This window comes from Moschus berezovskii, chromosome 11, assembly GCF_049115385.1.
Source record: "Moschus berezovskii isolate FMDL1 chromosome 11, NW_MosBer_1.0, whole genome shotgun sequence".
In the NCBI taxonomy this organism is placed as follows: Eukaryota; Metazoa; Chordata; class Mammalia; order Artiodactyla; family Moschidae; genus Moschus; species Moschus berezovskii.
The window spans coordinates 8560344-8672398 of NC_142470.1; the positions used below are offsets into that span (position 1 = coordinate 8560344).

The 112055-nt window shown below is 54.0% G+C and overlaps 4 protein-coding genes and 1 non-coding gene across 9 annotated transcripts; 3 read left to right on the forward strand and 2 right to left on the reverse strand.

The window, feature by feature from the left end:
• The first annotated feature begins 861 nt into the window (after positions 1–861).
• On the forward strand, positions 862–54200 carry NIBAN2 (niban apoptosis regulator 2). The gene is made up of 14 exons (XM_055400937.2): positions 862–1101; positions 33104–33234; positions 36609–36737; positions 40723–40828; positions 41986–42153; positions 47522–47637; positions 48176–48280; positions 48375–48537; positions 49736–49923; positions 50633–50788; positions 51206–51322; positions 51449–51556; positions 51660–51771; positions 52202–54200. Exons 1-14 carry the CDS (start codon positions 1047–1049, stop codon positions 52762–52764), a joined length of 2217 nt encoding a protein of 738 aa, XP_055256912.2. The 5' UTR covers positions 862–1046; the 3' UTR covers positions 52765–54200.
• Positions 54201–55619: 1419 nt separating this feature from the next.
• Positions 55620–89983, reverse strand: LRSAM1 (leucine rich repeat and sterile alpha motif containing 1). Of its 4 annotated transcripts, XM_055400939.2 has the most exons (26): positions 89859–89982; positions 89320–89478; positions 87626–87729; positions 87060–87116; positions 86525–86569; positions 85250–85327; positions 84118–84186; positions 82945–83029; positions 81852–81973; positions 80886–80976; positions 78489–78619; positions 75417–75446; positions 74995–75117; positions 74506–74645; positions 73429–73473; positions 71308–71378; positions 68712–68811; positions 67276–67363; positions 66241–66315; positions 64643–64723; positions 63159–63254; positions 61819–61917; positions 61061–61192; positions 59706–59787; positions 57190–57326; positions 55620–56282 (listed from the first exon to the last, which is right to left on the reverse strand). In XM_055400939.2, exons 3-26 carry the CDS (start codon positions 87695–87697, stop codon positions 56157–56159), a joined length of 2175 nt encoding a protein of 724 aa, XP_055256914.2. In that variant the 5' UTR covers positions 87698–87729; positions 89320–89478; positions 89859–89982; the 3' UTR covers positions 55620–56156. The 4 variants fall into 4 exon arrangements, with proteins under 4 accessions (XP_055256914.2, XP_055256915.2, XP_055256916.2 ...); XM_055400940.2 differs by lacking the exon at positions 64643–64723 and having other exon boundaries at positions 89859–89983; XM_055400941.2 differs by lacking the exons at positions 87626–87729; positions 89859–89982 and having other exon boundaries at positions 89320–89348.
• RPL12 (ribosomal protein L12) lies at positions 89977–93534 on the forward strand. The gene is given in 7 exon segments (XM_055400944.2): positions 89977–90136; positions 90707–90780; positions 91927–92025; positions 92336–92417; positions 92990–93076; positions 93422–93448; positions 93451–93534. Coding segments are annotated over 7 exon segments (429 nt in total). The 5' UTR covers positions 89977–90099; the 3' UTR covers positions 93474–93534.
• On the forward strand, positions 92777–92905 carry LOC129540130 (small nucleolar RNA SNORA65). Its single transcript, XR_008682588.1, has one exon. It is a non-coding gene; the product is annotated as a small nucleolar RNA SNORA65 (small nucleolar RNA).
• Positions 93535–95201: 1667 nt separating the features above from the next.
• Positions 95202–108417, reverse strand: ZNF79 (zinc finger protein 79). 2 transcript variants are annotated; one of them, XM_055400943.2, is made up of 5 exons: positions 108037–108417; positions 102303–102391; positions 100054–100180; positions 99435–99530; positions 95202–97036 (listed from the first exon to the last, which is right to left on the reverse strand). In XM_055400943.2, exons 1-5 carry the CDS (start codon positions 108050–108052, stop codon positions 95865–95867), a joined length of 1500 nt encoding a protein of 499 aa, XP_055256918.2. In that variant the 5' UTR covers positions 108053–108417; the 3' UTR covers positions 95202–95864. The 2 variants fall into 2 exon arrangements, with proteins under 2 accessions (XP_055256918.2, XP_055256917.2); XM_055400942.2 differs by lacking the exon at positions 100054–100180 and having other exon boundaries at positions 108037–108412.
• Positions 108418–112055: the final 3638 nt, after the last annotated feature.

Genomic DNA, 112055 nt, shown 5'->3' on the forward strand with positions numbered 1-112055 from the left:
CGGGATGACCCCTAGGATGCAGTACCGGAGGTCTGAACATCAGCAGCCAAGGATGGCTTCTGTCACCTCAGTCCATGATCTGGGGGTTCCAGGGGTTAACCCGGCTCCCCTACCAGCTTGGGGGATACTGGGGTGGAATTGAAACACATCACATTCTCCTGGTACCTGTGACCCAACAATGCCCAGCCCCCAAACTCCATGCTGGTCCATGGGTTTTGAATCTGCATCTTTTACAAACTGTATGTATTTTTTCTTTTCTATTCCTGACTTGTCCTGTCCCACAAGCCACCTCCGAGGTGAAATACCCACATGCGGAGCCCGAGGAACGCGCGCCTGGCCTTTGAGTCGGAGCTTTCCTTGCCACCTCCCTTTTCCTTGCACTCTTGTGCAAGACGGGCGGGTACACCTTCTGGGGCAGGTCGGATCAAGGCCAAGGAACCTCCTGAGAGCTGGCAGCCGCGGGCGGGGCTGGGGGCAGGGCAGCAGGGGCGGGAGGAGTGCTCCTGGGCGTCGCCCACCGGTCCCCTACGTCCTTCTCCGAGTGGCTGTCTTCCCAAGGGGGTCGGGGAGGGTGGGGGAGAGTTGACACCCAGGCTGGAACCCCGCAGGCCCCCCAGTCCTTTCAGACGCTCCGCCGCCAGCGCCATCTCCTTCTTCGTTTCGGTCGCGGCCCGGTGCGCCCTGCTCGCGTCTCCCCCTCGGCCTCTCTTTCCCCTACGTCTTCTTTGTTTCTGTCTGGCAGGCGGTCCCGCATCCCCGGGCCCCTGCTCCGCCCGCTCGCCAGCCACCGAGGAGGGGGCGGGGCTCGGGTCCGGGGGCGTGGCCGGGCGGGGCGTGGCGGGGCGGGGCCGCGGGCTGGGGCGCGAGGCGCAGGCGGCCAGCTAGTGGACCGACGCTACTGGAGCCGGAGCGCGAGCCGGGCAGAGGCCGCAGCCAGGGGCGGCGGGAGCAGGGCGGGCCGGCTCCATGGCGCCAGCGGCGCCTGTCTGAGCAGCGCAGGCAGCGGCAGGCGGCGGCCGGATCGGGCCGCGCGGCTCCTCCTCATCATGGGGGACGTGCTGTCCACGCACCTGGACGACGCCCGGCGTCAGCACATCGCAGGTGAGTCCGGAGCCGCGCAGCGCGCTCGGGGGGTCCGGCGGGGAGCCCCGGCCACGCCCCCGTCCCGGCCTGCCTGCTGGGGTCTGCGGAGAGTCAGGCCCCGGGCAGGGCGGGAGTGGCCCAGGGCCAAGACCTGTTGTCCAAGCTTGTTTCTCCTACGTCTGGGTGCCCCTTCCTGGCTCCTTCTGAGCCCGCCCTTCCCCCTCCCGAGGGGACTCGAACTTCCACCCACCCCTGGGAGCCGCCGGGTCTCTGGATTCCCGGACACACTCCCGCAGTCTGAGCTGTGGAAGAGGGTCGCAGCCTCCCCGCTTCACCTTGGGTATCTCTGCCCGGAAGTGTCGGGGCCCACTCGGCCAGCGTGTCCTGACCTTCCCTGACTGTCCCAGGCCCCGGCTTGCTCTGGCTCCAGACCCAGTACACGTGGCCGAGGCTTCCAAGGGACTAGCCCATCAGGGTCTGAGCTTGAGCCTGGGGAGTGGGCCTAGGAGAGATGGGGTGCACAGGAGGGGTGGGTCAGAACCCCTGTCCCTGGCCTCCGGCACAGCTGGGTGCTTCCTTGGGCAGCTTGTTTAGGGGGCTGGTTAAGGCCAGAGCCCAGTCTCAGCCCCCTCCTTCAACCGCGCCTGCTCCAGCCCTGGACAGAGGCTGCTTCTCAGAGGGGCAGCTGCCCTCTTCCTCCCTGGGAAAGCACAGGGAGTGCTGTAGGGTCCTGGGCTCCTCCTTCCCCAAACCCCAGGAGTGGAGAGACAGGGTAAGACCCTCAAGCTGCCTGGGAAACTCAGTTCTGGGGGAGGCTGCCAGGGGGGAAATCCCAGCGTCTGTTTCCCATCTGGGATCTCTTGGATACGTCTCCTAACGTCCTGGCCCCTTAGTTTCCCCCTCTTCGAAATGGGGTGAATACTTTCTTGCTTATTAATCGATTTAAGTGAGCTAATTCACATGGCTTACTTACAGCTCTGGCATGGGGAAGACTCCAGTGTGTGAGATGCTGGACCATGTACGATGGTGGGGGGCACTCTATGAGAAGGGAGCTTGTTGCTCTTGGCTGAACTTGCCTTTCTCTGTCGGGTAGACCTGGCACACTGTGTCTGCCGACACTTATCGTGATGTGTCCTGCCATCCTGTAGTGTTTCAGCAGTTGTGTTCTGCGCACTCAGACCTCTGGAGAACAGGAACCAGGGGTCTCCCAATGCTGTGTTCCCACCCTAGCTGGACACAAAGATTTGTCCTGTGACTGGGGTCCTGGGCCCACGGCCAGAGATCCCCTTTTGTGCCAGGCCTGGGGCGGGCCCAACAGTGAGGGTGATGTAGAAGTGAGTCAGACCCTCTCCAGCATCAAACCAGCAGGGGGTTAAGTCCTGGAACACTTGTTTGTAGGACAGGCCTGGACTCTGGGAGGAGGAAGGCTGGGGCGGAGTCTTCCTGTCCCCTCCCTGTCGGTGGCAGCCTCCTGGGGCTCTGTAACAGTCCATCCATTCACGACCTCCTCTTGGGGCCCTCTCACCCCCGCCTGGGTGGGGTGTGCTGCGCCTTCTTTGGGGGGGGGCGTTTCCCTCCCCACACACACACCCAGCTCTGGCTCTCCCCCTCCTCCTGCCTCCTGGGCTGAGAACTGCCACCTTGAAGGGGAGGAGACGGAGGCCACAAAAGGTGAAGTGTCCTCTCCTGGGCAGGCTTGGGTTTGCTTTGTGGATGCCAGGCTGGGTGGAAGAGGGCTGGGCCCACTCAGAGCCTGCTGGCCTCTTTCTTCTCAAAACTTCAGTGCTATTAATAGCCCTCTTCAGATGCCTCAAATTCCTGGTACAGGCTCACCTGAGGGGGCTCCTGCAGTACCGGGTGGGAGGGGAGGCAGCCAGCAAGCCTCCAGCCCCCCTCCCACGAGAGGGGGCTGCCTGGGGAATCTCTGGGGAGATTGTCACATCCTCCTCGCCCCTCCCACGGAGCAGCCAGGGCAGCGGGACACTTTCCTGCAGGACCATTAAAATTCCAGAGCCCTCCCTGTCTGGCCCAGGGTTGCCCTGTAAAGGAGTCAGCTGTGCTCTGATTTCCGAGGCTCCGTTCCTGTTCAGGTTCTGTGGCTTGGCTGGTGGCTCCCGGGGCTCCGTGCGCACCCCGAGCAGGTGAGTGCCAGCCTGCAAGTCCTGGCAGGGGTCAGGCGCGCTCTTGCCCATGGTGCCGTTTTTTTTTTTCTTGCTGTCACAGCACCTTTCATCCTGGGATTTCAAAGCTCCTGGCAAGCAAGGGCTTGTTCTCACACCGACGGCCCCATGTGGCTGGTGGCAGGATGAGCTTCTCCTTCGTTCGTAGGAGAGTTTGCATGGAGGAAGAATCCTGGCCAGGGAGCCAGGAGTCCTGTGTAACCTTGGGCAGCCACTCACTTACTCTCTCGGGGTCTCAGTTTCCCACTGTTACCGAACCAGTGTGCTCCCTGAGGGCCAAAGTTGCTTCCGGCTCTGAGGGCCTTGTTGTTGTTCAGTTGCTAAGTCGTGTTTGACTCTTTGCCACCCCATGGACGGTAGGCTTCCCTGCCCTTCACTGTCTCCTGGAGTTTGCTCAAACTCATGTCCATTGAGTCGGTGATGCCATCCAACCATCTCATACTCTGCTGCCCACTTCTCCTCCGAACCACTTGCAATGTTTCCCACACACCTCAGACTTGAGCCAGCTCAGGGTCTCCGTCTCTAAATCTCAATTTTCTTATCTGTAAAATGGGAATAATGACATCATGCAGGTGCTTGGGACACAGTAAGTGCTTAGCAAACATCTCCCTTTGTTATTGAGATGGTTCTTTATTCTCTGTTCCTGAAAGGGGTCCAGTGTTTGAGTTTAAAGGGAGCAGTTATAGCTGTGGTTAAGAGCTTGTCCAGGGTCTGTCCAGGGTCTGGGGTCAAGGTTGATGCTGGTTTCCTGGATGTAAGAGTCCACCTGGGTTTTGGGAACCTGTGATTGCCTTCTGCATTGGCATATGTGTGAGATGCGCATGGGTTCTCTGGAGTTGGTCCGGACAGCAGTGAGTGATGGGGGACCCAAATGACAAGGAAGGAACTAGGACATGAAGAGATGCGGGGTTAGGCCAGCTTATAACTCTACCTGGTGCAGAGGCCAGGACAAGTGTGGGTGTGCTGGTGGCTTCTGTCAGCGCTGTAAGAGGGGTTCTTTGCATATGGTCTGAGCCACATAAACCAAGATGGGGCAGGTGAGGGAGTGAGTTCACTGTTGCTCAAGATATACAAGTAGGGGGTTGGGTGCTGCATTCATTGCAGAAAACCTGGCACTGCCTGGCATGGAATAGGGGGGGATGGGAGGGGGGCTTCTGCCTCAAGGATGGCCTTAAAGGACTCAATTGTTGCTCTGGAAATTCTGTTGACCAGGATGAAATTGTGGCGGTCAAGAACTACTTCCCCCCCACTGCCTACATACACACAGTGCCTTGAGGTTTATCACCTGAGAGGGCTCCTGCCAAAGTTTGCCAGTGCCTGCCCACTTCCCTTCTGCCAGCCTCACCTTTCCCGTTGCTAATTCTTTTATTTAATAGCAGCTTTATTGAAATGCGGCTTCCCTGGTGGCTCAGAGGTTAAAGCGTCTGCCTCCAATGCGGGAGACCCAGGTTCGATCCCTGGGTCGGGAAGATCCCCTGGAGAAGGAAATGGTAACCCACTCCAGTATTCTTGCCTGGAGAATCCCATGGACAGAGAAGCCTGGTAGGCTACAGTCCATGGGGTCGCAAAGAGTCGGACACGACTGAGCGACTTCACTTTCACTTTATTGAAATGCAATTCACCTGCCAGCCAGTTTGCCCACTGAAAGTGGACCAGTCAATGGTTTTCTGTATATTCAGAGTCGGGCAACCATCCCCACGATCAATTCAGAACCTTAGGTCACCCATGAAAGAAACTCTCTACCCGTGAATCGTCACCCCTCGCCCCCTCCCCTGCTTCGCCCCCAGTCCTTCCCAGTTCTAGGCAACCACTGCTCGTGTTGCGTGATTGCAAAAGTAAGGCACACACAGACAATTTGGGAGTGGAGAAATGAACAAACATGAGAGCTCCTCCCCGTTCAATCCCTCTCCCCAGAAGAAACCCCTCCAGATTGGTGTGTCTGGGTCCCCAAACGCCCATGGCTGTGTACATACACATTTAGCTCTGTTTACAAAAGGAGGGCCCATGGCGCGTATTCCTGTGGTTTGACTTTTCTCCCCCCTCAGTAATATTGTGAGCATCTTTCCGTGTCAGGACACGAGCCTGCCTCCTCTTTCTGATGGTGAGTTTCCTTTTGTGCATGGCGCGGTTTACTTACCCAGACCCCTGTCAACCAACGTGAGGTTGTTTCCAGTGTTTTGCTGGTAACCATGGTGCTGCCCGAACTGCCCTACACGCATCCCGAGCCAGGTTCCCCTATCAGAGGAGTCTCAAAACGAAAACGCCTAGGTCACGGTTTGATGGATTGACGCAGAGCCCCTGAAAAGGCTCCTTCCTGACAGCACTTGGTACTTCAGTTCCAAGGATTATCACCCTTTTGGACCATCAGATATGAGAAAAGGGGTATCTTTTTAATTTATTGAACAAAGTCATGAATATATATATATTTTTTTGTTTTCTGAATTGATTTTAAAAGCCTGCCTTTCCCCCTTGGGGCCGTGGTTGTGCCTCCCAGGAGTTTAGGGTTGGAGGCTGCGCCTGTCCAGGTGTCCTGATGCTCCCCTGGGCTTTGCAGGGAGTCCACCAGGCCAGCCGGAAGCAGTGTGCCACCCCCCCCACACCCCCACCCCCTCCCGGCTGGCCTCAGCCGCTGCCCTTAGCTTAGGTCTGGGTCAACCCCTGGAGGTGAGGCGTCTGGGGAGATTCTGCCCTGCTCTTGTGTCGTCTTACATAATGTGCTTTTGTTGGCGTTGACCCTGCCCTCCCCCCTCCACCCAGCCTCCTCTCTGTTCCTTTCCCACCACTGGGGCCCAAGCTCCCGCCTCGCCTGCTCAGAGCTGCCTCCCACCTCACCCCTCCATCCTTCCCACACACGCTGCCAAAGAGCCTTTCTGGACCCAAACTGGGCCGTGGGCCTCCCTCCCTGCCGCCTGAGGAATGAGGTTTAGAGACAAAACTAGGAGGATCAGTCACCACCATCCTGCAAGAATTCATTCTTTAGTGGTATTTCCCTTCTGTGCTTATTGTTACACACTGCCGAGACCTGACTGAATTCCTGCCTTGCTCCTTGCACTGAACGATGTATAATAAACATCTCTCCCGGGTCATCAGAACCTCCCTGGAAGCATTCACCAAAACTCCATCTTGTTCCGCCCAAGGACATCTGTGCAGACGTTTTTCTTAGCCTTTTCCCCTAAGGCAGGACATCACCAGGCTCCCCTGTGACCAAATAGGTGGTTTTCAGGGGCAAGCTGAGTCACTATGTTTGTCTCCTTTCCCACTCCGGTCAACTTCCCTGCTGAAGAGAGACTCATCCACTTGCCCTCCCCTCCCCCAGCCAGCTCCCATCAGCCTGGGCATTTCAAGAGAGGTCCATTCCTGGGAGCCCCCTGATGCCTCTAAGCATCTTTCCTTGGGAGTAGGCTCAAAGGGGCTGCTGGTGAACTGGGGGAGTGGGGGGACATGGACTGATGTCCATGGATGGCATCTGGGTGTGACCGACCGTGTATGTCCTGCTGCTTCTCTTGAGGGCAGTTCACTGATTTGTCTCCTGCCAGAGGATGAGAAGACAGAGGAAGGAGGGGCCGCTCCTAACCTGTCCGTTTCACCCTTGTTTAACTGAGCATTTATTCTGTGCCAAGCCTTCCTTTGTCTCTTTGAATCTGCACCCTCCACCTCTCTTCCCGGCATCTTACTGGCCGTGGTTTGGAGCACAGGGACAGAGCAAGTCAGTGGCCCCGGAGACAGCATGGAAAAGGGCCCAGAGAGAGGCAGGCGGTGGGGAGAAGGGGGCTGGGAAGGGAGGAGCCGAGTGGGAAGAGCGGCATGTGTCAGAGGCCCCCCTCCGGTCATTACTCAGCCAGACTCAAGTCTGTCTTTGGCCAGTCCTGCCCTCCTGCCGGCGCCCCCTCCTCCTCCTCCTCCGCAGACCGAGCTCATGACTCACTCCAGCCCGGGTCTCCTCGCAGCATCCTTCTGCGGTCGCAGAAATTCCTCAGCTGCTTTTCCTTCCCCTGCCCCGCCCCCACCCACTTCCCTGCCTGCGGAAGAAGGGTTTTCTGAAGACGGTGCCAGGCAGCGTTGGAAGCAAAGATGGAGATTTCACACCCTCGAGGGTGGAGCAGAGCCGTGCTCCCGCTTCCCTGTCGGATCTTGGGGCCTGAGTCACGGAAACGCTGCAATCTTTCTGATCACACCGATTTTTCAAACTGGAAGAACAGGAAGTGCCCATCTCTCCAGGGCCCCTGGTTCCACCCCCACCCCGGGAACCATCTCAGCATATAGTGTAGATGTGCTTGGGTGGAGGGAGCTACCTGGTGACACAGCGGATGGTAAGACAGAAGAAGCGGGGAGTCCTGGGCAAGGCTGCACAGGCAGACTGCTTGGGTTCGAGCCCGAGCTTTGCCACCCGATGGCAGGTTGGCCACCCTCTCTGAGCCTCCGTGTCTCCCTTCTGTACAACAGGTTGAAAGTGCGGGTTTCTCAGGGCATAGAATCAAGAGTGACAGCCCCTTCCCGGCACAGCCCAGGGCTGGTGAGCCATGAGAACACAGCACACGGTAGTTCTGATGACTGACACTTCCCGGACAGACATGGGCCGGGTCTGTCCTGCAGCCTCGGGCCCCCAGGCCCATGCCATGTGCTCCAGGAAGTTGGCACGCCCCAGGTTGAAGAGCCCCCAGACTCTTGCCCTGGACAGCTGCAGCGGTCAGTAGGCACCTGGGGGTGGAGGACAGACAGGCTGTGCTAACACAGCAGAGTCAGTCAACAGCGTTGCCTGCGCTGTGCCCGATGTTGGGCAGGGCCCAGAGGCTAAACAGGCAAAAGACAGATGGGAACACGCGCCCCTCGCCTGGCCGTGTGTCCAGATTTATTTGGTTGATCTGGTTTCTGTTGACTGATTGCTCTGAACGACCCTGACCAATGGCTCTGCCTTGCTCTGTGCCTTTTCTCTCTATCTGTGACCCCAAGACCAGGGTCTACTTACGGGCTTTCTCTGCCTCTGAAAAGCCTTTCCTTGTGAAGGCAGGACTGGGTGGGTTTGGATGTTAGAAGTTGAAGGAGAGGGTCCCCATCTGTGCGTCTGTGAGGCCCTGCAGGTTCTGCGATGGGCTCTGGCCCCGGACACACTTGCTCGTTCTTTTATTCACTCAATAGTCGTTGATCTCCTACTGTGTGCCAGGCACTGTGCTGGACACCGGGGCACACTGAGTCCCAAACTCTTCCACGGCCCCTGCCCATGTGGCACTGCCTGGCTGGCTGCCCCTCTGCAGGGTGAGGGGTGTCCCTGGGGGGCAGGCCTTCAGTGGGAAAGTGTGAGGGTGACTGGTCCCGTGGGTGAGGAGGGATGGGGGAGGAGGGAGCTGCAGGGGCTGGCCTTAAAGAAGAGGGGACCTTGTCCTGAGTGTCCTGGGGAGGCCTTGGAGGGGTCTGAACCAGTATGGATGGGTCACAGTCAGGGTGCGTGTGTGTGTGTGTGTATTTGTCTCTGTGTGTGTACACATGGGATGATGGGGCATCCAGGCCTCGGTGATGGTGATGTGTGAGGTTGGGAAGACCTGGTGCCAGTTCTTGGTCCCGTGGGATTGATGGACCCCATCAGTTTGTTTTGGGCCTCCCCAGTGGCTCGGTGGTAAAGGATCTGCCTACAGTGCAGGAGACGCAGGAGACTCAGGTTTGATCCCTTCATCAGAAAGACCCCCAGGAGGAGGGCATGGCAACCCACTCCAGTGTTCTTGCCTGGAGAATTCCACAGACAGAGGAGCGTGGCGGGCTACAGTCCATAGCGTCATAGAGTCAGACACGACTGAAGCAACTGGGCACATAGGTTTTATTGAGGTAATCAGTGGTCCTGCAACCCCGCTTATCATTCCCCTGATGATGGGAGACTCACTCCCTTTGTCAGCAACTCTGAGTACGAGAACCTTTTCTTCCAGGGGCAGAGTGGGAAGAGGGCTGGGCCTGGATTCTGAGGACCTGACTTTGAGATCTTGTCTCGGTGGCTCTGTCATTTGGCAGGTGACTTCCCTTCTCCGGGCCTCAGGTTCCTTGTCTGTGAAGTGTCCTACGGTAGCCTAGACGTGCTGGATTGCTGTGAGGCATCAATGGGGTGGTGTCCCGTTGTCACCAGTCTTTCCTGTTCTGTATCGTCTGGGACAGGATGTTGGCTGAGGGAGTCCCTCCTCTCAGGGATCAAAAGTGCAGGGTGTGGGCCAGGGCCCTGGGGGCAGGGTCCACATGCAGGGCCAGGGACTTCAGTGGGTAACTGGGCACCCAGGAGGAGCAGAGGAAGACTGAGTTGTGGCTTGGGAACTTCCCTGGAGTCCCAGTGACTAAGACTCCACACTAGCAACGCAGGGGGGTCCAGGTTCGATCCCAGGTCAGGGAACTAGATCCCACGTGCCACACCTAAAGAGGCCACATGCTGCTGCAATAAGGATCGAAGATCCCATGTCCTGTAACTAAGACCCAGTGCATAGATATACATAAATATATATATTTTAAAAGATTTTAAAAAAGAATGAATTGTGGTTCAGAAAGTGTGAACCCCACTTCCACACCCACACATCTGTGACCATGCCGGCCACAGCTGCTGTCCCTCCTTCCCATGCCCCACACCGAATGGAGCTGTTTTGTGTCCAGCCAAGTTTGTTAAGCCAGAATCTTCTAGAACAGAAGTTCCTTGGGCCAGAAGCTACTCACCCTCTTGTGCTTAACCTGCCTCTAATCCTTCCCACCTGCCAGGAGCCATTTACAGGTGCAGGCTGGAAGGCAAGAGGGTGAGGGCTGGTGCCAGGTGACCTTTGGCAAGTCCTGTATGGCCCCCCCTTTGCCAATCTGTGCAATGGGGCATGAGCACAGTCTCTAGTGGCTTCCTGGCTCTGACCTCGGGGGAGCCTGTGGGCCTTGGGCTGTGTTGAAGGCAGGTGCCCAGCAATTATTTATTGCATAATGCCATCTTGCTATGGAGGGACGTGCCTTCTCTGAGAACTGCCCTGTGCTGGGTAGAAGGGATGAAGCAGGGACACGAGCCCTGATCTCATGGGCCTCATGCCATCCAAGAAGCTTCCATCAAGCTGAAGGCAGTGTGGTTTGTGTTACAAAGACAGTGGGGCTTTATGTTTCCAAAGTGCACGTTGGTTTTAAACTTTGGTCAGCCCAACTCAAGAGGAAACGTGTCTGGCCTTGACAAGGAGGCAACTGAGTTCTGCCCCAGAAAGCCCCGTGGCTTTGGGCAGGTTCCCCTTCATAAAATGGGAAGGTGATCCCTGCGATGATTCTGGGAGGCAGTTGTTCCTGGCATGTGGAACTCTCTGGGTACATGGCAGCCCCCTTTTGGCTGAGTCTTGGGGGAGGAGCGGTGTCCTTGGCCTTCCTGGGAATTCAGGAGTGATGGGACCTCTAGAGGGGAGTGGGCTGACAGCCGCACTTCTGTTTCCATTTTAGCTTTTGCTTTTTTGTTTGTGTTTTTGGAAGTGTTCCCTGGAGGTGCGGGTGGAAAGGGGGAGAAGAGAGAAACAGGACTGAAGCTTTGGGGAGTTCGGGCTCCACTGGGCTGCGGAGCCACAATTAGCGTGGAAGGGGTGTTTGTGGTTTGCTTGTGGTCTGGGCTGCTCCGGCCACAGCTCCCCACTTGCCTGCGTTTGGAGCTTGCTGACGGGCCGTGGCTGCTCTCCTTTCTCTGGCCCAGTCCCTCCTCCCTCCTAGCCAGGAAGGCCCCTTTGTGGTCATCCGACCAGTTCCCTCCTCTGTTTTCGTAACTGAGTAAACTGAGGCCCGGAAGGAGGAGAGAGACATTCCCAGGGTCTCAGAGGACGGGAACCCGGGGCCCATTCCATTCCTGGATGCCCCAGACAGCAGAGACTAGTCAGGAAGGAGCGTCGGGCCTGGGTGGGGCCGCGAAGGTTATAATTTTGAACACAGAGTAAACAAACAAGCCCTCCGTGAGAGAAGCGGCCCTGTGCCGGCCTCACAGATAGGCCTGTCCACACGCAGACAGCGAGGTGTTGTGGAGGCTTAAAAAAAGCCAAGCTCCCTTCCCCTCCACCCCCGCTGCCATATTTTAAGCTGCCAGGAAGAGGAAGGAGGGGAGGCTGGACCCCCTGGGACGACTGCTGCTCAGTCCGCGGGCACGCTCTGCACAGTCTCGGCTCTCTGTGCGGCTCTCGGCAGGATACGTCCCCTCTCTGGGCCTCAGTTACCCCCTCTCTAAAATGGGGGCGAGCCCTTTCTCGAGGATTTGTGCCGAGTGAGTGAACACAGCGAGCCCTTTCTCTCGCCCTGAGCTGAGTCTTTGTGGCCGGAGGCGAGGCCCCTCCTGGGGTGGCAGGGTGACTTTCTCAGGCTGGCCTGCTCCTCCTGGGAGACAAACCTCCACTCTGGGTCAGGCTGTTGCTGGCTGCCCAGCTCAGCTTTCCTGTTTTCCTGTTGAGATGGTGGCAGAATTTGGGAGGAACTGCTTCTGGGGGCCTGCCCTGTGGGCAGCGGGGCTGGGCTACGGCTGGGCCTGGACACCCCGCCTCCCCGGGTGGGGCCCAGGAGACTTCCCGTATGAGGATGGGGCAGAGCCCCTCCGCTCCCCTCCCCTCTTCCTGAGGCCCCCTCCGTGGCTTCTGAGAGTCCAGCGCTGTGGATGGGAGTTTGGGGGGACGTGGCCTCCGCCCTGGGCCTCAGTTTCCACCGTGGTTCTGTGAAGGAGGTGGATGAGAGCCTCTGAAGGGCCCTCTGGGCCAAGTTCTAGACTTGGAGAGGCCCTGGAGGACCCACAGACTGAGCCCACAGCCAGGAGCACTATTCCCTGCGGCCACTCTCTACAGCTGCGTTGGGGCCTCCTCTGGGCACCTCCCGTAGTTGAGGTCCAGGGTTCTTGCCAGTGATATGAGCACCACGAGGTGGACAGTGTGGCCTCACAGGGCAGAGCTGGTGCCACCAGCTGCTAGAACAGTTATTGTAGCTCTTGATGCCTTGGTTTCACCAGCTGTAAAATGGGAATGATAATACCACTTCACTTATTAGCTATGATTTAATAATATAAAGGATAATTTGCATTACGTGCATTGATCAGTTATGTTTATGCATATTTAACAGAGTGCTGGGCATAGTGAATGCTCAATAACCAATAGCTATTATTGACATTTGTTAGTTTAAATTAATTGCTTAGCAGTGAGTGAATGAGTAAATGTCCTGCAATTTTTCCATCTCAAAGCACGAGATGTTATTTGGACTTGAAGTTATTTGGAAGAAGGATCTGGTGGGTGCCGAGAGTGGGTTCAGAGGGTGGGGCAGATGTGGGCAGGGTCAGGGCCCTGGCTGGTTCTGACTTCCCTTTGGCCCGTCTGGAAGGAGGGTTTGCCTTCTACCTCGTGTCTGAGACCGCAGGCCTGGAGCGCGTGCGGCAGTGCACACAGCTTCCTTCCTCCCTGCGTGTATTCCTCTTTGTCTGACTCACTGGCTTTGAGTCTTTTGTTCTTGTCCTTGAGCCCTAGGGGTGAGGCCTGGAGAGGCAGGGCCCGGGGACTCACTCTAGGATGGGCTGCCCCTCCCCCAGCTCCTGAGAGCTTGTGCTCTGGGCCTCCAGGACTGAGCCCTGGTGTGACAGGTGAGGGACGCGGCACCTGGGTCCTGGTACCCCTGCGGACTCACTGTGTGTCTGGCACTGTAGCACACCTTCACTCCTTGAGGATCCACTGTATGCTTGGCACCCAAACCAAGCATGCCCGGGCCCTGCCCACCTAGAGCTCAAGGCTTGGCCAGAGAGATGCAGCATATAAGTGCTCACCAGCCAGTCATTAATTAAATAATAATTATTAGAGGGTGCATCGTGATGAGATGACCACGCTCCTAGAGAATCGCCTGTGTGGGCCCTGGAGGTGCTTGTCTGAGGGCTTTTTTGGCGATAACTGTATTTGCCCTCCTGTCCTTGGTGGCCCAGGGACTCGCCCAGGGTCCCTCAAGTGACTCAAGTCCCTTCCCCTCTTGGTGTCTCAGTTCCTGGTCAGAAAAATGGACCCTTCCAGGATGAGTACTGTGGCAGGTTGGGGTCCTGCTGCTGACCCCACCCAGGGCTTGGGTGGTCATCTGGGTTTTAGGACAATGACCACCGGCATTGGGTGCTTCTATAGGCTGGGTGGGGAAGGACTGCCCAGGGCGGGTGGTCCTCACCGTCCCCCACCATCAGTGGGAGTGATGGCAGAAAGGTGGCAGAAGGCCCTGGTGAAACCTGCCTGGCCAGTCCACACCCCGAATTTACCTGAACGCAACCAGATGGTTACATTACAGCTGGGTTACAACAGAAAAAAAAGAAAAGGAGGGAAACACTCTCTGAAAAATAGTGAAAGTGTTCATCACTTCATCATGTCCAACTCTTTGCAACCCCATGGACTGTAGCCCACCAGGCTCCTCTGTCCATTGGGATTCTCCAGGCAAGAATACTGGAGTGGGTTGCCATTCCCTTCTGCGGGGGATTTTCCCAACATAGGGATCAAACTGGGTCTTCTGCATTGCTGGCAGATTTTTTACTGTCTGAGCCACCAGGGAAGCTCAAAACAATGTCTATCAGTAGGTAATGTTCAATAGTGTAACATGTGGCCATTGAAAGTAAAGATGAGCTGGGTGTCTGCAAGTGCATACTAGGTCTGTGCAGGTGTAGGAAAAAAATGGAAGGAAATTCATCAACGTGTTAATAGAGATTTGGGGGGGTTGCTGGTAGGATAATGGATTATTTAATTTTTTTCTTCCTTCTCTCTTGTTGTCTTTTGCATAGTTAATATATCAAATAAAAAAGAATAGCCCTGTTGGCTGTATTTTGGGGGAAAACTTTAGTCTTTTGTCTTAACTCCAGAAGCCATCTTGGCCTAATGAGAGCCTCCACAGGGTGGTTGCAAAGCATAAGGTGGGCCTGGAGAAAGAGAGATGGTAGAGAAGGTTCTGGAAGTTCTGGGGGGGTGGGGGGCAGAGAAGGTTCTGGAAGTGCTGGGGTGGGGAGTTGTTAAGCTGGGTCTCAAAGGACAGGCTGGACGTTGGCCACCAGAGTTGGGGTACAGACAGGTGCCTGTCTGTGGAGGGGAGCAGGGGGACTGTAGCTAGAGAGGGGGCAGGAGCCTGCCTGGTGCATCCTTGAGAGCCCAGCAGGGGAATCGGGGAAAAGGAGCTCTTTCTCATCAACACTTCTTAGCTGACTTTAGCACGGGGATTTTATTTCTGCTACTCTGGGGAAGAACAGTAGCAGGTGTTAACTCTGTGTCTAGCCGGGAGATACCTGTGGCCGGGGATGGATGTGTTGGGGTCGGGGAGGGTTTCAAGCCAGTGCTGCTGGATTGATTCCACAGCACAGAGTCTTTCTGCACCAGGCTTTCCCCCTGCAGCATGTAGAAAGGCTCCAGAACATTCTATCATGGACCCAATAGCCTGCCTTTTAACTTGTTGCTGAACACTTGGGTTGTTTCTGTTTTCCTGTTGCAAACAGTGCTCTGTTGGGCAGCCTTACTCATTTCCAAGGGATTAACCCATCGATCCCACCGTTGTTCTCAGTGCCAGGTCGTGTGCGGGTCTTGGGGTGCTCGAGCTGGGGAGGCAGCTTCTCGTCCTCATGGAGACCCTTTTCTGGAAGGAAGGACTCAGCATGGAACCCTCGCCAAGATTAGGGGTGGGGTAAATGCCTCTCTGGGACCCCAGGGAGAAGAAGTAACCCAGACTTGGAGGATCAGGGAAGGCTTGTTAGGAGAAGGGGTGTCTAGGTGAGACCCAAGAGATGAAGGCAGAAGAGTCATAGGCAGAGGGTCATCTCTGCAGAGACCCAGAGCTGAGAGAGTGAAAGCATTTGAGGGAACCGGAATTTCCCAGAAACTGGTGATTATTGCCATGGTTCCTGCTGGCCGTGGCAGCAGCGCCTCCACGGGCACTGTATTTTGGTGGTCGTTTTTCAAAGTGCTGGGGCATCTGTCCCTCCGTGGGGCTGGGATGTTCTCGTGAGGGACGCAGAAACAGGGTGACGTGCCTGCCCCAGGTGACAGTCCTGCAGACACCCCTCCCCCTTACCCCCCCCCAGTCCCCTCCTCACCCAGGCTCAAGGGCGGAGCCTGCTCAGCTCCAGTTTCCCAGGCCCTGTGCAGGTGCTGTATCATTTGACAGAATCTGCCTGAAGAGGAAACTGAGGATCTGAGCTTAGGTGACGGCTCGGTTTGCGTGCCGGGGTGGTGACCTCATCTGCCGCTGATGTGTGACCTTGGACTGGCCTGGCCGGCTCCAGATGCAGCCTCACCTTTGTAGGAAGCATCCCATTGGGATGGAAGAGCTGCTGGCAAACACTCCTCCTGGGGCTAGGAAGGGTCTGTCCCCAGGGCTGAGCTGACTTTTCTGGAAAACCCCAACCTCTTCCTGTGCCTGATGATGCCCGGGAGACCGAGTCGAGCGCTCTGGTGTCATCGCACAGTCAGGGACAAGATTTCCTGTGCTCAGTACTCTGCTTGGTGCTGGAGATCAGTCATGAATGAGACAGACAGGGTCCTTGTCCTCATGGGGGTAACAGACACCCGTTAATTGTCAAGACCGAGTTGTGCTGTTGACTCAAGAGGTTCTGCCCTGAATGAGGGGTATGGCTGTCAGGGACAGTCACAGTTGGAGGAAAGCTTTGAGGGTCCAGGGAGATGGAATCCAGCTCCTTCACTGGACAGACAGGAGCTGGAGAGCCAAGGTCACCCGGTGGCAGTCAGGTGCCCGGACTCAGGCCCCAGCGATCTAAAGCCTGCATCCCTGCCTGGAACTCATGCTTAGAATCTATCTTTCATTACTGCCCAGGGAGAGATGGGGACCCCCTCCCCACTCATCTTCAAGGGACCCTTGAAGAAGCAAACACAGAACATGGGCCTGTTGGCTGAGAGCAGAGTTTCCACAGGCGGGGGGCACGCTGGCACCTGGAACAAGGCATATGAGGTGGGGTCCTCTGGCGCCCGAGGAGACCTGCAGCTGCTGACCCCAGGGTGGGGCGGGGCTCGTGTCCTCTGCTGGCTACGGGACTCTTGTTATTTGAATAAACTTTCCATTTTCCATCTGCATGAAGCCTCTCCGTGCTGAGGGTTGCTGGCATTCCAGCCCGGGATTGGGTTTCCTTCTGGCTCAGCAGCAAAGCTCATGAGCGAATTTTCAGAGTGGATCTTCTTCCTTCTCCCTCCTCCCTCCTTCTCTGGGTTTGTCTCCCTTTGCGGGCCCCCACCCCACTTCCCTTTGGACCCAGGGAGCCAGCACTGCAGGCATCTGTGTGTGTGTGTGTGTCTGTCTGCGTGTGTGTGTGCATGTGCGTGTGTGTGCGTGTCCATGTGTGTGTGTGCGTGTCCATGTGTGCACGCGCATGTGTGTGTCTCTGTGTGTGTGTGTGTGTGCGTGTGTGTGTGTGTGTGTGTGAGCGAGGGATAGTGATGGATAGGAGGAGGGATGGAGAGGTCTGGGTCCCGAGGCAGCTTGGGAAGCAGCTTGGCTTGGACTTGGAGAAAAGAGTGGTGTCAGAGGGCATCAGCTGATGAAATGTGTGGGATGTGTGTCTGTGTTTAGCCCTTTTGGCGTTAGGCTTTGGCTGCAGTAACTGGCACTTACTAGTGATTGCTTGTTATTAGAACGGCAGCTGGCATTCGCTGGGCTCTTCCAATGATCAGGCTTAGTGCTAGACACTCACACATTCTCTGAGGTAGTCCTCACAAGAGCTCTGTGAGGTGCGTGCTATTCTTACCCCCATTTTATGGATAAAGAAACTGAGGTTTGGGAAGGTCACCAGCAGTTGCAGAGCTGGGTCTGTCTGTGTTTTTACTGCCAACCTGCCTCCTGGGACAGGATTTTCTCCGCAACCTCCTTGCCAGTTGGCCATCCGGCTCCTGCTTGTATGCCTTCAGGGACAGGGAGCTCCCTACTCTAACAGGGTCACCTGTCCCACCCCTGGGCACCTGAGATAGAAAGGCCCATCTGGATCCTGTCTGCCATGGTGGATCACTCAAAACAGGCTCCATTTTGGCCAGGGCATGGCTGGGGCTGACTTCCCACAGCATCTCTTTTCCCTGGGAATTTTCCAGCCCTTTTGTTGTGGGAGATGAGCTAAGTTCTCCCTCCTTTCCCATAGCAGTCCTTAACTGGTACTCAGCCCTTTACAGTGTCATCCGTCACAGACCGAACAAGCCTGAGCAAACTTGACGCTGACACCATAGAGGTATTTTCATTAGCATTGAACTGGATGTCTTAGTCAATTCAGTAAGACAAAAAAGGAAAACCAGAGAGAGCGGTATGAATACGAGACACCAGGAAAGCAAGACACCATGGTTCCACCCTGGGGGAGTTCAAAGCACTTTCCCAGCTAGCCTCGCCCTTAGCCTTGTCCACCTGTGAGTCCGCCCGCGGGAAGCAGAGGCTCAGAGAGACAGGGAGCTTGACAAACAGCGTTGTGAGGAGCAGAGGCACTGTGGTCCCCTACAGTCTGGTGGCTTGCGGTTTGTTGGGTGTTTGCTTTCTGAATCTTCATTGATGTTTCTCCATGCACTTCCCCTTTCTCCCTGCCTTTGATTTCTCTCCTGCCCCCACCCCCTTCCCCCTGGATGCAGGGAGCCAGCCCTGCAGGCACGTGTGTGTATGTGTGTGTGTGTGTGTGTGTGTGGCGGAAGGGACAGAGTGATGGATAAGAAGATAGATGGAATTTTCTTTCTGAGTGGTTAACCTCTGAGGGCCCAGGGCCCAGAACGAGTGGACCCCATGTGTCACCTTCCCATCCTCTGAGTGGCTCGCTGAGGGACCAGGTAGCTGCTATTTTGGTTCTGTTTTTCTGGTCCCCATTTCGTGGCATGAAACACATTGCAGAAAACAGCCGGTAGCACAGGTGGACACACTGTGGGACCCCTGAGCTTGTGAAAGATCCCACTGCCCACCTGCCCACCCCTCTGGTGGCCGTCCGCACCCCGGCGGGTGGAAGGCCTCCTGTCAGTCGCTCAGGCATCATCATTGACTGCACTGGTCCCCATCTGCTGAGGCTCTGGGGCTTCGCTCATTTCCCTGGAGCCTTATGAAAACCCGACCAGGTGGGTACTACTCTTCCTCCCACTTTATAGCCCAGAAAACTGAAATTCAGAGAGAGTTAAGTCCCATGTCCAAAGTCCTACAGTTAGTGGGCCAGTGAGGTTAGTATTGGAACCAGGATTGAATTCCAGAACCTTGACACTACGCTGTTCTGTGAAAGTGCCCTTCTTGACCTAGGAAGGTACTCACAGATGTGTGTGGAACAGATGAATGTTTTCTCTGAATGCATGTCTGAATCTGTGCATTCCCTGTGTCTTCTGCTTGGCACGCTGTCCCTGCCCAGCCCTCCTCCTTCGCCTCACCAGCACCCTGTCATGTCTCGGGGGCCACCTCCTCCTGGAAGTCTTCCCTGATCCTACAGGCTGGGTTCGTCGTCCGTCCTCTGGGTTCCTCCGCTACCCCCAGCCGGAGACTTACCGTGTCCCGTTGCGGGTTTTGTTGACAGTCTGTCTCCTTCTTTGGACAGGGACTGAGTGTGTCTGACTCACTCCTGAATGCTCTGTGCCCCGTGGTTGCTGAATGAATGAGGACATGAAACCTTTCTCGGCCAGCACAATGGAGCCCCGAGACCCTCACCTGTCCTTGGCTCTGCCCCCCAGCCACCCTTTTGTGACCCTGAGCTGGTCGACAGAGGATGTGGACTGCTGCTTGGTGGCTGCAGGGAGGGGCTGGGTGGCAATGCTGGATGCCAGGCTGGTCGTGGAGGAAGAGCTCGGGCAGTGAGCTCTGCCTGGGCACCTCAGGGTCTTAACTCCAGCCTGGGCGCTAAGGGGACAGTGGGCCTGTGGCGGGCACCTGCCAGTGCGAGGGTGCTGCGGCAGAGGGCCCTGGGTGCCCGGTCCAGCCTCAGTGCTCTGCACTTTGGGCTGAGAGCAGGTGTGTGTCGAGGGTCACCACGGCCTCGGGGCAGTCGTGACCAATGGCCAGGCCCCAGGTTACAAGGGCTCAGGCCTCAGGGGGCATGGCGAGGAAGAAAAGAAGAGCATGGAGGCGAGGGATGCTGCTGAGAAGCCAGTAGGAATGGGGGACTGGGTGTGAGGCTGGTGGAGGTTAGTGTTTACAGAATCACCGTCATAGATGAGTCGCCTCTGTGCCCGGCCTGATGACCACAGCTAATTATCCCCAGTCCACAGAGGAGAATACCGAGGCTCAGGCGAGGCCCGGGACCACGGGGTTAGGACTTGTCCTGTGTCTGTCTGGCTCCCAAGCCAGGGCTCTCTCTGGGGCAGGAGGATGGGGGACATGGAGCCGGGTGGGCAGGGTGGGGAGGTTGGTCCTCCAGGCGGCCTTTGACCTTCCTTTCCTCCCTGCGTGGCTCTGTTGGCCTGGGATGCGGCCTTGGCCGTGGCAGGTCTGGTGCAGGACACCAGACTGGGGAGCCCAATCCCAGACGTGCTCCCCAGAGTGGAAGGGGGCCCCTCTCCCAGCCCTGCCCTGGGTGGAGGGTGCTGTGGGGGCCCTGTGCACCCCTTCTTCACCCGCCCTGCTTGGGTCTGTGTTCCCAGAGAGCAGGGACTCCTGGGTCTGGGCTCCCAGAACAAGCCACCAACTGTCGGGTGGTGCCCGCAGCCGACTCGGGGCTCTGCCAGGCGTTGAGGGAGGGGCCGGAGGGGATGAGAGAGCTTTTGTTTCCCTCTGTTTGTGTCAAGATGGGAATGACTGCCTCCCACTGAGGCGGCCTCCTCCTCCTCGAGGTGTCGGGGCAGTCCCTGGTGGGCGGGTCTGCTCTCTGCCTTTCTGGGGTGGGGGCACTTCTCTGGGCCTTCACTTCAGCCCCCTCCCCACTCCCAGCTCTGGTCTCCCAGCACACCCACTCTCCCACCAGAAGACCTGCATCGCTGAGCCGTGGTTAAATATTTGCTAAGTGAGAAGAGCTGTAAAAACAGCTTTGTGATCGCTCCTGGCCGGCTCCTCCTGGCCCGCCCCCCGCCGCCGCCTTGCCCCACAGCTGCCTTCGTAATGGGAGACCCAGCCAGCCTCCTTCCCAGGCCTCCAGGGCCACCATTTCGGCATCTGAAACCCGGTGACCTCCCACCAGGGGCTGTTCCTTCGGCATGTGTTTGTCGAGCACCCACCTGACCCGGATATAAGCCTGGTGCTGGGTCTGTCTGTGGGGGGTGGTGATACAGTCACGACACTTGCAAAAAGCCCCCAGGAGAAGCAGGGCCTGTGGTGGTGGAGTCTCCAGGGGACTGGACTTGTCTGGGGGGTGGTCCTGAGGGCTAGGTGGAGAGGGTGGGCTCTGGGAGAGCGTTCCAGGCCAGAGACCCCCAAGACCAGAGGCAGGTTTCCTCGCTGGGCACTGAAACCCCTGGGTTTGACTCCCTCACTGCCCTCACGGGGAGCTGGGTCTTGGCTGCCTCTTTCCTGCTCCTGCAGCCTCAGTTTCCCCATCTGTCCAGTGGAGAGCTTGAACTTGGATTTCATAGAGCCCTTCCCAAGTCCAGTGGCCTGATCAGGGTATGTGCCTGGCCCATTAGTGAGGGAACACGCCAGGGCAGGGCTTTCACAGGTGCTGAAGGTTATGATACAGCCACGAACCTTCATAAGGCTCACGTGACCCTTTGTTAGCAGCAAAACCCAATATCTCCTGCAGGGCTTTCATAGGTGCTGAAGGTTATGATCATAGCCACGAACCTTGCGCTTTGACTGTTAACAGAAACTGTCATCTCCTGAGGACCCCAGGTCACCAGGTGAGCTGAGGGCGAGACTCTCATCTCATGCCCGTTTCATTGTTGTCGTTTTTAGTCGCTAAACCGTGTCTGACTCTTTGCGATGCTGTGGACTGTAGCCCACCAGGCTCCTCCATCCATGGGGTTTATAGATGAGGAAACTAAGGCCCAGAGAGGCCATTGGGAGCTCGACCCTGGAACACACTTGCGTCTGTGAGAAACCCTCTCTCCTCTCCTAACACTGGGGCTGTGCTGGGCACCTGGCTTACAGAGATGACCAAGGTGCCGGCCTGACCTGGGGGGCTGCTGGGCGAGTGGGCAATGTGCCAGAGAGAGTCACTGGGAACTCCTGAGCGCCTTCTCCATGACCCGCGCAGTTCTCGACACAGAGCGGTGAGCAGAGCCTGTCTTGGCTTCGTGTCCTGGTTTTGCTCATACCTCTGTGATGCTGCGGAAATCACTTCATCTCTCTGAGCCTCCGTTTCCTCCTCTATAAATGGGTTTAACAGTTAACTCTGAAAGTGAAAGTGTTAGTCGCTCAGTTGTGTCCAACTCTTTGCAACCGCATATACTGTATTCCCCTGGGCTCCTCTGTCCGTGGGATTCTCCAGGCAAGAATACCAGAGTATGTTGCCATTTATTCTCTGGGAGGTCTTCCCGACCCAGGGATGGAACCCAAGTCTCCTGCATTGCCTGCAGAATCTTTACTGTCTGAGCCACCAGGGAAGCTCCCGGTGAGGGTTAAAGGAAATAACGTAGATGATAATTGTTAACACGTATGGAAGCTGCCTCTGTGCCTGGCACTGGGCTAAGTGTTGCATGCATTAGCTCATGCCCCACTTATTATTATAATTACATGCAAATGTGAGACTGCAGAGCATTGTGATGGAGGAAATGATGTCTGGCTAAGAGTTTGAACTGTATTAACGAGGGGCAAGGAAGCTTCAGGCAGAGGGCACAGCACAAGGCATTGGGGAGGGAGGCAGGCCTGAGATCCTGGATCCAGTTTGGCATGGTGTGTTTGCTGGGGGCAGTGTTCCAGGCCCTGTGGCAGGTGCTGAGAGCTCAGTGATGGATGAACTTTGTTCTCCGGGGTCCAGTAAGATCCTTTAAGAAGGGCTTGGTGTGACTGTCTCCCATGTGTTGCCACATCCCGAGAGCCTGGGTTCAGGTCCTAGCTTGGAGTTGGGTTCCAGCGCTTGACAGCTGGCTGACCTGGGACAAACCACCAGGTCTCACAGCCTCTGTTTCCTCTACGGGGGAGGGTGACAGATGTCCCTACCTCCCAGGGCTTGGCGAGGGCTCTGTGACAAGTCCCCCTGCAGGGTGCTGGGCATCTCCAGTTGGCATCATGCCTCACCAGGTGTGTGATGCCAGGTGAGCTCCCTAAGTGCCCCCACGCTTCCATTTCCCCCTCTGAATACGGGGTGGTGGGGTGGCGAGGACCCTCCCTCCCAGGGCCATTTTTGTCTCCACGTGAGGCATGGATGGAGCCGGCGCACGGCCAGGGGTCGGTCATTCCCAGGCCGTGGTGGGCCACGGGCTGCCAGACTATTGGGAGATGCCTTTCCTTGTTCGTAACTGGCCCCAGGGAAGGGGTGACCCAGCAGAGGGTCCCTTCGGGTCACCTGAGGCCAGTTGGGAGGAAGCTTCGAGGGTGGCAGCCTCCTTCCCTGGGGAGAAGGAGGGCGTTGGGCACTCTCATGGCCCTGGGACCCCCGCTGCGGCTCCCGGGATGGGCATTCCTTTCTGCAATGAGAAATCTCTGGGGCGTGTGTGGGGAGCTGTGTTGCTCAGTGGGGTGGCGGCTCCCCACCTGGCTCACGATCGCTGCCTCTGGCCTCTCCCTCTGGGTTTCCTTCTTGTTGGTTCCTTCTTTGTGCCAGGTCAGTTCTAGATGTGGTGCGTGCTGTCTGGGGGCATCAGAGAGAGAACAGGCCTTTCCCACCGTGAGATCACTGGGGATGGGGGAGGCTACGGGAGTGGGTGGAGGTCCCATCCAGCCTGGGGACGCCCCGGGGGAAAGGGGCATTGGAGAGTGAGGAGCGAGGGGTGTCCCTGACCGGGGGCCCCACGGTGAGGAAGGGCACGCAGGGGTCTGCGGATGCACTGAGGAGCTGCGTCTTCGTCTTCGAGGCGGTGGGAGCCATGGACACGTTTGAGCAGGGGAGGTTCAGGGTGAGAGTTCTAACAAAAAGGTCCCTGTGGCTCCTGTGTGTGGGAAGGACAGGGAGTGAGCCAGGAGTGGAGGTGGGGGAAATTTGGAGGCTGTGGCAGGAATAAGCTGGGAGGGGCCTGGGCTGGGATGAGGGTAGGCAGTGACTAGTGGTGTAGGCTGGGTTGAGCTGTTCTGGCCTCTTGACCAGCCCCGAGTCAGTTAGGAAGCCCACCACCCTGATGGCCTTGTGCTGGGGGACACAAACACCCAAAAGTGGGATGACCCTGGATCGGTCCCTTGCCCCCTCTGGGTGCTGTCCCCTTTAGGGGGTTTGGCTGTCCCCCTTGGGGGGCACCCAGTTGTCCTACTCTCTTCTTGCCTTCGGCTCTGCAGGATTCTAGCTATTGTTTCAGGCTCTTCTCATGGGCGGGCTGCCAGACCCCCTCCCCTGCTGGCCGATGGAGCCTGTCATTACTCCCCTCTTCCTGGCTTTGCCCCTGATTTCAGGTCCTGAGTGGGAGCCTTGTCAGCCTTTCTGACCGTGGCCACCCGGCCAGTGTGGTGAGAAGCCCCAGTGGCTGGCAGCCTGCAAGGTGGAGGTGAGACGCATCCGCTCAAACTTTGGTTCCCTGTTAACACTCAGACCGTTCTGGGTCCATATAACTGACAAGCTGTGTGTCCCCAGAGGAGTCACTTCACCTCTCTGAATTTCAGTTTTCTTCTTTATAGACTGAGGACAACACATCAAATGACTCGTGTGAACCTGGGGTCAGCGGGGCTGCTGAGCACGTGGCCGCTGCGGTTATGTGTTAATAATGATAATAGGGCTGATGGAGCAGAAAAGCCCTGGGCCAGGCACTGGGGGCTGGCATGCCGACCCAGCTCGGCCAGGACCTGCTGTGTGGTCTTTGGAGAGTGTCCCTAGTGCTCTGGGCCCCTCGATGTTCCTCTTTCCCAGGCGATGGAGATGGAGGCACTCTGGAGCACTTTGTGATGCAGGAAGCTCAGTCCCTGCCCCCACTCCTCCTCTCCTGTTCCTTTGGCTCTGGGGTGGGTGGGGTTGGTATCCCTGGCTGCCTGCCCACCTCCCCACCCTGGGTCTGCTCCCCCCACCCCCCTCCAGCCCCCACAGTGCTCTGGGAACCAGGCAGGCAGGTTGTGGGCCTGCCCCACCCTACAGGGTGCTGGTTTCAGTCCGCAAATCTCTCAGCCCTGAAACCTGGCCGGCCTCATGGGTGAGGTGTGTCCCCCGAACCCACTGGAGGGACCGGATGAGCCAGGGTCAGGTCTGGCATGGTGCCCTCATCTCGGGCCAGTCCAGGGCTGGGACCAGCGCGAGGCCCCCATGTTGGGCCAGGGCTGATGCGATCTTGGCTGGTGATCGGCCCCTTCCTCCCGGCGCCTTGTCAGCATGGAGGGGGTCCCAGACCTGGGCTTGGATCCGGCCATGCTGCTCCCCAGTTGAGGGACTGGACAGGGTTCTCAGTTCCCTGGCCTGGGCCTCCTCGCCTGAAACATTCCTCCAGTTCAGACACCACCTCTCCAGGGCTGAGCTGAGGGTCTGGGGGACGGTCCACATGACACAGGTGTGGCATGTGCTAGGCTTGGGAGGTCCACAAGAAGGCAAAGCATCTCCTGAGCCTGGTGTGGAGGTTCTCGGGGTGCACCTTTCTGGGCCCGTTCTCTGCGGACCCCTGTAGCCTTTCCTCCCGTCGTCAGCTCAGCAAGCCTCTTCTCTCTGAGCACAGTGGCCCCCAGAATTTCCAGGGGACTTCAGGCCACCTCGGGGCCTCCCCGACTTCTTGCCCAGCCCCTGCTATCTGAGTGCAGGAAGTAGCGTGATCCTTAATGTTGTCAGTTTGGAAAATCAGAGATTAACATGCTTCCGGCTGCCTTGCCTGCTGGTGGTGCTGGCCCTGAGATTAGGCCAGGCCAGGGTTGTCTGGCCCCTGATTCAAGGGCCTCTCCCTGGCTTAGAGGAACCTTGGACAGAGGCGCTTAAAAGGGGCCCCCGTGAGCGACATGCCTCCCCCTCGCCAAGATGAAGTATGTTCAGCTCGTTAGCCCGTGAGTGCGTGTTGAGTCGTGTCCGACTCTTTGTGACCCCATGGACTGTAGTCGGCTAGGCTCCTCTCTCCATGGAATTCTCCAGACAGGAATACTGGAGTGGGTTGCCATTTCCTCCTCCAGGGGAATCTTCCCAACCCATGAATTGAATCTGCATCTCCTGCATTGGCAGGCAGATTCTTTCCCGCTGAGCCGCCTCGGAGGCACTCTTTAACCCAGTGATCTTATAAACCGACTAGGCAGATATTGGTGTGCTGTGTGCAGGGGGAGAAACGAAGGCTCAGAGAGGGGAAGTGCCTTGACCAAGCCACACAGTGTGTTGGGAGTAGAGTTTCAGCCCAGAGCCTGCATGCCCAGTGGAGATGGTGCTGAGCTGGCAAACGAGGCATGATGCTGAGTCTTGCTCCCCTCATCCCAGTTCTCCAGTCCAGCCTGAGGGGACTGTGGTCAGTGCCCACTCCAAGCTGACTCACCAGCAGCTCAGATACGGTGCTGAGGCTAGCACCCCAGTCAGCTTCTGGGGCCAGCATAGCACCGATTAGATTGTCGTTGAGATTTTAGATCCGCTGAGCTGACAGGAACCCACCCACCCATTTTGCCAGTAGGAAGGTTGAGGTCCAGAGAAGATGGACAAGCGAGTTCCCAGTAGGTGTGAAGGTCCCCTGCTGGCTCCACCAGACAGGGGCTGGAGACCCCCAGACCAGTCTTGGCTCTGATTGTTGCCAGCTGCATGACCTTGGAAGTCACCTTGCCTTTCTGAACCTTGGTTTCCTTATCTGTAGAATGGGACTGTAAAACCTGCCTTGCCCACCTCTGGGAGCAGGTGGAGACCCAACAGGAAAGTGTAAGACAGGGCTTTGGAAATTGTGTTGGGAATGAAGAGGCTTTACGAGGTGGGGGTTTGTGCAGGCTTTGGTGTGAGACTAGGTTTAGAATCCACCTCTTTCACTTTCTCGAATGAGAAGGTGAGAAGTCTTTCAGGAGGTCTCCAAGTCTCCCTGCACCTCAGTTATCTTATCTATAGAGTGGAGGTGACAGCATCTCTCAGCATTACCTGAGCTGTTGAACAGGCCGAAGTCCTGCGTGGCAAGGCACCCTGGTCCCCTCTGGGAGTTAGTGCTGAGGGTCCGGGTCAGGAAGACTAGATGGTAAGGAGGGTCTCCCGGGTCACCCTCAATGGTCCCAGAGGTGCTCAAGTAGCTTTTGTTGTCTCTGAGTGAGATGGCCTTTTGAGAGCCATGGTGATGGACAGGGAGACCTGGAGTGCTGTGATTCATGGGGTCGCGGAGAGTCGGACACGACTGAGCGACTGAACTGAGCTGAACTGAATCCACGGTTCCAGTCCTGCTAAGAACCAGAGATAAGGATGCAACCAACTTGCTTCAAGGTTTGACTCCAAAACAGCCTCCGGGTCAGGGGAGAGAGTTGTGTATATTTCACCCTGGCCCCAATGTCCTGGGCAGTGGCCTCTTCAGATCCCAGTGGAGCCCACTGCCTTCATGCTGTGGATGTTGCCTGGAGGTAGAGGCCGTGGGTGGGCAGTGGCTCCCTGGGGTCACAGAACACAGTGGTGGCTGGGCACAGAGCCCCAGAATTCAGGGGCTGTCCTCTTGGGCTTGTAAAGAAATCACGACCCCCGCGGGTGGTCCCATGACAACCCCAGGAAGGTGCTCAGGAGCTTTTGTGGGTTGATGAGTGGCATGACCTTTCATGAACCATTAATCTTTCTGGGCCTTGGTTTATTCCCCTGTAAATGGAGGGTTTATTTACCTGTATTCACCTCCAGGCCATTTGAAGACTTTGGGGGTGTGCATGGGGCCCTGTGTCTGAGTGGGGAGAGCTTACCTACCTCCTTATTCGGCAGGAGGTGCTGGGAGGGGGCCCCAGGAGGGCCCAGCGATTGGCTCTGGTGCCATGGGAGTCCCCCCAGGGTCAGGTGGGAGCGTGGGTTCCCACATGTTCCTTGCATAAGGCCAGTATCCTCAGCCCTCACCTCTGTCTGTGCAGTTCCTTCTTCCTCGGGAGCCCTCCCTTTGTCAGGTTTTTGTTTATTGAGGAGCTACTGATCCTTATCATTTTGTCATTCTCTTCCTGGTCCTTTTTTTTTTTTTAATGTCGTTATTGGATTTTTTCAAACTCTGAAAGCTATACCTGCTAATAAAACTTCCAAGCAAAGGTGAGGGTGGGATGATTTGAGAGAATAGCATTGAAACATGTCTATTATCATATGTGAAACAGATCGTCAGTCCAGGTTTGATGCATGAGACAGGGTGCTCAGGGCTGGTGCACTGGGATGACCCCGAGGGATGGGATGGGGAGGGCGGTGGGAGGGGGGTTCAGGATGGAGAACACATGTACACCCATGTACTGATTCATGTCAATGTATGGCAAAAACCACTACAATATTGTAAAGTAATTAGCCTCCAATTAAAATAAATAATTAAAAATAAACAACTTCCAAGCAGTCTCTGAGCACCATGATTGTGGTTGTTTGGTTGCTTAGTCATATCTGGCTCTTTGCGACCCCGTGGACTGCAGCACGCCAGGTTCTCCTGCCCTTTACCACCTCCCAGAGCTTGCTCAAACTCATGTCCACTGAGTCGCTGATGCCATCCAACTGTCTCATTCTCTGTCACCCCCTTCTCCTGCTGCCCTCAATCTTCCCCCAGCATCAGGGTCTTTTCCATGAGTCAGCTCTTTGAATCAGGTGGCCAAAGTATTGAAGCTTCAGCATCAATCCTTCCAGTGAATATTCAGGGTTGATTACGATTATAGCAGTCATATTTGTGAGGGTGTGAAATTGGATTCTGGGTGTGCTCATTTTACAGACGGGCAACTTGAGGCTCTGAGACAGCTGGGTAGCTTACGGGGCCGGGGTCTTCAGGATTGGGATTCTGACCGCCTCATGGGGCCTGAGGCGGGAGGGCGGGCTGTCATTACCCTCGAATCTCTTGATCTCACAGCACCTGGGCCTGAGTCAGTGCAGGGAAGGAAGGAGATGTGTGGGAAGGTGTCGAAGGTGGGTGAGGCCGGCACTCTGTCCCCTCTGGCCTCTCCCAGCAGCAACCCCTCCCGCCCCGCCCTCTTGGGGGAGGGATGCCCTGTGGGCAGTGGTCGTAGCCCGGCATCAGGAGGGGATCAGTGGTCTGGGGGCTGGAGCCCTAACTGCTTCGGTCTGCCTGTGTGACCTCAGGTGAGCCCCGCACTCTGTGGCTCAGTCCCCTTCGGGTATCGGTGCTCAGACACTCGGTCCTGTGTGACTCTCTGCGACCTCGTGGACTGTAGCCCACCAGGCTCCTCTGTCCATAGACTCCTCCAGGCAAGAATACTGGAGTGGGCTGCCATTCCCTTCTCCGGGGGATCTTCCCAACCCAGGGATCAAAGCCGGGTCTCTTGCATGACAGGTGGATTCTTTATCACTGAGTAGTTGGGGAAGCCCTTTGGGGTGATGAGGCCCCGAATCCCTGGCCTGTGGTGTCTCCAGAAGCCATGGGGGGAGCGCAGGAAGAGCTGGTACAGGCAGGTGTGGAGGAGAGAGGGACGCCTCAGGTCTCGGGAACCACTCACAGACACCAGGAACGGACACCGAGTCATAAAAACCCTCTGGCGACTCCAGGGAGCTCACCGCTGCAGGGGTGCGAGGAGGGAGAGAGGGTGGAGTGCTGAGTGGGTGTTACAGGGAGGGGGCTGCCCAGGCTGTGATCCCCCTACCCCCACTGGGGCTCAGCAGGCAGGAGGAGCCTTCCCCACGGCCGGGATGCCCACCTACATCCTCTTTCAGCAGCATCCGGCCGGAGGGGCCTCTGGGACCATTTTTCAGGACTCCTCCCTGGGAGCTGTTTGTCCCTGAAGGGGACTGGACCCCCCCCCGCCCCACCTTCCTCCCCAAGGTCTTTCCAGCCCTGACACCTCGCCCCCAACTTCTCATCCTCTGCACCAGCACGTGGCACTTCCTCCAAGTTGTCTTAGGACATCTCTCAGGAATGGGCTTTGGGGCTGCCAAGAAGCCATCTGTGGCCCTCTTCCCCTTGGTCTTCCCTTTCCAGCGCCCCCTCTGCTGCCAGACCTCAGCTGAGCCCCCCCAGTTCCCTGGCACTGTGTCGGGACCCTCCTCCTAGTCCCTGACCTCTCGCCCAGCCTGGTCCGCAGCCCCACGGGGTGTGGCCCAGAAGTGGGCGCTCAGTAACTGCTTGGCTCAGCCCCTGCCTGTGCCAGGCGCCCCCCTCCCGGGGTTCGTACTCAGTCCTTAGAGACCAACCTCCCTCCGTCTCCCCATCCATTCGGCTCCCAAGTTGGGGAGCAGATTTGGATCCCTGAGAGATCCCATGTTCTCCGGTCTGTTTGCTTCTGGAATCTCAGGTAGCAAAGAATTGATCTGAAAACAGGTCCAGGTGTGTACGATTCTTGAGTTCCAGTGGCACGGCCTGTCTGTCATTGCAGCTGAGTGAAATGGGGCCCAGGGCCCATGGGGGCGTCTTCTCCTTCCCTCTGAGTGAGGCACCCCGCATGTCTGCCTCTCCCCTCTCCACCCTCTGCCAGCTGACTTCTCCGCCCCTGCTGCTTGTGCCCTCCCCTCCTGGACTCTGGCCCCACAGCCTCCCTTGGATAGCTCGTCTGCGTCCCTGCACGAGAGATGAGTTTCCTTCCTCCCCCTTCTCTGCCCCTCTCAAGCCCAGTGCTTCGGGCCTCACCTTTGCCTTCTGGCTCCATCTGGGTTGCCTCGTTCTGTTTTTCACTTCTTGGCTTCCTCTCCAACCCACAGTCCCACCAGACATGGGCCTCGATGCCCCTTGAAAGGGTGATTCCTGGGCCCTCCCCTTCCTGTCCTCCCCAGTCCAGCCCAGGGCCTTCTGCACCCAACCACTCCCTGCCTGGATGTGATGCCTGGGCTTTGCTGACCCAGCCGCTGGGAGCACGCTATGAGTCAGGCAGATCTGGGTTCGAGTTCTTGGCATAGGATGGGAGTTTCCTCCTGGGGGTGTCTCCCCAAAGGTCAGGGCAGTTCCTGGCCCCTCTGGGTACGATGCTATATCAGGCTGGGTACACCAGGGCCGAGGCAGGCAGGCCTCAAGGGAGGACCCTTGAGATCCGAGGGCCAAACCTACCCATCCTGCCTGTTGGGAGAGTGTCCACTGGTTGTCTGTCTGTTGAGGCAGGGTTGGGACTAAAGCCTGGGCTGGAACCTGAGAACCTGGTTCTCCTATCCTGGGTCTGCCAGCCTCCTGATCCCTAAAATGGGCAAACCATAGCACCAACTCACTAGGGTTTTCGTGAAGATTCTTTGGGGTCATGCTTGTAAACCTTGCTACCCCATCGACTGGGGTTAACACTTAATAAAAGGGAGCGACTATGATGATGACTACATGTTTTATCAATATTATTGTTGTCTGCTGTCCTTTGTTGTCCAGTCGCTCAGTCGTGTTCGACCTTTTGCCAGCCCGTGGACTGCAGCACGCCAGGCCTCCCTGTCCTTCACCATCTCCTGGAGTTTGCTCAAACTCATGTCCATTGAGTTGATGATGCCATCCAATCATCTCATCCTTTGTTGTCCCCTTCTCCTCCTGCCCTCAATCTTTCCCAGCATCGGGGTCTTTTCTAATGAGTCGGCTCTTTGCATCAGGTGGTCAAATTATCGGAACTTCAGTTTCAGCATCAGTCCTTCCAATGAATATTCTGGACTGATTTCCTTTAGGATGGACTGGTTTGATCTCCTTGCAGTCCAAGGGACTCTCAAGAGTCTTCTCCAGCACCACACTTCAAAAGCATCAATTTTTCGGTGCTCAGCCTTCTTTATGGTCCAACTCTCACATCTGTACATGACCACTGGAAAAACCGTAGCTCTGACTTCGTGGACCTTTGTCTGCGATCCTGTTTTTTCTATTTGGCCCCAGTTCATCACCCCATTTCTTCCCCCACCACCCACTCCCACCTCATCGTTTTTCAGAACAATTCTCATGGCCTTTGAGAGAGTTCTGGTTGTTTATGGTCTTTAAAAAATAGGCATTCAAAGCAAATTCCTCATTTGTTCTCCCCTTCCTCCCCTGAAGACAGAATCTGAGCAGACAGGAGCTTGTTCTGGGAAGGGAAGCACAGGCCTGTGAAGAGGCACACATGGGCTGAGCTGCCTCTGGAAGGGGTGGAGGGAGTGGGTCTGCACAGGCCCTTGGTGTGGGGCGTGGCACCTGCTCTCAGCCTTCTTCCCCAGCCGCCGCCTCCTGTCTGGGCCCCAGGACTGCATTCCAGCCGTCTCACTCACTAGCTGTGCGACCTTGTGTCAGGGACTTCACCTCTTTGAGTCCGTGGTCGCCTCTGTAAATGCGGATGACGCCAACCGTACCCCATGAGCTATTGTGTGCAGGCTAAGTCACTTCAGTTGTGTCTGACTCTTTGCAACCCCTTTGGACTATGGATTGCCAGGCTCCTCTGTCCCTGGGATTCTCCAGGTAAGAATAGTGGAATGGGTTGCCATGCCCTCCTCTAGGGCATCTTCCTGACCCAGGGATTGAACCTGTGTCTCCTGTGACTCCTGCACTGCAGGCAGATTCTTTACTGCTGAGCCACCAGGGAAGCCCCATAGAGCTATTGGGAGGATTAAATGAAGCACTGTCCTTGCTGGGTGCTCTTGCTATCCAGGGACCAGCCGTGGGAGGGATGGCGTCGTGTTAGCCCCTTTTCACTTGAGACAGGACCAGGTCTTTGAGTCCAAGACTGTTAGAGGTGGTAGGGCCTGTCCATGATTGAGTTGGTCCTCCCAGTGTACAGGGGGAAATTGAGGCCCAGTGAGGGGAGCTGCTCAGTGGGCCAGCACAGACCCCAAGTCCAGCTACTTAGGACAGGGAAGTCTTGCACAAGGAGGAGGCCCCTCGGTGTGGGTCCTGACCCTCTCTGGACCTCAGTTTCTTCATCTGTCAATAGGGAGGCCTGGGCAGCGAGTGCTGGGTCTGCTCTTGCACCCTGGGACATCCCCTTCTCTGTTTCAAACCTGCTTTAGCAGAAGAGAGAGGCCAACAGCCAGTGACTGCAAAGTGGCAGTTAATCCGGTAGATGAGTTCATTTTAGAATGTTGATTTTTTTTTATTGCAAAAAGAGTCATGCTCATAAAATAATTCAAATGCTAAACAAATGAATAAAGCAGAACCTGAAACTCGACCTCTGCTTCTCATTCCCACACTCAGATGTGCCGCCCTTAACAGCCTGGAGTGCTGCCTCCTGGACCTCTTCTTTGAGGTCCGCAAGCGTAAATAACTCACGTGCACCTACAGGAATAATCTAAAATGCGATGCTGTTCAACGTGGGAGTCTGCAGAGCTCCTGACACGGCAGAGTGCGGACACCTTCCTTTTGTTACGTATATCCAGGTTCTCTTCATCTTCTACCTGACCTGAGTGAACTGTTGGGTGTTGAATTATCCTCCCCTCCCAACCTGCACAATTGGCTTGTTTCTGGCAAGTTCTGGTGCATTCTGTGGACTGGATTCCTACAGGAGCAAGGGCACACGTGCACACAACCACCCTCCCCCTCCAAACACAGAGTCCCAACTTGCCATTCCCCCAGCTCCGGTTAAAGTGCCTGTTCTCCGCGTCCCGGCTGGTCTAATGGGGAAAAGGAAATCTTCCGTTTGCGTTCATTTGCTGGCTGGTGAGGCTGAGCATCTTTTCACTTGTATGTTGGTTTCTTGCAACTCTGTTGGTTTCACCATCATGGTCATCGCCCCTTATCCCTCCCAGAGGCTCACCCAGCTGTGTGTGGGAAAGGCCCTACCCTGGCCAGAAACGCAACGCAGATGCGAGTGCGGAGCCCGTGTGGATGGTTTTATGAGCTGGGATTTTGGGCAAGGCGGATGCCCCTCCCTGGTGCAGGGTCACTGCCCGGAAGCAGTCGTGCCAACCTCACAGCCCTTTTGTCCTTCCCTTTCAGAGAAGACTGGGAAGATCCTGACGGAGTTCCTCCGATTCTACGAAGACCAGTATGGCGTGGCCCTCTTCAACAGCATGCGGCACGAGATCGAGGGCACTGGGCTGCCGCAGGCCCAGCTGCTCTGGCGCAAGGTGAGAGGCGCTGGGCAGGGGCGGGGCGGCCCCCGAGCGCCTGGGCAAGGAGCCTTCCCTCTCTGGGCCTCGGTTTCCCATGGTTGCTGGATGGTCTCTGAGGGCCCCACCTGGCTTCTGACTAGGGAGGTGACCTGGTGTTGGCATCGAGGCCCCCGTGGGCACCTCCTCCCCGGGCCAGCCCCTCCTCCTGCTGGGCTGGGGCTCTGAGTCATCTTGACAGGCCTGGTCCAAGCCCAGCTCCTCCTCTTAGAGTCTGCATGCCCTCGAGCTAATGACCTCACCTCATGGGGCCTCAGTTTACTCACCTGTGAATGGGGATGGGCACACCTCCCGCGCCAGGTGGCCGTGAGGATTAAAGATCTGTGGGTCGGGTGCCTGGGGCTGGACAGATGCTTGGCTGACGTGTCATCATCTCTGGCCTTGTCATTATCCTCTTATCAGTGGTAGGGTTATGTTTGCACAGTAAAGGTTTGTCCAGGAAGCTGCCTGCTCCCCACTGGGGGGTCAGAATGGGCCAGAGGAGGCTTTTGGAGCCTCCCAGGGAGGGGACCCTGTGGTCACCCCTGGCGTCAGGGTGAGAATGGCACTGAGAAAGTGAGGGACTGGTGGCACTGGTGGGGCGGGGCACTTGGGATGAGAAGCCAGGCCTTGCTGTTTCTGGGGGTGCTGCAGTGGGCCCTTGTCTGGGTGGTCTGGGAGGGCTTCCTGGAAGAAGGGCCATCTCGGCTAAAGACCTGATGGGAGAAGGAATATCAGACCCAGGCAGTGGCATGTGCAGAGGCCCAGAGGTGAGCCCATGGCTTGCTTGGGATGGTGGAGGGCACGACTCAAGCCAGGTTCCAGATTCCTGACTTGATTCCTCTTTCTGCCTTGACCCCCAGTCTGCTTGGGTGGAGGGAATGTCAGGGCTGTGTGTCAGAGCATCACCTGTCACTTTGATTTGGGGCCCAGGAAAGTCTGTGTGGTCTCCTGACGTCATGGCAACCTCCCGACCTGTGACAGCAGAGGGCCGCTGTGGCCTGGCCTGGGTGTCTGGCAGGGGCACACCTATGTGATAGCAGAGAGGGCTTTGAACCCACCTCAGGGAGCTGCTTCTTGTGGGCTGTTTGCTCCCCTATTTGGAAGGAAATGTCACAGGCAGCCTGAATTCCAATAACCCGAGACAGGAGCGTGGTTGCCTGACGCACTCAGCATTTACCCGGCATGAGAAACGCCTTTCACACTCATCAGGTTGAGTGTTCATGGTCAGAAAACAGACGCAACATGTCAGCAGGAAGAGTAATATGAAATCACCCACAGTTTCAGATGAGGAGGGATTTTGGTCCCATTTGCCACTCAGGAAACTGACCATCATGAGGCTAAGTCATGGTAACAATGATAATAGAAATCATTATCATTATCATCATCACGTAAATTGTTTTTGTTAGAAATAATGCTACAATTAATATAATTATAATAAAAACAACAGTTCTTTTATGTGAGTGCTGCTCATCCAGCTGGCATGACATGGCTCAGAGGGACTGTGATTATGACCCAGCGCCCTTCCCAGAGGTGGACACCAGGGCTCAGGGAGGTAGAGTTGCTTGTCCAGGCTCCCGAGGCGCAGGCTGTTGGAGCCTAGGGGCCTGTGCTCTCACCATTCCCCAAAGATTCCCGACAGCGGCATCAGAGAACTTTGCCCAGTCCAAAATATTTGGCCTGGGCTGTTTCCTGGGTTCCATATCCTGCAGACCTTCCAGTGGAAACACGACTCTGCCATTTGAAAGTCTTAAAAATAAAACCCAAACCCACATCTGTAAACCAACCAACCAGCCATTATAGGCTGTCCAGGATCTGAGGGTGGACTTTAGTGGGCAGGGTGCTGAGCCCCACTCACCCGGGGAGGCCTGAGCCCTGGGTTCCAGCTCTAAGCCAGAGTGGAGGCTGCAGACCCGGGGGAATAAGGGTCTGCCCTGGTGTCTGGAGAGCTCTTTGTGCTCTTTCTTTCTAGCAGAGACGGGAACTCAGAAGCTGGGTGAGAGAGGCCCCAGTCTAAATATAGACCACACAGCCCAGGGGAAAGCCCACTGTCAGTGGTGGGGTGGCGGTGCCCGGTAGGGGGGGAAACCATTTTCTTTTCCTGTAAATATTTTTGTCCCTGGGTAGGAAGCAGTCTTCGGGGTCCTATTGTTTGAGTACAATGGGCCCTCAATTTCCAGGAATGTTTCAGCATTTCCCCTCTAAGAGTGGCAGGGAGGTTTCTGGGGAGAAGAGGCCTGGTGAGGAGACGGGCCTGGGGGTGGGGACACCTTGGGAGGAGGGGCTGCTCACCTCTGACTGCAGCTGCAGAGCTCGGAAGCTACGAGAGGTTAGGCACCAGTCAAATCAGACCTTCTCCCTTTATTACACAGGATACATGTTGCTTTTTTCAGAAGGCCCCATATTTGTTGTAGAGCAGACAGAGGCTTCTGAAAGACAGGAACCCTTGACTCCTGCGCTCCTCCCACCCAGAAGCAGGGCTGTTCCCTCCTGGCCTCCTGTTATCTCCTTTCCGGAAGCTTCCCTGGTGCTCAGTCTGTTTACTCTCCCTTCGCCCTCCCCAAATGTCAGTCTGAGGAGCCGGGAGACTGACGCAGACAGAGAGCCCCAGTGGTGGTCATGGCAGCTCCTGTGTATTGTACTACCTGCCCAGTGCTGACTGCCTGTGTGATCCCTGCACATGTCGTCGGGGTTGTCACGGTCCCATTTTACAGATGAGGAAACTGATGCTCAAAGAGGTGATGTGGCAGGCCTGAAATCACACTGAGCCTGTGGTAGAGTCGAAGCTAGGACTTTGCAGGGAGGTCTCGGCATTTCTGCTGCCCATGCTGGCCACGAGTCTGCCCGGGTGTTGGTCAGACGGGAACCCTCTGGGTTGAAGTCCCCTCCTCCCCCATCCGGGTTCGTGGAGACCATCTTGTCACCTGTCAGAGCCGGGCAGGCTCTATGGCAACACCTTGGTCAAGTTTGTGTTGCCCTGAGGGGAAACAGGCCCAGAGCGGGAAGAGAGATGTGCTCAGGTGCCGGCGGGGCTGTCCCCTCCGGTCGGAGTGACCGTGGCAGTCACACTGCAGGGGGAGTGGATGGGGAAGCAGCCTGCCTCGGGCTCCGGAGACCTTCCCGAGGAGGCCGCCGTGTCTGCCTGGCTCCCCTGTCACACTGCCTGGCCTGGGTTCTAGTCCCGGCATCACCGTGCCTCTGGCTGGACCTGGAGTGGGGAGGGGGCCTTCGCTGCTCCCCAGCCTCGTTTTCCCCATCTGCCGAATGGGTGTGGCGCTGTGCTGCCTCGGAGGCCTCGGTGAGGAGTGAGGTTGGGGCGCCCGGCCTCACTCCCTGCCCCTCGCCGCCCACAGGTGCCCCTGGAGGAGCGCATCATCTTCTCCGGGAACCTCTTCCAGTACCAGGAGGACAGCAAGAAGTGGAGGAACCGCTTCAGCCTCGTGCCGCACAACTACGGGCTGGCGCTCTTCGAGAACAAAGTGGTGAGGCACCCCCAGCCCCGGCCGGGCCCGCGCCTCCTCTGCGTCCCCACGGCCCCTACTCTGCGACCGTTAATGCGGCCCGCCCCCCGACTCCTGAACGCGAGACCCCACCTCCACCCTCAGCCGGCCGCCCGCACCCGCCGCAGAGCCGGACCTCAGCGTCTTTCCCCCCACCCTCTCCCGCCCGCCCAAAGCTGGGCGCCCCCTCTCTGAGTGGCATTTCACCCATCTAGGCACCCGGAACGCTGGGGGTCCCCTTTTACTCTGCCTCTCCCCGCCAGAAGCAGCCCATCACTGGCTCCGGCCCACCCCCACAGCCCTCCCAATCTCTCCACCTCCAGGGCCCTCCTTCCCCGTCAGCCCCCTTCTTGCCTTGGGCTTCCACAGCCACAGCAAACTGGCCATCCCCCTGCCTCAGAGCACCCCTGGGTGCTGATCCGTCTTTTTTCCTTCCAGATGCCTCCCCTCGCAACTCCCTACCCTGAAGCAGGGAAGCGGGGGATGACTATCCTTTTTTTAAAATTTATTTATTTTTGGTTGCTTCAGGTCTTTGCTGCTGTGCATGGGCTTTTTTCTAGTTGTGGCGAATGGGGCCTGCTCTCTAGTTGTAGTCCGTGGGCTTCTTGTTGCAGTGGCTTCTCTTGTTGCAGAACACAGGCTCTAGGGTGCTCGGGCTTAGTTGCCCAGCAGCAGGTGGAATCTTCCTGGTCCAGGAGTCGAACCCATGTCCCCTGCATTGGCAGGCGGATTCTTAACCACCGGACCACCGGTCTGGGGATGAGTGTCCTTGGCCTTGGGCCCTCAGGGAAGTCCCACCTGGTTGAACCAGACCCAACTTCTTCCGCCACACATTCCTGTAGAGCAGCCAAAGGACAGGCTTGAGCGCTCCGTTTTGAGGCAAATCAGTGTTCAGTCGCTCAGTCGTGTCCGACTCTTTGTGACCTCATGGGACTGCAGCACGCCAGGCTCCTCTGTCCTCCACTATCTCCTGGAGTTTGCTCCAATTCATGTCCACGGAGTCGGTGATGCTATCTAACCATTTCATCACCTGCCACCCCCTTCTGCTCTTGCCTTCAGTCTTCCCCAACATCGGGGTTTTTCCAGTGAGTCGGCTCTTCGCATCAGGTGGCCAGAGTATTGGAGCTTCAGTTTTGGCATCAGTCCTTCCAGTGAATATTCAGGGTTGATTCCCTTTTGGGTTGACTGGTTTGATCTCTTTGCAGTAGAGTAACATAAGCAGAGTCAGGAGCAACCGATGCCTCCAGGCAGCAGTTCTCAGTGCACAGAATCACCTGGAAGGCTGGTGTAAAAACAGGTTGCTGCCTGTGGCTGATTCATGTTGATGTTTGGCAGAAAACAAAAAAATTCTGTAAAGCAATTATCCTTCAATAAAAAATTAAAAAAAAAAAACCCAACACACCATGTTGCTGGACCTACCCTCACTTTGATTCAGGTCTGCAGGGGGGTCAAGAATTTGCATTTCTGACGAGTTCTCATGTGACTTTGAGGCTGCTCATCAGGGACCACTTTGAAATCATTGCCTTGGAGGTTTCAGCCGCTCTCAAGAAATATGTTGAGTGGTGACACCTAGTGGCAGGGTGCAGCATGGCAGCCCTGCTGTATGAGCGCCTACATCAGAACCATTTTTTCTTCCCACTGGTGTAAGAAAGCAGTTGTTGTTCAGTTGCTCAGTCGTGTCTGATTCTTTGTGACCCCGTGGACTGCAGCGTGCCAGGCCTCCCTGTCGTCTACTATCTCCTGGAGTTTGCCCAAGTTCATGTCCATTGAATCAGTGGTGCCATCCAACCGTCTCATCCTCTGTCACCCCCTTCTCCTGCCTTCAATCTTTCCCAGCATCAGGGTCTTTTCCAGTGAGTCGGCCCTTACTGTCAGCTGGCCAAAGTATTGGAGCTTCAGCATCAGTCCTTCCAATGTATATATTCTCCTCCCAAGGGGCCTTGTGTGGTGCTCTTACCTAGAAAGGTAGTGGACAGTTCAGGGTAATCAGAGGCCCTGGGCTCTAGAGGCCGACAGGCCAGGTTCACGTCTTAGGTTGGCTTCCTTACCAGTTATGTGACCTCGGGGCTCGTAATGGTGCCCACCTCTGGATTGTGAGAAATCTGTGAACTGAAGCATTTGGGGCCCATGGCACAGTGCCTGGTAGGTAACGAACACCAGGCTAGTGATAGCTGCCCCTTGGGGAGGCAGTCGTAGCAGCGGTGATAATCTTCAGTTCAGTTGCTCAGTCGTGTCCAACTCTCCGTGACCCCATGAATCACAGCACGCCAGGCCTCCCTGTCCATCACCAACTCCCGGAGTACACTCAAACCCATGTCCACAGAGTCAGTGATGTCATCCAGCCATCTCATTCTCAGTCATCCCCTTCTCCTCCCGCCCCCAACCCTTCCCAGCATCAGAGTCTTTTCCAGTGAGTCAACTCGTCGCATGAGGTGGCCAAAGTATTGCAGTTTCAGCTTTAGCATCAGTCCTTCCAATGAACACCCAGGATCGATCTCCCTTAGAATGGACTGGTTGGATCTCCTTGCGGTACAAGGGACTCTCAAGTCTTCTCCAACACCACAGTTCAAAAGCATCAATTCTTCGGCGATCAGCTTTCTTCACAGTCCAACTCTCACATCCATACATGACCATGGGAAAAACCATAGCCTTGACTAGACGGACCTTTGTTGGCAAAGTAATGTCTCTGCTTTTTAATATATTATCAAGGTTGATCATAACTTTCCTTCCAAGGAGCAAGCGTCTTTTAATTTCATGGCTGCAATCAGCATCTGCAGTGATTTTGGAGCCCAAAAAAATAAAGTCTGACACTGTTTCCACTGTTTTTCCATCTATTTCCCATGAAGTGATGGGACCAGATGCCATGATCTTTGTTTTCTGAATGTTGAGCTTCAATTCAACCTTTTCACGCTCCTCTTTTACTTTCATCAAGAGGCTTTTGAGTTCCTCTTCACTTTCTGCCATAAGGGTAGTGTCATCTGCATATCTGAGATTATTGATATTTCTCCCAGCAATCTTGATTCCAGCTTGTGCTTCTTCCAGCCCAGCGTTCCTCATGATGTACTCTGCATAGAAGTTAAATAAGCAGGGTGACAATATATAACCTTGACGTACTCCTTTTCCTATTTGGAACCAGTCTGTTGTTCCATGTACAGTTCTGACTGTTGCTTCCTGACCTGCATACAGGTTTCTCAAGAGGCAGGTCAGGTGGTCTGGTATTCCCATCTCTTTCAGAATTTTCCACAGTTTATTGTGATCAAAAGGTGATAATCTTAGGATGGCCAAAAAGTTTTTTTCAGGTTTTTTCCCCGTAAGATGTTACAGAAAAGCCCAAACGAACTTTTTGACGAACCCAGCCATAATCACATCAGCAGTGCTTACTGCCCCTTGCTGTAGCGGGCACTGTACCAAACATTACCTAGTGATCTCCCTGGGTCCTTAGGGAGCCCTGTGAGGTAGGAACTGTTATCACCCTGGTTTATAGATGAGGAGACTAAAGCATGTTGTTGTTACTTAGTGGCTAAGTGGCATATAGCCTGCTGGGCTCCTCTGTCCACGGGATTCTCCAGGCAAGAATACTGGAGTGGGTTGCCATTTCCTTCTCCAGGGGAATCTTCCTGACCCAGGGATTGAACCAGCGCCTCCTGCATTGGCAGGTGGATTCTTTACCGCTGAGCCACCAGGGACCCCAAACTAAAGCACAGGAGGAGTTATCCTTGACATCACACACATAGTACTTAGTGAAGCTGGGATTTGAGCCCCGAGCCTGGGTCCTGCTCAGGACACCATGGTGCCTCCAGTCACAATAATGATCAAACTCCTTTCTCTCTCTTCTCTTCCTCTCCTCCTCCTCCGCCCTGTCTTGGGCAGGGAATGCTGAGTGGGGCCCTGGAGCCAGTAGAGACATAGGGTTTGGGCTTGGCCATCCCTGTAGCTGCCTCCACCATCTCTCTTGCCCCCTCCTCAGGCTTATGAGCGGCAGATCCCACCCCGAGCTGTCATCAACAGTGCGGGCTACAAAATCCTCACCTCTTTGGACCAGTACTTGGAGCTTGTTGGCAACTCTTTACCAGGTAAAGGGACCGCCCATCCAGGCCAAGTGCCCAGGGATTTGGCCGGAGAGCGTGGGGGGCATCCCTGGTTCTGGAACTCCAAGCTCCATGTTTGCAGGAAGAGCAGCTGGGCTAGAGCTGGTGGCAAGTGCCCAGCACAACCTGAACCTCCAAGGGGAGGCCGGAGAGGGGTTTGCCTGAAGTCACCCAGTGAATTGGGGCCACACCAGTGTGAGTCCCACCCAGCACCCACTTCCTGAGCCTGGTGATCACAGCTGTGCAGAGGGCTCACTCTGTACCCTGCCCCTTCCCTGGGTCCCTGAGAGGTTCTGGGAGATGATCCAGGTGCCCCCTTTTAAACCACCAAGTCAATGCTGCATTTGTGGGGAGCCATCCTAGGTGACCCCACCCCATCAGAGACACCCAGAAGCTGTGTGGAGTCATGTCCGCCTCTTAGCTGATCCAAAGGAGACCAGGGGGTAGTGAGATGCCCCTGTATGGGACTTGGTGATTAAGGACTCAGCTGGAGTCTGGTTTTCCTGGATTCCAGCCCCTGCACTGGGAGGGCTGACCTTGGGGTGTTGTGAAGACCCCACGAGGTGCTGTGTGTGTGTTGATCCCAGCACAGGGAGCCAGAGCCAGGACCTAAAGAAGAACTGCCATTATCCTCTTATGAACAGGAGTGACCAGGTCACAGCCCAGGACCACTTATTTCTCTGGATCTCGAATATCCATGCGGACAAAACAGAGAAAAATCCCCTTTTATTTATTCTGTATCCCCTGCCCCTGCATTTCCCTCCTACTTTGGACATTTAAGCCACCCTTTGGCTTCTGCAGCTGAAATTTGAAGGGAAACCCAAGACAGTAATGCTTGGCCCTTGACCCTGAGGACTCCACCTCTGTGTTATTTGTGTCTCCTGCATAGAGTTTAGAACCTGACCCCAGGGAGGTGGACACATTACCAACTCTAAGAATTGGTGCTGGGAGGGGGCAGGGGGGCAGGCCCTTAGCCAAGCTGTGGAGCCTGAGAGAAGCGGCCTCCCCATTGACTCTGGTCCTTCCGGGACAGGCCAGCCCTCTCTGGACCCGGAGGGACAGGGCGAGGGGTCAGCTGCTGGCCATCCTCTGGCCAAGGGAAGTCACGGAGGACAGCCGCTCAGCGGGTGCTGTCTCCACAGGGACCACCCCGAAATCGGGCTCTGCCCCCATCCTCAAGTGCCCCACGCAGTTCCCGCTCATCCTCTGGCATCCTTCGGCGCGTCACTACTACTTCTGCATGATGACGGAAGCCGAGCAGGACAAGTGGCAGGCCGTCCTGCAGGACTGCGTCCGGCACTGCAACAACGGTGAGCCGTCCCCTTGAGGCCCCGGGAGCTGGGAGCGGGTTACCGGGTGCGTTGCTGAGTGGTGACACCTAGTGGCTGACTGTGGTGTGGCACCCCTGCTCTATGAGCCGTTTTCCTTTTCCTTCTGGGGTTTTAGAAACCATGGTCAGTTCAGTTCATTTCAGTCACATCGGACTCTTTGCAACCCCATGAACTGCAGCACGCCAGGCTTCCTGTCCATCACCAACTCCCGGAGTTTACTCAAACTCATGTCCATTGAGTCAGTGATGCCATCCAACCATCTCATCCTCTGTCATCCCCTTCCCCTCCCGGCTTCAATCTTTCCCAGCATCAGGGTCTTTTCCAATGAGTCAGTTCTTTGCATCAGGTGGCCAAAGGATTGGAGATTCAAGCTTCAACAGCAGTCCTTCCAATGAACACTCAGGACTGATCTTTGGGATGGACTGGTTTGATCTCCTTGCAGTCCAAGGGACTCTCAAGAGTCTTCTCCAACACCACAATTCAAAAGCATCAATTCTTCGGTGCTCAGCTTTCTTTATAGTCCAACTCTCACATCCATACATGACTACTGGAAAAACCATGGCCTTGACTAGACGGACTTTTTCCCCTTAACTTCCCTGGTGGCTCAGTTGACCTTCCCTGGTGGCTCGGTTGGTAAAGAATCTGCGTGCAATGCAGGAGACCCAGGTTCAATCCCTGGGTGGGGAAGATCCTCTGGAGAAGGAAATGACAACCCACTCCAGTATTCTTGCCTGGAAAATCCCATGGACAGAGGAGCCTGAAGGGCTACAGTCTGTAGAGTTACAGAGTCAGACGTGACTTAGTGACTAAACCACCAACCACCACTTTTCCTTCTGGTTTTTGGAAACCTTGGTCATGCTGCCCTTAACCCTCTCCCTTGATGAAGACTGTTCTGTGACGCTGAGAAAAAAATATAGGAAATTGTTTCCAGAGGGATGCGGTTGTTGAGCTCCTGAATCACAGAATAAAAACCCTGATTCTGCCACTTTCCCGCAACATGATCTTAGGAGGCCAACGTACCTCTTGGAACCTCTGTAAAATGGGGATAATATTTTTCCCTGTGTCTGAGAGGGCTTGGGAGGATTCACAGTTCTTGGTAAAGATTTTTTTATGGTGTCGTTTCTTTCTTATCACTGACCTGCCTGGTAGTGTAGGAACTTCCCTTCCTCCCTCAGGGCCCCGTTCTCTTCTGTAAAGTGACAAGGTCTCTTCCGGCTCACTTACTCATTCAACAAACCTTTCAGTGTTTCTCTGAGCCAGACCCAGGGCTGGGTGCTGAGAACGCAACAGGGAAGCAAGACCTCGTCCCTGCCTACTCACTGCCGGCAGCCTCGGGGTAGGGGGACAGGTGTTAAACAGATGAGGGCACCAGGGGGTGATGAGTCAGGACTCTGCTAGGTGCTGGGTGGGAGCCTCCCGGGATCTTGGAGGGTGTGTCTATACTGGGGGGTTGCAGAGCTTGGATGGGAGGAGGGGTTGCTGAGGGCGGCATCCTTGAGGAGGCAGTGGCTCAGCTGAGGCCTGAAGGATGCATGATTCTAGAACAGAGGGAGGCGTGTTCCAGACAGGGGTCTCAGTGAGCATGAAGGGAGGCCTGGCGTGGAGGCACTTTAGAGGAGGACGCGTGAGGGCCTGAACTTGGGAGCGGGTGCCCGGAAATGGGACTGGTGGGGCACTGGGGTCAGGTCTGGAGGGCCTCGTGAGGCTCAGAGGAGTTTGATCAGAAAGGCTTGATTGTCTCTTGGTGGGAGGGTGTGGGGGACGAGGGGCTTTCTGCCCCTGGGGGAGGAACAACCCTGTCCCAGACCCTGAACTTCCCTCCTGGTGACTTCCCCCTGCCCCCTCCCCATCCCTGCTCCGCCCTCCCTGGCTGCCAGCGCACCTCGGGCACAGCTCCACTTGGAGGCCGGGCCATGGGCACCCACGCTGAGAGGCGAGCCGTGCAGTGACTTGGCTCACCTCACCTGTCCTCTGTCCTCTCCACTCTCCAGGGCCGCCTCTGCCCCGGCTGGAATCTGCTGCGCGGCAGGAACCAGGTCTTCGGTCAGGCCAACCCTGCCGCCCACAAAGGGCCTCCTGTTTCCAGGTCCCTGGGGGCTGAGGGGCCGAGACTGGGCATGGCGATCTGGGCTCTGACCGCCTGGCCCGGGGTACCTTTGCTCCTCCCTTCCTCCTCCCCGCTCCCTCCCCCTGCTTCATCCCTGGCCCAGGCCCCTCCATCTCTAGGTTTCCAAGGCTAATGGGAGACCTGGCCAGGTGACCCCAGGCCAGGCTGGGTGGGGACCGACCAGCAGGGAGAAGGGCCGCCATTCATTTCCCTATGTGCACAGTGGTGGCTGTGATCAACCAGATTGCTAGATTATGGGGAGGAATCAGCGGGCGGGTCCTGGGTCGAACTCTTGGCCCTGTGCCTGGCACATAGCGAGCACTCAGCTGGGAGGCTGAGGGGGTGGGTGTGGGTCTGTGGGCAGGCGGGGAGGCCAGGGGAGAGCTGCTGGGGTCGGGTGGGGATCAGGGGCGTCCTGCAACTCAGGGTCAGGAGCTGACGGGGAGGTTTCAGAGGAGCCTCCCCCTCCCCCCACCCGCCCCAGAACTGTGGGAAAGTTCTCGGCTTCCTCAGAGGCTGGGTCTGGAATTTGTGGGGCCTGGAATTGCTCATTCCGGGGGCTGCCAGGAAGTGGGGGCGGGGGGAGGAGGCCAAGCTGGGTGGACGCCAGCTCGTCCAGGGTCCCCCTCACATCCTGCATTCCTGGAGCAGCTGGGGGCAGCAGGGGCGCTGAGCTGGGCTTCAGGGTGGGCCGGGGGTGCTGAGGTCAAGGCATCTTCCTGTCTGCCTGTCGTCCCGCCTCCTCTACGGGACTGAGGAGTGCCGCTTCCTTTCTCAGCCTGACCCCGAGGACCCCACGGGCGGGCAGGAAGGCTCCAGGTCTCGCTGGAGTCGCTGGGCCCAGATTCCAACCCGGGGCGACCACCCTCTAGCGACTGTGTGACTTTGCCTCCCTGGGCCTTGAGAGCTGCTGGCCCCTCTGAGAGCTACGTGTGGGAAAACGTGTGGGGTCTCAGCCTCAGCCTACCGGGGGCTGCCATAAACAAGGGCCACAGCCTGGGTGGCTTCAACAGTAAGAAGTTAGCTTTTGCACAGTTCTGGACTCTGGAAACCCCACATCCAGGTGTCAGCAGGGTTGTTTTCTTCTGAGTCTCCTTGACTAGGAAGCAGCCGGAGTCTCCCTGGGGTCATCGCATAGTCCCTGCTCTGTGTGTGCCCTGTTTCTTTGTCCAGATTTCTTCTTATAAGGACACCAGTCATTGGACCAGGGCCCGGCCTCATCCCCTCCCTTTAACTTAATTACCTAAGTCCCTGGCTTCTCAGGGGGCGCCAGTGGTAAAGAACCCTCCTGCCAGTGCAGGAGGTGCAGGAGATGTGTGTTCAGTCCCTGGTCGGGAAGATCCCCTGGAGGAGGGAATGAGAAGCCCGTGGACAGAGGAGCCTGGTGGGTTTATAGACCACGGGGTCACGCAGAGTCAGACGCGACTGAAGTGACTGAGCACGCACACGCACGCACCTAAGTTTCTGAATCCAGACCCGGCTCCTTTCGGAGCAGCTGGGGGTCAGGACTTCAGCGCAGCACTTTGTTGGGACACGAGTCGGTCCCCAACAGCCAGACTCAGGGGGAGGGCTCAGGAGGGGCCACCCTCACTTTGACTCAGCCCCTCGGTGTGCAGAGTAGGGATGTCCTGAGGGTTTCAGGCTGCACGTCTGACCGGCCAGAGCCTGGGGTGTCAGCTGCCTCCTTGCTGCTGCCCAGCCCATCCTGCCACCTGGAAAGCGGCCCCTGCCCAGCACACCTGGCTTGCTGTCTGCAGAATGCAAATACCCGTGCATGAGAGAGGCTGCGTGTATAACACACAGCCAGATTTTCTAGGCAAAACCTGGTTTCTGGGAGACAGTGTCCCCCTCCTTAAGCCTGCTTCCTTCCCCAGCCCAGCTGGGTAGCACCCACCCCACGGCTCAGTGGGACCCTCTTGCTCTGCCCCCGTCGCTCCCTCCTGGATGCAAGTTCTGAAATGCTCACAGCCCCATCCCAGTCCTGGGAGCTGCCTCTGCCAGGCTGGCTCCCAGGCCTATTTGTCTGAACCCCCCTCTAGTCCTGAATGGCAGTGATTCCTGGGTCACCCGGATGATGGGAGGAGAGGCCCTCTCCACGCCAGAGAGGGGCTTTTGCTCTGTGGGGGTGACTCAGCCCATAGTCATCACAGTGGGAGCTGGGACTTTAGAGACCCTGGCTGCTGTTTGGCTCTGGGGACGCAGCGGTCAGAGGCACAAGGCCAGGCAGGGAGCCGCCTCCTGCCAGGCTCCGAGGTGTTTAACCACATCTTCCCTAAGTCGGATGTTGCAACTTCCTGCAGCCTGGCTCTCCAGCACCCAGGCGGAGGTCCACGTTTTGTTCAACAACCCCCTGGTCAGCACGGGGGAGGCGGGCAGACTCCTCTGGGCCCCCACTGCCACCTCCTCTAACAGAAGCAGTAGAAAGGTGTTCTAGTCTCCCAGGTGCCCCGCGGTGGGCGCGGCGGACCCAGGGTCCCAGGAGCCAGTTGGGGCTGCAGTTCCTGATGCAGGGAGTGCCCACCAGGCCTGCAGCCGGGCCCTGGCCTTCCCAGTCCACACTGTGGTCCCTGAAGCCCCTCAGTGGGTGTGTGAGGCCAGGCTAGTCACTGTTCCCACTGTTCAGAAGGGAACACTGAGGCCCTTTAGGGTTCGATGATCTTCCACAAGGCTTGGCAAATGACAGCCAGGGAGCCAAATTGGGCCCATCACCTGTCTGAGTAAATCCAGTTTTATTGGCCCGTTTGTTCACACCCTGTCTGCACTAACTTTCCTGCTACGGCAGCGGGTGGAATGGCTGGGATGGAGGTCACCGGCCTGCAAAGCTGAGCGCATTTACCATCTGGCCCTCTGTGGGGGGAGTGTGCAGGCCCCTGATGGAGGGAGGGTCTCTGGGCGTCTCTGGTACCCTCTCTGCTGTGTTTCGAGGCCTCTCCTGGTGGGGGGGAGGGAGGGTTCCCCCAGTGGTCCTGGCTCTGCCACTCGCTGGCCTTGGCCCCTTGGCAGTGGCCTGACCTTGGAACCTGTTTCTTCATCTGTGAAAGCAGAAGCAGCGACAGCGCCCACGTCTTGGGCTGGTGGGAGGGTTTAAGGAGATGAGGGTTGTCTCGCTGCTGCTGGCGGATTGTTACTGCTGTTAACTGTCACTGCAGCCTCTCCTGTCGCCGTTACTGCAAGAGCGGTGGGGGCTTCAGGCGGGGGCCATCCTGCCAACCTCCTCCATCCGTCCCTCTCCCCGGGCAGGGATCCCTGAAGACTCCAAGGTGGAGGGCCCCGCGTTCACAGACGCCATCCGCATGTACCGCCAGTCCAAGGAGCTCTATGGCACTTGGGAGATGCTGTGTGGGAACGAGGTTCAGGTGAGGCTGGGGAGGCTGCGGAAGTCCACCCAGGGCCCGGAGGGTGGACTGAGCACGCCGGCAGGGCCCCGGGGCACTGGCTGCAGGTTTGGACCCAGACGACGTTTAGGTTCGGATGGGGGTAGGGGCTGAGGTGGGCCACGCAGGTGGTTATTTTTGTTCAGTTGTTACCTGGGCACCGACCCTGGACTAGGGGCTGGGTGCCGCTAAGAAAAACAGGGGCACAGTCTGGGCCCCTAGGGAGCCCTCTGTCTAGCGGGAGAAACACATTCGATGTCCATGTGCCAGCAAGGGGGGCTGGGGGAGTATTCTAGATGGGGAGGCTACGTGTGCAGAGGTCCTGAGCTGGGGCCCCTGTTGGATCCTGCAGGACAGCCACGCAGATCATCCGGGGCTTCTGGGAAGGATGCTCGGGAGACAGGGCAGTGGGGACATGGAGCAAAGGGCTGCTTTGAAAGGGGCTTGAGTGGCTGGGTTTGCCGGGACATGGAGAGGGGCTGGGCACGCTCCAAACCCTGCCCCTGCCTCCCGGCCTCAGATCCTGAGTAACCTGGTGATGGAGGAGCTGGGCCCGGAGCTGAAGGCAGAGCTGGTGCCCCGGCTGAAGGGGAAACCGCAGGAGCGGCAGCGGCAGTGGATCCAGGTGGGCGGCCTGGGCTCGGGAGTGGGGGGGGCACCCACGGCTGCCCGGCTCCCCCAGCCCGACGCTGACACTGGCGCCGATGCCCTGCCCACAGATCTCAGATGCTGTGTACCGCATGGTATACGAACAGGCCAAGGCACGCTTTGAGGCGGTGCTATCCAAGCTGCAGCTGACCCGGCCGGCCATGGAGGCAGTCATCCGCACCGACATGGACCAGATCATCACCTCCAAGGAGCACCTGGCCAGCAAGATCCGAGGTAGGCAGGCCGCCTGCTCTGGTTGTCATCACTGGGCGGGCATGCTGGTACCTCCCGCCCTTTGGGGGTCAGGGCCTCCCTCCTGCCTCTTTCAGGGATCCATGTACATGTCACAGCGGTGACTTGATTCATTGATTATTTTTTGGAAGCCAGAGTGAAATCTGAGCCCTTGTTCTTCCAACCCCTGTGAGTCGTTTGGTGGCTGTTATTTCCTTTCTTGGGCCTCATGGTGCAGCCAGTGGGATCTCAGTTCCCTGATCAGGGATCGAATGTGCGCTTCTACTGCAGGAAGCCTTAACCACTGGATCACTGGGAAAGTCCCAGGTGGCTTTTGTCTCTATAGACCCAGATCTTGGTGACCCAAGTGATGTTAGGCGGCTCCAGCCTTCTGTTCCTCTTCGGGCAATCAGATTTACCACGGGCCATTTTAGCAACATTATCTGGGCTTCGGGTGACCCACGTTGAGCCTGCCTGGCCTTTCCCAGGTCAGCTGGTGCTGCTTTCTGTCCTGAGCCTGGTAGGATCCTTTGGTCACTGTCCCCCCACCCCACATCCCTGGCCACGGGTGTGGCGGCCATCAGTTCCCCGAGAGTTACTCTCTACCAGTTGTCCTTGGTGTGAGCTGGGGAGGACACTGAGTTGACATTTACCGTGTGGAACAAACAGCGTTAGCCGGACAGGGGAGGAGGAGGGACGTCAGAACACCCTTGGGTGAAAATGCCTTGGTGGAACCTCTTAGAGATGGTCTCTGCCTGGGGGAGGCTGCCTTTTCCACAGTTTAGGCTGAGCCAGAGCAGAATTTGGGCTCAGGGTTTGCACAACCCAGAGGCTCCTTGAATCCACTGGGGTGTTTTTCATTTTTTTAAAAAAACAAAGGAGCAATATCCCGCTCCGGCCTCCAAAGATGAGTTTTCTCTTCCTCCAGCTAAATGGAAAGACTGCTGACCTTGAGACCTTTACATGGTCGTTTTCTTCGTTTCTTGACGTCATAGTTTCAGGAATTTGAGGATCTGCTCTGAGAATGCCTTGGTATCTGTGCTCCACTGTTAACCATTCCTCAAGAACCCTTCCCTTTGCTCATGTTGTCACCAGTGGTCTTCTCTAAAGAATGACACAGCCGCCTGCCTCTAGCCTAGGGACCTGGGACGGTGGGGCTTGCACTGGGGGTGCCATCCGCTAACCAGCGCCCTCGGCGCAGCCTCCATTCTCCCCAAGGCGGAGGTTTGTGTCCGGAACCACGTCCAGCCCTACATCCCATCCATCCTGGAGGCCCTCATGGTGCCCACCAGCCAGGGCTTCACAGAAGTGCGGGACGTCTTCTTCAAGGAAGTCACCGACATGAACCTGAACGTCATCAACGAGGGTGGCATCGACAAGCTGGGCGAGGTGAGATGGGCCCTGGGTTTGGTTTTGGGTCTGGTCTGGCCCCCATCAGGCTCCCACTGTGATGAGGGCAGGCCCTTTCCCTCCTGGGCATAACCTGTGAACAGAGGATCTGGAGGAGGCGTGGAGCTGGGCACGTCCATAGATGCCATTTTTGTGCCCCTCACAGATGGAGTTGGCCCCTGTCACTTCTGAGTTAGCTGATTCTTGGGTTGAACGGCCTTCCACAGACCCCATGTTAGGGTAGTCAACTGCCTGGAACCCCACTTAATTGTCAGGTCTGGCAGATAGAATTGGCCCTGTGATCTTAGCCTCTTCTCCACCCTGCACCGAGGAGTTCCATTGACAATAATAATCATAGACTTTGAGAACCATAGAGGACCCTGGAGATCACAAAAACCCATCTCCAGATTTGGAGGCCAAGGAAACCAAGGCCCAGAGATGGTGAGTGGTTTGCCCAGGGTTGCCCAGCACTCAGGCCAGCCTGGCTGCACACGCGGTGCTGCCGTACCCCTCCCCTGCCTGCAGATCCTCGTCCTTCCAGTCCCAGTCCTCCAGCGCTTTCCCTGGTGATCACCACCCCCGGATGGCCTTCCCCGGTGCCAGTGCCAGCCCTGGGGGCTGGACTCAGGGGGCCCAGGGCCTGTGGGGGCTGCCCGGCCCCTCCGGCAGCCCCAGCTCAGGTCCCTCGTGTGTCGCTGCCCCCCTGCAGTACATGGAGAAGCTGTCCCAGCTGGCATACCACCCCCTCAAGATGCACAGCTGCTATGAGAAGATGGAGCCGCTGCGGCTCGACGGGCTGCAGCAGCGCTTTGACGTGTCCAGCGTGTCTGTGTTCAAGCAGCGAGCCCAGATCCACATGCGCGAGGTGGGCACAGGGCTTGCCTGCGCCCTGGCTCTCCCCGCAATCCTGCATGTTCTCTCCTGCTCCGGTCTCTTGGCCATGCTCTTGGATCTGTTTGGATGCCTGTCCCTCTGTCCACCTGGCTAAGTCAGACTCACCTCTTGGGCCTCAGAGACCACTTCCTCCAGGAAGCCCTCCTGGCTCCTTAAACTCCTTCCCACAGGGCCCAGACCCTCTGTTCCCCTGGGGCAAGGGGAGTTGGCGCTGGTGCCTGGCAGTTAGCCAGTGCTCTAGACAGTCAGCATAGGAGTGAGCTAGTGAAGGGGTGTCTGAGTACCTGGACACCCCTTCCTCCCAGGGGGGCACCCCTCCTCCCGGGGGGCACCCCTCCTCCCCAGGGGGGCACACCTTCACATGCCCTGTGGTACACTCCGCCTCCAGCAAATGGACAACGCTGTGTACACCTTCGAGACCCTGCTGCACCAGGAGCTGGGGAAGGGGCCCACCAAGGAGGAGCTGTGCAAGTCCATCCAGCGCATCCTGGAGCGGGTGCTGAAGGTGAGCCGGCTGGCCAGGCCCTGCCCCTCTACCCTGGGAGGGAGATGGGGGCCTGGGTGAGATGGGGGAGCTGATGGAGCCCCCTGACCCGGAGCTCCCCACGCCCCGGCCCCTCGTTCCTGGCAGAAATACGACTACGACAGCAGCACTGTGCGGAAGCGCTTCTTCCGGGAGGCGCTGCTGCAGATTACCATCCCATTCCTGCTCAAGAAGCTGGCGCCCACCTGCAAGTCGGTGAGCAGCCCTCCACTCCCGCCTGCCCCCTGCCCCCCGCCCAGAGCCTGACCCGCAGCCCTGACCAGCCCTGTCTCTGCCCCTACACCCGCCCGGCCGGCAGGAGCTGTCCCGGTTCCAGGAGCTGATCTTCGAGGACTTTGCCAGGTTCATCCTGGTGGAGAACACGTACGAGGAGGTGGTCCTGCAGACGGTCATGAAGGACATCCTCCAGGGTCAGTGCCGCCGGCCTCTGGGGGCGGGTGGGTGCAGCGCCAGATGGGGCTGGCCTGCCATGTGGTCCCTGTTAGGGCTCCACTGCTGGCGGGCGGCGGAGGAGGCGCCCAGAGGCTTCCTGGTGGGGTCAGCTAAGCTGCAAAGGGGAGACTTAGGCCGAGGGCTGTGGTGGGCCCACTGTTCGTGGTATGGGCCGGGGGGCAGCGTCGCGTCCCTGTGCCTGTTTCTTTGAGAGTCCTTGGCACTCTGGGGAGTGTCAGGCGGGTGATGGGGGTCAGGGTCCCACCCCCTGCTTCCGTGCTGAAGCCTCAAAGAAGCTTCATCCGGTCGCACCACCCACTCAGGCTGAGGGCCTGTGACGCGCGTCGCGCCGTGGGGGGTCACACAGCGCCCCCACTCAGTGCCCCGTCGCCCCCTGCTGTCCCGCAGCCGTGAAGGAGGCCGCCGTGCAGAGGAAACACAACCTGTACCGCGACAGCGTGGTCATGCACAGCAGCGACCCCAACCTGCACCTGCTGGCCGAGGGCGCGCCCATCGACTGGGGCGAGGAGTACGGGGGCCCCGGCGTCCAGGAAGCAGCCCCCCTCTCGGAGAAGCGCCGGCGTGCCAAGCAGGTGGTGTCCGTGGTGCAGGACGAGGACGCGGGGCTGCCCTTCGAGGCTGCCCCTGAGCCGCCGTCGCCCTCGTCCCTGGACGGCGTCACCGAGCTCCGCGGCCTGCTGGCCGGGGATCTGCGGGCCGAGAGCCCCCCGCTGGCCGGCCCCCTGCTCAACGGGGCCCCCGTGCAGGAGAGCCCCCAGCCCGGGCTGGCCCCCGAGGCCACCTCACCGCCCGCCTCACCCCTCCGGCAGCTCCCGTCTGAAAAGCTTGTGGGCCTCGAGCCTCCCAAGCCCAGCGACCAGGAGACTGGCGAGCAGGTGTCCGGCCCAGGCGGCCGCCCCCCAATCCACACCACCACCGAGGACAGTGCGGGGGTGCAGACCGAGTTCTAGGCAGGTCGCCCCCGGAGCCTCTGTTGGACACAGCACATGGGCCACTCCCTCCGGGGCCCTGGCTCGGGCTCTGGGCAGGGAGCACGGGATCTGTGCCTTCCGGGCGGGGCGGGGGGGGGCAGGGCTGGTGTGGCACCGAGGGGGCTGGGCGGGGATAGGCCCACTTGAGTCACTTTATGGGTTTGGTCACACTTGGTTGCTCTGTTTTCTCTTCTGTGGGATGATCGCGGCTTTCCTGCTCCTGGGGGGAGGGGGGCCAGGCACAGATGGGGGCTGGGAGCACTCAGCTGCCCTGGCTCCCTGAGTCCGCCCTCCCTGCTTGCCTGCCTCTGCGGCCCATTCCCCTGGTGGGTCTTGCCATCCGTGGAAGGAGGGCAGTGAGAGCCGCATCCACCGCCTCGCTTCTCCCATCACCGAGGAGGCCTGTTAGAACCAGGAGGCCCGAGTGCCGAGGCCCGTCTCTGGGCCCTTGAGGCCAGTTTTGGAGTGGACTCTGGCCTGGCTCTCCCACCCCAGGTGAAGGGACATGCAAGAAGGTCTTGAGGCGGGGGGATCCTGGGGGAGGGCTGCCTCTCGAGGTGAGGTGGGAACGGGAAAGGCCTGGAACGTGCTGGTCTGGGGAGAGGACGTGTCTGAGGGAAGGAAGGGGTGACCTCTGCAGAGATACTGCTGGCGGGGTGGGTGGGGTGCACTTGGAGGGTTGCTGGAAGCTGAGACTCTGCTCACCTCCACTTACTGGGGTCTAGTCTCTAGGAGTCCCTCTGTCTGGCTGGGCTGGGGGTGGGGACATTGCTCAGTGGCAGGCCTGGGCGGGTGTGGACGCTGTCTTCTCCGTGGGCCACTTCCAAGGTACACGCTGTCCCCCGAGGGAGCTGGCAGGGCTCGGGAGGGGCCAGGGGAGGGGCCATGGTGCCCCAGAACACCACGAGCATTTGGGGTGGGCTGGGGCTCTAATGCACCACACCCTGACAACCCCAGGGCTGTTCATATGGCCCAGGTGTTCCCCACTCCTCAGCTCCTTCTTCCTGAGGGTGAGCGTTAAGCCGAGGTCATCCCCAGGGGCTGGGGCCACCTGGTTTTCCCAGGCCCTCTCTTCTGCTGCTTTGGAGGGCAGGTAGGGCAGAAGCCTACTCCTTCAGGGTCCTCTCACCGCCCCCCCAGCCCTGCATCTCCCATCCCCTGGATCTGCTTCCTGGGCCAGAGCCTGGGACCCACAGGACGTGCGGCGCTGGCTGGCGCTCAGGGACCCCCTTTGAGTCCCCCCCAGCCCCAATCTCAACGCCGAACTAACCTCTTCCACCAATACATTCCGTCTGAAGACGCTTTCCTCTGGTGCCTTCTCTTGGGACTTCCCAATCATCCTTCCCAGATATTGTATTGAAAATATTATGCAAACTGTTTAAGCTTCTACTAATCAATAAAATGCTTTATTTAAAGCCAGTGGCCCCTGTGTGATGCTGGCTGGGTGGGAGATCTGGGCTGGAGATGGACCTGTGCACCTTGACTTTCGGGGCTGGTCGCTTACAGGAGCACATGACCAGAGTGCTCCTATGAACCCATTTTCCAGAGGAGAAAACTGAGGCCCAGTGAGGAGGGGCACAGTAGGTGGGTGACTAGCCTGATGGCAGCTCAGACAGCTTCCTCTGCCAAGGGTCTGTGCAGGGTGGGCCTCTGGCAACTCCGGGCGACGGGAAGGGCAGCTGCTTTACGGCCGTGGTGGGCGGGCTCACACTGGATCCAAACAGTGACGCCCATGTTTAGACTCCTGCTCACAAGGCGAGCACTCCTGCGTGCTTGCCGTGGGCTGTGCGCCCTACCTGCAGGATGAGGTAACCTCTGGGGGACGGGCACCATCATCACACCAGTGTGTAAGCTGAGGCCCAGTGGGGCGGGGAGCCTGGGCAGAGCTTCTGGGTCATGGGGACAGGCTGCCCCTGCTGGGTGGGCACCTTGGGGGATGGGGGATGGTGGCCGAAGGTCCGTCAACAAGGGCGGAGGTGAGAAAACCAGGGCTCAAGCCGGGTCTTGCTGTTGACTTTGGCAAGTCACCAAACCCAGCCTCAGGCTGCTCACCTATAAAAAGGGGACTCGTGAGGGTTCAAGGAGACCCGCCAAATGCCCCGCTCTGCAATGTGGCCCTGCCCATCTCAGGCTGCCATCTCCCCTCTTAGCGGAGCTCAGGAGGGTGTGGGGTGGGGGAGAACCTGGAAAGCAGGACTCTGTCCACAAGGGGCTGTCACCTGTCTCAGCCACAGGACTGACCGGGTCAGTGAGGCAGGGAGAGAGGGCTTGGCCCTGCCTCCCACCAGCTCTCACGCGGGGCCCAGGATGAGGCCACAGTGCCCCCTGGTGGCTGCCGGCCTGGGTTAGGGCCCCCTACGGTCCCTCACTGAACAGGTGGGGACATAGGGCCTGGAAGGCTGGCCAGGGTCCGAGTAACCTGGAGGCAGAGCCCAGGCACCCCAGCAGGCCTGCCTCTAGCCCAGAGAGAAAGCTGCCCTTGGCTCAAAATGATCTGCCCCAAAACGCAAGACCAAGTTCAGCTCGGCTGCAAGCACAAGGAGCACCGCTCCCTTTGGACTTGTGCAGTGAGTGACCTGCACAACTGCACGGGTTCGGAGTCAAGATGCTTCTGTCCCAGTTGCAGGGCCCCGGGCCCCCTGGTCTGGGATAATGGTTACACAGCACACAAGGCGGCCCACACGGCCCCACCTGCTCCGAGGACTTTCCAAGCCTGTCTCCTCCTGGGTCCGGTCTCTCCACCTGCAAAAGGGAGGTGTGGGTAACTTCACACACCTCACCCCCACTTCCCCCCTCCCTGGGCTCCACCAGGGCCAGTGATGACTCGGGAGGAGCAGGTTGGAGATGGGTTTATTGATGTTCCTGCTTCAGGTCTTTGAAGCTCAGGGTCTGCTCCTAAGCTGCGTGGGGAGAGAAGGTACAAGTCTGTGGAATAGAAGGGCCCAGAGCTCAGGGGTGGGTGGTGGGTGCGGGGCAGCAGGGAGGGAGGCCAGGGGGGGCTGACGTCGCTCGGGGCACCAGGCCCACGCTGAACACCTTCTGGCCAGTCAATCCCAGGAAAGGTTGCAGTGGCCGCCCATGCCCTGGGTCAGGGCTCCCACCACCCCTGCTGAGTGGGATGGCGCTGCCCGGGTTCCCCTGAGGAGGACACCGAGGCTCCAGGAGGGGTTGTGACTTCCGCTGCTCCCACCCTAGTCCCTGTGGTCCTGCAGCGAGGGGTCCCCCCACCCCTCTACAGGATTTAAACTGCTCAGTCCTTGGGCAGAAATGCTCCTGTCTCCACCTGGCCTAGGACAGGGGGTGGGCCGGACCAGCCCGTGGGGAATAGGAGGGAGCAGAGCCCCAGGTCCGAGGGTGGCAGAGGCCAGCGCTCAGCTGCTGTGGTAGATGCGGAGGCGCTGGGTGATGTCCTGGCGACACAGCGGGCAGGTGCGCAGGGGCTGGCAGCACAGCTGGCAGCAGCAGACGTGGCCGCAGTTGAGGAAGATCATCTGGGCCTGGGGGGATGGAGAGCAGGAGCGTCGGGGCCCCAGCCTGGCCGGTGCCCCGTCCTTCCCCCGAAGATTTGACCGCACGGTCGTCAGACTCCATTCCCCGTCCATCACAGGATGCCACCTCCCTCCCTGGACACGCTCCATGCCCCGGCCCTCTGTACCAGCCATTCAGGGTTGGGGGGAGTGTGGTCCATGGCCTGTCTCACCAGTCCTGCTGTTATAGGATGTGCAGGCTGCTCCCAATTTAGGGATTTTTATGCACTTTGCCTCAAAATGACCCCAACATTATGGATCACAAGCCGTGGACGTGTCCATGCTTTGCCTCAGCATTTCCTCTTTTTAGGAGAGACAGGAAGCCATCTCTGGGGCCCAGAGCAGGGGTTTGGTTAAATTAATAACCACCAAGTCTTCCTCCAACCCCATATCATGGCATTCCCTGGGGCCAGCAAAGACCATGGGGTAATCAAACTGTTAACATGTGACCTTTTATAAGTAGGATCACCTGGTGGAGGGAACAGGTTTGTTTTATATGTTATGTTGTTTAATTTTTTATAACAGCTGTTAATTTTGTTTTTAAAACTAAGAGTTTTGAAAAAAACCTCTCCAGAGAAAATTTTGTTGATATTTAATGACGGGAAATTTCCCTGGATGAATTTAAAAAACTCTTCTGTAAAAGAAAGAAAAGGCCCAGCAAATGCTGTCAGCATTGCTCATGTTTTAGGTCCTGGGATCATAGGTCATTTTAGTTTCCTGTATTTTCCAAAATTTCTAATGAACACAACATATTTCTAAACTCTCTGCAGAATGAATCACCTGTGGCGGAGAGGCTCAGGAGGGCGACAGGTGCTGGCAGGTGGGTGGGGGTGAGGATGGTGGCCCCGAGGGTTGGGCCCGTCACCCCTAGACTTACCTCCCGTTCCAGGCACACCACACACTCTGAGGTCTGTACCTCCAGCAGCTCTGCAGGGGGAGCTGAGGGTCTCACTGCCTCAGGCAGCTCCTCAGGAGCTGTGGGCAGGACCCCACCCTCGGGTGGCTTCAGCAGCTCTGTGGGGACAGACAGAGGCTGAGCCAGGGTCCTGACCATCTGACCCCGTCCCTCCCCGGCCCAGCCTGCCTTAAGTGGACAGAGAGCTGGAGGTGGGGGGTGCTCCCACACACCCTCTTGTTTCTCTTTGCCGAGCGTTATTCCCCATCTATAAAGTGGGAGGGCTGGGACCCTGGGCAACTGAGACCTCTTACCCCTAACACACCCTGAACCCCTCTGGGCTACCCTGCAAACAGGGCTCATCACTGTCAGAGATGAGAAATCAGGGAGGGAAAGCCGCTTGCCTAAGGCCAGGGGGCCACCTGGTGGTGGAGCCGTAGGGCCAGGAACCCTGCGTGAGGGGCCCTGGGGGGAACCTGACCTTGAGCACAGATTCTCCACCAGGGGCCCAGGTGCAGGGGACCCAGAGGAGCAGGGAAAGGACTAACTAGCTCTCAAGGCTGCTCCCCCTGCCCTGGGAGAGCCCCCAGCATACCCACTGCTCTGCCCTAAGCCAGCATCCTCTCCCCGGGTCCCAACCACCCGAAGCAGGACATGAGAACCCATCTCCCATCGCACCAGCGGCACCCGAGGCTCTTCCTCCCTGAGCGCCCTCCCCTCACAGCACGCTGTTCACTTAGTCTGTGGTTTAAATTACTAGTAGTATTTCTTATAATTGGGAAAAAAACCTTATGGTTTCTTTTTTTAAAAAGCCTGTCACAACCACCCTAGACCTTCTAAGGGTCTGGTGGTGCCCCCCAAACCGCCGCCTAGTGGGCGGGCGTGTCTCTACTTCATGGAACATATGTTGAGTCCTGAGATTTGGAGAATTGTCAGGAAGATGCCTGAGGCTCTGCTGCCCCTGAATAAGAAGGAGTTGTCCTGCCCCGGCCCCTCCCCGGAGGGCGGCCACGGTCAGGGAGAAGCCCTCAGGGTTAGGGTTAAGCTCTCCCTGCCTCGGTTTCCTCATCCCTCAAAGGAGGACAGCAGCGGCGCGCATCTCGTGGGGCTGCACGAAGGAGACCTGACACGGAGACTGTGTCCGACGCCTGACACCTGCCCCGGGCAGAGTGCTGGGCACCGGTGGGCACCGGGTCCTGACACCTGTCCTGCGCAGCGCGGAGACCCCGACTCCTCCCATACCCCCAACCCCTGCCCCGATCCCTCCTCAGCCACAGCCCCTCCCCGTCTCCCAGTCCACATCACACACATCTCTGTTCACACCACACACCTGCCCCGGGCACAGTGCTGGGCACCGGTGGGCACTGGGTCCTGACACCTGTCCTGCGCAGCGCGGAGACCCCGACTCCTCCCATACCCCCAACCCCTGCCCCGATCCCTCCTCAGCCACAGCCCCTCCCCGTCTCCCAGTCCATATCACACACATCTCTGTTCACACCACACACCTGCTCCGGGCACAGTGCTGGGCACCGGTGGGCACCGGGTCCTGACACCTGTCCTGCGCAGTGCGGAGACCCCGACTCCTCCCATACCCCCAACCCCTGCCCCGATCCCTCCTCAGCCACAGCCCCTCCCCGTCTCCCAGTCCACATCACACACATCTCTGTTCACACCACACACCTGCCCCGGGCACAGTGCTGGGCACCGGTGGGCACTGGGTCCTGACACCTGTCCTGTGCAGTGCGGAGACCCCGACTCCTCCCATACCCCCAACCCCTGCCCCGATCCCTCCTCAGCCACAGCCCCTCCCCGTCTCCCAGTCCACATCATACACATCTCTGTTCACACCACACACCTGCCCCAGGCACAGTGCTGGGCACCGGTGGGCACTGGGTCCTGACACCCGCCCCGGGCACAGTGCTGGGCACCGGTGGGCACTGGGTCCTGACACCTGCCCCGGGCACAGTGCTGGGCACCAGTGGGCACTGGGTCCTGACACCTGTCCTGCGCAGCGCGGAGACCCCGACTCCTCCCATACCCCCAACCCCTGCCCTGATCCCTCCTCAGCCACACGGCCTCCCCGTCTCCCAGTCCACATCACACACATCTCTGTTCACACCACACACCTGCCCCGGGCACAGTGCTGGGCACCAGTGGGCACTGGGTCCTGACACCTGCCCTGGGCATAGTACTGGGCACCAGTGGGCACTGGGTCCAGTGGGTTTCTCCCGCTACTCCAGGGACCCTGAGTATGTGGTTCCTGATGTCAGTAGGGTGGGTTTAGGGAAGCCAGGAGGGTCCCTCCACCACCGTAGGAAAAGTTCATGTTTTCCATTTGGGGGCCTATTTTTCCCATTTATAAATGGCTCCTTTAGGAGGGAAGCTTAAGGACTGGTCGGGGTTGGAAGTGGCCCTTGGGACTCATCCTGAAAGGTAAACAGGTGAGACTCCAGCCACACCCCCGTGTAACGGCTCTGCTAGGAGCCTGGTGTCGGTACCTGGCTGGGTCCTGGCCGCATCCAGCAGCTCCTGGGCTCTGCGCAGGATCTCGTGCTGCAGGCCGGCCTCCGAGACGCCCACCTGCGAGGACCAAGGAGGTGAGTCAGGGCCTGGGCACGGCTGGTCAGGGGGCCCGCGGCGCAGCACAGAGCTGCAAGGACCGTCTCCTCCCTGACTTCTGGCACCTTTGACCGGAAATGTGGAAGCTGACTGGCACGGCAATCAGTGCAGCGGAAGGAGAGGGAAGCCAGCACTGGTGACAGCCCCAGCTCAGCAAGTGCAGGGGCTAGGCCGACAGCTGTGGGCTGTGCCAGTTCACACAGTCAGGCAGTTCACACCGAGGCCGAACTGCTGAAAAGTGGCTGCACAGGACGCTCACAGTCCCTCAGCCTCCAGAGCAAGCGCTCCTGAACTTGGGCAATGTGGCCCATGTAGTCCTTCTGAGCCCCGGTGTCTGTGTCTGCCTCTGTTGAGGGACCAGGCAGTTCAGCAGAGTGGCCAACAGCACGGCCCCTGCACCAGACCAGCCGCCTGGGCTGGACATGGCTCCACTATGTGACCTCAGGCAAACTGCTACCTTGCTGTGTCTCCTACGTTCTCATCTATAAAATGATGATGACTGTACCTGCCTGCCCAGGTTATCGTGTGTGTGTGCTCAGTCATGTCTGACTCTTTGTGAGTCCATGGACCGCAGCCGGCTAGGCTCCTCTGTCCAAGGGATCCTCTAGGCAAGAATGCGGAAGTGGGTTGCCATTTCCTTCTCCAGGGTATCTTCCTGACCCAGGGATTGAACCCACGTTCTTGTGTCTCCTGCACTGGCAGGCAGATTCTTTACCACTGTGCTACCCGGGAAGCCCAGGTTATTATGAGGATTTGATGAATTTATATGTAAAACACGCTTAGGTGCTTATCTAAAACATGCTTAACAGTGTCAAGCACTGTTAAGTATTCGCCAGAGTCAGTATTTGTCTCTTCTGAAAAGTAAATGAATTCATGCAGAATGTACCAGGCGCAGGCAGTGCTGCCGATACAACTGTCAACCCAGGGTGTGAGGAAAGGACGGTCCAGATGATCTCCAAGGACCTGCCCAGCCTATGATGTGAAGATCCCATCTGAAAGGGGCTGCTGGAGGGAACAATCTGGGGTCCGCAGCACCTGCAGCTCTGGCTTTTGTAGCCAGGTGACTGGGGGCAGACAGGGCAGGTGTCCTGGCCTGCTGGGAGCAAGGCAGCCCCAGGACATCTGCAGACGGCAAGCCTTGCCAAGAACTGCATGAAGAGCAAGTCCCCGCTTGGCCATCGGGTCAGGGCCCGCCCACCTCCCTAACCTCCCCCGAGGGGCCGATGCTGTCCACCTTGGCCAGGTCCGCAGGGCCCATCCGGCTCAGCGTGGCCAGTGAGAGGCGGTGGTGGGCAAAGACAGGCAGGTAGTGCTCGGCCGACAGCTCCACCAGGAGGGCCGCCAGCGGGCGCTCTAGGCCTTCTTCCTGCAAGACACACCATGGGAGAAGCCCAGCGCACCACGGACTGGGAAAAACCATGAGGCCATGACTTACAACAGCACACAGAGAGTTCAGATACATATAACAGGTAAAATGCATTCTTGGGACCTTTCCTACCAAGACGGCTGTGTAAGGCATAGAGACAGACGCATGAAGAAGTTAGTTCACTGCCACACGGTAAACCTGACAAAGCCAGCAACGTAAGTGCCCATCAAAGGGGTGGACTGTTGAAGCAAATGAAATCACCCATATCCTAAATCATCAGATCCAGACACACAAGGAGATCTACGTGAACGGGTCTGGAGAACGCTACTGTTGAGGCTCCATTTTTATTAAAAAAAAAAAGAGCATGTGAGGAGGGGGAAGGGACCACCCCTGTTCTGTCCGAGTCCGTGCAGCGGTGAGCACACAGCGGGCTCCACCAGGCAGGGACTGTCTTCCCGCCACCAAAACCAATGCTTTCCCTCTCATTTCTGTGCCCACCCAGGCCGAGTACAGGCCCCGGCGCATCGGTCACCAGAGATGGGAAGGGAATTCCACCAGACAGGCCAGAGAGCTGGCGCTGCCGGGGCCCAGGGCTCCTGCGGGGTGGGTGCGCCTGCAACTCTCACCTGCAGCTTCAAGGACAAGGGTTTCTGGTTCAAGAGCCGCTGATACTGAATCAGCCAGTAATTCTCCTGCTTGGTTTCGCTTTGGGCTTCTAACTCCGTCTGCCAAGAAGGAAGCAGACACTGGTAGTTACAAGTCAGTGAATAGAAACGCTGATGGCACGGACGCCTGTGAACGGCGTACGGATGGACTTGGCGTTTTACCAAGAACATCCCTCTCCACTAACTCTCACCGTTTCATCTGCAGGAACCTGAGCGGCTGACACCTGGCACCCCTGCCCTCTGCTGCCCCGGGCATCATGACTTGGAGGGGAGACACACCTCCCTGTGGGAAAAGCAAAGCACTAGGCAGCTGTCTCCATCCCCCAGGAGGCTCGGTGCATCCTCTGGGTGCCAGCAGGGAGAGAACTTGGATTCTAGGGGTACCTTCAGCTTCCGGAGGGCACCTCACCCACCTTCACCCACAAAGCCGGAGTATTGAGAACAGGAGAGAAGTGTGTCCACACAGGACATGGGCACAGAGACAGACGCACGAGGAAGTCAGCTATTCACGCTGATTTCTCCACCCCGTCACTCAACAAACAACCCGAGTGTCGTTCTGGGCCAGGCACTATTCTAGGTGCTGGGGACGGAGGAGTAACATGAACACCAGCAGCAGCAGCAGGGCGCTTGGTGCCAGTCTGCTGCGCGCCGGGAGATGCCACTTTACTCAGTTCTCACAACTCTGGGAAGCAGTCTCGACGTCATGGGTAAGGAGACCGAGGGACTGGCAGAGTGATTAGCAGACGGCCCGAGAGCCAAGGGCCGCCCTGAGTCAGAGCCAGATTCACACCTAGGATTTGGAGCCTGGGCTCTGAGGCACCAACCCGCCCAGCCAGGACCGCGGCTGCACGCTGGGCATTGGGACTGCAACCTGGGCGTCCCCCAGCCCCCTGGGTGGTCCCTCTTGGACGGAGCTAAGTGACTCCCCTTTTCTGGCCTGGCCCTCTCTGGACTGTGGACACACTTCTCTTTGGGAGTCTGTGACCCTGATGGTCATGTCCTGCTGGGGTGGACAGCAAGTCCCCGAGGTCCCTTGTGGGCAGGAGCCTGGCCATGACAAGGCTGGCCCTGCACAGCACATGTTAACGTGATCTGTACCCAATGGCACAAACATAACACCTGGGCTCGTGCGGGGATCGGGAAGAGACTGGCCTCGCTGTTGTCTGTTCCCGGCACAGGGCCTGGCCCACGGTGGAGCTCGGGGGATGTCTAGGATAACGAAGTGTTTCTAAGAACAGTTTCTAAGAACAGTGAGCTCGGAGGGAAAGTAACCCGGCTCACGGCGAGGATGCCACACGTACCAGGATCTCCCGGAGCTCCTCTTCTCGCTGAGTCTTCTCCTTGAGCAGCTGCTGGAGCAGCGAGCTCAGGGCCCAGCGCTGCTCCGAGATCATCTCCTGTGACACAAGACCATGGCCAGTGCTGGGAGCTCAGGGCACCCCGGCCCCCAAGGTCCCCATGGCGCAGCGGCAGGACACCCCCACCAACTGGTTCTCAGCTGGGGGCTGCGGTGGGCCTGACTCACATCAAGGCTCTGTCCCTGATCTCTGGCCAAGGGCCGGGGGACAGAGCAGACGCGCCCTTCTCCCCAGCCTGCACCTCCCTTCCCCGGGGGAGGAAGGCCGGGCATGGGATCTAGTAGCCAATGACAGTGCAGTGATGAGAAACATCAAACAAAGGAAGTGACGAGCAGCAGGGGCCCTGACTTCGGGCTCACTGACTCCAAAGCGCCTGGGCAGAAGCAAAGGGCAAGAGGGGTGAGGGACCCATGCCAGCCAGCATGGAAGAATGGGCACATCCCAGAGAGCCCCATCTGTGTCCACGTTCCACTCCTCTCTTCCTCTTGGAACATCCCATGGGGACCCCAAAAATGGGAGCCCCACAGCTCCAACAGGCAGGAGATAGGCACCCTCCAAGCATGGTGGTTGAGGGTTGAGCGCCCCTAACCTCGGCATGCCTAAGGCCTGTCCCACTGATCTCTGACGGCCCCATGACACAGGCTGGGTCTAGAAGACTTCTATTTTATGCAGGGGCAACCTGGAAACCTGGGTAGGGGAAGCAACCTACCTAAGGTCATACGGTGGCAGACCTGTGACCAGGACTCCAGACCCTAGCTCTCTTCTGCATTGAGAGGCCCACAGGATAAACAAAGGCTTGTCCGCTGAGGACAGACACGGGGACGGAGACGGACAGAAGGCTCTGCTCCAAAGCCTGGTACGGGGCACCTCCCTCTCACACTGTGGACCCAGCCCCTCTGAACGACTGGGGAGACTGAGGCACAGAACAGGGAAAGGCCCGACCCTCTGGCCCTTTTCCCTCCCGGCCCAGGGCACACAGCAAGGGCCAGAGATCAGAGGCGCTGCCTGCAGGGAGTGACATGGTCCCTGCTGGGCCCTCTCCTCCAGACATCCTGGGGATACCAAGAATGCTGTCCCCCCGGGGGTATTAGCCGTGAGAACCAGTGCCCCAGAAGCATGGCTTGAGAGAGGCAGGGAGCGCAGTAGCGACCCGGCTCCAAAACAAAGACAACACGGAGATGGAGATGCAGCCTGGTGAGCCTTGGCAATGAAACCCTCCTTCCTCTGACCTTCCTGCCTAGCAACAGGTTGACCCACCCCTAGCCTGGGTCTGCGCTGGGCCCCCATGAGCCTTCTGGGGGTCATGGCATCCTCCAGCATCACCGCCTTGTCTGCAGGAGGGCAGCTGAGAGGGTGGGGCGCCAGCGGGAGGCCTCATTGGTGGGGGTCGAGTGGGGGCAGGGCAGGCCAGGGAGCCCTAAACATACCTGCAGTGTCTCTGTGTCCAGGGACTTCCTCTTTAACTCCAGCTGTGTCAGCTGCAATAACTCAGTCTCTATTAACTTAATCTAAACAGAAGACGAGACAGGGGGTTTTAATTCACACTAACCACGGTTCAGTCCTGCGCTGCTGCTCCTGGGTGGCCAAGTGGACCTAAGAATCCTTTCTGGGGGGGGCAGGAGAGGCTCTGGAATGAAGGGGACTGAGAACCCGGTAAACCTGCTCAGCGGGGCTGTAAACAGAATTCATCATCTCACAGGCCTGAGTGCTTATCCCGCCAGAACCGCTGATCAAAAGCTGGGCCAGGGCCGGCCCCGAGCGGGTGCCCATCAAGGTGCGTGGGACGAAGGGACTTCCTTCAAGGTGCGGGCCAGAGTGAAGGCCAGACACGGAATTCTCAGAACCTCTTGCCAGTCCAATTCTCCTGCTTCCTCCAGACAGCTGTACACAGAGGAGAGCGAGGGTAACGGAAGGAACTGAGTTACAGTAACACAGCCGCTGACAGTTATTGAGACGGCATACGCCAGGACTGTGCTGTGCACTTTTCATGCGTCTTTTCCACCGCTTCTCCTCTGCTGTTGGAGGTATTATTGCCTCAATTTCACAGACAAGAAAACCGAAGCTCAGAGAAATTAAGTAACTTGCCCAAGGACACACGCAGGTAAATGAGTGTGCCTTTTCTGTGAGGGTGTCCCTGCTTGTGGTCTCCAGGGGAACAGCTGGCCTGGTGGGTCAGAACCACCCACAGAGACAATGTCTAGGGGATCACCACATACCTCCAGGGTGTGACTGGGGGCTTTTAGTCCTGGGGGTCAGACCCCCACAGCCAGTGACTTCTCTACTCTGTGCCTATGACCCTGTGACCTTTGCCCCTATGACCCCACCAACCCCTGGTCAGAGGAATGAGATTCATGTCCAGCAATGTGGGATCGAAATTAAAGGGGAAATAAAAAAGTTGGTTTTGGCCAAAAGAGAAAAGAAGAAAAAGAAGAAGGGGGAAAAAAAAACCATGCAAAATGTGAAATTGAAAGTGTGCTGAATACGACGTGATGTGCGTCCTGTAGCCTGAAAGCTCGCTTGTCTCCAGCCACCCTGCCACCCGCTCAGGGAGAGCAGAGAGCCAGACACAGCCCCACTGGGCAAAGGTTCGCCCAAGGTCACCCGGGGGTCAGCAGCAGAGGCCACGCGAGAGGACGCCCCAGGCTCCACCCGCCCAGGTGGGGTGTCACCTGTCCCAGCTCCTCCATCGGGGCCACAGGACGCTGCGGTTCAAGGCGGCTGAGGGGTCCTGCCTGGGGTTGGTCAGCACGGGGCTGCCCAGCGGTCAGGGCCTCCCTCTCTCAGCCCTGGGCATCGTGACAAGCAGCGGACACAGGTCCCACCGGCCAGCACCCACAGTGCTGTCCCAGGCACCTCCAGACACCCCGAGTAGGTGACGCCCTGAGTAGGTCCCATGAGGCTCTGTGAGGGGAGGGAGGTGCTGGGAGACTTCCTGCTGGCCTGGCCTGGAGGAGCCAGGACTCAGAGCTTAACCGCGGCCTCTGAAAGCCCCCAGGGCGGGCGTGGGGCGCAGGGCCATGCTCACCTGCTTCCGAATCTGCCGATGCATTAGGTCTTTCTTCACCTGGAGAGCCTCGAAGGCTGCCTTCTGCATGGCGCTCTGTGACAGACAGCATGGCCACTCAGGGGCCCAAACACAGCCTGCCTCTAACCTGTACCTTTTCCGTTTCTTAGACAACAGCTTTTCAGCTCACTTGCTTAATTTTTTAAAAAGTAATACTTATTAAGCACTTACTACCTGCCAGCCACGTGCTCAGGGCTCTCCCCATGGTACACGTGGAACGACCGATGACGGGGGTCGGGGGAGGTGCCTTCACTGCCCCATTTCACAGATGAGGAAAGTGAGGTTTGGGAAAGCGAACTGGCTGGCACTAGCAAGTCTGTCCAGCTCAGAGCCCCATCTTAACCCCAAGGCCTGGCATCCGCTCTGAGAAATACATCCTTTTCCTCAGACAATCTTGCAAGGACTAAGTCCACAGCATCGTGGGGGGAAGAAGAGAGAGATCGGAGTACGGGAGGAAGGAAAGGGAGTGGCGGGCCTGTGATGGGAGGATGACGTCACAGGGGGAGAAAGGAGAGAAGAGACGGTAGGGTGGGGGGACCTGTTTCCACGGGGAAACCTGGGACCTGAGCAATTTGGACAGAGGAAGGAGGAAGCCAAGGGGGGTCCTTCCTGGGCTGGTCCACACAGGGGCACCTGCTGTGTACCCACTAAGCCCGAGGGAGAGCAGATAAAGGGCGGTGGGACTGGAAGGGAGAAGTCAGGGGCTCGTTCGGACTCTGCAGGGGGGGTGGGGGTGGGCACTGCCACCAGGTCCTCACGAGGGAGCCTCACACAGCAAGGGGAGGGGGTGCCCGGGAAGGACACCTCTCCTGACTTCAGTGAGCGGAAACCACCCCCAGGGAGCCCTCTCATCCTGAAGGTCTGTGCATTTCTAAACTGAGCATCTTGGTTCTCATGCTCTCCAGAACAGCGCCTCCATGTGGAGTCGAGCCGCCCCGCTCTCAGCTCCCTGTGCCCTCCCTGTGCCCCCGCCCCATGCCCTGGGCAAGGGCTCACCTCCTGCAGGATCTGGCTGATGGCTTTGTTCTGATCCATCTGTTGCCACGACAGAATCTGCTGGAACCGCTCATCCATGTCAGCCATGCTGCCGGAAAGACAGCAAATTCACTCACTCTCTGAATTTTTTCCTGAGCACGTACTGTGTGCCAGGCATCCCGGAGGAGATGGAGATAAACCATTTATTCACTCAACAAGGCTTACGGAGCACCTGCTGGGGGCCATGTCCCGGGCTGGGTGGACATGGGAGTTTTGTCTGAATCCCACAGCCCTGGCAGGGCGGTGGCGGAGTCTGTGTCTCTGGAGCTGGGGAGGTGATCTCTGGGAATCCTCTCTACGACACCACCGTGAAGTGGTGGCCTGGCTCTGCCCACCCACCCTCCACTGACGGGGAGCTCACGACGTCTCAGGTTAACCCCACAAGCTGAGAGAAAGCTGTCCTTCCCAGCACTAACATCTCAGCCTCCACCCCAGGGTTTCTCAGCCTGGCTGTGGACCTGCTCTCATCCCCCTAGAACAAGTCTAGAGGCACAGAAATCCAAACCCGGGCACTTTCATATGTCCACTATTTAGGTATATTCTTGGTCTTGAGTCTGTGTCATGATAACAGCTGCTATCTATTGCACCCTCATGTGCTGACACTGTGATCACTAAGGTCCATCAAGTCCTCCAGTAACTCTAGGAATAGGTACTGTCATTTATCCCCACTTTAGCGGTAAGAAAATCAAGGCTGAGGGAGGGAAAATAACTTGCCCAAGACAACACACTTAAGAAATAGAAGCGGGATATGAATCCACATCTGTCTGCCCCGAGTGCCCGCGCTCCTAAAAACAAAGTCACACCACGTAGAAGGCAGGAGAACCCCTGCCTCTGCAGGAACGCGGGGGAGGCTGGCACGCTCCAGGTGCCTGGTTGGAGGAGAGACACAGGAGCGGTCGGAGCTGCTGGCCTGTCCTTGTCTGGGGCTCCTGAGCCTCGAAGGCACTTTGCTCACCTGCTGGGCACTGCAGCTTCTCTAGACACAAACACGGGGCTGGGGTGAACTTGGAGGGCCAGGCCCAGAGTGGCTGTCAGCGTGAGGCAACCCCCTCACCACACCCTGAGTACACCCCGCTCCTGACCTATGGCCTGGGAGACTGAGCGTCAGAGTTCATCCGTGTTGTAGCTTATGTAGGAATTTCCTTCCTTTTTTAAGACTGAAATATTACATAAGAACACACTGCCTGGGTCGAGCCCTAAGCTCTGCCGCTGGCCGGCTGTGCTTCCTTAGGGTCCAGCAAGAAAAGCCACGAAGACCAGCAGTCACCTACTCCTGAGGACCTGGCCCAGGGTGGGGTGGCCCACGCATGGCAGGGGACTCCTGTGCCAACGCTCACTCACAGCTCTGAGCCAGCTCCCCCAACTTCCTTACTCGGGAAGCCCCTTCCTTATCTTACCTGGAACAGGCCTGCTGGACCAAGTTCTGCCTCTGAGACTCGTAGGCCATCTGGATGAGCCGGCTCTTACAGCTTTCGGTCAGCATCTGCTGCATGGCGGCTGAAGAAACACGTTGGGGGTGGGCAGGGCTGAGCAGCCGCTCCTGGTGGCCTATGGGGTCACCTAGTCACCCACCTGATGGTCACCCTTGGAAAAAATCTTTTTTTTTAAATTATAGAAGTAACTTCAACTTAAAAGGCTGGTGAGTTGTAAGAGACTGAACACATACACACACAACCTTCTACAGTCTTGTCACCCAGAAATATTATTTTGATATATCTTCTACTGATCAATTTTTAATGTATATTGATGGATTTTTAAAAAATTAAAGAATTAAAAGCAGGGACCTGAATATTTGTATACCCCTGTTCATAGCAACATTGATCACAACAGGCAAAAAAAGGTGGAAACAACCCAAGTGCCTATTGATGGATGAATGAACAAACAAAACATGGTCGAGGGGCTTCCCCGGTGGTCCCGCGGTTAGGAATTCACCTGCCAACGCAGGGGACACGGGTTCTATCTCGGGTCCAGGAGGACCGCACACATCATAAGCAACTAAGCCCGCGTGCCACAGTTCCTGAGCCTGCAGCACCTAGAACCCGCGCTTGGCAACAAGAGAGGTCACTCCAGTGAGAAACCCGCGCGCTGCTACTAGGGAGCAGCCCTTACTCGCCACAACTAGAAAGATGCCCTCACAGCAACGAACACCCAGCACGGCCGTGAAGTGTTTTAAAATGTGGTCTATCCACACGCTGTAATATTTCAGTCTTAAAAAAGGAAGGAAATTCCTACATAAGCTACAACACGGATGAACTCTGAGGACATCCTGTGGAAGAAACTAATCACGAAAGGACAAACGCTGTACAATTCCACTCACACGTGGTCCCGAGAGCAGTCAAATTCAGAGAGACAGAAAGTAGACTGAAAGAAGAATGGCGATTCTCCAGGGTCTGGGGAAGGCGGATGGGGAGTACCTATTTAGAGGGTGCACAGTTTCACTTCGGGATGATGAAAGGGTTCTCATGGTGGTGACGGTGAATAATGCACCATCAGAACTATCAATGCCACAGAACTATTCATTTACAAGTGGTTACAATGGTTAAGTTTTATGCTTTCTATATTTCACCATAATACAAGAAAATTAAAATGCTTATCACATTAAATACACCTCCTTTCTCGCCTTTCATGAATTAATCTCTATATCAGCACGGCCATGTTAATAGTTACGGAGCGTTATGGTGCACGGATGACCAAAAAGTGAAAGCTGCTCAGTTGTGTCCGACTCTTTGTGACCCCGTGGACTATACAGTCCATGGAATCCTCCAGGCCAGAACACTAGAGTGGGTAGCCTTTCCCTTCTCCAGGGGATCTTCCCAACCTAGGGATCGAAGCCAGGTCTCCCGCATTGCAGGCGGATTCTTTACCAGCTGAGCCACAAGGGAAGCCCATGGATAACTGAAGTTTTAAGATAATCCTCTGTTCTAGTGCATCCGAAGTCTTCTTGTGATTATTAAAAGGTGCTTCTACAAATATCCCTGCTCAAACGTCTTTGCACACCTCGCTATTTGCTCACTTCCTAGAATAACTCTTAGAAGTGCACAGGTTTAAGGTCATGAATAACATATACACAAGTTACCCTTTCTGCCCGCCAGGAAGATCCAGCCGATTCATATTCCCTCTGGCAGCACACAGGACAGCCTGACACCATATGCCCTCCACCACTCTAGGTTATTACCTTTTCATTACTTTTGACATTTTTCAGTTATAAAAATAATACATTTTTTTTCAAAAGCTAAGCAATAGGGAGGTTTGAAAAGGTGAAAACAAAAGCCCCCTAACACTGAGCCTATTTCCAATCAGCTATTTGATAAACATCCACCTGGCAATACACACACAATGCTTCTCTTTATAAATGGTGGATGGCCGTGAGCTTAAAATTGGGAAGTTAATGATATGACACCTCAAGGGGCAGGAGCGGGATGAGATGGTGTATGGGACATGCCGGTCCACCGCCGGGCACACGATGAACTGGGCTGAGGGTGCACAGACATCCCATCTTATCAGTCGGGCTCTGAAGAACGGCGTGGAATCCACTGCCCTCATCTGTGTGGACAGTGCGGCACCCTGGGACCCCTCAGGGAGCAACAGGAAGGCGAGCTCCCAGGAGCACGAGAGGGGCCACTGCAGCTCTCAAGGAGAGCAGCCCTGACAGCCATCGTTTCTGAAATGCTCGCTCTGTGCCAACATGATCTTAATCAGACCCTCGTAATGACCTGACGAGGCAGATTATTATCTTCTTCCCCATTTTACAGATAGGAAAACTGAGGCTCAGAAAAGTCAGGGATCAGTAGTGTCCCTTAGGTCATATGCCTATGTGCCTGAGCTGGGATGTTTTAATCCAAGTCTAGCCTGATTCCAGAGCCCATGCTCCATGACAGGATTTGACACACTGTCTTGAGGGGCAACCCCCCAGCGCCCACTAAATGTGACCAACAGGGGGGTGGGCTGGCTGTCCCCTCTGCTCCCAGGACCCCGCCCTACCCCAGGACTCACAGGCAATCTCGCGGCGCCGCAGGCTCTCCGCCTCCTCCTGTGTTATGGACATCAACTGCTCCATTCTTATTCTAGAAAGCAAGCGATGTGCGTGCTGAGCAAATGTAACATTGCCAACAGGAAATCTCACCAGATGACCACCACCTCCTTCAAGAAGTCCTCCCTGTGTACCAAGCTGGATGTGCCCTCTGAATGCCCGTGGCATTACGCACTTCCCCTGGGGCCCTGTTAACATTTATGGTTAAGAGCTTGTGGCATAAAAAGATGAACACTCCCTTAAAAAAAACAGGCCAAGGATGCAAACAGCCAATTCACTGACGCTTAAATAAAAGTGACCTTAAAAAAAAAAAAAAAAGGAACACATGGAAAGATTCTTAATACCGCTAGAGACAAGAAAAGTAAAACTTTCTTTTCACACATTGGGTTGGTTGAGTTTAAGAAAACTAGATAACTGCTGGCAATGGCAATGAAGGTGGAGGAATGGGAACTTCATATACCGTTGAGGGATGTGAACAGTCAAACGTGTTTGGGAAGGCAGTCTGGGAATACCTAGTTAAGTGTTCTTCCAATATTTCCTTCTAGAACGTTCACCCAAGTGCCCAAGGGTATGTCTAGAAGATGTTGACTGTCATATTGTTTGTAGTTACAAAACACCGGAAGCCACTTAAATGTTCAGAGGGCTAATTACGGTAAATTACGACATAATTATAAAGCTATAGTTATTAGAAGTAATGAGGTTTTTGGCATGGAAATACATCAGTGAAGTGAAAATAAAGTAATTGCACGTGTATGTGTGTACATTGCATGTGTGTACACTATTCCCCACCTCCCCCCGACCCTGGTACCAAACTGGCACAGTGACAACCTCCTTTACGTTTCCTGCAGGGTCTGACTTCATCAGAATCAACATGAATCACCTGAGCACTCAGCCCAGGCCCACAGGCGGCTCAAGGGACTACCACCCCTGCTGCATCCCTGGAGCCCTGGAGCCCAGGCCCAGCCCAGAGGGCACTGGCTTAGTGTGCTGAATAGTCGATGCCGCCAGCCACAGCTCAGCTCGGCCTTGACCATCCCCAGCTGCCACAGCCCCCAGCTGAAGTGGGCAGGGTGGTGGGGCTGCAACTCCACACGAGTCCCCTGCAGGAGGCCTGCCCAGGCAGCCAGGAGCCAGGAAGGCTGTGCCCATGGGAGGGGAGGCTCCCCAAGTGCAGCAGCCAGGTCCACACTGACACTCTGGGGTTCCTGAGAACCAGGAGGGACTCACATAACCCCAGGGAGTGGGGGGTGAGGCCACCCCACCAATCACCTTTTCTAATGACTAAGGTGGGCACCTTAACATAGCCGATTTGAAAAGCGCAGGAAAAACAAAGGGAATGAAACAAAGATCACCACCTCCAATTCCCACCACTCAAAGAGGTTCAGTGGAAACACTGGGAGTGGGTCCTTCTACTTTCTGAGCATAGATACAAGTAGGTTGTCTTTAAGAAATGATACACTGTAGAAACCACTTTTCCACCTAGCAATATAGTGCTTTCCTTAATAATATACTACAAGACATTAAATGCTTACAGGTTACTCCTCTGTACATAACTCATGTAAACAAACCTTTCCAGAAAATTCTTTTCTAACTATTTATACTAGAAATACAATTGGACGTTAATATACATACATTCTTATTCATATCTGAACTTTTCTCAGGACAGTATGTTTTAACAAACTTGAAGGTGGTGATTCTTTTTAATTCAAAACTCTGTAAGGGGGTGAATCTCCTCATGATAAAGTGAAAGTGTTAGTTGCCAGCTGGGCCGACTCTTTGTGACCCCATGGACTGTAGCCCCTCAGGTTCCTCTGTTCATGGGATTCTCCAGGCAAGAATACTGAAGGAAATTGCCATTCCCTTCTCCAGGGGATCTTCCTGACCTAGGGATCGAACTTGTGGGTCTCCTGCATTTCAGGCAGATTCTTTACCATCTGTGCCACCAGGGAAGCCTGAATCTCTTCACAACTCTAGGAAATCTTTCTGACACAATCCTCAAGAATCATGAGACCTTCCCTCCCCAGGTCCACTCACCCGCAGGAAGGGAGGCAGTCATCGAGAATGCGACCGAGCAAAACACTGACCTTTCGTTTTCCAGAGACTTCAGAATCTCGGAACTTTTCTTTTGCCTGTGAAGGAAACCATGAAAAGCCGGCAGTCATTGTTGGGTCCATTTCCAACAGAACTGCTGAGGGGGGCTTACGAACCGGCCACTTAGGGGCTCTGTGTTCTCAGGCCAATTCCTCAACCACTCCAAATCCCAGCTCCTCATCTGTGAAATGGGAAGAATAATTTTTTAAAGCTTCATGGAGTATTGATAAAGTGTGAATGAGAAAACAGAGGGCAGTTTCCTGGGTGCCGCCGGGGGTGGGCACACTGTGCAAGGCAGGCCAGCCGGCTCCCTCTGGCACTCAGCTGCAGGCGAGGGAGGAGGAGGACAAGGAGGACAGTGGACAGAAGGCTGGAAGCAGCAGGGGGTGTGGCAGAGCCTGTTTCTAGAATCTTTCCCCAAGAGACCCCCAGTTAAACTTTTTCAGGCTTCTTGAGACCTCTATCTGGCCTGCTTTCTCCCATCAGAATTTGCTCCCTGTGGCTCTGGCCTTGGACGGGATCTGTTAAGGCAAATCTCACCGTAAGGCTAATGGCTGACCTGAGTGACAGGTGACTGGAGAGCCAAAATATTAGAGCAGGATGTGATCTTAACTTGTTAAACCCACTCACTTTACAGATGGGAAACTTGGGAGGCAAAGATTCAATCAGTAGCAGTCCCAAAACAAGAGGCAAACCTGGTCATCCCTGGATCAGATTCTTTTAAATGTGTTAGTTGCTCAGCCCTGTCTGACTCTTTGCAACCCACGGACTGTAGCCCATCAGGCTCCACTGTCTATGGGATTCTCCAGGTAAGAATACTGGAGTGGGTTACCATTTTCTCCTGCAGGGTATCTTTCCAACCCCAGGGATCAAACCGCGTCTCCTGCACTGCAGGTGGATTCTTTACCCACTGAGTCATCGGGGAAACCAGATTCTCTTAAAGTCAGTGCCAAATGCAGCACTGAGACCTTGGGTAGGATCAGAGACGGTGAGGGAGAGACTGAGCCCCATGCAGGCATCACGCTGAGGGAGGTCTCTGGGTCTGGGGACCAAGGAGATGGGAGCCTGACCTCCGGTTCTCCTGCAGGAGCTTTTGGATCCGGTTGGAGATGTTCTGCTCTGTCTGCTTCAGCTGCTCCTGCAGCCGCCGACGCTCTGCATCCAGGAAGCGCTGGCGCTCACTCAGGCCCTGCTCCAGCCGGGACTGCTCCTGTGGCAGGACAAGCAGAGGTCTGGGGTCTGCTGGGACCCCTTCAGGCACCGCAGAGCAGCCAGGGGCCCAGGCCTGAGATGGGGAGACCAGGTTTCCTCTGTCTTGCCAGCTCTGTGTTGACTTTGGACCAAGTCCTCCTCTTGCTAGGTCTCAGGGTGTCCACACATGGGAAGAGCCTGGACTAGGTGATCTGTATGGACGACTCCTCCCCAACCCTGCGTCCTGGGGGGTGGGCCTGAGAGAGGTCCCCCCACTGCCTTCCCACGTCAGAGGGACCACAGCCTGAGTCAGGAGGCCCCCTGCAGAGGGAGCAGACAGGCCTGACCCCACTTAGCTGCTCACGAACCTCCTTGACCGTCTGAAGGATCTCATCCTTCTGGCTGTTGCTCTGCTGGAGGAGCTGGGCGTGCTCTCGCTGCCCGAGCTCCAGGCGTCGTTCAAACTCGAGTTTCTCTAGCATCTTCTGTTCCTGCAAGAACGGAGACCCTGGTGATGCTGGCACAGGCTCTGGAAGGGGGGGGGCGGTTAGGATGTGAGAGCTGCAGGGGATGGGCTCAATCTCTCCAAGACTCAGTCTTCTCATCTGTAAAGTGGGGTCATCCTCCCACCCACCAAGGCTGGGTGAGACTGTGGGGAGGTGATACACGTAAGGGGCAACCGCTACTTCACCCTCTGATTTAGAGGTTGGAAGAGCTTGTCTCCTCAAATATAACAGTTGAGATGTTTAATGAGAAGAAAAGTGACAGAGGACAAAAGGCATTTTCTTACCTTCCTCTTCTCATAGTCTGAGAACCTATTCTGAGAGGCAAAAAAAAAGATAGTGGTTAAGAGAAGGTGGGCAGTAGGGGTTTTCACTGGCCCAGAATCCCCAGGCAGCCTGACAGCCCTCAGAGTCGCAGGTCCATTCAGAGGGACTGCCTTGGAGGACTGGGTAGGGGGTGGGGGATGAAGGGGCTGGCTGTTTGATAAAGGGGTCTGGATGGTTCTGATGGACACCAGGATTGAGAACCACAGGGCTTGGCTTAAGAGCTTCAAATCTTAAGTTCTGCTGATGCGGCTCTGAGAAGGCATGGGTGTTCCAAAAAAGAGACCAAGAAATGGGTGTCTGACCCCTGGTATGTCTGCACAGCACACCTGCAAGCTCCCAGCTCCAGCCCCCAAAACAGCTACAAATGCACCAAGGTGTCGGCGCAAGTTCCTGCAGAATTGTTCAAAAGAGTGAAAACACTGGAAATAACTCAAATGCCCATCAGAATGCGATTGCTAAGTCACGGTTCATTCACACAGTGGATTATTACACAGTTGTCGCAGGATGGGGCAAACGTGGGTGCAGCTACAGAAGGATGTCTGCCACCTTTCACTGTCTGTACCACGTGATTCCTCTCTTGTAAAAGCATCACCACCAAAACTCAACTCCCAGCTCTGGGGTGGCTGAGACAAAAGCCACGAAGGAGAGTCATTCATCAGTTCATGGTGACTGCCTCCAGGGGCTGGGACTGCAGTGTAGGAGGGGAGATGCTCACTCCACATATTTCTGTATTGTTCAGATTTATAACAAGGAGCATGAATTACTTTTGCAGTCAAACATCAGCACATGTATGTGCACACACACTTTTTTTTTTTTTTAAACAAGCCTTTCTATTTAGTTTTCTGGTTCTGAGACCAGGATCAAGTGCTGGAGCTGTAAAAGCAGCATCCTATAAAGAAATAAGATTTTCCCTATGCCGAGGTATGAGTAAAATTTAAGCTTATCTTTAGTTATATAGATAATACCTGACTATATTCTCCTTGTAAATAACTAAGCAAGGCATATAAAAGTATCCACTGACCACTCCCAGGCCTAATCCTTGTTCCCTCCCACCCTTCCTAGCCCTGCTCCCATATAAATATCATTATCAGACCTAAGTCCATGCATCTACCTACCTACAGTTTGTGCCTTTAGAAAAAACATATACGTTTTTATGTGTTTCCATTTATAAATCATTTTTTAATGAAGGTATAATTTATGTACTGTAAAATTTATCTTTTTAAAGAAGTGTACAGGTCTATGAGTTTTGACAACTGTATACAGTCATGAGACCATCACCACAATCAGACATGAAGCCTCGCTGGCTACAGTTGGTGCCCCCTCCCAGCCTCCTCAATTCGTGGGCTCCTGTGGAGGAGCATATGGGTGAAGAGTGGGGCACAGAGGTGGTTTCTGTCTGGCCTCACCTTCAGAGGCCCCTGTGCCTCTGAGGCCACAGAGGTTACTGTGGGCAGCTCTTGCTGGGCTTCCTCCTGCAGCCCTGACCTATGCTAGGTCTCCCCCAGGGACCCAGAAGTCCACTCTCCTCAAGCTCAATCAAGCAGGGAGACAGACAGGAAGCAAATCCTTTCTTGAGGAATTCTTCATGTAATTAGAGTTGTGGTTGTAATGGAGCAGGGCCCTGTGGGGCCTTCCCAGGACAGATCCCCTCCCCCTTCAAAATGTCCTCCAACCTGCCTCTTGTCTGTAGAGATTTTAGCCAAATAAGTGACTTAAGAGAAATGAGAAAACACAGAAGCGAAACAGTCAAGCAAGACAAAATAATTGTTTAGCCATTAAACAAAGGCAAGAACCTTTAGTTCCTCCTCAAAGGCTACAGATAATGTTCTGAGTCGTATTACTCAGCTGTTTTGCAGATACTGAAACCCAAACCAGGTGGAAGAAATGAGCTATATGATGACCAGACTGCAGCCATGACATTTACTGCTCCATCTCACACAATTCCCAGAACTGGCCTCAAAGAAATGGGAACAAACCGACTCTGGAGTTACAGATGAACTGTACCCAAAACGATCAGGATGGTGCTGATCAGGCGGCTGGATGACCAACTTCAAGATGATGCTCTGCACACAGCCCCCTTCTCTGCCTCCACACCCCTGAAACCCCCCCTTTTAAAACCCTTTGCCCCCTGACCCACAGTGGGAAGTTGGTTCCTGGGGACATGCATCCAGCTTCTCCCCAGGATAACTAGCTTCCCCAGTAAAGCTATCTTTCCTTTCACCCAACACTTGTCTTTCAGTGTTGGATTCTTGAGCCATGAGCAGCTGAACCCAAGTTCAGCAACACAAGTTCTCCCAGGAAATGCACAGGGCGCTCTGAGAACTTGCATAGATCTGACCTAGGCTGCTGCGTTGTGGAAAGCTTCTCAGAAAATGTGATGTTTCAGCTGGGAACTGAAGGATGAGACTGGGGCAAATGGGTGTGGAGAATCCAGCAGAGGGAACCCCCTATTCAAACACCCCAGACATTCAGGGACAGAGAGGAGTGGGATGAAGCTGGTGCTGGTGAGCTAGTGGGGTGAGGCCGCCTAGGAGGCCTTGTGAAAACTTCTACGTGTATCTGCTTGGCTGAGTCACTCAGCTTCTGGGATCTCAGCTCCCCAACCAGGGGTGGAACATGGGTTTCGGTACTGAAAGCCCGAAATCCTACCACGAGGCCACCAGAGAAAGAATCCACCTGCCAAAGCAGGAGACAAGGGTTTGATCCCTGGGTCGAGAAGATCCCTTGGAGAAGGAAGGAAATGGCAACCTACTCCGGTATTCTTGCCTGAAAAATCCCATGGGCAGAGGAGCCTGGTGGGCTACAGTCCATGGAGTTGCAAAGAGTTGGACATGACTTAGTGACTAAACAACAACAAGACGACCAGGGAACTCCCCGCATGTCCGTTTGAAGGGAGGTAAATTCTAGTTTGATGGAGGAATCTGGGGGCCGAAGCTCTGAACGCCCCTGTATGCACAGAACCCTTGCACACATAACCCGACCCACGCCCTCCCCGCCGCCCACCCCGCACGCCAGCAGGCACTGTGCCTTACCTGCCACTCCTCCTCCTCCCTGCAGAGTCTGTCCGTGGGCCCGTCAGGGCTGTCCAGGGAGTTCTCAGCCCCATCCTGCTCCAGGACCGGCAGCAGGTACTGAGAAGCGGGGTAGTACTCCAGCCCCGACTCTGCGAGAGACAGACACAGGCTGACCAGGACGGAAGGAGACTGCCTTGCAGCCCAGAACAGTCCACTGCTCCCCTCCGATGCTGGCCCTCCTGCACTGCTCACAGGCCTAATGCCTGGGCCTTAAATGTGGCAAGCACTCAATAAGCGTCAACTGAGTGAATAAATCTTCCCGCCCCCTGCCTCTTTACCACCCACGTGAGAATGAGGAGATGAAAAATGCCTGAGCTTCGTTTATCCACAATTTCCCGGGTAGCAGTCTCCTGTATATTTGAAAGGATTCATACACTTCCTGCATTTGGCCTTATTCTTGCTGATTTATCAGTGCTCTTTACGTGTGATAGTTAATAACCTTGGGTCTATAACATGTTGCAGCTATCTTCTTCCAGGTGGTAACTTATCTTTTTAATTTATTTTGTTGTGTGTGCATGTGCTCAGTCATGTCCAATTCTTTGCAACCCCATGGACTGTAGCCTGCCAGACTCCTCTGTCCATGGCATTTTCCTAGGCAAGAATACTGGAGGGGGTTGCCATTTACTACTCTGGGGGATTCTTCTCACGCCAAGGATCAAACCAGGGTCTCCTGCATCTCCTGCACTGGCAGGCAGATTCTCCACCACCTAGGGAGCCTGTCTTTTTAACTCTGACGATAGTGCCCTTTTGAGGTAAAGGTTATATTTTAATGTAGTCAATGTCACCCTTTTTCCCCTACCAAAGGATATAAATAGGCAATTCACAAGAAATACTAAAAGTAGACAGTAAACATGTGGAAAAGTATTCTAATATTTAAGGAAATTACATTAAGATAATAATGCTGCTGTTCAGTCTAAGTCGTGTCCAACTCTTTGTGACCCCATGGACTGCAGCACACCAGGCTTCCCTGTCCTTCACCATTTCCCGGAGCTTGCTCAAAGTCATGTCCACTAAGTCAGGGACGCCATCCAACCGTCTTACCCTCTGTCACCCTCTTCCTCTTGTTTACCCATCAGGTTCAGGTCAGTTCAGTTCAGTTCAATCACTCAGTTGTGTCCGACTCTTTGTGACCCCATGGACTGGAGCATGTCAGGCTTCCCTGTCCATCACCAACTACTGGAGCTTGTTCAAACTCATATCCATAGAGTCAATGATGCCATCCAACCATCTCATCCTCTGTCGTCCCCTTCTCCTCCCGCCTTCAATCTTTCCCAGCATCAGGGTCTTTTCAGATGAGTTAGTTCTTTGCATCAGGTGGCCAAAGTATTGGAGCTTCAGTTTCAGCATCAGTCCCTCCAATAAACATTCAGGACTGATTTTCTTTAGGACTGGTTTGATCGCCTTGCAGTCTTCTCCAACACCACAGTTCAAAAGCATCAGTTCTTTGGTGCTCAAGCTTTCTTCACAGTCCAACTCTCACATCCATACATGACCACTGGAAAAACCATAGCTTTGACTAGATGGACATTTGTCGGTAAAGTAATGTCTCTGCTTTTTAATAATCCATCAGGTTAGAAAACTTTTAAAGATCTCACCAACTGTTAGTGAGGCTGTGGGGAAGAAGAGTCCTCTCAGATACTCCTCATGGAATGTGAACCGATGTAAGCTCTTCAGAGGCAATACAGAGTGCTTGTCCCTGTTCACCTACCAACCCTGCTTCCCTACAGGGGATACACCCAACATGCCAGAGAAGTGTGGGGCAAAACGTTCGTTCCAGGGCCAAATGGGAAATAACTTTCAGTTGTTCCACTAGGAATACTCTACAGCAGTTTACAACAGACAGAGCCACACGTCATGGGACAGGAAAGGCCCGGGACCTATTCTTAAGTGAAAAAGGTAGGGCATAGAATCACCTGGTACAACATCTTCTCTGGGTTTTTTAAAAATGTTTTTAAGATAGCAAAACCAAAAATTTTACATACACATTTATACCTGCTGTGCTGTGCTTAGCTGCTCAGTCATGTCTGACTCTTTGTGACCCCATGGACTGTAGCCTGCCAGGCTCCTTTGCCCATGGGGTTCTCCAGGCAAGAATACTGGAGTGGGTTGCATGCCCTCCTCCAGGGGATCTTCCCAACCTAGGGATCCAACCCAGGTCTCCCACATTGCAGGCGGATTCTTTACCATCTAAGCCATCATACTTCCTCATGTGACAATCATCTTTCCCTGCTTCTCCTGCCAGATATGCAGAGCTCTGGGCAGGCAGGGACCCTCAGCTGCCTCGCTGGCACAGGGCAGTCCCAAGAGCCATGGTCTGTGCTCACTCAGCAAAGAAGGCGGGCTGCCTGGCTTTACCTTTGCAGAGGAACTGCTGAATGGCTTCAGTGCCCGTGCCACACACCTCCTGTGGGGGATAGACCATGGACGACGCGGCGAGGCTCAGGGTCTGCAGACACAAGGAGACCCCCTCTTTATCTGTCGTTCACTTCACTGTTCAACACAATCAAGACGCAAGATCTTTAAAGAGGTAATCAAGTTCAAAACAAAGTCACCAGTCTGGGCCCTAGTCCAGCACGAACTGATATCCTTAAAAGATGAGGCAATCAGGACTCAGAACGCATTCCAAGGGAGGAGGATTGGAGGACACAGGGAGAGGAAGGCCGTCCAGAAGCCAAGGAGAGAGAGGCCTTAGAAGAACCAACCCCACCAAGACCTTGATCTTGGACTTCTGGCCTCCAGAAGCCTTAAGGCCCCAGACTGGTCTCTTCGTTAGGACAGCCCGGGGAGACAACACAGTGTCCCAGGTGATCGCCTTGCCCTCCGCCCCCAGCTCTGACAAGTCACGGTTTCTGCAGCTCTGAGCTGAGGCCGCTCCCTCCCTGCCAGCGCCCTCCAGACACAGCGACTTCCAACCACATCGGCTCCCCTGCTCCTCCCTTAACACGTCCTGGGCTCTCCCACCTCCTGCCTTTTCCCGAACTGGTCCTCCACCTGGAATGCTCCCATGACCCCTGTCAACTTCTGCAAAGCTTTCTCCTCTTTCAAGGTCTGGCTCGAACACCATGTCTTTCACAGTGTTAATGCACCCATCAGGATTCAGCATGAGCTTTTCACTCTACTAGGAATACGCTTTGCTGCCTCCATTATGACAGCAACTCACCTAATTACAGCCATTCACACTCAGTTCTCTGTGTGAGCCCCTGAGGACCTTGAAAGCTCCGTGACCCCTGTATCCTGTGACCAGGGCAGGCCTCCAGGAATGTGGGAGGGGAGTGGCGGGCAGGCCAGACAGGCCCCCAGGCGAGAACATGGCCCACCTACCTCCAGGGTTCGGACGTGCGCCAGCATCCGGGGCAGCCTCTGAATCTCGTTCTCACTGATGTCCAGAGTGCGCAGGCTCCGAAGCTCCCCCAGCGTGTCCGGCAGCTCCTTCAGCCTGTTGTCTGGAGGGGTCCCAGTGGCACAGCTCAGCACCCCAAAGCCCCTTCACCAGCTTCTGGCCTGACACCCGCCAGGACTGGGCAGAAGTGGGTGCCTCCCTCTGAGCCTGGGGTATACCCTGGTTCCATGAGGAAGAGCGGTGGAGTTTCAATGACCCAAGTTCAAGTCCCTGCTCCACCACTTATGAACTGAGTGACTTTGGAAAATTGACTTGACCTCCCTGGACCAGTTTCCGCATCAGTAAAATGGGGGTGCCCACACTATTTGGCCTTATAGGAATACTAAGGGATTCAAAGAGAGGATGCATATGAAAAGGTGCTCAGCACAGGGCCTATCACAGTAAGTGATTAGTAAATTGGGTGCTATTATGTTTATCATTATACAAACGGGTAAACTACAGCATCCTGTGCAGAAAGAACTGAAGGAAAAGAAGAAAGGAGAGAGCTGGGGGTACAGGGAGGCACGTGTTAGAATTTCGGCTCAGTCACGACTGCACTGGCTGGTCTTGAGCAAGTCACGGCTCTCTGAGCCTCGTTTTCCTCATCTGTACATTGGGGATAAGACGTCCTCCTCTCTCTCACACACTTGTGGCACCCCCGAGTGTGGAAGCGCTCCTCACTGGGTGTGAAGGGATACTCAGAATGGCTCTCGCCCAGTCAGTCCACACTCTCACCATCCATCGTCCATGGTTCTAAACACGAACGACAGAGTCCTGGGGGCCTTGCTGTCAATGCTGTCTGCTCTCCTCCCTGTAAGGTCCCGGCTGGAAGGAGCTGCAGGAACCCTCCAGATGCCCTGTCTCTGGTTACCATGGAGACACATCGACTGCAAAGGAGGTCCAACAGTTTGAGTGACACCTGGGGGCTGGCTGCCCTCGTGCTCAATGGGTCCCAGGACAAGCACCCTGGGATACTAGCTGGGTCAGATCGGAGCAGACCGAGGGTCACGTGGACAGGACGTCCTGGCCCCCTACCTTTCACATTGAGGGTCTGGAGCTGGATCAGGTTCCCAATGGAACGTGGGAGATAGGTCAGTTGATTTCTTTCCACGTTCAAGACCTAAGAAAGAGGGAGAATGGCATGAGAAGGCACACACACAGACAATAATGCCTACCCCACTTCCGGCTGGGCATTATCCGGGCACCACACCCACATCTCTATCTCCTGACAGCCCTTTGAGGAAGACAACAATTGTCATGATCCCATCTGAGAGATGAGAAAACTGAAGCTCAGAGTGGTGAAGTCCTGTTTCCACAAGGCAATGCCAAACTTTGAACCTGGTTCTTGCTGAAGCTGTACTATTTATACTGAACACAAACACGTGATGATAAGGGGATCCAGGTTAGGGGCACGTGATAAAGCCTTGTTATCCCAAAGTGAACAGGAGGAAGCTGAGCTGCATTCAGGCAGTAGGACCTGCCTGAGGCTGTGGGGCCAGCCGCTGGTGGAGCCGGGATTGAAACCTGGGCTGATTGGTGGCACTGTGAGGTAAGTGAGGCCGACAGGATGACACATAAAGTAACCATTAAAAATAAACAGATACGATGGGGAGGCACGCACGTTAAAAATAATGTGGCAGATGAGTATTCGATGAACCCAAGGATGGCTGTAAGTTATTCTTCTCAGGTATCCAAAAGTTACAGAACAGTGAAAGCACCAATTATACAAAAATACGCGTGCAAAAAAGGATGGTGCGTCTTCCTCTGTGAACTGGGGATGCTGCTGCCGTGTTCACAGAGGGGCTGTGAGCAACTGGTTGGCGATGAAAGTGAAATGCTTGGCTTGGTGCTGGCACGCAGTGGGTGCTCGATAAATGCAGGGGCTGCCCCTGACAAGCAGCAGAAGTGAGACAGAGCCGCAGAGCTGAATTCATCACTTGGAAATGGTAGACTCGTTGGGAGCTCTTTTTCTGTAACGTTGTGGAAGCTAACGATGCAATCCCAATGCACATGCCAAAAATTCAGTGGAGAGATGCCCACAGCCCAGATCGTAAGGCTGACGCCACCCCTGGGCATCTCAATAGTAAAGGCGGAGGGGCCAGCGGCACCTAAGCCCTGGCTGGAGCATGACCACAACATTCTGGAAATGTGCAGCTGCAGCTTCTTACTTAGGAGGTCAGAGGTGGGTTGTGTCTCCTGCAGCCGTACCTGCAGGGCTGTCAGCTGCCCTATGTCGTCGGGAAGGGCTGTCAGCTGGTTATCATGAAGATCCAAAACCTGCGGAAGGGAAACAAGTGGGACACCTGAAGTCCCCGACGGAGAAAGCCCCCGTGATTTTAGGCTCCAGGGAGACAGGGTGTGGAGGGAGTGCCCCCGGGCCTCTGGTGTTCAAACCAAGGGTACCAGCCCCTTCCTCCCCAACTAAAGGACCACTCCATCTTTTTTTTTCAAGTATTATACCGTTTCATTCTTATTTATCCAGCATGCGTACATATTCATGTTGAAAACTCCTGAGACGTCTAGATATATATTCGCATAGTAAAAGACTACCAAATATGCAATAAAATATTGACAGCAGTTCTCTAGAGTGTGAAATTATGTTTTTCCTTATGCTTAACTATATTTGCTAATATTTTTAACAATGAAAATGAGCAAAATGGAGGACGTATATATATGTATACATATAAAATACATATATATGAAATACAAATATACATGAATGTGAAAGCTTTTCAGTGTTATCTTTCTTCCGCTTATAAAAATAAAGCGTGTTGGACCAGAACAGTAAAGCGAAGTAAGAACTACCCCTAGTCCCTCCACACCAGCATTAGCCACAAAAATCACTTTGATGCCTCCGCTGCCAGTCTCTACACCGCCACGTGCATACCCTCGGTCACAGCTCAAGTTTATGGGAAACAGCCTGGGGCCCTGCCTCCCATCCACTATGACCACATCCCAGCCTCTGTCCTGGGGGAGCTGACTGTCAGGAGGCAGTCACTCTGCTCACTGCACTTCCACGTACTGACCACACGATGCCTGGTGTCCCTCCTCTTGCTTCCTGTTTGGGCCCATTGGTCTCCCTGTTCTCTGCCAGTTCGCTTGCTATGCGTTTATGGTTTGCCTTTCCACCTAGCGGGTAAGCTCCCTGAGGGCGGGGCTTGCAGCTGGTTCTCTCTGCAACCTCACTGCACACAAGCCCAGAGGAGGCGCCCGATAAACCATGCTGATCACACCCAGAGTCCCATTGACATGAGGCACGTCTGGCATAAACTCTGACAGCCAAGAAGAGACGTGACGGGAGGGGCGTGCTCGCTGCCTCCTGGGAGCAGGGTCCCGGTACCTTGATGGTGGCGAGACTCAGGAGGCTGCAGGATTTAGGGAGCAGGGAGGTGAGCAGATTTGTGTGGACGATCAACACCTGCGTGGGAAAGAGTTTCCGCGTGTTAGGCTGAAGGGAGCTGCAGGGAGGCGGGCTGGAGGCGGGGCAGCCGACACAGCACTGGACACCGGCAGTCAGCCCGGCCCAGAGCTCTCTCCTGTAGACATCACAAGCAACGCCTCCAAACACGGGAAAACCAGGTGATCTTAAACTCTGGAATCTCAAGACAGAAAGGGACCTCAGAGGCCTAATTCTTCCTTCCATCCCAAGAAGAGATCCCTGCGCAGCTGTCCCCACCTCAACATCCCTCAGCTTCAGCAGCATCTTGTAGAAAACGTCAATGTTGTTTTCTAGTCTCTCAGGCGTGTCTGACTCTTTGTGACCCCATGGATTGTAGCCCGCTAGGCTCTTCTGTCCACAGGATTCTCTGGGAAAAAATACTGGAGTGGGTTGCCATTTTCTTCTCCAGGGGACCTTCTTGACCCATGGATCGAACCCTGCACTGGCAGATGGATTCTCTACCACTGACCTACTAGGGAAGCCCCTTGTGGAAAACAGAGAATGATAAATCCCTGCCTCTGAGGGCTGCTAACAAGCTAACTTTCACTCAGCCCAGGGCTAGGACATGGTCGGACACTCAATCACATATGCTACTATTTTTGTTAGGCATTGACTCCTGCATGGATACTTCCAAAGTCAAGCTCACTCCTCTGTTGGCATAGAACACATTTTACCTACCTGCTCTCAGACACTTCATTTAGAATACTATTATCTACCTGCATTCAAGGCTGCAATGCCTTTCTGAAAAATCATTCATTTCACTCTTAACCTTCCCTAATTGACCAGAATGAAATGAGTGTGATTTTTACTATTAATAACAATGTGGTTGTTCAGTGTCCACTCTGTGGCAGGCACTCTACTCAGGCCTTTTACATCTTTATCTCTACCTCCCTGTCACTCATTTAATTCTCATAACAGCTCTGTGAAAGGAGGACGGATGTCTTCCTTTCATAGATGGAGAAACTGAGATGTAAGAGTGTAAGGAAGTTGCCCAGTTCAGGAGGGGCCCAGCCAGAGCTGCCTGATGCCAGGGCCTGCTCCCCTGTGAGGACACCTGCTGCAGGTGGAAAGCATGCCTTTCAGAGAGAAGAGGGATGTCTATGCCAGGATCCCCACCTGACCGCAAACAAGCAAACATGCCATGAATGATTTTCTGAAAATGTAGATCCGTCTCACCTTCTTCTGCAGAACTTTGCATGTTGCAAAAGCCCCAAATGGAATCTAAGATAAGATAAAGAAGAATCAGTGCCTCCCCTCCTGCCAGTTTTTAACCTGTTTTCTGAGTGGCAGGAAAAAGGGGCAGGAAATGAGTAAGTCTAAGCCCTGGGATGGCTGGGAGGAAGCCGCACCGGGTGGTCAGCCCTTCCAATCAGCTGTCGGGTGACTTCCCCAACAACCCACCCCATCCCCATCGTGAATTCCGAGGGACAAAAGACAGATCTCTGATGTCCTACAGAGAATCCCAGGCTCTCCCAAGGCCTCAGGAATCTGTGGGCGCATTTTCTGGACTCTGTGACTCTTGAAGACCATGCTGAGGCCAAAAGATCATCAGTTTTCTTTCACAACAACAAAAGCTAAGGAAACATCTCTTGACTAGAGCTTCTGGCCTCTTAAAAGTCTCAGTCCACATCTATAATTTCCCAGGGACAGCAGAGCCAAGAAGGAGAGCAGATAAAACTTCACAAGCAGAACACCAACCACCCCACTTTACCTCAGAGAGTTCACATTTAGAGATGTCAAGAATGTCATCTGCTCCAGCTTCTTTTGCCTAGGGATAAAAAGAATTAAAAAAAAAGCCGGGGGGGGGGGCAGTTTCCAGGACTTTACTGGTAGTCCAGTGGTTAAGACTCCGCACTCCCAATTCAGGGGGCCGGGGTTCAATCCCTGGTCAGGGAACCAAATCCCTCATGCCACAGCTAAAAGAGCCAGCGTGCTGCAACTGAGACCCAGTGCAGGCAAATAAATAGTTTTAAAAAGAAGAAGAAAGAAAAAGAAAAGGGTTCGAGCAAAACATCCTTTCAGGGTGGACAAATCAGGCAAAGAAACATAGGATTAATGGCTTCAAAGAATCGCAGACACCCTCCTGGTTCAACTAGTCCATTCTGAAGGTGCACCAACGATCCTGGCTTTAATTGGGCTTGAGGTCCTGCAGGGAAGAGTGTGAACAAGTCACACCAAGCATGGTCAGTCTGCAGAGGGGAAGTGCAGCGTGGAGCCCTGCTGCCTGGGGCGGAGGTGGAGATGGGCATAGACTCGGAGGAAACCCATTTCTCTCACCAGACACATCTGGTACTCCAGGCGTTTCCGAGCCTCCTCGCTGGGTTTCCGCTTCCGGAAGAAGAGTGGCATTCTTCCTTTTTTCTAGAGCGATCTTCACCACACTAGGGTGGAGGAGAGGGGTGAGGGCCGGGGGCATCTGTCATTGCCCCCCAACACCCTGGACAGAGCACAGTAACGAGAGCACAGAGCTCATCTGCTGGATTATATGCTCCTTGAGGGCAGGGCCATGTCCATCTTGACCATCCATCTGTGCCCCAAGCCTGGCACAGCAGGTGCTTAATACCATTTCTTCTTTGTTTACTAAACAAGCAGCAGCAGGATGTGGAAAAGCACAACAGCAAGCCAGGTGACCTGGCTTTGAGCCCACATTTGCCCCTGACCCACTGTGAGCCCCTGACATACCCATTCCCCGTTCAGGGCCCCATCTCTCCTCCACATTAGACAAGGGGGTTGATCTGGAGACATTTCCTCAGGTCCTCTTAAAGGAGGCTCTTTGAGGACTCTAACAGCCTTGGCTGATGAATCACTTCTAACCCCTGACACACTATCAGAGTGGCATCAGCAAACCACCAAACTGCTACATGGCTTTAGCCACCCCGTCCTTGATCCTGGGGAACTCAAATACATCGTAACCAAAGGGGTTTCTGAATTATTAATAAATGAAAATTCAAAAGCAATTCTCAGGTAATTTGCCACTCTCCCAGTTATTATGATCCCATCTGATTCTCACCACAGCCCTCTTTATAGTAACAAAATTGATGCTCATCAAGTTCAGCTATCTGGTTATATAGCTGGACTGTAGTCCAAACCAGTCTGGAACCTCTGCTCTTTCAAGTCCTGATCCCGTGGAGTTTGCCCAACTCCTTGGTGCTTCAATAACTTAGCACACACTGAGTACACACTGTTCTGAACTCACTGCCTGCCTGGTATCAGAAAATGTCAGCACTTGATATGGAACATCAGTGGGTCAGGATGCACTCATACACAGAAGCTTATGGTTAATAGCATGGACTCTGGGACGATTTTGTTTGTTTGTTTAACTGTTTTTGAATCCAAGCTCGGCCACCCACCAGCCATGTCCCCTTGGTTCACCTCTCTGAGCCTCAATTTCCTCATCTGTAAAGTTTGAGTAATGTTCCCAACACTTGGTTCTATTTGGAGCCAGTGATTTCCATATCTGTAAAGCCCATAACACAGTACCTGGCACAATGTTAATCACATACCACCACACATCTAACAAACATTTATTCAGGGCCTAGGAGAGTAGAAAGAGCTGGGCAGAAAGGGGCCAGGGTGGAGATGCAGTTGAAGAAGACATATACCTCCTCCTCAGGGGAGGGGCAGATATCACAGGTCTCTGCCAGAGGCGTGGGCTGTCTGGGGAGCTGGCCTAGCCTGCAGAGCTGGCTCAGGCCCCTCTTGTCGCCCCACCTGTCTGCAGGGATGGGGAATAATTTAAAAACAGCCCTCCCCCATCTCTCCTTAATAACCAGCTCTTATCCTTCTGCTCCCCAATGACTAACCTTCCTTCACTTCCTCCCCAGTGGCCACCTCTCTTCCCTCCCTCCTAGATCAGCTCTTCCCTATCTGCTCCCTGATGTCCATTCCTCATCCATCCCGTCCCCCAACGTCCAGCCTAGATAGGAAGAGCCACACTCATCCTCCTCAGCCTGGAGTGGGCAGTGCCCAACCTTGCTGTGCAGATAAACAGGTCCCTGATGGTGTTCCCTCGGGTGGACCTGAAGGCAGGCCGATCACTTGCAGGGCTTGGTCATGGACGTGGGGTGGCAGGCCACTGGGCAGTGCACGTCCCCTGCGGAGCAGAGTCTGGTCTCCTCCAAACGTAGGAACTGGGGATCGAAATTCAGAATCTCAGAAAGTCATGCAGACCAAGATGACGAAGTCTGAGACCGAAGACCGGAGAATCTTTTAGAGTTGGACCGGATTTAGACTCTTAACTAAACTGTTCTAATAGCTAAAATGCATACATCACGAAGGAGTTAGACGGTGGTCCGAGATCGCTGTGGCCGAGAGGTCTCGGAATGCGATGCGGATCCTTAGGAGAGGGGCGGGGCTCTGGGATTGGGTGACTGGGACTATGGGGTGACCCTCAGGATAAGGGAGAATGGGAAACAGCGGGGCCTGGGATCTCGGGAGCAGTCCTCTGTTGTCTGCCTTCTCAGGGAGAATTGCCCCGAACCCCCCTTCAGACCCCCTAGTCACAGCTCACCGCGGTGCCGGGTTCTCCAGCCGCTAGCCTCAGGTGCCTGCCCACAAACAATATGGCGGCAAGGGCGTCGCTGGAAGGTTGGGCGGAGACGGCAGTTCTCGCGACAGTCGCGCTTTCCGGTCTATATCCGGCGTAGAAGTGCCACCTTCCGGCCTTTCGGCTTTCGGTTCGGAGGAGGCAAAGGTGCAACTTTCTTCGGTCGTCCCGAATCCGGGTTCATCCGACACCAGCTGCCTCCACCATGCCGCCTAAGTTCGACCCCAACGAGATCAAAGTCGGTGCGTGCTTTAGATGTGGCCGGGGCTTCGGGATGCGGCATCCCTCCCCGTATTCCGTCCGGCCCGCGCCCTCCGCCGCGATGGCCTTTCCCACGTTGGGCCTCAAGGCCGCTGCCTCCTAGGGGCCTACCCTCTGGTGCAGCGTTCAGCGCGCTGTGCGGTCGTGTCCGAGTCTCTTACTCTTTCTGGGCCTCGGCCTCCCCACGTGTAGATGGGGAGGGAGGACCGGACGACCTGTGGCGGCTTCGCAGCCCGCACGCCTTAGGGTAAGGTTTGTCTCCGGGCGCTTCTCCCAAGACTGGGTTGGCCGGCGGCGGGGCTGCCCCCAAACCGATGCGGAATGGGCCTCGGTAGCGGTGGCCGAACCCAAGGCCGCCGTCCCATGTGGCGCTTGGAGCGGTTCTCGCCTTGTCGGGAGGTGTGTCCTGCCTTGCTCCCCGCTGAAGCTCTTGGCATTTTTCCCAGAAGAGGCAAACGGTGGTGCGACCAGGCCCGCCAGGAGGACTGCGGAGGGAGGGCTGTGATTTGGGCGCCTCTTCTGCGGAGGCACTGAACCTTTCTTTCTTCCAGTGTACCTGAGGTGCACCGGTGGGGAAGTCGGTGCCACGTCTGCCCTGGCGCCCAAGATCGGTCCTCTGGGTCTGGTAAGTCATTCTCGGGGGAGGGAGGCGTTTAAATAAGACTCTAGCCTGCGCAGACACGATTGCCTCTGAGGTGCTGTTGACAGGGACAGATTGCCATCCCCTACTAGGCGTCCGAGCCACTGAACTGGCACCAGCTGCTGCAGGAAGGTTGTATATAAAGGTGGAATCCGGTACTTTGAACCTGTAGTTTTCTAGTGTATCTTAGTTGCTGTTCTGAGGGTACATGAGGGATGGGATGGAGGAGGTTTTTGAAGTCAAGAGCGATAACTGTTGTCTGCTTGGTCTATTTCTTAGGGAAATAGGCTGCTGGAGGATTGAATGGGGTGTGAAGTGTTTGTGAATTTACACCTGTTACAGTGAAGTGCAGTCACTCAGTCGTGTTCGACTCTCTGTGACCGTGGACTGTAGCCTACCACGCTTCTCCGTTCATGGGACTTTCCAGACAAGAATACTAGAGTGGGTTGCCCTTTTCTTTCTCCAGAGGATCTTCCCGGCCCAGGGATCGAACCTGGGTCTCCCGCATTGTGGGCAGCCGCTTTACAGTAGCTGGTATTAACTCTGCTTTCAATCTACTGTTTCATACACTTGTCTTTACCTGTAGTGTCCTGGAGAAGGAAATGGCAACCCACTGCAGTATTCTTGCTTGGAAAATTCCAGGTGGACTACAGTCTATGGGGTCGCAGAGAGTCGGACACGACTGAGTGACTAACACACCTAGGACTTAATTCGTCTCTTTTTTTCTTCTTTATTTCTTGGGCAGTGGTCTTCTGTCTGAAAAGTTATCCCATCATGGTTTTGCCTAAGCTGTTGCCACCTTATTCTTCGTTGTCCCTTAGCTCAGCTAGCGCTCACTGGACACCTCTCCTGTTGAGTTTAGTCATTCAGTCGTACCACATACATCTTTAGGAAAGGGTAGGTAAGGAACCTGGCCCCATTGTGGCCTTAAACCTCAAGGTTACAGCCTTGGATAAACTAAACCCATAACCTCATTTTTCGAATTTAATTATGAGAGCCATACCTTGATTAGGTAGGCACAGTTAAATGTGTTTCAGAAAGCTTTCTTGTGTGCCACCAAGTGAGAGGGACTGGGTTTCAGATCGGTTTGTTAGGGCACAGTGTGATTATATATATACCTTTTATTTCTAGTCTCCAAAAAAGGTCGGTGATGACATAGCCAAGGCAACTGGTGATTGGAAGGGTCTGAGGATCACAGTGAAACTGACCATTCAGAACAGACAAGCTCAGGTACTTGGTTTGAGGGAGGGCAGAGGTGGGGATACCTGGGAGGCAGGTACTAAAAGCAATTTTATTTGTGGGGAGGGCTGTTTTGAGAGCATGGTTTAAATATTAACTCTTCTCACTTTTGAGACACTGAGCAAATGAGGGTTTGCTGGGGTAGGGTAGGCTGTGTTTCTGGTTGTGAAAATTAGCTTGAATGTACATTTGGTAAACAGTGTCTGGCCCATGGTTCCTGAGAGCCAAAGTGCGTGGTATTATCGGTTCTCATTAGAGGGTGGCATAGGGCGCTTATTCATAAGGAGAATCTCTTCTGCAGATTGAGGTGGTACCTTCTGCTTCTGCCCTGATCATCAAAGCCCTTAAGGAACCACCAAGGGACAGAAAGAAGCAGAAAAACAGTGAGTGGTTTTTTCCCTGGTAATTTGTGGGTGGTGGTGTGTCCAATGTAATAGACAGCTGTAGTTGCTCCCTTTAAGGAAACAGGGATGGCACAAGTGTTTGATGTTAGGCTGTTACAGAGCCAGGCACTGACAAGTGCCCTGTGTCTCTCCCTAATCACTGGTGTGGAACAGATCCCCTCAGCACTTAACAGGAGGGAACTGGCAAACAGGGTGAAGAAACAGATAACCAGTAATTGAGGGGGGCAACTTCCTAACTGGATGACATATGGACAGCTTTAACCAACCTCAGTCACTTTTTTCTCTTCAAATAATCCCTTCCATGTAAGGTTAGCAAAACTTGATTTTGTATCTAGCCACCCGCCACTGCACCTGACCAGTTTTCTGTTGGCTGGTGCAATCCAGTGGTGAGCTAAAAATAACCCCAGCTTAGGAAACAGGGTTGTTCTTCATGTGGATGACTCTGTGCCGAAAGCATGGGAACAGGCTAGAAATGGATGAGGGAAGATGGACTGTGGTCTGCCCTGGCCTCAGGTGGTAACAAAGCTTTTGTTCTTTTTTCTTTTCTGCAGTTAAGCACAGTGGAAACATCACTTTTGATGAAATCATCAACATTGCCCGGCAGATGCGGCATCGGTCTCTAGCTAGAGAACTTTCTGGTAAGAGCAGAACAGTTTGGGGCCACCTTAGTTGTAACTTGAGATGTTATTTGTTTTTTTCAATTGCCTTTTCCCAATTAGAAGGGGCTTTTTTACTCTGTAAGACCTGGAATTGGAGTGTCTTCCGGTTTGAGTCAGGGTATCATGGGATCTGTGGCCAGTTTTGCAGTTGGAGTTTTTAAATAATACTGAGTGCTGAGTTTTGGATTAGGGGAGCAGTAATAATTATTCCTGTAATCCATAAAATAGTTATTCCTTGTTCCTCTCGTCACCTGTATTCCCTCTGGTATCTGAGAATTGCGAGGGACTGACTTCCCCTTTGATTCCACTTTTTCTTAATGACAGGAACCATTAAAGAGATCCTGGGGACTGCTCAGTCTGTGGGCTGCAATGTTGATGGCCGCCACCCTCATGACATCATAGATGATATCAACAGTGGTGCAGTGGAGTGCCCAGCTGTAAGTAACTTCTGCACTGATGTGGTTAAAATTAAGGTGAAAACTGGAGGGGGAGCTAATGTATCCTTTGAGATACTGTAGAAAGTTCTAGAAGTGCTCAATAGTGGTAGATAAAGTCTTTTGTCCTGTTACTGAATAGTTTCCTTTTTTTTCCCCCCCAGAGTTAAGAACTACAAAGGAAAAAGAAAAATAAAGGATCATTTGACAACCAGTGGACTTTCTGATGTAGCTTCTTCCTTGGGGGGGGCGGAGCCTAGTCTTCGTGGTCAAATTGTGGTCATTGGGGCCAAGGTGACAGATGAAGCAGCAGTCTGTGGACAACAGAATTCTGTCCTCAAGAAAATACTGGTCAGAAAGAAAACTTGGGAGTTGAACATAATAGAAAATATGTGTGAAAGGAGTTCTTCCCAAACCAGTTTAGAAGGTGGGTTGCAGGCCCAGGGCTTTGCTGTCCATCTCTGCACACAGCTGGGGTTCAGAATTACTGATGGGACAACCAAAGAACCTGATGTTTATGGTCCTTGACTGATCTCAAGTTGATGTAAAAGCGAGGTTCCGTTCCGTTCCGTTTCGTCGCTCAGTCGTGTCTGACTCTATGCGACCCCGTGGACTGTAGCCTACCAGGCTTCTCCGTCCATGGGATTCTCCAGGGAAGAATACTGGAGTGGGTTACCATTTCCTTCTCCAGGGGATCTTCCCGACCCAGGGATCGAACCCGGGTCTCCCGCATTGGAGGCAGAAGCTTTAACCTAAAGTCTACTAATGTAGTTAGCAGTGCCTGGTTTAAACCCTCAGGGTTTGCTTTAAACCAGCAACAAACAGACTTTTCCCCAGGCCTCTCCCTTGTCTTCCCCTTAGTCCTCTGATTTTCTATCTAGAGCTCCTCACTCACTTGATTTGATATGCAGCAAATGAACATCAGACACCTAGGTACTGAGACAAAAGCTTGAAATACCAACCTGGAAGGGGCTGCTTTCTGGGTACTTGCCTAAAAGGGGTTAGGAATGACAGCCCTGTGATCTTCATTTCTAGTTGCTTTCCTCTCCCATTTCTGTGTTTGGTGTGTGTGCTCAGACTCTGCAGCCCCATGGGCTGTAACCTGCCAGGCTCCTCTGTCCATAGGATTTCCCCATGCAAGAATACTGCAGTGGGATGCCATTTCCTTCCCCAGAGGTTGAACCTGGGCTTCCTGCATCAGGCAGATGCTTTACTGTCTGAGCCACCAGGGAAGCTTAGGTTTAGATGGTTTTTAACCACAGATGGAAGCAGGTGTGGAAAACTTTGTTTACTGGAAAGGACTATCTGAGATCTCTGAAGTCAGGAAAGGTTCCAGGACGTGGCAGTTACCAAGGAATTAAAGCTAGAGGCCTTGGGTGACAACCATCTCACAGTAGACCACTAGTGGGGAATCAAGCATACCTATCAGAAAACACCAGGGAACCAGTTTATAGCAGCTAGGATCTACAGTGCTGGTATAAAGGAGAAAGAAGGCCAATAGGCTTAAAGAGCTTGATCCAAGATAACTGGGCTGTCAGGAAGGCGGGTAAAGGAAAAATGACCCACTTGCCTTTAAACCAGGAAAGCATGGCTGCCATCAGATGGCCCCAGTCTTGTTAGCCCTCCCTCTAAAGTGAAGGTCATAGTTAATATAACTATTATGAACTATACATGTTCTATTACAACAGTATATTATAGTTAATAGCCTTAGGTCTATAACATGTTGTTTTCTGAATGTTGAGCTTCAAGCCAACCTTTTCACTCTTCTCTCACTTTCATCAAGAGGCTTTTGAGTTCCTCTGCATTTTCTGCCATAAGGGTGGTGTCATCTGCATATCTGAGGTTATTGATATTTCTCCCTGCAATCTTGATTCCAGCTTGTGCTTCTTCCAGCCCAGTGTTCCTCATGATGTACTCTGCATATAAGTTAAAAAAGCAGGGTGACAATATACAGCCTTCTCCTATTTGGAACCAGTCTGTTGTTCCATGGCCAGTCACTGTTCTTGGTTCTTTTGCAATAGCCTTCACTCAAGCAGAGATGACTACGACAGACCACTGCAAGATACCTGGCCTTTTAAGTACAAAGTCCTTCACTCGTTCTTTATAAACCAAGGTTTCCGAGTTAAAGGTAAATCTTGCAAACAGTGTAATTGGAGCTGGGCAGTTTGCTCACCAATGTGTTGATAAAGGAGCACCACATGCAAGGTGGAAAATAGTGGCTGTTTATTAAAAGGTGCTTTTGCACGTGGCTCTGGGCTAAGCCTTTACATCAGATGTCCCCAGATGCCTGCGAATTACTGTCAGGTCCCCATCTACTTGAGTTCTGTTCGCAGTTACTCTCCAGCATGGAGTGTCTGGTGTCTGATGAAAGCTGAACTGCACCTGAAGGCCTTCCCACACGCGCTGCACTGATAGGGTCTGACAGCAGCGTGAGTTCGCCGGTGCTGGCTGAGGGAGGCGCTTTGGCTGAAGGCCTTGCCACAGGCGCTGCACTCGTAGGGCTTCTCCCCCGTGTGGACCACACGATGCCGAATGAGCGCGGCGCTCTCGCTGAAGAGCCTCCCGCAGTCCGTGCACCGGTAAGGCCGCTCTCCAGTGTGAGTCCTGTGGTGGGCTACGAGGTTTGTGCTCTGGCTGAATGCTTTCCCGCACTCACTGCACTTGTAGGGTTTCTCTCCAGTGTGAGTCCTCTGGTGGTTTGTGAGGTTTGCACTCTGGCTGAAGGCCTTCCCACATGAGTCACATTTGTAGGGCTTCTCCCCTGTATGGATCCTCTGGTGCTGAATAAATGCCGCACAGTAGCTGAAGGCTTTCCCACATTCGCTGCACTTGTAGGGCTTCTCCCCTGTGTGAGTCCGCTGGTGGTTGGTAAGATTTGCACTGTGGCGGAATGCCTTCCCACAGTCGCTACACTCGTAAGGCTTCTCTCCAGTGTGGATTCTCTGGTGCTGAACAAGGGCTGAGCAGTCACTGAAGGCTTTCTCACACGCGGTACATTTGTAGGGCTTTTCTCCAGTATGAGTTCGCTGGTGTTTTGTGAGGTTTGCGTTCTGGCTGAAGGCTCTCCCACATTCACTGCACTTATAAGGTTTCTCTCCAGTGTGAATCCTCTGGTGCTGAACCAGAGAAGAGCTCTGGCTGAAGGCCTTCCCGCACTCACTGCACTCGTAGGGCTTCTCCCCAGTGTGGCTCTTCTGATGCTGAGACAGGGAAGAACAGTAGCTGAAGGCCCTGCCACAGTCGTCACACGTGTACGGCTTCGCTCTGCGAGGTCTCACTGCACCTGCATTCTTCCCAAAGCCCTCTGCCTGTGTGTCACGTTTACAGGACCTCACTTCTGCAGGAACGCCCTGCTGTGGAGCAAGGACTGGTCTCAGATTGAGGCTCTTCCCCACCTCACTGTTCCTGTGCGCTGACTCCCCAGAAGGCATCTCTACACTTGCATCTTGGAATGATTCTTCAGAAAAGTCGTGCTCAGGTGGTGATTCAGATATAATCTTCCAATCTGAAGAAAATTTAGAAAAGTAATTTTAAAAATTCTTTTGGTGGTAGAAGATACTGCAATATGAAGGCTGAAGGAGCTGGTCTAAGCCTGTATGCGGACTGGTTCCATGCTTCACCCCCTTCACCCAGGATGTGTATGTAAGTGTTGGTCGCTCAGTCTGACTCTTCGTGACCCCTCGGACCACCATCCTCTTATTGTTATGTCCTAACTGATCTCCCTGCTTCTGGTCTTCAACCCTGAAAGTCTAGTCTCCACAGGTTATCTTCTCAAACACAAATCAAATATTATCTTTTTGTGCTCAACACCTTCAATGGCTTCCTATCTTCCTACTTGGATAAAACCTGAACATCTTCCATGGCCTCTGAGTCTTATATGATCTTCTGCCCTGCCCAGCACCCTCTATTGTTTACTGAGTCCTAGGGTCTTCTGATCCTAACACAGGTTAAACTCATTTCCACTCAAAGCTTCAACACACAGTGTGGCCCAGGATGTTCCTTATCCAGACACTCAAACAGCTAGCTCATTCTCTTTTCTTCAGATCTCGGCTCCAATGTCACCTCCTCAAAGTGGTCTTTCCTATTCATCTAATCTAGAATAGCCTTCACTGGTATTCCCATTCTTACAGTACTCACCACTATTCAATATTCTACCAGTTATTTTGTTTACTCATTTTGTTTACATTCCTTGCGAGTATATAAGCAGGGACTCAATCTTCTCCTCTGTTGCACCTCCAGTAGCTATTAATAAAACAACCCCAGGCATGCACCAAGGAGTGAGACAAAGGCACATCCAAGCCCTGGGTCTGTCTGTCTGTCTGTTCTGTGGGAGGGTGGGATGGAATAACGGGACCCTGAACCCGCCCATGAGGCTCAGTGATGTCCAGGGTGCTCTGTGGGGCCTCAGAGCAGAGGTAAAACATCCCCAGGGCAGTGTTTTAGTTACTCTAACAGCTGGATTTAAAACTCCTCCAATTACTTCACTTAACACAGAATTAATACAGTCCTACACTGTCAACACCTTTTTCATATCATATGTATTAGTCTTGTCAAGTAAGACAGGTTTTGTTATCCACATTTTTGAGATATAGAAACAGATGACCAACATTTAGTGATCACTCTGAATCCATGTACTTGATATGCAGCAAGCCAGCACCTGGTGCATCTTTCACGGGTCCATATCCAAAGTTGCTCCCACACTAATACTCTACACTAATACCTTAGGGCACAAATTTCTCATGGTAACACCTTTTCCCAACTTCTGTTTCTCATAACTTGGTGATCTGAATCTTCTTCAGTAATCTTTTTAGGCTCTTGAACTCCTCTGAGACTGATGAAGCCTTTTCCCAGGAAAATGCAGTTATTGCCATAAAACCCTGCATTCCATCTCTGAAGTTCTATACAGGGTCTTGGGACTCAGGGGAAAAGGTCCCCTAACGAGGATGGTGAGCTGGGAAGGAGTGTGGCGAGGGAAGGAAGCAGCAGGGGCGTCAGGCTCCCTGTGAAGGTAAGTACTTCAGCAAGTGTGAGCGGTGCCTGCAGGTACAACAAGGACTGAGGTGACGGGCCGCTTACAGAGAGGCTAAAACGGGGAGAAGAGAGTGCAGATAAACCCTGTGGAGAATAAGCCAGAGGCTTTGTTTTGTTTTGACTTACAGCAACCATAATCAGGTATAAAAGCATTAGGCTGCATTTTTAGAAAAATTAAAAATTTTGTCACCTTAAAGCTGTTAAGTTCATTTGTACCTCTGATGCTTTAAGTTTCAAAATATCAAAAGTAGCTGCCCTGCCACAGCTGGGCCTGACCACAGGCCCTGCCAGAGGTCATTTACCTGCAAGGGCTGAAATACGAAGGTGAGGGTGGAGTGAGCAGCCTTAGATGAGCAGTAAGACATAAACATACACAGAAACTATGGTTTCCTGTGCTTCTGTTTTTCCTGAGTTTTAGTGTCAGCTCTTTGGAAAGTTCCAGCATGGCCATGAAGACGGGGTACAGAATCCAATAAAAAGTCAGTCAGATAGGGGAGCGGCAGCAGGTGTCACAGCTGAAGGAAGGGTAAAGGTGGGCACCCGAGATCCTCAGTAAGGTGAAGCAGGGCCAGGGAAGATGACTCTCATTTCCTGGAGGCCAGCAATATCACCTGTGCTTCCAAATCCCTCCCAGCTTGGGGAGACTGAGGAAATGGTATGGAACAGAGGCCTTTGGAGTCTGACTGGTGTTGCTTCAAACCCAGCCTCGCCACTTTCTAGCTGGGAGGCTCTGAACCAGTGAGTCAGCCTCTCTCAGCTTTATTTTCCTCATCTATAAAAGTGGGATAGCAATACCTACCTCCCCTGTTGTTAAAATATTCAAATGTTTTCAAAGGGGCTTTTGCTCCTGAGAATCTGCCTTGCTCACTCACCTGGATAGGCGTTCCTTAGGCCTTCTCTCTCAAGCATCCATGCACCTTTCCTTTGTTCCAACTGGGAGTTCATACCAGATTGGGAAACTGGAAGTCCTATTTAAAGGGGAAAAGAAGTGGACTTTAGAGATCTGCACTAAGTATAAATAGCTACCCAGAACTGGGGGAGGTGAAACAGGTCGTTCATTTCATTCACTCAATAATATACTGAGCACTGACTTGGTGCCGGGCACTAGGGGACACAGCAGTAAATAAGACAGAAAATGGTGCTGAAGTCTGGGTACAGCATTTCTGAAAAGACATAAAGAAACAGCCTCAAGGAAGGGTCAAGTCAGAAAGCTAAGCAAACCCATAAAACAAGTTGCTTCGGAAGATGGGAACTTACTGACTATGGAGGACCCCTCCTGGGAAGTAGGAAAATGTGGAGGTACAGCCTTGAGGGGGAACAAAATGAAACTGCCTCTTTCCCAACCCAGAATGCAGAGACCTTTCATTAGTGACGAGAAGGAATAAACACTGTCCCTCTGGTGCATCAAAGTCACTCAGGGTCACTCAAGACTGGGAAGTACCACAGATTTTCAGAACTGAATAAATTCTGAATTTTGAATGGTTTCCTTACCCAGTAAGACCAGGGTTCTGGACTTTTCTGGCATCTCTTCCTCGAACCTGTCCCTTGGAGCAGGGGCCAACTGCCTCCATCCCCCCTGGGTAAAATCTATAGTCACACTGCTGAAAGGTGTGGATCCCTGAAACAACAAGCACAGTCCTTCTTGCCCAGTGCCGTCAGAATGTAAGAGGCAGCAAGGCTGGCGGCTCTGGGTGTGGTGGTTAGTGAACCTACTAAAGGTCTCTGAAAGGACTTGGGGTAGTTCCAGAAAAGCACCACTGATCACTTCCTATATGCCTAACTCTATACTGGACACTGATGCATGAAAATAAATAATGGTCTCTCTGTCTTCACATGTTTATAATTCTTGTAGACTTTATATATAAACAGAAAGAAATATATGTGTATATATATGAGCAGTAATTGGGCAGAAACTAACAGGTGCTCGGGAATAAAAGTACCAACACAAAGAAAACAAACTTAGAATGCATGTTTATGCGGCAAGGAATCAGCTGCAAATCCGCAAAGAATGTGAATGATGAATGTCTGCAGAACATTTAATAAATATTCCCATGAACTCAGACATTGCAGGAGAGCCAGGCACGTTTGCAACCACCTGTAACAATGTGTGAAAGAGAGGGATATTCTAGTTACTGGGACGATGGAAGAGGAATCCTAGATGGAGGGCAGGGGTAGGGCACTCAGGGAAGACTGCAGAGAGAGAAGGCTGTCCAAGGCAGGGGAGGCACTGTGAACCCAGGCGTGGAGGCGAGGGCATCTCTCTATTATCAGTGTAGGTTAGGGCACCTTCATGTACCTTGTTGGCCATGTCAGACACCTGGATGTTATCTTCCCGTTTCCTACGGCTCCCCACAATTAAAATGCATGTTTGTTCTTCCTCCCCAATAGCATGAGAATTCACACATTTATCTCCACACCCCTACCACTGCCTTGTTTTAAGCCAGTAGCATTTCCCAAATCTTAACTAATCTCCTGATTTCTAATTTTACCTGTTCTTCCAATACATCTTCACACTGAGAAATGCTTTAAATGGAACAGAGGGTAGTTTTTAAAAACAATGAAATATTTAAAAACATTGGGGGTCTTTTTATAGTAATCAAGAGAGTAAAATCCACTATGAAGATATAAGGGTTATGAACCAAATAACAAATATGTAACTCATAGGGGAAAAACTGTAGGAAATACAAAGAGAAATTTAAAATATGATAGCTGTCAGAGGTGTTAAATAGCTCAGCTGCTGACAGAGTTAATACAAAATAAACCAAACATTAAAGGTGTGGAAGCAATGAGTAATCTAATAAAGCTGAGCACACAGAGCTGCACGGTACTGCGCCCTGCAAGGACACTCTACCTGCGCGCTGTGTGTGGAGAAGAGACACAAATGCCATCCTCCACGGGGCACAGACCAGCCACGTGTGCAGACAAGAAACCAAAGCCACAAGTTTGGCATGTCTAAAAAAATGAAGATCACAGCCAAAAACATTCAATATATCTGAACAAAAAAGGAAGAAAATAAATTATGGATTCAACTCAAGAAGTTAAAAATATTAATTTTAAAATAAATCTAAGGAAAGCAGAAGCAAAAAAAAAAGATTAGTCGCTAAGAGTCGGACACGACTGAGCGACTTCACTTTCACTGTTCACTTTCATGCACTGGAGAAGGAAATGGCAACCCACTCCAGTGTTCTTGCCTGGAGAATCCCAGGGACGGGGGAGCCTGGTGCGCTACCATCGGTGGGGTCACACAGAGTTGGACACGACTGAAGTGACTTAGCAGCAGCAGCAGAATTGATGAGGAAATTCAAGAGCAGAGTTTCTAAAAATGAAAACAGACCAATTTCTGGTCTAGTCAAGAAAAAGGGAGAAGATGGTTCTTACCTTCACAGGACTATGAAATGGAGTTTATTGGAAATAATTCTGTAGAATACTCTTAATGAAATGGGGGAAATATTAATTCAATTCTACTAAGTAGAAATAAAAAGGTTTCAAAGCAGGACAAATCGTCTCTGGGAAAACAGCAACAAAAAAAGAGTATCTAAAAGGACACAAATCAAAATGTTAGGTGTTATTTCTTTGCAGGAGTAAGGGTGACTGGCGGGGCGGGGGTGGTGGGGAGTATGTTGTCTACATTTTCCAGGTTTTCTACAAAGAACATGAGTGCCTTTTGTAATTAAAAACCAAAAGCATCCTTAGTTTGTTTTTTTTTAAAGACTGCTTCTTGGAGTAAATTTCCAACTTACTTGGGGCCCTGCTCTGAGGAGACCAGCTCCCATTCCTTCCTCTTCTGTGTCTTCCTCTTGGGGAAAGGCAGGGTCTGGAGAAGGTGGTTCTGAAGGAAGAGAAAGAAACCAATGAGGCAAAAAAGTTCACAGCTCATCAAACTAGAAAGCCTCACATTCTCACTCTGAAGAGCGTGTTCAGATGCTATTATAGGTCCCGGGGCTCAGTGGGGCTGAATTTGCAGAACTGCGCAATGGGGTGTAAATTTTCCCATTTCCTTTTCTACCTCAGAAGTTCCATCAATTCACTCAGACACAGAAAGGCATTAAAGTGTAAAGACTCTCAAGCATTCCAGATCCACCACTTCCCAGCAACTTTTCTATGTGATCCCTTGTAAAGTTCCTGTGAAGATTTAAACACAGACAAAGCAGCTGAAACAATGCCTGGCTTGTAAATGTACAGTTTTCAACTATTATCAATTAAGTTCTTTGGAGAAAGTGGCTCTGCAAATTAAAGACATTTGCTTAATCAAAAGAAGAGGTAGTGACCAAGTGGGATTCATCCCAGGAATGCAAGGTTGCTTCAACACATGAGAAGCAATCTATAATACACTATATTAATACAAAGCGGGGGAACCCATATGATCATCTCAGTGAACACCAAGAGGCTATTTAAGAGAATCTGATCCCTTTCGCTATAAAACAGCTCCAATAAACCAGGAACAGACGGGGACTTCCTTAACTTGGTAAGAGGCATTTCCAAAAGGCCCAGAGCTGAAGACTGACGCTTTTCCTCTAAGATCAGGAACAAGACAAGAAGTCAGCTCTTGTCAGTTCTGGTCAGTATTACACTGGAAGTTCTAGCCAGAGCGATTAGGCAAAATCAAGCAAACAACCAAGTCAAACGCATCCAGATTGGAAAGGAAAAATTTAAACCATCTCTATTTGTGAATGGCAAGATTTCGTACACAGAAAATCCTAAGAAATCAGCAGGAAAACTATCATAGCTAAACAAGTTCAGCAAGGTTGCAGGATACAATATGAACAAACAATAAAAAGACAACTCAATTAAAAATGGGCAAAGAACTGAATAAACAGTTCTCCAACTATACTTCTATAACTAGCGATGAACAATCCAGAAATGAAAATTAAAACAGCATTAAAGGAACAAAGCACCTAGGAGTAAACTGAATATAAGAAGTGCAAGACGTTACACTGAAAACCACCAAATTTTTAACTCTTCTGTCTCTTTTTAAAAAGTATTTATTGAAGGCTAACTGCTTTACAGAATTTTGTTGTTTTCTATCAAACCGTAACAGAATCAGCCGTAAGTATACACATATCCCTTCCCTTTTGAATCTCCCTCCTGTCACCCTCCTACCCCAGCCCTTTAGGTTGATACAGAGCCCCTGTTTGAGTTTCCTGAGCCACACAGCAAATTCCCTATTTTTAAAAACAGCTATCTATTTTAAAAATGGTAACATAAGTTTTATGTTACTCTCTCCATACATCGCACCCTCTCCTCCCCTCTCCCCAGGTCCACAAGTCTATTCTCTATGTCTGTTTCTCCACTGCTGCTCTGTAAATAAATTCTTCAGTATAATTTTTCTAGATTCCGTAAATATGCGTTAGAATATGATATTTATCTTTCTCTTTCTGACTTACTTCACTCTGTATAATAGGTTCTAGGTTCATCCATCTCATTAGAACTGACTCAAATGCATTCCTTTTTATGGCTGAGTAATATTCCATTGTGTATATGTAACACAACTTCTTTATCCATTCATGTGTTGATGGACCTCTAGGTTGCTTCCATGTTCTAACTATTGCAAACGGTGCTGCAATGAACAATGGGATACATGTGTTTTTTTCAATTCTTTTTTTTCCCTCAGGGTATACACCTAGGAGTGGGATTGCTGACCAGTCCATTCTAAAGGAGATCAATCCTGGGTGTTCATTGGAAGGACTGATGCTAAAGCTGAAACTCCAATACTTTGGCCACCTCATGCAACGAGCTGACTCACTGGAAAAGAGTCTGATGCTGGGAAGGATTGGGGGCAGGAGGAGAAGGGGACGACAGAGAATGAGATGGCTGGATGGCATCACCGACTTGCTGGACATGAGTCTGAGTAAACTCTGGGATTTGGTGATGGACAGGGAGGCCTGGCGTGCTGTGATTCATGGGGTTGCAAAGAGTCGGACACGACTGAGTGACTGAACTGAACTGATGGTGGTTTTTTATTCCTAATTTTTTAAGGAATCTCCATACTGTCTTCCATAGTGGCTGTATCAATTTACATTCCCACAAACAGTGCATTCCCTTTTTTCCACACCATTTCCAGCATTTATTATTTGTAGACTTTGATGATAGTCATTCTGATTGGTGTGGGGTGATATCTCATTGTAGCTTTGATTTGAATTTCTCTAATAATGAGTGATGTTGAGCATCTTTTCAGGTGTCTGTTAGCCATTTGTATTTCTTCTTTGGAGAAATGTCTGTTATTAGGTCTTTTTCCCACTTTTTGATTGGGTTGTTTCTTTTTCTGGTATTGAGTTATATTAGCTGCTTGTATATTTTGGAAATAAATCCTTTGTCAGTTGTGAAAACTACCAAATATTTTTAAAGGAAGCTACAGAAGATCTAAATAAATGAAAAGCCATTCCATGTTCATGGACTGAAAGACAATAATCCTGAGATTGCAATATTCACTAAATTAATTTGGAGTCAATGCAGTCCTATCAAAATCCCAGCTGTTTTTTTCAAAATAAAAATTTAGGAGCTGCTCCTAAAATTCATATGGAAATGCATGGGACATAGAACAATCAATCTGGAAAAAGAACAAAAGGTGGAAGACTCATATTCACAATATCAAAACTTTCCACAAAGCAACAGTAATTAAAGTACGGTGGTACTGGTAATGGATAGACAGATCAGTGGAGAAGAACTGAGAGTCCAGAAATAAATCCATACATTTATGGACAACTTATTTTCAACAAGTGTGCCAAGAAATTAAATTTCTTTTCAACAAAATAGAGGTGGGACACCTGGATATCTACAAGCAAAAGAATGAAGCTGGACTCCTACCTCACACCATCCATAAAAATGAACCCAAAATGGATCAGACTTAAATTTAAAAGCTAAAACTTTTAGAAGAAAATATAAATCTTTATAACCTCTGATTAGGCAATAGGCTTATCAGACGTGATATCAAAAGTACAAGGAAAAAAAATTAAGTGGGAGTTCATTAAAATTAAAAACTTCGTGCTTTAAAGGACACTATCAAAGTGAAAAGACCTGCAAATCATACAACTTCTAAGGGTCTAATATCCAAAATATATACAGAATTCTCTATATTAAAAACTCAACAAAGAAGGACAAATAACCCAACTTAAAAATGAGCAATGGATTTGAGTAGATATTTAAATAAGATACAAAAAGCTAGTAAGTATATGAAAAGATGCTCAACATCGTTAGTCACTGGAGAAATACATATCAAACCACTGTAAGATACCACTTCACACCCACTAAGATGGCTAAAATAAAAAAGACGTATTAAAGTACTGATGAGGATGTGTGAATGCCTATGTGCTCAGTCGCTAAGTCATGTCTAACTCTGAGACTGTAGCCCGCCAGGCTCCTCTGTCCCTGGGATTTCCCAGCAGTGGGTTGCTATTTCCTTCTCCAGGGGATCTTCTGAACTAGGGCTCAAACCCGCGTCTCCTGCATTGGCAGGTGGATTCTCTACCACTGAGCCACCAAGAAAGCCTGGTGAGGACATAGAGAAACTGAAATTCTCATACACTGCCACTGGGAATGTGAAATGGTGCTGTCACTGTGGAAGACAGTCTCGTACTTCCTCAGAAAATTAAACAGAGTTACCATAGTTACACAGTAATTCCTCCTTTAAGTATGGCAAGCCACTCCAGTACTATTGCCCGGACAATCCCATGGATGGAGGAGCCTGGTAGGCTGCAGTCCGTGGGGTTGCTAAGGGTCGGACACGACTGAGCGACTTCACTTTCACTTTTCACTTGCATGCATCGGAGAAGGAAATGGCAACCCACTCCAGTGTTCTTGCCTGGAGAATCCCAGGGACGGGGGAGCCTGGTGGGCTTCCATCTATGGGGTCACACAGAGTCGGACACGACTGAAGTGACTTAGCAGCAGCAGCAGCAAGTATAGTTAGTTAGTGTTAATCGCTCAGTCGTGCCCAACTCTTTGCGACCCCATGGACTGCAGCCCACCAGGCTCCTCTGTCCGTGAGATTTTCCAGGCAAGGATACTGGAGTATGTTGCCATTTCCCTCTCCAGGGATCTTCCCAACCCAGGGATCAAACACAGGTCTTCTGCACCGCAGGCAGATTCTTTACCGACTGAGCTACAAGGGAAGCCCTCCTTTAAGTATAAACCCTAGCGAAGTGAAAATATGTCCAAAAGAAATGGTTTGCATGCATGTCTGTAACATAATTCATAACAGTGCAAACTGGAAACCACTCATATGTCCATCAACTGAGGCCCAGATAAACAAAACATGGTATAATCCATGTAATGCAATATTATTTGGCCATAAAAAGGAAGTACATTTCTTCATGTTACAACATAGATGAACCAAGAAACATACAAAATGAAAGAACCGAGACACATATACTATATGATTCTATTTTCATGAAATATCCAGAATAGGGACAGAACGATGAATAGTTGCCCAGGGACTAGGGGGAAAGGAGACTGTGGAGTAGTGCCAGTTTCTTTTTGAGATGATGAAAATGTTCTGGAATTAAACAGCGGTGATGGTTGCCTAACTTTGTGAATATAATAAAAGCCACTGAACTGTATACTTTCAAAGGGAATATATAGCATGCAAATTATATCTCAATTTAAAAACAAAAGTGGTAGTGTAGTCCTCAGAAACAACTCTTAAAAAAAAGTAAACAAGTCTGAAGACTGGCCTTAGTACAGACTTCATGTTACTGAGCTGCACCTATCCATTGTGCTTATTTTCACCTTTGGTACTATCGGGAGGACGATAACCATCCTGCTTGTGTGCCCGGGTCTCCAGGGAAGACAACATGAAATGCTGGATGTGAAATTGCACTTGAAGAGTGACAGACCAATTCCTGGTCTAGGGGAGGACGGCAATGCCTCAGTGGTTACTATTACATACACATTTGTTCTGTAAAGCATTCAAGGTGCTTTCAAAAGCATCATTTTAACTGATGCCTGCAGTCCTTAGAGGTGAACGAGGTCATTAACGTCATTTTACTTTTCTTCCATGAAGAAACACAGGCCAAGAGACCTGGCTGGTACCCCCTCACCCCCCAGCTTAAACAGGAATCCTAGCCTTCTGATTCTAAATTCCCAGGATTCGCCAAGATTTCACACTCCAGCTGGGTTGAACCCACCCTCAGTATCACGGGAAGCCAACAGGCTCCCATCTGAGTATCCCTGGTTGCTTCAAGAGGGCTGGAAGATCAGAAGCAACAGAGGAGGCCCTGACCACATCCCACTTTCCTTTCCAGGGCCCACTTCTACTCTTTAATGCCATAGGTACGTCAACAAATCAGAGTCAGGACCAGGATACTCAGAGATGAGTCAGGACTGAGCTCTTCAAATTTTTTTGACCCCGCAATTATTCAAAAAAGGACCGTCCCCAACTACTTGTGGAAAGGATAACCCATGAGTTCGGAACCGGGTCACACAGAAGTACTGGCGCGCAGGCTGGAAGCCAAGAACCGCTCCAACACTCCTTCTCACCTCCTTCCTTCAGCATCTGGGTCCCACCTGGAGCCACTGCCTCCCAGCAGTTCTCTGAGCGTCGGCGTCGCTTCACTGCGGCCCCAACCCCGCTCTGGGCTCTTCTCTCAGGCCTCTCCCCTCAAAGGCCGGATCTGAGTCTGCGGGGCTGAGCCGGGTCCGTCCGGTCCGGCCGGGTCTTTCATTGTCTCCACAGTCACAGCCGGGCCTCGGCAGGGGAGGCCGAGACGGAACCGCCGACTCGGTCTCTAGCGGAACACCGCTTGAAAAACCCGCTGCCCTCTACGTGGAAAGGGTCCAAGTCACGGCTACCGCTTGCCGCTCAGAAACTGCGGTCGCAGGCCCGCCTCTGCCAGAAAGGGGGACGCACTTGGAAAGCGTCACTTCCGGCCATGCGCACACGCCTCCTTGCCTCACTGGACTCCATCTCCCAGAAATCGCTGCGCTCTGTTGCTGGACGAAGGCTTTTTCTCGCTCTCGGTAGGAGGCTGTGACCCACACACCTTCGTGGACCGTATTTCGTAGCCAGGCTTCCGGCTGTTCCTGCTCCCAGAATGTGCTTCCCGTCACGCTTGCTTGTACATGCCTTGCAGGGTCCACCACCGAATCGAATGACTCGGGCGTCTTGGATAGGAAGCAACTTGGCCGCTAAGGCTCCGGGAGCAGTGCCTTTAGCGCAGGCGCTGATACGCATCGTCGCTGAGCGCCGGGTTTCTCCTCAATGATTTGACGTGCCCAGCACTGCGGCTCAGCGAGGTCCTCTCGCTAGTCCTTCAGCTCGGGCCCCAACCCCAGCCACCTTCACTGGTCTTCGTGAGCCCTACGGAGAGTTTGGGGGCGGGGGATTAAAGGAAGTGAGGCCCCCTCAGTGTAAACAGGGCAGTCACAGGTCGGCTTGGAACGCTAAAAGTATCCATCAGCAGGAGGGAAGGTCTTTCAGTAATTTCAGGGGCAGAAGCATACTTTAATAGAGTTCGATCAGAATTATGGAGGGAGGAGTTTCCTGAATATTCGGCCCTTGGAGACTTCTGTGCTGCCAAAGGGGACATTTCAAAGTGGGCTTCCTCAGAGCATTGATGAAAATTTCCCACAAGCCTGCTGATCTTCACTAATCAAGCAATTTTCTAACGATCAGTTTAGTTTTAGAGCTACTTCTTGACGTTAAGGAGATAAGAATATATTTCTTGGGCAGCAGAAATGAGTTTGGGGGCCCTGAACCTCTTCATTATGTCTCTGTCCCTCTTAATCACCGGTGGTAGTGTCTTTCCCAATATAATTCTAAATTAGTGGGGTCTTCTATGAACTTACTGGGATTCACTCCATGAGGCAAGTCACACCCACAGATCCCTTTGAGATAAGCCCTTCTCTACCTTAGGCTTTCAGTGTCATATCTTTTTGGCTTTTCTACTGTTGATGGCATTCTTAAGACTACTGAGCTGGGTTGCCATTCCCTTCTCCAGTGGACCACGTTTCGTTAGAACTCTCCTCCATGACCAGTCCATCTTGGATGGCCCTACATGGCATGGCTCATAGTTTCTTTGAGTTAGACGAGGTTGTGATCCATGTGACCAGTCCATGGGGTTGCAAAGAGCAGGACACTACTGAGCAACTAAACTGAATCGAACCCTCAGTTCAGTTCAGTCACTCAGTCGTGTCCGACTCTTTGCGACCCCATGAATCACAGCACGCCAGGCCTCCCTGTCCATCACCAACTCCCGGAGTACACTCAAACTCATGTGCATCAGGTCGGTGATGCCATCCAGCCATCTCATTCTCTGTCATCCCCTTCTCTTCCCGCCCCCAATCCTTCCCAGCATCAGAGTCTTTTCCAGTGAGTCAACTCGTCGCATGAGGTGGCCAAAGTATTGGAGTTTTAGCTTTAGCATCAGTCCTTCCAATGAACACCCAGGATTGATCTCCTTTAGAATGGACTGGTACTCCAAGGTACTCTCAAGAGTCTTCTCCAGCACCACGGTTCAAAAGCGTCAATTCTTTGGCGATCAGCTTTCTTCACAGTCCAACTCTCACATCCACACATGACAACTGGAAAAACCATAGCCTTGACTAGATGGACTTTGGCTTGTGTGATTTTTAGGCTTACAACTTTGGAGATCAGAAAGCTGAGATGGATCTCCCTGGGCTAAAATCAACGTGTTTTCCAGGCTATGTTCCTTCTGGAAACTCTAGGCAGAGAGTCTCTTTCATTGCTTTTCCAGCTTCCAGAGGCTGCCTGCGTTTCTTGGCTACTGGGCTCTTCTAGCTGAGGTGTTCTGCCAATGCCACAGGCCAAATAGGTGCTAAACCCCTAATAGCCACTAGGAGGGAGCAGAGTGCTTCCTGACTTCATCTTGCAAACCCACCTGTGGCCACTGGGAGGTAGCAGAGTGCTTCACGTCTCAGTTTGTTCAGTCTCAGTCTGAGCTGGCTCAAGGTCAAGTCCATTGAGTCGGTGATACCATCCAGCCATCTCATCCTGTTGCCTCCCTTCTCCTGCCCTCAAATCTGTCCCAGCATCAGGGTCTTTTCCAATGAGTCCTCTCTTCACATCAGGTAGCCTCAGTATTGAGAAGGCAATGGCAAGCCACTCCAGTACTATTGCCTAGAAAACCCCATGGATGGAGGAGCCTGGTAGGCTGCAGTCCGTGGGGTCGCTAAGGGTCGGACACAACTGAGCAACTTCACTTTCACTTTTCACTTTCACACATTGGAGAAGGAAATGGCAACCCACTCCAGTGTTCTTGCCTGGAGAATCCCAGGGACAGGGGAGCCTGGTGGGCTTCTGTCTGTGGGGTCACACAGAGTCGGACACGACTGAAGTGACTTAGCAGCAGCAGCAGCAGCAGCCTCAGTATTAGATCTTCAGCTTCAGCATCAGTCCTAATGAATATTCAGGGTTAACTTCCTTTAGGATTAACTGGTTTGGTCTCCTTGCTACCCAAGGGACTCTCAAGAGTCTTCTCCAGCATCACAGTTCAAAGCATCAATTCTTCGGCACTCAGCTTTCTTTACGGTCCAACTCTCACATCCATGCATGACTACTGGAAAAATCATCAGTCAGTCAGTACAGTTGCTCAGTCATGTCTGAATCTTTGCGACCCCATGGACTGCAGCATGCCAAGCCTCCCTGTCCATCGCCAACTCCCAGAGTTTACTCAAACTCACATCCATAGAGTCGGTGATGCCCTCCAACCATCTCATCCTCTGTCGTCCCCTCTCCTCTCGCCTTCAGTCTTTCCCAGCATCAGGCTCTTTTTAGATGAGTCAGCTCTTTACATCAGGTGGCCAAAGGATTGGAGTTTCAGCTTCAACATCAGTCCTTCCAATGAACATTCAGGATTGATCTCCTTTAGGATGGACTGGTTGGATCTCCTTGCAGTCCAAGGGACTCTCAAGAGTCTTCTCCAACACCACAGTTCAAAAGCATCAATGCCTTGGCGCTCCGCTTTCTTTGTAGTCCAACTCTCACATCATAGCTTTGACTATATGGACCTTTATTGGCAAAGTGATGTCGATTCTCCTCCGTCCACTGCGTGGCGCTAGGGAATATCTTGCCTTAGGTTCTTAAAAGCCAAGATCCTCCTGAAAATTGTTCTTGGGGTGCAGGTGGGGGATGGGATGGATGTTGGTTGGCAGCGCACTTTTCTATCCCAGGCTAGGTAAAGCACAGCTTCTGCACCTTTCCTCTGGGGACATTTCATCCTGCCCCACTTGTGCCTGATGGTCCTGGACTGGGTTCCTGTGGCAGATTCAGGACTGTCAGCTGGGGCTGCCTTAGGCCCTGAAGCATCTTGTGCTGTCATGGGAAGGCCTCAAGGAATGTAAGGGGACCTCTGAAGAGTGCGTGTGTCCATAGTCCTTGTACTTTAAGTAGGTGGTAGTAGCAATCAGAGGTTGCTGACGGAATAGGGTAGAAAATAAAAACTTATAAAGATTTCAGATATTCTCCTGTGAAGCACCCCTTGAGACTCACATGCCGCCCTTTTTCTCATCTCCACCACAGCCTCCTACCCTCACCCGCA

What these genes read in the sequence shown, in the direction of transcription:
- NIBAN2 (XM_055400937.2), top strand. Translation starts at nt 1,047, where the DNA reads ATGGGGGACGTGCTGTCCACGCACCTGGACGACGCCCGGCGTCAGCAC. An exon ending in CCTGGCCAGCAAGATCCGAG is followed by an intron (nt 48,538 to 49,735) that starts GTAGGCAGGCCG and finishes CCCTCGGCGCAG; the next exon opens with CCTCCATTCTCCCCAAGGCG. An exon ending in TGGCGCCCACCTGCAAGTCG is followed by an intron (nt 51,557 to 51,659) that starts GTGAGCAGCCCT and finishes CCCGGCCGGCAG; the next exon opens with GAGCTGTCCCGGTTCCAGGA.
- LRSAM1 (XM_055400939.2), bottom strand. Translation starts at nt 87,697, where the DNA reads ATGCCACTCTTCTTCCGGAAGCGGAAACCCAGCGAGGAGGCTCGGAAA. An exon ending in CCAGACCCTCAATGTGAAAG is followed by an intron (nt 81,974 to 82,944) that starts GTAGGGGGCCAG and finishes GGACCCCTCCAG; the next exon opens with ACAACAGGCTGAAGGAGCTG. An exon ending in GGGAGGAGGAGGAGTGGCAG is followed by an intron (nt 75,447 to 78,488) that starts GTAAGGCACAGT and finishes TTTGCCTCTCAG; the next exon opens with AATAGGTTCTCAGACTATGA.
- ZNF79 (XM_055400943.2), bottom strand. An exon ending in TCCTCAGAGCAGGGCCCCAA is followed by an intron (nt 100,181 to 102,302) that starts GTAAGTTGGAAA and finishes TTGTTGTTTCAG; the next exon opens with GGATCCACACCTTTCAGCAG. An exon ending in CCTAAGGAACGCCTATCCAG is followed by an intron (nt 97,037 to 99,434) that starts GTGAGTGAGCAA and finishes AATTTTCTTCAG; the next exon opens with ATTGGAAGATTATATCTGAA.